Source organism: Periophthalmus magnuspinnatus, chromosome 21, assembly GCF_009829125.3.
Source record: "Periophthalmus magnuspinnatus isolate fPerMag1 chromosome 21, fPerMag1.2.pri, whole genome shotgun sequence".
NCBI classification, from domain to species: Eukaryota; Metazoa; Chordata; class Actinopteri; order Gobiiformes; family Gobiidae; genus Periophthalmus; species Periophthalmus magnuspinnatus.
This window is the reverse complement of record NC_047146.1, coordinates 20,725,264-20,848,814: the sequence shown is the minus strand read 5'-3', so window position 1 is coordinate 20,848,814 and position 123,551 is coordinate 20,725,264. Positions and strand designations below refer to the sequence as shown.

At 39.2% G+C, this 123,551-nt stretch overlaps 4 protein-coding genes across 8 annotated transcripts; 2 read left to right on the top strand and 2 right to left on the bottom strand.

Moving 5' to 3' along the window:
• The first annotated feature begins 23,820 nt into the window (after positions 1 to 23,820).
• On the top strand, positions 23,821 to 27,546 carry LOC129457275 (E3 ubiquitin-protein ligase NHLRC1). The gene is made up of 3 exons (XM_055230388.1): positions 23,821 to 24,235; positions 25,373 to 25,584; positions 26,803 to 27,546. Exons 1-3 carry the CDS (start codon positions 23,821 to 23,823, stop codon positions 27,544 to 27,546), a joined length of 1,371 nt encoding a protein of 456 aa, XP_055086363.1.
• Positions 27,547 to 41,588: 14,042 nt separating this feature from the next.
• LOC117388916 (histamine N-methyltransferase-like) lies at positions 41,589 to 56,936 on the bottom strand. Its single transcript, XM_055230387.1, has 7 exons — positions 56,800 to 56,936; positions 50,639 to 50,688; positions 48,409 to 48,516; positions 48,040 to 48,170; positions 46,176 to 46,269; positions 45,006 to 45,253; positions 41,589 to 41,819 (listed from the first exon to the last, which is right to left on the bottom strand). The coding sequence occupies exons 1-7, from the start codon at positions 56,934 to 56,936 to the stop codon at positions 41,589 to 41,591; spliced, it is 999 nt and encodes a 332-aa protein (XP_055086362.1).
• Positions 56,937 to 59,100: 2,164 nt separating this feature from the next.
• Positions 59,101 to 100,798, bottom strand: ankrd50l (ankyrin repeat domain 50-like). 4 transcript variants are annotated; one of them, XM_033987431.2, is made up of 6 exons: positions 82,193 to 82,300; positions 79,685 to 79,804; positions 77,771 to 78,358; positions 66,930 to 67,147; positions 63,023 to 66,476; positions 59,101 to 61,486 (listed from the first exon to the last, which is right to left on the bottom strand). In XM_033987431.2, exons 3-5 carry the CDS (start codon positions 78,199 to 78,201, stop codon positions 63,034 to 63,036), a joined length of 4,092 nt encoding a protein of 1,363 aa, XP_033843322.1. In that variant the 5' UTR covers positions 78,202 to 78,358; positions 79,685 to 79,804; positions 82,193 to 82,300; the 3' UTR covers positions 59,101 to 61,486; positions 63,023 to 63,033. The 4 variants fall into 4 exon arrangements, with proteins under 4 accessions (XP_033843322.1, XP_033843321.1, XP_055086390.1 ...); XM_055230415.1 differs by lacking the exon at positions 82,193 to 82,300 and adding an exon at positions 100,282 to 100,798 and having other exon boundaries at positions 59,624 to 61,486; XM_033987430.2 differs by having other exon boundaries at positions 59,101 to 66,476.
• An 8,785-nt stretch (positions 100,799 to 109,583) lies between these two features.
• On the top strand, positions 109,584 to 117,809 carry hpxa (hemopexin a). Of its 2 annotated transcripts, XM_055230414.1 has the most exons (11): positions 109,584 to 109,689; positions 110,494 to 110,651; positions 111,172 to 111,225; positions 111,538 to 111,615; positions 111,731 to 111,885; positions 112,260 to 112,413; positions 112,878 to 113,090; positions 113,583 to 113,678; positions 114,689 to 114,819; positions 115,929 to 116,076; positions 117,408 to 117,809. In XM_055230414.1, the coding sequence occupies exons 1-11, from the start codon at positions 109,643 to 109,645 to the stop codon at positions 117,635 to 117,637; spliced, it is 1,464 nt and encodes a 487-aa protein (XP_055086389.1). In that variant the 5' UTR covers positions 109,584 to 109,642; the 3' UTR covers positions 117,638 to 117,809. The 2 variants fall into 2 exon arrangements, with proteins under 2 accessions (XP_055086389.1, XP_033843171.1); XM_033987280.2 differs by lacking the exon at positions 111,172 to 111,225 and having other exon boundaries at positions 109,585 to 109,689.
• The last annotated feature ends 5,742 nt before the right edge of the window (positions 117,810 to 123,551 follow it).

The following is a 123,551-nucleotide window of genomic DNA, read 5'->3' as shown; positions in this document are numbered from 1 at the left end:
TCCACCTGGTCTCCATGGAAATGTTATTACTTTGCCTGGAATGTTGAAATGTACGGCATTTTCCTTATGTATCTCCATGGAGACAAGTAACTAGTACACCACTCAAAGTTAGGTCACATCTGTGGAGAATTTATCCCAATCACTGAACTATTATGTTTTTTCAAAGTATCTTTTTTGCAATATAGACACCTGTAATTAGATAAATGCAACATGTCTATATTTAATGTTAATCTGTGGAACATTATAGGTAAAGACTAGGAGGTGGCTGACCCTCCACTAGAAAAGTTGCACAGTGCACCTTTAAATCTTAGTCGTGGTGGACATCAATTTGTCTGTTAGCCACAAAGTAAATATGGCAAACTTAATAACAAATGATAATCTAGTTTAGAAATCGGTTACACCACTGCTGTTTTTTGATTTATGTTATTATGTGGTTTCCTCATCAATGACAAACCTGGAGTTGTGTTTCATTCACACATTAAACACACAAACCTTCCATATTTATGCTGAGTTCTTTTCTCTCGGGAAACACCCCGTTCCACCTTGTGATGTCATGTGGTGAATACAGGAAGTGCTACACTGTTTTTAAACTCCACACACCTTCACTAGAATCAGCTGGATAATTTCTGCAGTGAAATCTCTACTAAACAAAATGTAAAAGGTAGTTATTAACTTAAACTACCACTTCATGACATCACAAGGTGGAACAGAGCATTTTGAGCTTTGGAGATGTTACAGACTAATAGTAAAAGGTTAGTCAAACATGTGTGAATGAAACAAAACACGACTCTAAGTATGTTTTTGATGAGATAACATTATAACATGCTTTAAAGCTCACAGGGGTCAGTTTTGCGTAATATAGGACCTTTAATGGTAGTGATTTCATGCAAGGTCTGAATGCAGTTATTATAATCGTGTCAGTGTTAATTCTTATTATTTACTGTCATATTTTTCTCAAACATCTCAGAGAAAACTCGGCTTGATTGTAACTGACAGTTTCCGCACTTTGCACATCCCTCCACCTTTCACCATTTTGACATTGGAAAAAAAAAAATCGACTTTTGGCATTTTAAAATTTTCTAAATGTTCAAATTTCAGTTTTTGTACCACTTTTCTACATATATTTCTAACACTCATTCACTTTAGGGATTGTTTAGTACCATAAGAATTCTGCATGTTGAAAAGCAAGTTTGATTTAAAAAAAAAAAAAAAAAAAAAAAAAAAAAAAGACGTATGCTGTACATTATAAGTTTTATTTGAGAAATCTAATTGTTTAAATTTTTGGGTTATGTATCAAATATAAGCCAAATATCGTGGAGGAGATTACTTTACCATATTTTTTTGTTGTAAATTTAAAAAATACATATTACTTTGGGAATTGTACAATCAAAAAACAAATTGTAAGAAAAACAAATAGATTATCTGTAATTGTTGCTTTGAATGAACACAAAACGATTAATTAGAAGCAAATATTACAACATTTATTTAAAGTACCTGATTTTTACTATCATAAACATAAAAAAAATACTAAACTAGTTCATTTTAAACAATTTGCAGTGGTCCAGATTTATCCCTCACTTACCTTTAGGGCTGCAACTAACGATCATTTTCTTACCGATTAATGTAACGATTATTTTTCCGATAAATCAACTAATTGGGGAAAAAAAACTGGTACAGGACCTTTTGAAATAAACGCATTCTATTTTTGTACTGGGCCTTTACCAAATTGGATCAACATGCTTTCATTTATAAGGTAGTGTTTTTTTTCTTAAAATTGTGTAAAAACAATTGTGCCAGGAATGAACTAAAATTTGACTATTTCCAACTAGCCATAACATATTTGTACCTTGCCATGAAAATTTGAACAAGAATCCTAAACTTCTAACCCTGTTTCTTGCCATGTTTCCAATCTGAGGTCTAAGGCTATTCGTTAACATGACTTGGAAAAACAAAAATTAAAATAACTATAATCAATTTAGCCAAAACATGAAAAATATAATTGATTTCAGTTATTGCCAACTTTATCGCGAAACCAAATTTCCAAAGCCGTATATATATCCTGCATTATTGTATTTTTGTTAGATTTTTGCGGACACAAGCCAAAGTTCTCCAGATGCTTTCAACATTTCTGTGAATGGTGACTTATTACTTCCACTGTCTGCTGATCTTTCACTGCACAATTTTGATTTTGTTTCAGTATTTTGGGTCGAATTTGTTGCAAATATTGATTGAGGTTTTGTTTGTTTTTTGTTTTTTTTTGTATTTTTTGAGTTTAGTGCCAAGTTTAATACTGTTTATTCTGATTATCACAGATGTTTTTCTTTGTTCATGGGATCTATGCAAATGTGCAATGTCCACCATTATAAAGGGATGAGGCAATGTAAAGAAATGGGTCTATAGAAAATAGATGGGGAAAAAATATTGGAATTTTTATTAAGATTCAGTCATTTTTGCTCATCAATGATCAGTTTGAGTCTTTTTAAAGGGCCTACATTACACTATTTTCTGATCTATGTTTTCATGTTGTTATAACACAGATCTTAAACATACCCGTAGTTGTGTTTTGTTTCATTCACACATGTTTAACACACAAACCCTGCATATTTACGCTGAGTTCCTCTTTCAAACAAACACACTCCACCTTGTGATGTCACGTGGTAATACAGGAAGCGCTCCACTGTGTTTTTAAACTCCTTTACACCATAGCTAGAATCATTTGGATCATTTCAGCCAATGTCTACTAACTTGAAAACCACCGCTTCATGACATCACAAAGTGGAACAGAGTATTTTCAGTTTTGGAGATGTAGACAGACTAATAATAAAGGGTTACTTAAACATGTGTAAATGAAACAAAACACAACTCTAAGTGTGTTTTTGAGGAGGTAACAACATTATAACGAGGCTTAAAGCTCATAATTTTGCGTAATATAGGACCTTTTATGGAGAAGTCTACAGCAAATACTTTGACACTAAAAATAGTCTTCCTCCAGTCTAAAAGCATGTGGTTTGAAGCAGAGTTCACCGACAAAGGTACACTGGAGGGTCCCCCACTTGAATGTCCCCATGGAGATGTTATTGCTTTGCCTACAATATTCCACAGCAGGGCATTAAACATATCTAACTCTATGGTGACAGGGTGACGCCATCAGGCCTAGTAACAGATCAATATTTCAGGGCAATAAAATCACCTACAATTGAATGAATGCAACAGGGATAAGTTTAATGCAATACTGTGGAACATTCCAGGCATTGCTATAATATCCCCATGGAGACAATCAGGTGGCGGACCTACCTGTTCCATAAGAAAAGTTACATAGTGCACATTTAAGTGGCAAGTCAAATTGAATCAAAAATCATGATTTGACGATGTTAGAGGGGGAAAAAAATGTGTTTTTTTGTGATTTTTTTAAATTTATTTTTTCATCATATCGCTTTTTACTCTGCTTGCTTTTCTGAGAGATTAGCAGAAAAACTATGCTGATTTCCCAAAAGTTAAAATGTGACTATAACATTGCCCCATCCCTTTTTCATTTTAAAGTTGTAAACCGTCTGCCATTTTCTGTAGATATACTGTACAAACATGGGGTCATTGATGAGAGTAACAAATGTATGAAATGAAACCAACAAAATGATATAAAAATGTAACCTTGAATGTTAGAAATATTTTTATATGTTTTGGATCAACAGGAAAAACACAAAATCCTCCAGCTTCTGTACAAACACTACAAAGGGAATGTTTTTAGTAATTTATAAAATCTTTGCCAGGCAAGAACCATTGTGTCTGTCATTATTTAAAGTGTTTTTGGGAAGAATGAGACCAGGACGAGACCGGGACGAGACCGGGACGAGACCGGGACGAGACCGGGACGAGACCGGGACGAGACCGGGACGAGACCGGGACGAGACCGGGACGAGACCGGGACGAGACCGGGACGAGAACGGGAAGAGACCGGGACGAGACCGGGACGAGACCAGGACGAGACCAGGACGAGACAACGCAGACTGGCAGCCTCGTGAGTATGGAGTGAATGAATAATGTGCTGTAAAGTCAGTCGTTCTATAGAATGTTACGTAATTCATCAACGATACATGCTGGTGCTTGTAGGCAGTGAAAAAGAGAACCCCCCAGAACAAACTTTAAATGATTCAACTGTTTTCTAAAGCCTGTGTTGTGTTGCCATGGAGACGGCTCAGTGGGAGACTTGCTGCTTCTGTCAGAAAACGAGTGGGTCTATTTCACTAATGCACCTGAATTTCGGTGTTAGGTTTGAAACTTTAACTCTCGGAAAAAGGAAAAACTATTTTAGAGACGATGAAATAACTGCAAAAATTTCAATACAAATACATTTCTTACCCACCAGCTGCAGATGGAGATGTGAATGCCATATTGTGAAGCATTCCAGACAAAGCATTCAACTGCTATCTCCGTGAAGAAAAGCAAGTTATGCCAGCAGGCCAAGTTAGAGGTCAGATCTGTGGAGAAGCGACGCAACTTACAGTAAGAATGCATGTTTTTCAAGGCAGTTTTGTTCCAATAAAAAACCTGTAATTAAATAAATGTAATGTAGGTGTAATGCCATACTGTGGAACATTCTAATGTGTCAAATCTTTGTATGATATCACAAAATTCACATAATATGCTGCACTGAATAACTAAACAAATAAAACCCCCAAATCTGATGATTCAAGAGAATATGCATTTTACATTTTAGGAAAAGAAGCTCATAATAGTAGTAGTAATTTTACTTGTAGGGTCAGATCTGTGGAGAGGCAAACCCACTCACAGTAAGAATGCACGTTTTTCAAGCACATTTTGAACAATAGAAAACCAACATTAAAATTAATGTAAGATATGTTTAATGCCATACTACTGAAAATACCCAGCAAAGCAATAACAATAGGGACAAGCAGGGGACTGACACCCAGCCAAAAAGGTTCTGCAGTGTACCTTTAATGGAACATAATAAAACTGGTTCAAAACAACGGTAAATGTGAGGCTTAGTGCACATCTGAAAGTTTAATGAGGTCACAAAATGGACCAAGTTTCCACAACAGCTTCAAATTACAGCCGCTGGACCATGACTCACACCGTGTACTCTCTGATCAGTTACATGCACTGGCAAAAGGCTTATAATGATATCAATTCAAAATATTAAAGGTGCACTGCGTAACTTTACTTGTGGAGTTTACAGAACCTGTTTGCGTCCATGGTGATGCCATTGTTTCACGTCGAATGTTCTACAGTACGGCACAAAATGTTTCAATCTTTCAGGTCTAAGCCAGGTCTAGAAAGGATTAAACCTGGACTTAACCAGTGCAGGACGGTCAGAGTTTTGACTTTCACTTTCATCATTGAACAATAACAGTTAACACCACAAAGAGGCAGTACCACATTGTGAAATTATTGCAGGACAGATACTCCCACTTTATTTTATAATATCCTTTATTTTGTGAAGGACATTTTTTAATAACACACTTTGATAGTTGATATATTTATGCCTGACTAACAACTTTAGGCATAATTCACACTTTTAATAAACTGGACACAGTCAAATCTCTTCTCTGAGACACTTAAACTTTTGCTTAGGGAAAGGCTTTGTCCGAATATCTGCCCTCATATGATCTGTTGAGACATATTGCAACAGTATTTGTCTTTTTTCCGCACATTCACGGATGTAGCGATAGTGAATATCTATGTGCTTGGTTCTTGCATGATCAACTGGATTCTTTGCTATTGCGATGGCTTCTTGATTCCCCTCCAGGATCGCAGTTTCCAAGCTCAGTTTGTAGTCGTCTCAGTCAAGTTCCTTCGTGTGTAGCTTGGCATACTCAGAGTCTGCAGTTGAAAGTACTACAGTGGCTTGTTTGTTACTGCTCCTTCAGCAAGTAGAAAGATGTTTCCTGTAGTCGAACGCCGATCATCACTGGCCCAGTCTGCATCTGAGAATCTGACCATTGGAACTTGAGTGCAAGGTTTTGTGTCTCTTTCTTGTATCTCTTCTGAGAGCGGTGAGATGTGCAGTATTTGTGTGTTTGTGTGTTAAACTTTGATATAGCACTCGGGTTCACTGGAAAACTGACATCATCATCCTTTTTGTCAGATGCCGTTGCCACTGGTTTAGCACCGTCCATTCTGTATTTTTGTATCCTCGATGGAGATGCACTCTTTGTCTTTCTCTTTGTCTTGAACCACAGAGATGCCCAGGATGTAGGACAGCTCACCCATGTCCTTCATTTTGTATCTTTTCTTCAGTTTGTCCATACTCTCAGTTGACTCGACTAAGGTACGCTGTGTAAAGCCAATGTCATTCAAAGCTTTACTCCAGTAGCATGGTGATTGTTTTCGCCCATAGATTGCCTTTTTTCAGTTTGCACACTAAATGTCCTTGTTTTGTCTATCCTTCGTGCACATTTCCTCTTGCAAGTGTCCATTTAGAAATGCAGTTACAACATCCATTTGGTGCACATGAAGGTTGTTTTTCCCAGCACAAGGATAACAACGTACAGATTAAACTGAGCCGTACCACTGGTGAAAAAGTCTCACCATAATCTGCACCTTAGCAACGATTTTACACTTTTTACCTTTCCTCTCGTTCGTCACTGTGCTGCTTGACTTTAAAGACACACTTTGATCACTTTTGCTTTTGCGATCCTTCGGTAACTCCACCAAGTCCCATGTGTAATTTTCCAACTATGATTTATGTTCCAAATCAGCCGATTCCTGTCGCACCTTTGCATTGGGACTCACCTTGGCTTCTTTGACTCTGGTTCTCCTTGTTTACATCCAAAGTTTGACTCATGGGCGTCCATGAGACTTTGAGCGGAGCTCACGAGACTGTGCGAGATCTAAGATGGCGGCGCCCTGCTGCTAGAGACACAAAAACAAAACAAAAGTTATTTTCTACTGGAACTTTATTTTTTCTTTTTCTCTCCCTCTTTCCATCCGAACTCGTGCAATATACCCACAACCCTGGAATCGCTTGAGGAATATATCGACGACTGTTTCACCCGACTGTGCATCAATATGAACCAGGATTTAACCAACTCCGTCAACAACTCCACTCCCAGTAATGAAAAAAAGAGACTGCGTATGGCTTCAACACCAGACTCAGGTACTACCCACACAAACAACCCATCCGACCCCTCATGCTGCGCAGACATCGCCGACATCGCCGTCATTCTCAGCTCAATTGACACCAAACTCACCGCAATGGACAATAGAATAGCACTCATCGAACTTTTGCACCAAGAATTCTCCGCACTCCGACACAGCCTGGAATTCAGTCAGGAACAGATACAAACACTCACCGAAGAAAATAAATCATTGAAAAAATCAGTCAGCACACTCACTACACAGGTTACAACAATAACAACAGAAAATAAAGCAATGAAAGAAACCATACTGGACTTACAGTCACGCAGCATGAGGGACAACCTGGTATTCACCGGCATCCCGGAGCAACCCACAGAAGACGCAGAGAAACTAGTCAAAGATTTCATCACAACACAACTCAAACTCCCAGCTGCTACAGTAAACGCCATCACATTTCATCGCGTGCACCGCATGGGACCAAAAAACACCACACCGGACAATAAACGACCCCGGCCAATCGTGGCCAAATTCGAGCATTACAAACAAAAACAACACGTACAGAATCAAGGAAGACAACTGAAAGGAACGAATTATGGACTGAATGAACAATACCCAAAAGAAATAATGCAGCGCCGCCAAAAACTTTATCCGATTCGCAAGGACATGATTCAACAAGGAAAGAAAGCAATCATTGTTTCGGACAAACTTTACATAAATGGACAGCTATACCGGAATACAGAAATAACCCCTTGGCTTTACTAAATTTTCCAATACTGTAACCTCTCCATAACTCAACAACACACAGAACCTACAGACACACATGCATACATCCCTTCTTCCCCCCACGCATACACAGACACGCGCACACGCACGCAGACACAGACATACGGACATACACACGCACGCACGCACGCATGCACACGCGCACTCTCTCCCTCTTTCTCTTGCTCGCTCTCTCATATACAAAACTGATTCATATAACCCAGGTCTCAACTAACTACTTTAGACATATAGAACTGCACTAGTCTCCTCACTCCCAGTTAATAACTCTATCCAATGGCTCTGGACTATGACTCTCCCTTTTATCTTTATTCATTCTCTTTCTCTCTCCTACACTCGCACTCACTTGCAGACATACATATACTGCCATGCCTCTTCTTTCTTTTTCTCAACCCCCTATCCAATTTTGTTTATTTTATATCTACTTCTTATTTTCAAGTTTCAACATTTTTTTCCTGTTATCAGTTCATTCAAATGATGCATTTACTGTCTGCTCTGTCTTGGTTTTGCACACCTAACACAAACACATGTGCATACAGACACCAAACACATTAACATTTGTCACTTGGAATGTGCGTGGCATTCGCACACAGGCGAAAAAGAAAAAAATCTTCAGCGAACTTCATAAACTAAAACCAGACATATGCCTTCTACAAGAAACTCACTTATCAAATTCAGATCTTGATCTACTACAATTTAAAGAATTTAACAGTATATATTCATCTACATACAACAGCAGACAACGAGGAGTATCAATCTTAATACACAACAAACTTATATTCAACCATCTCTCGACAATAACTGACCCTGAGGGACGGTATGTCATCATCAATGGCACCATGTCCAACAATAAATTTACAATAGTTAATATATACGGACCTAACACCGACGACCCCTCATTTTTTCACTGTATATTCTCAAAATTAAACGAAGCTTCAAATATAATCATCGCTGGAGACTTCAACACAGTACTGGATTCAAACCTTGACCGCTCACACATCGCAGGACATAATAGACACTGGCATTCCACAGACACAATAAAACAATACATGACAGACTTTGGACTTGGCGATAGTTGGAGATTGTCACACCCACACAAAAAACAATACACACACTCTTCTGCGGTACATCATTCTTCCTCAAGAATTGACTATATCCTCATAAGCAATATTCTCTTGTCTAATATAAAAGAAACCACAATTCATCCTATCTCAATTAGTGACCATGCACCAGTCAGTCTAACACTACAATTTCATTACTACACCAAACCTTCCTTGAGATGGCGCTTCAATCTTTCACTACTCAAAGACTCAGTATTCAATATGATGGTAGAGAGGGAGTGGGCATCCTTCATGGAACTGAATGACTCCCCGGAGACCACTGCAATAACACTCTGGGAAACCGGTAAAGCATATTTAAGAGGGAAAATTATTTCATATTCAACCTACAAAAAGAAAAAACAAATAGAATTAGAACAACAATTACATCAAAAGATAATAACATTGACAGAAAACGGAAATATGCCTGAATTGAGAAACACACAACTACAACTAGACAAAATTTTACAGGAAAAAAACAACTTTATTATGCAACAACTCCAATATGAACTTATTGAAAAACATAATATATCTGGTAAATATCTTGCAAACTTACTTCAAAGAAAAAAAGACAAATCAATAATTCCATCAATACAGACCTTTGAAAATCAAATCACTCATGATCCACAAGAAATTAATAACACATTCCGTATGTTCTACAAGAACTTATATTCATCAGAAAAAGAATCCAATCCAACAGCAATTAAATCATTTTTCCAAAACATAAACCTACCACAATTACCCTCCGATATGGCTGAATTCTTAGATGCACCATTATCACTGCAAGATCTCCATAAAGCCCTCCTTCAGATGCCCAACAACAAAGCCCCCGGTCCCGACGGATACCCCCCTGAATTTTATAAGCACTTTTGGAATTTACTATCACCACTTTTCAACCGGACAGTGACTGAAATAAAAAATACATCTCAAATCCCTCTTCATATGAATACAGCAGCCATAACAATATTACTTAAACCAGACAAAGACCCAACCCAACCCACCAGCTATAGACCTCTTTCATTACTTAATACAGATTTAAAAATCATTACAAAAGCACTTGCCCTCCGGCTAGAAAAAGTTACACCACTATTAATTCACCCCGACCAAACAGGATTTATCAAAAATAGAAACTCTTCAGACAACCTTCGTAGATTATTCAACCTCATCAATATCGCTCAACAATCAAATATCAGGACAATCATAACCTCATTAGATGCAGAAAAAGCTTTTGATAAGGTAAACTGGACATTTCTTTTCCACACACTCCATCAATTTGGCTTCGGGGAGTCATTTATCCACTGGATTAAGACACTCTATACCTCACCTAGAGCCACAGTCACAACTAATGGTATCACCTCACCTTCGTTCACACTGCACAGGGGCACTAGACAAGGATGCCCGCTCTCTCCCTCGCTGTTCGCCTTATTCATTGAACCGCTTGCAGTAGCAATACGCCAAAATAACAGCATACAAGGAATATACGTCTCGGACACACATCATAAAATCAGCCTATATGCAGATGATATTCTACTGTACCTACAAAAACCACAGCAATCATTACACGAAACTTTCAAAATTATAAATACATTCTCATCCATATCAGACTACACTATCAACTGGAACAAATCAACAATACTCCCTCTCTCAGATGAAGGAGGAAGTTCTGCAGCTCAGGATTCATTCCCTGGTATGCACACAGGTAACATTAAGTATTTAGGCATTAACATTTCCCCCAGGCTGTCAGAGTTGTTCTCACTTAATCATAACCCTCTGCTTAAAACAATAGAAAACGACCTTGAACGATGGACAAACTTACCACTTTCACTAATAGGACGAATAGCATCAGTAAAAATGAAAATCCTCCCCAAACTGAATTACCTATTTGCAAACATCCCAGCTACACCTCCGGACAAATGGTTTCAGACACTAGACTCATTAATGATACACTTTTATTGGAAGAACAAAAAAGCAAAAATCAAACTCTCAACATTACAAAAAAACAAAGCACAAGGCGGCCTCGAAGCACCAAATTTCATCCACTATCACTTGGCAAATCAACTACAATATCTAGTTAAGTGGACAGGACAAACATATAATAATAACACATGGATTTCTTTGGAACAGTCATATTTAAAAAATCTTTCTTTGGCAGACATACCCTCAATGAATACTACTCTCAAAAAACATAACTGCTTCAAGAACACAGTCATTTCAACAACTCTGACAGCCTGGTGGAAAGCCTTAAAATTAACTAATTCTTCCACGGCACCTTGTAAATACACCCCCATCTGGCACAACCCTGACTTTCACATGAATAGTACCCCACTTCACTATCGCACATGGGAACAAAAAGGCATCACTCACCTTCACCACTTATTCCACAACAATAAATTCATAACATTTAGACAACTTATGGAACAGTTCGAAATCAACAACAATAATCGCTTTCAATACTTACAAATCAAATCCATTATCCAAAGCAAGATTAATATAACTAATAATACCCTGGATCCCCCTCAACTATTAGAAAACATAAAGAATATCAAGAAACCAAAGAAACTCATTTCCAAACTATACAAACTTATCCATTCAGACAATATAATACATGCACCACAACTCAAATGGAACACAGATATAGATACACCACCTACATACGAACTCTGGACAGAAATTTGCAAAAATACATTCTCAATGACATCCAACACTAATCTACAACTTATCCAATACAAAGTTATCCACAGGACACACATCACCCAATACAAGAAATTCAAAATGGGACTAACAGACACAGACACCTGTTCACAATGCACCATGGGAGTCACAGACACTTATTTACATGCACTCTGGGAATGTTCACCAGTTCAGGGTTTTTGGAACACAGTTACACACAAACTCACAGACATCCTGAGCTGCAGAATTCCTCCCTCCCCATCCCTATGTTTACTTGGCATTATTACAACTTTCACCATACCACCTAAATATAAAAACAGTTTGTTGACATCTCTAACTATCGCCAAGAAAATAATTCTACAAAACTGGAAATCAAAACAGTCAATAAACATCAAACACTGGTCTAACTCACTCATCCATCACATTTCAACCTCTCAAATGACAGCATACTTTGAGGATGACATACCGTCTTTCATGGAAACCTGGACACCATTCATAAACCACTTCAATATTGTTTTCAATCAGTCATCAATATCAACAACATAAACTCCACCAATAGACTATTACAACACCATTAACATAGTAATTATGAGAATGCCACGCACACTCCTATACACCCCCCCATTCCTACAAAGACACACACACACATACACACACACACACGACATTATGTAAACTTTATTACAATAATTGCAATCATACCACCACTATTGCTGTATATCACTATTATTGTTGTGTTATTGTTTTCATTGTATGTACACGTTTCTATTGTTGCTGTCACTACTATTATTGTCATTATTATTGCCTTATTCATTAACTAATTTATTTATTGAATTAATTTGTGGTTCTGATGGAGATAAATAAATGGATGAATATAAATACACATATTAAATATTAAAATAAAGAACATGAATTATTAAATAATAATTTAAATATACACACATATATATAATATATATATATATATATATATACACACAATAATAACAATTATTAATCATAATAAATTAATTATTAATCAATAATAATAATAATTGACAACAAATACATAAAAAGATTAGGGTTAGCAAGGAATGGGCGCGTTGCTAGGGGGTACTGCCCCTTGAGTGCGGGCTCACCAAAACCTTGCCTCTTTTAATGCATTGTACAGGACACGCATGCACACACATTTTACATTTAAATCTAAATAACCAATACCACCATTAGGACCACAAAACTAACATAGAGCAATATTGACCAACACTGAGTATGACAGCAATAATAAAACCTGTTATCGTTATCTTTACTTTTATTATTAATATTATTAGTATTACTTCTTTATCTCCGCACACACACTCATACACCCCCACCCCCCCCACACACACACACACACACACGCATACTTACAAAGAAAACCAACCAAGACAGAATAATGCAGGTACCGTACTGTACTCCCCCCCCCCTAACACTTTTACACATCAACACAACTTTCTCTGTAAATAGTAAGCTGTAAATATTGTATGTGTTTCTATGTCACTGGGTGTTCTTCAAAATAAAAAAAAAAAAAAAAAAAAAAAAAAAAAAAAAAAAAAAAAAAAACAAAAAAAAAAAAACAAAAAAAAAAAAAAAAATTTTGACTCACTGAACACAACATCCCTTCAAATGAGAACTCGCCTCTTTTCTTCATCTCACAGACACTTGGAGCCGAACGCTATGGGTGACGTCACGTTCCCTTAGTCCACTTCTTTATACAGTCTATGATTACAACAAGGACTATGCAACGTTGTCCGCTACTTGCTTGTCTCCATTTTGCCTGTAATGTTCATCAGTATAGCATTAAACAAATACACTGCCTGGCCAAAAAAAAAAAAGTCGCCACCTGGATTTAACTAAACAAATAGGTACGAGCCTCCTGCAGTTGGTCAGGTCTAGGTTCAGCAACAGTCTGTGCTTAAAGAATGAGGTCAGCTGACACCTGAATATACTGAATGACCAGGTTATTCCATCAATGGATTTTTTCTTCCCTGATGGCACGGGCATATTCCAAGATGACAATGCCAGGATTCATCAGGCTCAAATTGTGAAAGAGTGGTTCAGGAGCATGAGACATAATATTCACACATGGATTGTCCACCACAGAGTCCAGACCTTAACCCCATTGAGAATCTTTGGGATGTGCTGGAGAAGGGTTTGTGCAGCGGTCAGACTCCACCATCATCAATGCAACATCTTGGTGAAAAATTAATGCAACACTGGATGGAAATAAATCTTGTGACATTGTAGAAGCAAAATTGAAACAATGCCACAGTGAATGCATGCCGTAATCAAAGCTAAAGGCGGAACACCCAAATATTAGTGTGTGACATTTTTTTGGGTGGCAATTTTTTTTGGCCAGGAAGTGTATTTATTCAATTTGAGGTACCAAAAATACTATAAAAAGGTTGCTTGAAAAACATGCATTCTTACTTTGAGTTGCGTCGACTCTCCACAGATCTGATGTGTAACTTCTGGAGATAGATGTTTAATGCCATACTGTGGAACATTCCAGGCAAAGCAATGACGGAGACTAGTGGGTGACATACCCTCCATCAGGAAGGTTACACAGAGTAGCTTTTGCTTTGACTATTTGAGCTTTTAACAATATCGTTAAGCTGTTACTTTTGTAATTTAATTTTAATTTGTATATGTGTTAGTTTAAATGTATTGACTGGTATATGTACTTTTTAATTTGATAATTTTATAAACAATATGCAAAAGGAAAACAAATGCTGAACCTAATTTATGTAAGTGACTAGATCCTGACATCCACTCCACAAAATATGAACATGAAACGTGCTGTACCTGATTTTTTTCCTTGCATTTCTTTCTTTTGTTATCTTTATTTATACAGGGGAACCCAATGAGAGCACTTTAGAATACAATACAAGCAAACAAACAAACAAAACAAACAAGTATACAAGTCCACGTAAAACATAAAAATTGCATTCTGAGCTTATTTTGTGTAGCAGCAGTACAGCTATTGGACAAGCATCTCCTGAGGTCACAATAAGTCTGCTGTGCACTGTCTGAACCTAATTATAAAGCATTTCGACTCTGGACTGAAAGTTGTGAAAATGCACTTATAAACTCATTGTGGTGAATAATCAGGGTGCTCAGAATGCATAAGGTAAGTGAGGAATAACTTTGGACCACTGCAAACTGTTTAAAGTGAACTAGTTCTGTTTATCGCATTTTTAAGACAATAAAAATCAGGTACAGCTCCTTTAACAATAGAATAAATAGCAATATAATTAAGGCATGTCAGGGTTGTATAATACTGCAGCTCTACCTTCAGCTTCATTTGTAACTACTTCAGAAACCAAAAAAATCTAAATTGCTTGTTGACAGATTACAAATGTCCTTTATTTGAATTTAGCCAAAGGAGAAATTGGATCCTGTCCTGCTTTTCTCTTAGCACTGACCAATTACAGACCAGAGTACAGAAGAACAGCCAATCAGAAAGCAGGGTTTAGACAGAGGAGTCTTAGAAACGTCCAATCAGAGACGAGGATAAGGTGAACAGAGGATCAGAGTAGAGACAACACAGAGATGGACTCTACGGCTGCACCAGGTGAGAGCATTTCAATAAATCAACAATAATCATCGGGTTTATTACACTGAGGGATTTAAAAATAATATGAATAATTTTGTCTTGAAATCTATATTTTAAAACAAGAGATTACAATTTTAAAATATGTCAAAACTAAACAGTTATTTAAATTAATCAGACTGGGAATGACAGAAACCATGGCAATTAACAATTCAAATGAAATTCAAATATTAATAATACTCATTAATATAGAGCCCTCAATATTGTTATGTTCCGGATTATGGCATTAAACAAATCCATCTTACATTTATTCAATTATATGTGATTTTGTTGCTCAAGGAATACACTTAAAAAAAACAAAAAAAAACATTTCTTACATTCTTACTGTAAGTGGACTTCTCTCTCCACAGATCTGACCTGTAATTTGGCTTGGTAGCGTCACCTGCTTATCTGCTTGTAGATATTAATGCTTTGTCTGAAATGTTCCACAGCATGGCATTAAATCTATCTCAATGTATGGAGACAACAGGTGACGTAACAGGACCAAGCGTAAGTTTAATGTTTAATGCCATACTGTGAAACATTTCAGGCAAAGCAATAACGTGCAAAAGACCATCCATCAGAAAAGTTACACTGTGGACCTTTATATCCAGAGTTGGGCAGAGTAGCCAAAAATTGTACTCAAGTAAGAATGATGTTACTTCAAAATTATATTACAAGTAGAAGTAAAATGTACCGGTCCAAGAAAGTACTCATATAAAGAAGTATTTGGGAAAAGTACTGCTCAAGTAAGAGTAACTGTTGGGGTGTAACGTCTGATTTAATTTGAAGTGAATGTGATTTGAAGGACAAAAAATTAAATACTGCACAAAATCTGGTGTTTCTATCAAAGGATACACACATAAAAGAGAAAAAACTAAATTTTATCTGAAGGATTTGCAGGAAACACAAATGTTCAATTCATTTCATATTATCAACATAAAAAATGTGTCATTTGTAGACTCAGTGGGAAAAGCAACTAACTTTTACTCAAGAGTACTGTTACTTCAATACAAATATTACTGAAGTAGGAGTAAAAGTATGCCGCTAGAAAAGTACAATATGAGTAAATGTAACTTACTGCTACTCACCTCTGTTTATATCTTAAAAGTGCATGAAAAAAAAGAATAGAATGTTTGGACTATTGAGTTGCGTTTGATGTAATGGTTACAGGCTGTTGTACAAATTGTTATTGATTTGTTCTTCCCACCTGAATGAGTGTTTCCTCATTGATCGCTGTAGTTTTGAAGCTACAAAGTTTGTGTTGGAAACACAGCCCTTAGTGGATCAGTGAACAGGAGGTGCATCCATAATTCAACAGTAAGATGAGAAACTCTTCTCCACCTGCAGGAGCCAGCCAAAGTACAAACAAAGACGGCCACAGTGCAATTTGAGATGGATTTTCACTGCTTTGCTCATAGTGCAAATATCTCCATGGAAAATGTCAATATTATTTATACAAAAGAACAGTCATCTTGGTTAATTGTTAATTGTGAATATTCAGGTCAGAATTTAAATAAAAGAACCAAAAAATATTGTGATCATTTTAGAAGCATAAACGAGACATTAAGCATTCAAACAGTACAAATGAGCTGTGTTACCAATACATTTAAAGCCACAGCATATACATTGTTTTTAGCAAAGAAAATTGACAAACATGTTTTTTTTGTTTGTTTGTTGTTCATTTTGGTTGTTTTTATTGTACTCAAAACATGTGTCCTTACTGTGAGTGGGCTCCAGTTTTGATAGAAGCAACAAGTGTACTTGCAGCAGCAGTAGCAGTATTAGTAGTACTAGTTCTGGTAATTCTGCAATAGGAGTACTTCTATTGCAAGTAGCTTTCTACCATGTTATAACATTTTTCCCTCATCAAAAACATGCCTGAAGAGGTTTTAGATGCATCAATGTATTTCAGTCATTTAGTGCTAAGATTCTGTGCAATGCTCAGCCCACAAACCTAAATTATTCCCATAAATATACAAAACTGTACACAACAACTTGACAATGCATAATGCAATGATCATGATCATTAGTGGGATGCTGGTTGTACTGTGACAGTCAAGTGAATAGCTCTGAAGCCAAAAACATGTTAATACATTGTTTTTTGGCAAATATAGCATTTTCAGAACAATACAAGGTAACACAGTGATCTAAATATGTTATGTGTTAGCAGTTTAGATTAGATTACATTTGTTTATTTGTAATTTTTATGTTACATAAAAACGAAATTGTGTTTCACACAGCCACCATAATCCAGCGCAGATAGATATTAAAAGTAGTATAGTCCAATAACAACCCCACTGCTGTAGACCAACTTGGCTGTGGTCATGACGAAGAACCAAAGTGTTGCACTAAAAAAACGGTGGCAGTAGAGGCCTGGTTGACTCCGTTTGTTTTGGTTGGGATCTCCTCTGGAAGGTCTTTCACCACATTTATTTTAAAAAGTCTGTATCTCAGAGTTCCAAAGATAGCTCCTCAGCTAGCTATTAGCGATTGTTTCAGTCAGTGATGAGATGGGCCACTCACTCATTCAGCCTGTAGCATCTCAGAGGTGCATAGCTGTCTTCTTTCATGGTATCCATGGATACAGGAAAAGAATACTGCTAATTTCACTCAATCCAACAGTCCCTTGAACTGCACATACTGCACTTCTTAATCGATTAAAATCCCAAAAGAGTAGCTAGCCCTATAGAAATTAAATACCCCTTCTTTAATGAAGGCGAGTATATGACAGTCTGCCCTAGGGCAGCTGTGGCTACAGAAATAGCTTACCATCTCTGAATGTGGAGTGAATGAAAAATGCACAGTAAAGCATCTTTAAGTGTCTTGAAAGGCTGTATAAATTCAATCCATTATATGACCAAAGTCAAAACATCCACAAAATCCTCAAGTTAAGTACTCCTGTCCGAAGCTTAGTTCAAGATCTGAAGACGGGTCCCCAAGTGCTGCACTGCGGTTGCCCACAGCTCCTGACAGGTTTATACTAAACAGCATTGAGGAATTGATAAAATGCAGTGGAAAAAAAATCCCCAAGAAGACATTAAAATATGCCATACATTACCTTATGTGTTAATCACCACTGTTAAAATGCATTTCATTACTATTCAACACAATGCCATAAAGCAGCAGATTCTTACAGCGTTTAGTGTCTATTCATATTCATTGTTCAACTCTCAAAAACCCAGCTATTTTTAACACTGGTCACTCACATAAATATATTTTCTTGCTGTTGCAGACACACTTGCTCTGGGCACTGGACCCTTTACACAGGACTGCATTATTCATTTACTCGTGGTGGTGGTAAACTGATTATGTAGCCATGGCTGCCCTGGGGTAGAAGGGCAGAAGTGAGGCTGCCAATCTGTGCAAACTATTCACCACTTCTGACTACCACACACACAGCACATCCATACTAAGCAAAGTGGACGAAGTGTCTTGCCTAAAGACACAAAGATAATATGCAGTGGTTGGAGCTTAGTGGGCAGAAATGTTCTATCCAGCTATTTCATTTCTGCTTTTCTCCATGGAGATGTTATTGCTTTGCCTGGCATGTCCCACAATATGCCCTTCAGTTTTCTACCTTGGCCTTTTTAAATTGCAGGTGTTGTACTGCTCAAAAATACCTGAAACATATACATTCTTACTGTAAATGGTGTCACCGCTCCACAGATCTGATTTGTAACTTGGCGTGTGGCATAGTTCACTCCAGACAAAGCAATAACATCTCCATGGAGAAAGGCAGGTGATGGACCCTCCACCAGAAAGTGCACCTTTAATTTAGGTTCAAATTGTCTTATAGTAAATGAACATAAAGTAGTATACTTTAGCCCACATTATTGATTTTTTTTTTGTAGTCCTTCAACTTAGACTCATGAAAGTACATTTTGTAGTACTTGAACTCTTTGGTCTACGAATAACAATCAAAACCCAGGACTATTTTCAAAAGCAGAGAATTGAAGTTTGTCGACATAGCTCGCCACCCACTCTGCAGCCTGCTCCTGTCGACAGCTATTTGAAATGCTAATGCAGGATTAGATACAAACTAAAAACTTGCCATTGAGACAGATATGCTAAATGCATTGTTATTTTGACTACTGAAGATTTTTTTTTTAGCCCACACATCATCAAATCAAATCAAACTTTATTTATATAGCACTTTTCATACAAAAAAAAAGTAACACAAAGTGCTTTACAAACCATTAAAATCAGTCCCACCCACCAAACCCACCCAGCCACCCGACAGCCCAACAACCCAACCCCAACACATCAATAATCATAACCAAACAACCCCCCACCCCAACACACACTCCCACCCCCCACCTCAACACATGTTAAAATACCTCAGTTTCATTTAAAATATGTTTAAGTGGAACAGGCTGGATAAAGATGAACCAGATGAGAGAGCGCCACCAGAGGAACCATCTGCACCAGGAACAGGGTCACCCACAGCCACAGGACACCAGCCCAGGGCCCAGAGAAGAGATGAGGTCAAGACCAAACCTCCAGGGCCCACGAGCCAGGGCCCAGCAGCCACAGCCAACCACAGCTTCCGGTGCAGAGGGCTCCTCAGAGGAAACACTGGCAAATCTAAAATGATTAAAAATAATAAAATAAGTCAAACCTAATAAATAAGTAAATAAATAATCAATAAATAATAAAATAATCAATAAATAATAAAATAAGTCAAAACTAAACAAGTAAATAAAACATAAGTAAAACATAAACACACTAGCCAGCCTAAATAAGACTAAATAAATAGAGAAGTAAACTAAAATGATAAATACTAATCAAAAGCTATGCTAAAAAGATGGGTCTTGAGCCTGCTTTTAAAAACCTGAATGTTCTCTGCGGCCCTGAGGTCCTCCGGCAGGCTGTTCCATAGACGGGGGCCATAAAACTGGAAAGAGGCCTCTCCATGCGTGTGTGTCCTGACTTTGGGAATGACTAGGAGCCTGCTGCCGGAGGAGCGCAGGGGCCGCGAGGGTTCATAGGATAAAAGCAGTTCTGTAAGATAAGAAGGCCCAAGACCATTAAGACATTTAAAAACCAGTAAAAGAACTTTAAAATCGATCCTGAAACACACAGGGAGCCAATGCAGGGATTCTAAAACCGGTGTAATGTGGTCCCGCCCCCTGGTCTTAGTCAGGACACGTGCTGCTGAATTTTGTAATAATTGTAGACCTGAAATTGCCTTTTTGGGAAGACCAGAGAGCAGGGCATTACAGTAGTCTATACGACTGGTGATAAAAGCATGCATCAGCGTCTCTGTGTTGGCCCGAGAGAGAATGGGACGGACTCTGGCTATGTTTTTCAAATGGTAAAAAACAATTTTTGTGATGTTTTTAATGTGTGGAATAAAAGTCAGCTCAGAGTCAAAAATAACGCCCAGGTTTCTTACTTGTGATGATGGATTAAAAGACTGTGACTGTAATTTGGGTAAAAGTTTCTCTCTCTGGGCCTCAGGACCGATGATTAAAACCTCAGTTTTGTCCTGGTTAAGCTGGAGGAAGTTTTCTGCCATCCAGGATGTGATGTCTAAAATACAGTTAAAAAGAGCATCCATTGGGCTGGTGTCATCAGGAGACATGGAGATGTAAAGCTGTGTATCATCTGCATAGCTGTGGAAGCTGATTCCATGTCTCCTGATGACATCACCAAGAGGGAGCATGTACAGGTTAAAAAGTATAGGACCTAAAATGGAACCCTGGGGCACACCACATGTGATTTTATGAACCTGAGAGGAGTAGGTGTCTAAGCTTACCATAAATGTTCTGTCTGTGAGGTAGGAAGTAAACCATTTGTGTACAGTACCAGAGAGGCCGACCAGGTGTTTGAGTCTGTTTAAAAGAATAGTGTGGTCTACTGTATCAAAGGCAGCGCTTAGATCCAGTAGAACCAACACTGTCACCTGTTTAGAATCATAATTTAGTCTAAAATCATTTAAAATCTTTGTCAAGGCTGTCTCTGTACTGTGGTTTACTCTAAAACCAGACTGACATTCTTCAAGAATGTTCTGTGTGTTTAAAAAATAATTAAGCTGGGTAAAAACAAGTTTTTCTAAAATTTTGCTTAAAAATGGTAAGTTAGACACTGGTCTGTAATTGTTAAAATCATTAAAATCTAAATTGCTCTTCTTCAGCAGGGGCCTCACCACTGCAGCTTTAAAGGCAGTGGGAAAGACCCCTGTCTGAAGAGAGTAGTTCATCATGTTTAAAAGCTCGTCTCTAAAAGATTCATAAAATGACTTGAAGAACCGTGTTGGAATGGGGTCAGCAAGACATGTGGTGGGTCTCACTGAGGAGAAAACTTCATCAAGCCTCTCAGCATTAACCAGGACAAAGCTGTCCAGTGTTTCCTCTGGTAAAGACAAACAATCAGATGTGTTAAAAACAGTGGTTTGGTTAGATAAAATGTCACATCTGATTTTGTTTATCTTTCCCATGAAGTGGTCTGCAAACTGCTCACAAAGGGAGTCAGTGGGAGGGAGTTTGGAGTTGTTAAGAACAGGGTTAGTGAGATGGTCGATAGTGGAGAAAAGAATTTTGGGGTTGTTTTTATTGTTTGTGATTAGTTTGGAGAAATATGAGTTTCTATTGTTTCTGATGGCGTTATTATATGTTTTTAGATGTTGGGTGTACATTTGAAAGTTAATTGTGATTTTGTTTTTCCTCCATTTTCTTTCTGCCCTTCTGCAGTTTCGTTTAAGTTGTTTTATTGATTCAGTTTTCCATGGTGCTGCAGGTTTGGGGGGGGCCTTGCTTAATTTAAGAGGAGCAACTGTATCTAAAGTGGATTGAAGTTTGCTGTTAAAATCATCAACAATAAAATCACAGGAGGCAGGTAAAACAATTGGAGGAGTGTTCTCTAAAATATGAATAAAATTAGCAGCCACTTCAGGGGTAAGATGACGCTTCCTCACAGTTCTCACAGAGGTCTCCCGCTGAATAAAACCAGTGATATTAAAAAACACACAAAAATGATCTGACACAGCCAGGTCAACAACAGAGGACACACTCGCAGACAGGCCATGAGTGATGACCAAGTCCAGAGTGTGTCCTCTGTTGTGAGTTGGCTGTGTCACATGCTGGGTAAAATCCATGTAATTAAGAACATTTAAAAATTCCCTTGCAACAGGGTCTAAAATATCTACATGTAAATTAAAATCACCGGTTAAAATAATCATATTGTAAGAATTATGTAGAATTGATAAAAAATCCGAAAATTCATTGATAAAAATACTGCACTTTTTTGGTGGTCTGTAAATTGTTACTGCTAAAATTTGTGGGTTATTAAAAACAACTGCGTGGTATTCGAAACTCTTAAAATTATTAAATAAAATAGGTTTGGTGGCCAGAGTACTTGAACATATAGAAGCAGTGCCACCTCCCCTTTTACTACCCCTAATTGAAAAAGCATAGTTAAAATCAGAGGGGGAGGCCTCATTGAGAACAACCGGTCCATCTCCACCCAACCAAGTTTCCGTTAAAAAGAGACAGTCAAGTTTGTGGTCTAAAATTAAGTCATTGACAATAAAAGCTTTGTTCAGCAGAGAGCGGACATTTAAAAGTGCCATGTTTATTGTTGAAGGAGGATGAGTACATGTTGCATGTTCTACATGTTGCCAGTAGATCATAAAGATTTTTTTTTTTATAGTAGCTATCAGAGGTGATTTGGATCCTGAGTTAGATTTGATTTATTCCTGGTATAGTCCTGGGTTAGACCTAATATACTGTCCTATATTTGACTTGAATTAGTCCTAGGTTGGACCTGGGTTAGAACTGGTTTTGTCCTGAGTTAGACCTGGGTTAGTTCTGTTTTATTCCCTTTCGAACTGGATAAGAACTGGTTTCCGATTGGTTTAGTCCTGGTTTAGATCTGGTTTAGTCCTATGTTTGATCTAGTTTAGTCCTGCATTAGACCTGGTTTAGTTCTGGTTTTGTCCTGGGTTAGACTTGGGTTAGTTCTGGTTTACTCTTGTTAGACCTTGTTTAGTCCTATGTTAGTTCTGGTTTAGTCCTGTTAGATCTGGTTTATTTCTATGTTAGACCTGGTTTAATCCTGGGTTAAACCTGGGTTAAATCTGGGTTAATCCTGGTTTAATCCTGGGTTAGACCTGGGTTAGTTCTGTTTTAGTCCCTTTCAAACTGGATTACTTCTGCGTAAAAACTGGTTTCCGATTGGTTTAGTTCTGGGTTTGTTCTGGTTTAGTCCTATTTTAAACCTAGTATGGTCCGGTCCTAGGTTAGACATAAATCTGCCCTGGGCTGGATTAGACCTGGTTTAATCCTGGTTTAGACCTGGTTTAGTAATGTTTAGTCCTTGGATTAGTTTTGGTTTAATTCTGAATTAGATGTGAGTTAGAGTTTTTGGTTATTTATTATCGTATTTACGCTCATAATTAAATAATTTTCTAGAAAGGTCAGTCCCTCATTCTCAGTCCCACCTCCTTAGGCTACTCAAAATACTTTGGGGTGATTTTAATTGCCAATTATATAATGTAAAGAACATAATATATATTGTTTCTCTTTCTCAACAGATTTCTAATACTAATTGCATCACATTTCTATCGTCATGTTTGGAAGTATAAGCTCTTCTCCAGTCCCACCTCTGAGCCCCACCTCACCAGACCCTCCACAGACCAGGGGCTCCTCCCAGAACCTCTTCCCCAGCTCACCTCCACCCTGCTGGGTTACCCAAGCACGCTGCGACCTGGCCCAAGCGGAAACCGAATTACGTCGTCAACAAGACCGCTACAAGGCCGAAATCGACTCTGTGAAACGTGGAGTTGATCGGGCAATACTGGGAGTGCGTAGGGAAGAGCGCCGACTAGTGGAGAGAGTAGAGCAAGACCACAGAGACACCCAACGTCATCTCGAACAAGTACAGCGCGAAAATTTAGCCGCAATACGAGTTAGCCAAAGTTTGCTAGAAGAGCGGCTACGCAAGTTAGCGAAACTCCAGCAGCAGATTCAGGATGGTGGACAAAGTAGCATGAATCAACATATATTGCTAAAAGAGGTTTCTGAGTTTCTACAACCATGGGAGATATCAGTTTCCATCAAAAAGGTCAATTTCAAACCAAGCTCGCTACCCAATGCAGTCAGTTTCGGAGATATTAGTGTTCAAGAGCAAAACTTGTGCTTGCATGTTGGCGGTTGTGGGCCAAAAGGACAAATGTGTGCAATACATTCACAAGAAATTCAAAATAATGAAAATTTTGTGCATCAAGCAACAACTGAAGAGGTAAAGGGACACGGATGGTCCTCAAATTCAGGAAGAGTAGCCAAAAAGATAAGCATTACCACGGAAACCCAATCAAAACCTACAAAATTATGGAAGTATGAGCAGTCTGAATTGGAGTCTACCCAGGATGAAGAGCATGAATCTAGGGATGACGTCTTCCTTGCTGTCCCGACACTTCTCCAGAACCTTGATGCAAATGCTAATGCTAAACCAGAGCTGTGTCGTTCAAATAGCGCTCATTATTCCGCAAGAAATCAAAGAAAATCTTCACTGTCACCGGAGCACACCAAGCTAACGCAAAGCCGCAGTTTTGATAGCCAAGATAGCAACAGCGGAAAGCTAAGTCCAGATAGCAGGCTTTTGAAATACAATAGCTCATTAGCATCACCAAGAATTAGCCCAAGGGAGCCGCTTATTAGCCAAAGTTGCTTAGATTTAACATCGCGCGGTAGACCACATTCATGTCTTAGTCAATCTTCAGATGACCACTCATTGGCGACCCTTTGTGATTCCGGTAGAGCGCTTTCCCCAACGGATAGTTTAGATTCAAACTACACTTTCATAGTAAGTTCGGCTAGTGAGCATAGCAAGTCACTTTTAAACTATAATCATCGCTTGTCAAAATCAGCAGTGGATCTGTCACGAAAAACACGACCAAATGGCAAACTGGATGAGCAAGAATATGCCTGGAAGGTGGGATGTAGAGATTATAGTTCAATGTCTGGAAGTGCTACTGTTGGTCTGAATGCAACAAGAAGATTGGCAGAATTTGGACAAAGAAGTTCATTAGGTTCACAGCAAAGGAAAACCCCAAGTCCACAACCGCTAGTTTCAAGGTCCTTGTCCATGTCTGTAATTGATGGTTCTTCCAATGGAGGAGGTAGAAAAGAGAAAGGTCAACCCGCCCTAAGAGAAATGGAGGAAGATGAATTGAGAATGAGTTTTGGGAGATTTGAAGAGGTTGGAATACATTTGGTGAGGCAGTTTGGGAAGCAGGGATCTGGGAGGTCCGATATGACATTACCTAGTGGAATCCATGCCACTCCACAAGGGCAGCTGTTTATCGTGGACTGTGGAAACTCACGCATTCAGGTAAGAGCTATGACAGCAGAGAGGAACCTGCTATTTATTATTTACTGGCCAACCCTGTTGTATTCTCACACTTCACCACTAGATGCTATTACTGGAGTCTGATTGTGTGCCAGTTGGTCTGCTAGAAGAAGACCAGAAAGCACAAGTGAGGGAAGAGAGGGAACAAGTTTCACATCAGCCATCTACTGGCAACAAAAACTCTAAATAAATTTAAAGATGGAAGCTTTTAGACTAAAGCATGCAGCCGTGATTAATTATGTAAAGTTAAGTTTGCCTGGTATGTTCCACAGTATGGTTCATTTATTGCATTTATTTATTCATGCATGAACAGAGCGTCCAAACAGTGTCCGAACACTCAAAATGTTGACACAAGATTCACATCGCTCTGGCGCTTGAAAATGTGCCACAAAAAAGCCAGGCAGCCTAGATGCATGTCCACCATATGTACCATTATGTAAACTCGACGCCCCTGACACCTCGGTGTGAACGAAGAATAAGAAAGACAACTAATCATTATTTGTTGAGCTTTACAACTTTGACTTCACAAACTTAACATATTAATTTTAGCCTACAGTCTTTTCAACTGACAACAATCACTACATCCCTTTCTGAAGCTACATTGAAAAAATAAAAATAAAATAATTACTTGCTTATTTGTGTTGACAAAGAACTTTGCATCAGTTTTGGTTTTACGTGGATAGGTCCAGTAATTACAGAAATATTAACCATAAACCATCAACAAATCTGCTACTAACTCATCTTGTAGAGCTGTTAAGTGATGAAGTCACTTCTGGATCAGAAACCTCACAGCTGTTTTCTAGCTTTGTTTTTGTTTTAATTCATCAAACAAGACACAGTTACCTTTCAAAGGTGTATGTTTAACCACAGTTTTTATCAAATATATAATGTAGCAATTATCTATCATAATTTAGTATTACCAGTATGTAGGCCTATATCTCACAAACTGCTCATAACCGCTAACGTTATCTTAGCCTAGCCTCTTACCTCAATCTCCTTCATACACTTTCCATCACAGTTATAACCATAGATCCATGCTTAAACGACTGCAATCTCTTTTTAAGTAAGATGTGTTGTTGCTAAAAAAATAGAGAATTGTAAACACTTTCATTGTTTTCAATCATAGGATGGAAGTGACATCACACTTAAGTCGGGTAGATCAATATGTCGACTCGTTTCTGTGTTCTTTTTTGTATCCAGGTGACAGACTCCCGCGGCAACGTCCTTCAGCAGATCGGCTCCTCTTCTCCCTCAGCCTCTCGTAAATGCAGAAACTACTTTGACATCGCTGTGAACTCCAAAGGGCTCATCGCTCTGAGCTGTGCAGCCGAACGCGCCCTACTTGTATACAATCGCCATGGACGTATGCTCCAAACCTACGGCGGCGTCAACCAAAACTCAAGCAAAGACGATTTAGAAGCTCCTCGCGGGGTTACCGTCACACGATCAGATGAATTTCTGGTTGCGGACATTCGTAAAGGGACTCTTGTAGCGTTAAAACTCGAACCAAAAACTGCATGTCGTATTGAGAGAACAGTAGTGACAGGTTTTCACAGGCCATATTTAGTAGCAGCTTGTTTGATTTCAGGATTAGTTGCGGTTTCGGAAAGAGGGAGTGAAACAGGAAGAGTACCATGTGTCAAAATTTTAGCACCAGATTGGAATACAATACGGATTTTGGGCGTATGTGCAGGTATGGGTCCAGTGCTGCTTTCTCCATGGGGAATTAGCATAGATAGAGATGGAAATGTGCTAGTAGCAGACTGGGCAGATCAGGGACATAGGATTGTGTTGTATCCGAGCAGAGGAGTGGGACAACCCATTATAACAGAAGGGCTAAGCAGTCCTAGAGGTTTAACCATACTACCGGAAGGGCATCTGGCTGTTTCTGACAGCATGCACCACTGTGTGAAGATATTTCGGTACAAGAATAATCAAGATTGAAACAGTTTATGACACAATGTTCTAGTTAGTGGGTGGAATACATTGTTTAAAAATGATCTTCACAAATTTGACAGAATAATGCATGGTGTATGGCTAAAATTTCTTTCAACAGTCATGCCTTCGGGGTTAAATAATGGCACCACTTTTTGAAGCTATTGTGAAAAAAACAAACAAAAAACTTTTATTTATTTATGCTCACAGAGAAAACGTTGAACTTGTTGCCAGTTTTTGTTTTATGTGGATATTTTTTCATATTTATGTATTACAATAGTGACATATTTAGGGTTAAACTGCACATGACAGGTTTTCATGTTTAGTTTTTTTTTTTTTTTTTTTTTCAATTATGACTTGTTTTGCTGGGATAGTACCTGGTAAATATTTATCATAGTTTTACATCAGTCAAGTTCACCTGAGAAGAAAATGACAAAACTACAGAAAGTAACGGTGTGTTCAAAAATGGAATACCTACCTATGCTATCAACACAGAGGATTCTATCAAAATGTTGAGTCAATTTCTGGCACTTTAAACCTCATAACTATTTAATAAAATAAATGGTTAATAGTTTTTTTTTGGTGTGAAATTTTTGGCCCTCGTCAACATTATGGTTGCTAGATAAGGTATAGTTTACCTCTACGTTTGTCATATCCGCTGCCTGTGTCCAACCAGGAAGTAAAACTTGCAATTTATGCATTTGATTAATCACAAGTAGAGTTGGGACCCAAAATTGAAGACACTCTTTCAGTCAGAAAACCTGTGCATCACTAGCCTCATACTTTGCTCAACACATTTTTATGGGCGCTGGACAGTCCAGCTTCACCCGTTATAGGAGTGCGTTGTTTCTCTATAATCTGTATGTTTAGTGTATATAACAAGTGGTTTCACACAATGTAAAAAGAACTGTGTATTGCTGTGAAGAAATAAAAACTAATATAAATTTGTCTTTTCAACTTATTAAAAAGATAACATTTTCCCCAAGTTGGAAAGTTTTACTAATGTTAAAACTCAGCTACTCCAGCCACTTGCCAAAGCTGATGACAGGTTATGTTACATTTATATATTATATAGCAAATTAAAGCCTATTGATATACCTTAAAAAAATAACATCTGCACCAGGTCCAGCTACTGTGCCGTTGCAGTCGCCTCCTTTGAAGCTGCATGCGCAAGACCACATGTTCACATGTGGTCTAACTATACACTCACCTAAAGGATTTTTAGGAACACCTGTTCAATTTCTCCTTAATGCAATTATCTAATCAACCAATCACATGGCAGTTGCTTCAATGCATTTAGGGGTGTGGTCCTGGCCAAGACAATCTCCTGAACTCCAAACTGAATGTCAGAATGGGAAAGAAAGGCGATTTAAGCAATTTTGAGTGTGGCATGGTTGTTGGTGCCAGACGGGCCGGTCTGAGTATTTCACAATCTGCTCACTTACTGGGATTTTCACGCACAACCATTTCTAGGGTTTACAAAGAATGGTGTGAAAAGGGAAAAACATCCAGTATGCGGCAGTCCTGTGGGCGAAAATGCCTTGTTGATGCTAGAGGTCAGAGGAGAATGGGCCGAGTGATTCAAGCTGATAAGTATTTGTGAAGCCACAACACACACGACCTTGAGGCGGATGGGCTACCACAGCAGAAGACCCCACCGGGTACCACTCATCTCCACTACAAATAGGAAAAAGAGGCTACAATTTGCATGAGCTCACCAAAATTGGACAGTTGAAGACTGGAAAAATGTTGCCTGGTCTGATGAGACTCGATTTCTGTTGAGACATTCAAATGGTAGAGTCAGAATTTGGCGTAAACAGAATGAGAACATGGATCCATCATGCCTTGTTACCACTGTGCAGGCTGGTGGTGGTGGTGTGATGGTGTGGGGGATGTTTTCTTGACACACTTTAGGTCCCTTAGTGCCAATTGGGCATCGTTTAAATGCCACAGGCTACCTGAACATTGTTTCTGACCATGTCCATCCTTTCATGACCCCCATGTACCCATCCTCTGATGGCTACTTCCAGCAGGATAATGTACCATGTCAGAGGATGAAAATTGAGTGTTTCATCCTCTCCTGGTTATAGATGATGCAAAGACGCGCGCGTGCTGACGTCAGTGCGCACGTGCATGCTGTTGTTGTCAAGAGCGTGTTTCAAACACTCCCGTTTTATGACAACCTTGAAAAAATGATAATCTCGAAAAGGAAGTCTTAATAATGGGAGATTTTACTATAAACTGGGGAGATAAATCCACAAGAAAAAACTGAAACAGATTACTAACAAATTTGATCTAACACAAATAGTCTGTGGCCCCACAAGAATAACTAACTCTTCTAGCACACATATTGACCTAATATTCTCCAATCGGCCAGAAAGGATTGTCAAATCTTTCAATATGTTAACAGGTCTATCTGACCACAATCTCACTCTAGTGGCCAGGTGTCATGATGTCAGTTTTCCCTGTCCTCCCGTGCTCTCTCCCCCTCCCCTACCTGTGTGTCTGGAGCTGGGTGGAGTGCCTGACTCCTCCCGTGCACACCTGGGGTGCATCAGCCTAATCACCACCACCTGCTGCTGAGTACAAGAAGGCTTGGCAGTCTACACTCGGTGCCAGACCGTCCGCGTGTAAAACGTGAATGTTTCTTGCTAAGCTTTGTTATATGGTACTTTCCGGCAAATGCTCATTTGGATTTATGCACCCTCCAGATTCCTGCCTCTACTCGCCCAGCTCCTGCCGCCACGTTCCAGTCCCGGTATCGCTTCCAGCTCGTCTTGTCTCCTGCTCGTCTCGTCTCCTGCTCGTCTCGTCTCCTGCTCGTCTCGTCTCCTGTCCGGTCCTGGTCTCTGGTTTGTCACCCGCTCCCCGCTCTGGTCTTCGTCTGATCCGCCTGCCCTGGTACCGCACCTGCTTCTATCCCCGTCCTGGTCCTGTCCTGCCCGCCTCTACCTGCACCGCACCCGCCTGACCCGTCTCCCGCTCCCCGGTTCCTGTACCTGCTCTTGTGACCTGTTTAAAGACTGCATTTTCACCGCTGTAAATAAACACTGTTAAAACTGCTCTGGTCTGCATCCTTTGGTCCTATCCGCACCGTTACGACAGAACGGTCTGGCCCCTATGGACCAAGCAGGCTCAGATCCGGACCAGACGCGCCGCCTCACGCACTCTCACCCCGAGGCGGTGCTGGGTCAGCATGAACAATCCATTCGGACTCTATTGGAGCTAAATCAGACATTGTCCCAGCAGGTGGCACAGCTTAACCACCAGGTGGCCGCGCTCCTCGTCACCCCGCCTGCTGCAGCCGGAGCGCCGCCACGCCTCCCGGAGCCGAGAGGCACGGATCCGGAGCCGTATGCTGGACAACCTCACCTCTGTCGCGGATTCCTGTTCCAGTGCGAGTTCATGTTCCAGCAATGCCCTTCTCGTTTCAGCTCGGGGGCCACCAAGATCCGATATATATGTGGATTACTCCGGGGCAGAGCTCTCCAGTGGGCAGAGGCGCGCCTAATGAAGACGTCTGTGGATAGCCTGGATTTTAATGAATTTGTGTCCACGTTTAAGCTGGTGTTTGACCACCCGCACTACCAGGACAATGCTGCCTCCCGGTTATTGACTCTCAGCCAGGGCTCCAGGACGGTAGCGGATTATTCCATTGAATTCTGGACACATGCGGCGGAGCTGGACTGGACGGACAGCGCGCTGCGGGCTGTGTTTGTGCGGGGCCTGAACGAGACTTTGAAAGATGAATTGGTTTCCCGGGACGAACCCCCCGACCTGCGGACCCTCATCTCCCTCACTCACCGTATAGACAACCGCCTACGGGCTCGTCGCCGAGAGAGACGCCGGTCACCGGTCCCGCCGGAGCCACGCGCTGCCCCGCCCCCGCCGGATGAGCCCATGCAACTCGACAGGACCCTTGTGTCGGCCGAGGAGCGTCAACGGAGGCGTCGTCTGGCCGGGGCTTGCCTCTACTGCGGTGAGCGCGGACATTATGTGGTCACTTGCCCAGTTCGGCCAAAAGGGGGGGCCCACCAGTAGCACTGGGAGTACTGGTGGGCGAGCAACACATCCTGGACTCTTCTAATAGACTGCGGCTCAGCGCCACCCTGTGCGTTCGCACAGAGACCTTATGCGTTTCCGCCCTTATCGACTCCGGGGCTGAGAGGGACTTTATTGATGCCCAAGTCGCGGAGCAGCTCGGGGTCTACCTGGAGCCCCTCGAACGCCCCTTAAATGCCCAGGGGCTCAATGGACGTTTTCTGGGGCACATCACTCACATCACAGAACCTGTCACCGTGATTCTGTCCGGCAACCACCAAGAGAACCGTCAGTTTCATGTCCTGTCCTCCTCCGCTTCTCCTCTGGTCCTTGGTTACCCCTGGCTACGCGCCCACAACCCTGTTTTCGATTGGGCCAGGGGCGGAGTTTCGGGCTGGAGTCCCGATTGCCACGCCAAGTGCCTTCGGTCCGCCCTCCCTCCGGCCGGGAGGTCCGTTCCTGTCGCTGATCCGTCCCCAGACACCCCCAATCTGTCCTCGGTGCCTGCTGAATATCACGACCTGGGGGAGGTTTTTAGCAAGAGCAAGGCCCTCTCTTTACCGCCCCACCGTCCATATGACTGCGCCATTGACCTCCTGCCGGGTGCCCCACTACCATCTAGCAGGCTATATAACCTGTCTAAACCTGAACGCGAGTCAATGGAGGACTATATCCGTGGGTCCCTGGCTGCCGGAATCATCCGCCCGTCCACTTCACCCGTGGGAGCGGGGTTCTTCTTTGTGGCTAAGAAGGACAAATCCCTGCGGCCTTGCATTGATTACCGGGGTCTGAACAATATAACTGTAAAGAATAAATACCCGCTTCCCTTACTGGACTCGGCATTTACGCCCCTCCACGGTGCGACCATCTTCTCAAAGTTGGATTTGCGGAATGCGTACCACCTGGTGCGCATCAGGGAGGGAGACGAATGGAAGACGGCCTTCAAGACACCCCTGGGACATTTCGAATACTTGGTTATGCCCTTCGGTCTCACCAACGCCCCTGCCGTATTCCAAGCCCTCATCAACGATGTGCTCCGTGATTTCCTTAACCGATTCGTCTTTGTTTACTTGGATGACATCTTGATTTTCTCGCGGTCCCCCCAGGAGCATCATCAGCACGTTCGCCAGGTTCTCCAGCGCCTCCTCGAGAATAAACTGTTCGTGAAAGCTGAGAAATGCGAGTTTCACGCAGAGGAGGTCAGCTTTTTGGGCTTCATTGTGGGGCGGGGCCAAGTAAGAGCTGACCCTGAAAAGATCCAGGCTGTCACTGAGTGGCCCGTTCCTACCAGCCGGAGACAGCTCCAGAGATTTATCGGCTTTGCCAATTTTTATAGACGTTTCATCCGGGATTTTAGTAGGGTTATCTCGCCCTTAACTAAACTCACCTCTCCTGCTTTGCCGTTTGCCTGGTCTCCTGAGGCGCAGACAGCCTTCGAGAAGCTTAAGAGACTATTTACCTCCGCTCCCATCCTGCACCAGCCCGACCCTTCACGGCAATTCATCGTGGAGGTCGACGCCTCCGACTCGGGAGTGGGGGCCGTGCTTTCGCAGAGGTTCGACCCCCACAACCGCCTCTGTCCCTGCGCCTTCTTTTCCCGGCGATTGTCCTCGGCCGAGGTCAATTATGACGTGGGGGATCGGGAGCTCCTTGCCGTAAAGCTGGCCTTGGAGGAGTGGCGCCACTGGCTCGAAGGGGCGGAGCAACCATTCATCGTCTGGACCGACCATAAAAACTTGGAGTACATCCAGTCCGCCAGGCGCCTCAATCCCCGTCAAGCTCGTTGGTCCCTCTTCTTCAGCCGCTTCAACTTTCTCCTCACCTACCGCCCCGGATCTCGGAACGTCAAACCCGATGCCCTCTCCCGCCAGTTCGCCCTGGAGGATAGCCCGGTCACCGCAGAAACAATTATTCCCTCCTCGTGTGTGGTGGCCGCGGTCCATTGGGATATCGAGGACACCGTCCGAGAGGCCCAGACCAACGACCCCGACCCAGGTAACGGCCCTCCAGGTAAACTGTTTGTTCCCGATTCTGTCCGGTCTCAGGTGCTCCAGTGGGTCCATGCCTCCCGTTTCGCCTGCCATCCTGGTGCCGGTCGCTCTCTCTCCCTCCTCAGGAGACGCTTCTGGTGGCCCACGATGGACACAGACACCCGGGCTTATGTCGCCGCCTGCCAGGTATGTGCTCGGGCCAAGGCCTCCCACTCACCCCCTTCTGGTCTCTTGCATCCTCTCCCAGTTCCTCGTCGCCCTTGGTCCCACATCGCCTTGGACTTCGTGACGGGCCTTCCCCCTTCCCAGGGGAACACGGTGGTTCTCACCATTGTGGACCGCTTCTCCAAGGCCGCCCATTTCGTTGCCCTGCCTAAGCTCCCCACAGCCAAAGAAACTGCCGACCAGCTGACCAGTCATGTCTTCCGACTCCACGGCATCCCGGTGGACATCGTGTCCGACAGAGGGACCCAATTCACCTCTCAGGTATGGCGGTCTTTCTGCGACGGTTTGGGGGCCACGGTTAGCCTCACGTCCGGGTTCCATCCACAATCTAATGGGCAGACGGAGCGGGCCAACCAAGACCTGGAGTCGGCCCTACGGTGCACAGCCTCCGCCAACCCCGCGACCTGGAGTACTCACCTACCCTGGATAGAGTACGCTCACAACTCCCTCGTGAGTTCCGCCACTGGTATGTCCCCCTTCGAGGCATCGCTGGGATATCAACCCCCTCTCTTTCCCACGGAGGAGAGGGACCTCGCCGTCCCGTCTGTTCAGCGCCATCTCCAGCGCTGTCGCCGGATCTGGAAGAAGGCCAGGGCGGCCCTTCTTCGGGCTGGAGCGCGCACTAAGGCGACGGCCGATCGCCACCGTGTCCCGGCGCCCGTATACCAACCTGGCCAGATGGTTTGGCTCTCCGCCAAGACGGTCCCGCTGAAGACGGACTCCCGTAAGCTGTCCCCCCGATTCCTGGGACCGTTTAAGATCATGAGGATCATAAATCCATCGGCGGTGCGCCTCCAGTTACCCCCGTCTCTCCGGATTCATCCGACCTTTCACGTCTCCCAGGTTAAACCAGTCCGGACCAGCGACCTGTGCCCTCCGGCCGATCCCCCACCGCCCGCCCGAGTCATTGACGGCCACCCGGCGTTCACCGTCCGCCGCCTGATTGACGTTCGTCGCCGTGGTAGGGGCCTCCAGTACCTCGTCGATTGGGAGGGTTACGGTCCGGAGGAGCGATCCTGGGTGCCCAGGGCACGCATTCTGGACCCCGACATGGTGAGAGACTTCCACCGCGCTCATCCTGACAAGCCTGGGGGTCCACCAGGAGGTGGACCTTAGGGGGGGGGTACTGTCATGATGTCAGTTTTCCCTGTCCTCCCGTGCTCTCTCCCCCTCCCCTACCTGTGTGTCTGGAGCTGGGTGGAGTGCCTGACTCCTCCCGTGCACACCTGGGGTGCATCAGCCTAATCACCACCACCTGCTGCTGAGTACAAGAAGGCTTGGCAGTCTACACTCGGTGCCAGACCGTCCGCGTGTAAAACGTGAATGTTTCTTGCTAAGCTTTGTTATATGGTACTTTCCGGCAAATGCTCATTTGGATTTATGCACCCTCCAGATTCCTGCCTCTACTCGCCCAGCTCCTGCCGCCACGTTCCAGTCCCGGTATCGCTTCCAGCTCGTCTTGTCTCCTGCTCGTCTCGTCTCCTGCTCGTCTCGTCTCCTGCTCGTCTCGTCTCCTGTCCGGTCCTGGTCTCTGGTTTGTCACCCGCTCCCCGCTCTGGTCTTCGTCTGATCCGCCTGCCCTGGTACCGCACCTGCTTCTATCCCCGTCCTGGTCCTGTCCTGCCCGCCTCTACCTGCACCGCACCCGCCTGACCCGTCTCCCGCTCCCCGGTTCCTGTACCTGCTCTTGTGACCTGTTTAAAGACTGCATTTTCACCGCTGTAAATAAACACTGTTAGAACTGCTCTGGTCTGCATCCTTTGGTCCTATCCGCACCGTTACGACACCAGGAAACTTACCAAAAGGCGCTTCCATCCATCTGCTAAGTCAGGCGAAACCACTGGGATACCCAAAAATAAATATTGAGACTTTATTGCGTCAGCTCACCAATTAAACTGGGATGGCGTGCTGTCCAGCATTGATGGTGAAAAGGACAGCATTACATTTCAAAATACCCTTCAGAAAACCATAGGTGACTACAATCAAAAAATTTGATTCAAACAATATAAAAACACTACTCCCTGGATAAATACATATATAATAAATCTCATGAAAGAACGTGACCATGCCCTCAAAAAAGCACTAAAAACAAGAGCCACTCATGATCGATTTCTCTTTGTCATGTTAAGAAACAAAGTAGTAAGAGCATTAAGGACAGCAAAAGCGAATTTCTTTCTCAGTATAATCAACAAAGCAAATGGAAACTCAAAACTGATATGGATCAACTAAAGAAAATAACAGGACAGTGCATAAAAGAGAATAAAAACATGGAAATCAAAATAAATGACCGACTTACAATTGACCCCCCTATTATAGCCGAAGCCTTTAATTCTTACTTTATTGAATCTGTAGCCAACATAGCTAAATGTTTTGTGACTGCAAATCCAAAGACACACACAGTGGACTCCAACTAACCAGTTCTCTGTTTAAAACCCATCACAGAAAAAGACGTATCTCGGACTATCAATGCACTCAGATCATCCAGATGTAAAGACGTTTTTGGCATGAATGCAGTTATGCTCAAGGACATATCCTCACCCCTCACACGACCTGTCACCAAACTCGTCAATCTATCCATCTCCCAGTGTAGTTTTCCTAGTTTGTGGAAATCCTCAGTTGTAATTCCCATATTCAAAAGTGGAGCTCCACAGTCCATGGCCAACTACAGGCCCATCAGTATTCTGCCAACAATTTCAAAAATTGCGGAAAAACTAGTAGCAAATCAAATCACCACACATCTGAACACCACAACACCTCTAAACGTGTCCGCATTCAGTCTCAACAATCTTCAGCACTGACTTTGTCCACCGGTCTTCCCCAAGGGTCCACATTAGCGCCACTGTTATTTTCACTATACATTAATGATCTTCCCTCCGTTTGCAACGAAGTCCACATACTAATGTACGCTGATGACACAGTTATATACACTCATGGCAATAACATCTCCCAGGGCGCGGACAAACTCTGGTTAGTACTTTGATCCACTGCCGGTCATCCAGTTTGACACCAAAGTCATATTCCCAACTTTGTTTAATATTAATAACAACACCTGTATTCATATTAATATGGTCATATATATTTGTTATAATTTTATCTTTTAATGCAACAGCTTTTATGAGAATATTATCTAAGATACTATTTTTTATATCATTTTTGTAGTATGTAATAGAATTGACATAACTTCTAATTTGCAAATATCGAAAGAAGTGGGCTTGTGAGAGATTAAATTCATTTTTTAATTGCTGAAATGACTTTATAGAATCATCTACATAGAGATCTAATATTTTTGTGATGCCTGCTTTCCTCCATTCTCTAAAGCCGGAATCAGTACAGGTGAGTTGGAAATCTGGATTGTTAGCAATGGGTGCTGAAAATGAATATTTGTCAATACTGAAGTGTTTACGGATAGCACTAAGAGATTTGAAGATATTTTTAAGAATATAATTGTTTTTAATATTACCATATACTTTTTCGAAACATAAAAGGGTGAGATATTCTAGCTGTTCAGTATCTAAGCCAATTCCTTCCTTCTCTGTGCGTCTCACATGTTGGTTGAGTGTCCTGAGCTGTAACGTGTACCATGGAGCCGGAGGTCTTGGTTTAATGCTTTTCTGTTTTAGCGGAGCTACAACATTGAGAGCAGATTTTAAGGTGAGCATTGTTCTGTCAACCAATTGATCAGTGACAATTGAATTAAAATTATTCTCATTGTCACATGACATATTTTTTAGTAATGGCTCAATAATTTCTTTAAACTCTGTAACCGATTTATCTGATAATGTTCTTTTCATTATAGTTTTTTTTCTGCAGGGCTGGATAGTCTTTTAGTATGAATTGAAAGGTATTTAAGAAATGGTCAGAGAGTATAGGGTTTTGAGGAAGGACAATTAGATCATTAATCTCAATACCATAGGTTAGATAGAGATCTATAGTGTGATTGTGACAGTGAGTTGGCTTATTCACACTCTGGGTGAAACTGATCCCATCCAGGAGCGCGCCAAAAGCATTACTGAGGCAATCACTGCCGTTATCAACATGTATGTTGAAATCTCCAACTATAACAATCCTTTCCCAATTCAAAGCTAAACTTGAAATGAAATCAGAAAACTCTGTCAAGAACTCGGCATATGGACCAGGAGGTCGATAAATTATTATAAATATAACAGCTTTTTGGTTTTTCCAATTGGGGCACGTAATGGAGAGTGCAAGGCTTTCAAAGGAGAGGTATGTATAGTTGGGTTTGGGGCTGAGAATTAGACTGGAATGAGAGATGACGGCCACACCACCACCTCCACCTGTGCTCCGGGCACTCTGAAAGTTCATGTGACTTCATGGTGTAGATTCGTTTCGCCTAACATAATCATTTTCCCGAAGCCATGTTTCAGTTAGGGCTAGCAGATCAATATTAAGGTCGCCAATTAGTTCATTTATTAAAAGGGATTTTGAGGAAAGAGGCCTGATGTTTAGCAGTCCACATTTTACACACTTATCATTTTGTTTATTTGCAGCAAATTTATTTATCTTTATTAATTTATGAGATCTGACAGCTTCCTTGTCAGAGTTTAGGGGTGTTTTATTTGTGTTTTTTGTACGTGGGGCACACACAGTCTCTCTAACATTCTGGAATAACATTCTGGAATAACATTCTGGAATAACATTCTGAAATAACATTCTGGAATAACATTCTGAAATAACATTCTGAAATAACATTCTTAAATAACATTCTGGAATAACATTCTGAAATAACATTCTGGAATAACATTCTGAAATAACATTCTGAAATAACATTCTGGAATAACATTCTTAAATAACATTCTGGAATAACATTCTGAAATAACATTCTGGAATAACATTCTGAAATAACATTCTGGAATAACATTCTGAAATAACGTTCTGAAATAACATTCTGGAATAACGTTCTGGAATAACGTTCTGGAATAACATTCTGAAATAACGTTCTGGAATAACATTCTGAAATAACGTTCTGAAATAACGTTCTGGAATAACGTTCTGAAATAACGTTCTGGAATAACGTTCTGAAATAACATTCTGGAATAACGTTCTGAAATAACATTCTGGAATAACATTCTGAAATAACATTCTGAAATAATGTTCTGGAATAACATTCTGAAATAACATTCTGGAATAACATTCTGGAATAACATTCTGGAATAACATTCTGAAATAACATTCTTAAATAACATTCTGGAATAACATTCTGAAATAACATTCTGAAATAACATTCTGAAATAACATTCTGGAACAACATTCTGAAATAACATTCTGAAATAACATTCTGGAATTGGCGAGGCAAGTTTATTTGTATCGCACAATTCATACACAAAATAATTCAAAGTGCTTTACATATTAAGAAGGACATTAAAATCACACAAATCAAAACATAAATAATCACAAATAATCATTGTGATTTTTTAAATTTAAGTATAGTCATGTTGTGTCTTTAAAAGCATTTGATCTGAGTCTGCCAGACCCAGACCAGACATTAACATGTGTGAAGGCTCTGTCTCCATCCCACAGGAAACTCGCTGTTGTTCTACCTGTCTAAGTGTAAAAGTTCATTATCATATGGGTGTGAAACAAAAGCCACTCTGCTTTGAAATGCACAGTGGCCACTTAAGGTAAACAAACAACAGACAAACAATGAATAGAAACACTATGTTATTCAAACACCATGTACACAATTTAGTAGCAAAAAAACCCCAAAACATATTTATTTAGTGTTCAGTTCCACTTTAACTCCACTGCAATCTGAAATTTTATTGGCCAATCCGGCCCTGTCATAATCTCATTGTGTCATGACCCTCTGCTCTGTGTTTTGGTGCTGTTTTTCCCTCCTCCCTTCTGTGCCGGAGCCTGGAACTGGATGGAGATTTGGGCTCCTCCCATGCACACCTACAACCGATCCATAATCAAGCCGCACCTGGGAAGGGCAAAGGGACCGAGGACCTGACGGTCAGCACCAGATCGATTGTATCCTCAGTGGTATAACTCAGCTTGGGTATGCCTTGTTTTACATTTATGATTTTTGTACTCAATTCAATTCAATTCATTTATTTTTGTAACGCCCAAAATCACAACAACAGTTGTCTCGAAGGGCGTTCATATTTTGGTTGATGGGGGAAACCGGAGTACCCGGAGGTAACCCATCCAGACATGGAGAGAAACATGAAAAACTCCACACAGAAAGGCCTGGCGACCCGGGGATCGAACCAAACCCTCTTGCTGTGAGGCATGAGTGTTGCCACTCAGCCACCGTGATATACACACAAAAACAAAACAACAGGGAAAACCAGACAAAACAAGAAAAATCGGCCAGGTGAGGAGGAGGAAGACCAGACAAGGAGGAGGAGAGCCGGGCGAGGAGAAGGGCCAGGCGGGGAGAAGGGGAGGGTCCAGCTGTCATCGGGGCATCTGAAAGAGATACACTCCACAGGGGGAGTGGGACAGGGGACAACATGTGAATAGCATTGCTGATGAGAAAATAGGACAAAGTAGAGGATAGTGCTCAGGTTGCCATACTTCCCCCAGCTAGTTATCTCCTACTGCAGCCTGTCTTATCCCGGGTTTTAATGTCCCTAACTCCCTCACTATGTAACCTGGTCATATGCTATACCGAAGAGGAAGGTTTTAAGCCTGGTCTTAAATACAGAGACTGTGGGGGCCTGTTTAACATCAGCAGGGAGTTGATTCCATAGCACAGGAGCTTGGTAACTGAATGCTCTCCCTCCCACTGTACTTTTGGACACTCTAGGAACCACTAATAGTCCTGCATTCTGAGAGCGGAGTGCTCTGTTTGGCTGGTACGGGACAATAGCATCTTGCAGATAGGATGGGGCCATACCGTTTAGGGCTTTGTATGTCAGGAGGAGCACTTTGAATTTGATTCTAAGCTCGACAGGAAGCCAGTGCAGATATTTCAGTACAGGACTGATGTGGTCTCTTCTCAGTTGGATATCTTTTGTTCTTCGCCAGATCCCGCTCCCTGAACCTGCACAGTGCCTCTGCCTTCGACCCAGCTCTCCACGACCGGTACGGCCATGTCATCCTCCAACCCCGTTCATCTCAACTGGTACAGACTTCCTCGTCTCTGACCCCCGCTTGTACTGCATACAACCCTGCTTTCAACTGTCTGCTCCATCTACCATCATTCATATTATTGTGACTGTAAATAAACTCTGTTCAAATGTTCCACCCAAGTCTGAATCTTTGGTCCCCCTGTCAGTCGTTACGATAGAACGATCTGGCCAACATCGACCAATCAGATTCGCACCTGGACCCAACGCTATACCAGGCATTTTTGCGTCACAGTCATTATCGGCATGAACAGACTATCTGGACCCTGCTCGAATGCAATCATACCCTGACCCAGGAAGTCTGCTGCTCCAGTCTCCAGCTCTCCAACCAGGTTTCACCTCTGCTCACCTTCCCGCCTTCAGCTTTCTACAGAATCGAGAGGCACCATTCCAGACCCATATTCAGGTCAGCCCAGCCTCTGCCGTGGCTTTCTGTTTCAATGCTCCTCTATGTTTCAACGACATCCAGCCTGTTTTACATCAGACGCTCCCAAGATACAGTACATGCATGGCTCGTTGAGGGGGAGAGCACTCCAGTGGGTGGAGGAAAAATGTTGTAACACCACGCTAGACAGCGTGGCTTTTGATGGGTTTGTGGGAGAATTTAAACTTGTTTTTGATCACTCACACTATCAAGCTGATGCATCTCTCCGATTATTAAGTCTTGTTCAAGGTCCCAGGTACGTGGCTGATTACACCATCAACTTTTGGACACTGGCACCAGAGGTAGATTGGACTGACAGCGCTTTAAAGGCTGTCTTTGTGAAGGGACTGGTGTCCTGCCCTTCCACGGCAAATTCACCGCCTTCCGCGTCACCTCCACCAGAGGAGCCAATGTAGCTGGGTCGAGCACACCTGACTGCAGAGGAGCGTCTGTGAGTGCCTGTATTGTGGGAGGCATGGGTATTTTCTCACAACTTGCCCGGTTTGGCTAAAAGGGAACGCCTATTAGTAGGACTGAGAGTACTGGTGGATCAGCAACACATCCTAGAGAAGAAGCATAATAGATTTCAGCTCGACAGTACCTTCTGTGTTACCCTACCCGTTTTGGCCCTTATTGACTCTGGAGCGGAGGAAGACTTCCTGGACCAGCAGGTGGCCGAACAGTCTGGGGTAAGGTTGGAGCCACTGAAGCAACCACTCACAGCCCTAGCTCTGAATTGGCCAGGGTAACATATATATTACCAAGCCTGTTACCTTAGTCTTGGCCGGTAATCACCATGAAACCAGGTGGTTCTATGTCATTTCTGCTCCCACTATGCTGCTCATTCTGGGTCACCCCTGGCTTGTAACTCACAACCCATAATTGGCTGAGCTAGGGGGAAGATGTCTGAGTGGGGTCCCTTTTGCCATGCGAACTGTCTACACTACACACAACACTGTCTATACACAAACTCTACGTGAAGTGCGGCTTCCACGCGGATAAGGCCAGTTTTCTGGGGTTCATTGTGGGGTGCGGACAGGTGAAAGCCAACTCGGAGAAAATTAAGGTGGTAACTGAGTGGTCTACACCCAACAACAGGAAACAGTTACAAAGGTTTATTGGCTTTGATAACTTCTACTGACGCTTTATCAGAGACTTTAGCTGTGTTGTGGCCCCCTCACTAAACTCACCTCTCACTCCAAACAGTTCTGCTGGACCCCAGAAGCCCAGTCTGTCTTAGAGAAACTAAAGACCCTATTCACCTCTACCCCGGGCTGCGTCAGCCCGATCCCTCTCGCCTGTCCGTTGTAGAAGTGGATGCCTCAGAAACGGGCGTCGGAACCATTCCCTCTCAAAGGTTTGACCCACAAAATCGGTTATATCCCTATGCTTTTTCTGATGTTACCTTACACCAGCAGAGAGCAACTATGATGTGGGAGATAGGAAATTACCGGCAGTTAAGCTTGCCCTGAAAGAATGGCATCACTGTTTGGAGGGGGCGGTGCATCCTTTCTTGGTTTGGACTGATCACAAAAACTTAGCTTACATACTGTCAGCAAAACCTTTGAATTCCCGGCAAGCCCATTGGTAACTCTTTTTCAGTAGATTTAATTTCATCCTCATGTATCATCCAGGATCTCGCAATATCAAGCCCGGTTCACTTTCGCGCCAGTTCTCCCAGGAGGACATTCCTACCCCTCTCGAATATATCATCCCACACACGTGTGGTCGCTGCTGTTCACTGAGAGATTGGAGACCTGGTCTGGGAGGCTCAACGCAACCAGCCTGACCCACGTAATGGCCGCCCCGTACTCTCTTTGTTCCAGATCCGATTCGCTCCAAGGTACTTGAGTGGGTTCATTGCTCACGATTCACCTGCCATCTGGGGATCAATCGAACACTTTCCCTCTTAAAATGACATTTCTGGTGGCCCATTATCGACAGGGACTGACACCATGAGCAGTGAAATCATTAAATGTTTTCATTCACATTGCCATTCATCACTATTCCTCTTGTACTGTATGTGACCAGCTTTATGAAATCAAACTTTCTGAATGAGAATGTAAAATTAATATACATAAACAGCCAGGTAAAAAATGACTCTAGGGTACTCTTAGGTATACTTTTTGGACAATAGATTGAATTTTAAAAGACTTTATTTAGCTTCTAAAGTTGTCCCTTTTTTTAAATTTAATTTTTTAATTTAGATATTACAATTATATTGTGCCCTTAAAACTCATGATTTTAGTTTTTAAACTAATGATCTTGACATCCCTAATCAGGACTAAACTTAACTTAACACATAGACACCAAACTCAATATGTGTCTGGTTTGTTTATGTAAGATATTAACAGTTAATCAGATACGCTACGCTAACATAACATATGCCAGCTTGTCCACAAACACGAGAGACAAGAGAGTTATTTTCACTGATGCTTGCTGTTGTCTTACTTCTTCATCACAGTTCATTCACACCATAGAACTAGCAAACACATTAAATATAACATAAGCTCTGGCTCATAGTACATGTACATACAAAATTGCATATGAACAAATGGAAAATATACAGACCACTTTGGCCTGCTAATAAACAAAACGGTGAACTGAAAACTTTATATTTTCTTTATATTTTACTTCAGTTGTTTCTTAAATAGTGCTGTTGGGTAAGACTTAATATTAGCGGAATAGGCTGAACCGGAAAACAGGAAGTAGTTTTCGTGACCTTTAACTAGACTTATGATAAACTAAACATTTACAATATTGTTCCAAATGAAAAATAATCACCTTTAAGCTTATAAATTAAGGGGAAATAAATAAAGGAAAAACTAAATTAAATAAAATATGAAATGTATAAAAGAAAACGAGTCAAGTAAATTTTCTTACAGGTATTACAAACCCAACAGCGCCATCTAGTGGTCAAAAAAGTGAACTGTAACAAGTATAATCAACTGTTACATGACACATATGTAAACATGTACATGAAGTATAGACAAAATAAATATGTGTCTGGTATGTATGTTAACGTAAGATATTAACAGTTAATTAGATAACTAAAGCATAAAAAACAAGTTAACAAGTTTACTCTCAGTCTCACTCCAAATCACTAAATCCATTGAATTCTTCATCCTCTGTGTTACTTCTAAAGAACTCCGCTTGTTTCTGAAGTAGATGAAGCGCCACTCTGGAAGTCAATGGCTGCCTTACTGGTACACAAGCCTAGAGTCCCCTCGCGCAGTTGTCAGTGTGACAGTAACGAAAATGTGAAATTCTAATTTTGTGAATAATTTCACATGTAAGTCGCATCTGAGTATAAGTGCACCCCCTGCCGAACTATGAAAAAAAGTGCAAGTTATTGTTTTCATTTATTTATTGCAGCTCATGTTCATTAACAATAAAGTACATATAGAATAGTTATTTTGTGGGGAAATCCTGCTTTAGGGTGATTGGTGAAGCCGTCTAATTTTATATATATATATATATATATATATATATATATATATATATATATATATATATATATATATATATATATATATATATATATATATATATATATAGCTTGATAGACTTAGAAACCAGTACCATCACACATTAATTGTGTACTCCCAGGATAATTATCCAATGTTTTTCACAGGACAGAATTCTTCCATCTTTCACCACACTGTACTTAGGGTCTCGCATAAAACTCAGTACCCTCTCTCTGAGCTCAGATGGGGCCGTCTTGCTAAAGTTCACAGTCTGAGTGATGAAGTCTAGAATCATCTCTCCGGTCTCGTCTCCTTCAGTGAAGCACTCGGTGATGTCCAAATCAGAACACACGCCATAGCACTGGTACGGGATTCCAGCTTCATCCAGCAGCTTCGTTATGTCCTCAAGTTTATGCCACTTAAATTCATTTGAGAAGCCCAACTCTCTCCACTTGTTTGACCTGTCACCTTCACCTGAAACAGTCAACAAAAAAATCACATTCACAACTCAATGTATTTTCTCCACAATCAACCTTCATTCCCCAGCTCCCCACCTCCCCTTCATCCCTGCTTGATCCATGCTTGCTTAAAGAAGACCTATTGTGCTTGTGTTTGCTATATAATTATAATCTGTGGATCCAGGGGTTTGGTCTAGAGGGGGACAATAAACTGATGGAAATTAGAGCTATCCCTCGAAGGGGGTTATTATGATTCCTACTCATAAATTCAATAACTATGTTATTATGATGAGGCTATTATTAGCCTACTAGCAAATATTTGCCATTTGAGAAATGAAAAGGTATTCAGCAAACAGCTTAATTTATTTACAAATAAGGCGTGTGCAGCTGTGCAAAATACTGTTGAACAATATGAAAACAAATTGAACACTTAATTGTTCTAACAACTCCATGTACTCACACACATATATATATATATGTATATATGTGCGTATATATGTGTGTGTGTATATATATATGTGTGTGTATATATATATATATATATATATATATATATATATATATATATATATATATATATATATATATATATATATATATATATATATACTTATACTTATATGTAACTTATATGTAAAATTATCAAAATATATAATTTCACATCTTTGTTATTGTCACACTCACAAGTGTGCGAGGTCACTCTAGGCTGGTTTACCAGTATGGCAGCCGCGGCGGCTTATCTACTTCCGAAGCAGGCGGAGTTGTTCAGTTGGAACATGGCAAATATGTGGTCTGCATCTCATTATTAAGTGTTTTATTGTCCGATAATCTCGAAGTACTAAAAATTGTGGAACATGCATATGAACTCATCAATGTGTCAATGCATTCCACCCCTGTGTAGAGAGATCGTGATATTCCATCATTCCATGTCTTCTTACCTGACTGTAAAGTGATCATGAGTTTGCCATTCTTCTTCAGGAGGCTCTGATAGAATCTGATGGTAGGGCCAGGATCCTCGATGTAGTACAGCACCTGTGGATGCAGATTAGAGATGAGACGATATTAAAATTTAGACCCACGATTACTGTGACCAAAATAATCATGATTAACGATGTTATCACAATAATTATTAAGCTGTTAACGTTCCGTTGCCCCTACTTTACAACTCTACAGCAATGTACATATACTTCTGTGTCACCCACACAAACAATCTACACATCAAAAGCTACAACACTCGTCTTTCTGAATATGCAAACCATTTTCACCTGCAATCACCACAGTGCAGACAGGAAAGACGTTTTTACAGAAAAGCCAAAAATTTGGATTTGGACTTGATTTGGATTTGAACATCAACATATTCCCAGAAAGTTGGCCTCATTTTTTCCGTACCGGTCCAGAGAATATAATCCAGTCAAGAAATTATGTCCACAAAATAAATCAGTGTCCAATCTGCTGCAGGAAAATATTCCAAACGTGAAATCTGCTCCATCACTTTTTTTACATTTCTTTTGTCGATTTCGGGCATAATAAACTTCTGACAGCGCCAGCTTTGTTCCTCAGTGCTAACCAAATGTGTTAGCTTCTGACTGACACCAATGTGGCCAATAGGCGGGGGTTGTGGGTTACTGGAGCCCCAGACAGCAAATCAGTGCTACAGGTGACTGAAAGTTTACGCTCCAGTCTCCCCCTTGTAGAATCAACTAATTACGTAACACACATTTAGTGACTTTTGCCCCTTACAGCCAATGAGCAGTGGAACACGACAATGTATGACATGCCATGGTTTTCCGTAAACAGATGGAACATGACGAGTATATAAACAAAGCTGAGTGGCAACAACAGTGCGTAATGAATGCACATTTTACCCACTGTTGTTTCGCTTTCTAAACATGACGAAACGGACAAAACAAAGGAAGTACGTGATCAAGGACACTGTGGATGTTTGTACAAGTTATAGGAGGCATCTCTGTCCCGGAGCAGTTCGTGACAAAGAGTGAAGATAGCGTTTGGACTCAGGAGTAGAGGAAGTTATTTTTAATGGACTGGATGCTGTTCTCGATCGGTAAGCGAGGTTTTCTGCTATTGAGGAGCTGTTAAACTTTTTTAACAGCACACATCAGGCACCTGTCGTAGTTCCAACTAAATCAGCTCTTTCGGGTCAGATTGTGTTGAAATAAAGCCCAGATTTAAGTCTGACAACACCTCAGACAGAGCATGTCTACAGGTAATGCTGATAACAATTTGCAGTGACATCATGGACGGTTGGTTTGCATGCATGTTTATACCGTAATGTTCAGCAGTTACCATGGTGACACAATGCAAACATTAGAAAACACAGCCAAAAAAAGTTTTAAGTCTGAAAACTCATGGAAAAAAAAAAACAAAAACAAAAAACAAAAAAACATTTTCATAAGATTGTGAGTGTTTATGGTTCCTTTTAGGTGTTTGATTTTCAACAAAAATGTGACCATGAAAAACTGTTGGCTAATGACTCATTTTGTGTGAGTGTCATTTTTTTATGGTCAGATAAGCTATGAAACAATTGATCTCTGCACATTGTTACAACTTGATTATTTGGCTAGCCAATGCTATTAAAGTACAAAATACAAAATTTCAAGATATTTAAGTAATTTACCTAGTCTCCTTACCAGCAGCATGTGAAAGCATTTTAATAGTCACATCAAATACTGCATCGAATGCAGAGAACAAATATTCCTACGAGGTTAAAAAAAGTGTACCTTGTCTACCTATTACATGTTGATGACAGCTGCAAAGTGTCAGTTGAGCTGATTGCACACATACCTGGATCATATGGATAAAGTCGACCTTCTTGGTGACATTTCTCTGTCTCCACTGCTCCTCAAACTCAGAGGATGTCATCTCGTTCCATGCAAACTTGACAGGGTCCAAGTGCGACACCTGAGCCACCCTCTCTGCACCATGCACAGAGTTTAAAAGAATACACATATTTACATTTCATTTGTAACATTTAAAGTGGGATTTAACACCTCAACTCCTCTCACAGTCACATTTCAAACTGGGTAGTACCTGGAGGACTAAAAGGGAGCGTGAGGGCAAAGGAGGGGTTTAAGATGTGGCATAGCATCATACTCTACCTACTTTGCAAAGACAATGAGACATGTATTGTTGAGATATGTATTGTTTCTGTACCTTTGTAAGCTTGTATCTGCGCTGTGCTGGGTTCCACTACCTCGTTATTCAGCATCACCCCTGGGTGCTTCAGGCGCAGCTGGGAGAGAATCTTAATGTCATAATTACCTACATCATAAAAAACAACAACATGATTTTATGTTCCCAGGACTCTAGGTTCCCATGGCTTTGTTCTCTTGCCTTAAGAAAAAAATCAAAACAAGGCACTAATCCTGGTTAGAGATGTCACAATATGACATTTTAGTGTTATGCTATGAGAGGAGAAACAGCAATTCAGAGTATTCATGATTGACACCATGAACAAACAGTGAATTTTTTTCATTTTCTTTAATTTCCATTATATAACATGTTACGTGTGTGACCTTCTTTAAGAAATCAAACTTTTTGAGTGATAAAGTAAAGTTGAGGTAACATAGTCAGCCAGATACAAAAGTTCTTTAAGTGTTTTAAATTATTTGTAATTTTATATATTGATAGCATAGATTGAATGTAAATTACCTAATTTTGCTTCTAAAAAAAAAATCCCTGAATAATCACAATTATCGATTAACTGAAAAATGTTGACATCCCTAATCATGATTGTAGCCATTCAACATGTTTAACAACAAGACCAAAACTATTACCATACAACATCCTTTATGACGCAGTAGCAAAATGCATTCAATTGGACTGAGCTGCCATTTTCCCAGTAATGGCGATTACTGGTCTTATTTTTTTGATTGCTTTGTGTTGTTCCACATTCCACATTGACTTATCTATACCCATAGAGACAAGCAGGTAATGCCACCAGGTCAAGATATAAGTCAGATCTGTGGAGAGGCGACCCTACTAACTGTAAGAATTTTAGAATACTAAAACACATGTAATTAAATACTAGATAGATATGCTTAGTGCTATACTGTTGGATATAGCAATCACATCTTGTTGGAGACGAGCAAGTGTTGGGCCCTTAAAATAAATAAATGTCACATTGTGCACCTTTCAAATAATGGCTTTGTAAAGAACCATACATTATTTTTCAGTTTGGGCGCTCCCCATACTGAAATCTGGTGTAGGGCGCCCTCTACTGGCAGCCCAGGGAATCAACATGGGGAAAAAATGATTGTTATTATATCATCAAAAGCATACCTGGAGTTGTATTTTGTTTCATCCAAATCTAAAGTAATTTTCTTTGAGTCTCAGAATTGCTCGGTTTGCATATTGGTTGTTTAGTTATGTCACAGACCCCTTAGGAAAATAGTACTTCCTGTGGTCTGCAAGTAATCCCTAAAGCGGGGCAGTATGGATTGCTTTATGCAGTGGAAACACTCTGGGTCTGCTCTTGCCTGCCCCGCACTGCCCCTACGGAAACAATTCAAAGACTGTTCCACTCTAAAGCAAAACCAATCAAATGTCTTCATAGTTAGAGCATAAGCATAAATGTGATAAGCTCATGTCAGTGTCAATTTTACTTCGACACCATGTTTATAACATGTTTAAGTACTTCATATGCACAAAAACTTGTAAAAAAAAAAAACATACCAAAACTGTGCAGAACATACATTAAGTTAATCTTAAATTGTATTAAAAGCCAAAGCAAAGAAAGTCTTTCTCTCAAGAGTCTTGAGAGAAAATTTAAAAGACTCTAGAGACAGAGCAGCTCTGATATTCTACAGTTCCCAGTCTGGATTTCTTTCCATGGGACAATGTTAAGATATTGTTTTTTAAACAAATATACAGGACATTACTGAACTAAAGCAAAAAACAGATGCATATATATATATATATATATATATATATATATATATATATATATATATATATATATATATATATATATATATATATATATATATATATATATATATATTATATATATATATATATATATATATATATATATATATATATATATATATATATATATATATATATAAAAGTGATTTTAAGGACATCCTGTATTTGCAGGTCATCAGCATATATAGAGAAAATAGGGCGGGACCTAACACAGAGCCCTGTGGAACTCTGCAATTTTGGGGTGCCAAGATTGACTTGTGGGGCCCAAGATGTACAGAAAACTTATGTGTCTGAAGTAGGATCTGAACCAGTTTAATGCTGTGTCGTTAAAACCTGCATATTGCTCGAAATGGGACAGTAAAATACAGTGATCAACCGTATCAAAGGCTACTGTCTAATCTAAAAGAACCAAAGTCCCAGAACAACCAGAAGAAACTATTAAAAAAGCTCATACCTTCTCCAGTCCCAAGTCCAATGACATTTATCGATTTCCCGTCCCCGATGCTAAGAGAGAAAATATAATTACAGCCTACAATTCTTCAAGATGCTGGTCTGGGACAGTTTTGGGGTATGAGTAAATGCAAATTTTTTTTGCAGATTTTGAGCAGTTTTCTTATTGACAATAGTTAACATTTATTTACATGAAGAATTTTGATATGATCATTTTTCATAGCACACACCTAAAAATATTTAACTAATATGTATTACAAATTACTTTAAACAAGGAGGAATCCTTGCACAGCACTAACTCCATCTAAAATTATTTATTTGCATTAAATAATAAGTTCAGTTTCTAGGCAAAGTGTGGCCCCCATCAAACGGATACGGCATAATATATTTAAAATACATCAGGTATGACTAGCACCCAGTAATAAAACACTTGTAATGGAATTCAAAACATATAATATTTAAAAGTTTCATGTCATACTGTGGAACATTCTAGGCAATGAAAACATCTCACATAATGCATAGTGCATATTGTGTATTATACAGTAGAACATCCCCCCAAAATAATAATAAACTTAACAAACATGTGATTATTAGCATTGTTATGTGCCACTTGGTCCAGGCATGGTGGCACGCAATGAAAATATGTTAAAACTGGGTGTAGAACAAAACTAAAGCATGGAGACGTGGTCAAAAAATTATAAAGTCAATTTATTCTTACAAAAATGGTTTTCAAAAGTGAAATACAAATTAAACAACTAGATATACAAAAATAAAATACAAAATAACTAAAAGATGCTGCAGCGGATGTGCGCTGCTCCGGGCTTTTATTCCCAAGTTGATTGCTGGACAACTCCAGGTGCCGCTCAACTGGTGGGTGGATCGGGGTGGGTGGATCTGCCCAAGTGGAGACAAGGCCAAAACAGGACTGGTCCGTAACAAGCATGGTCTACTGTTTTTAGACATTTTTTGGCAGCTTTAGTACTAATTAGGTAAATGGTGAAAAATGCCTAAGTGTGTGCTGCCTTGAGTGGTCTCTGCAATTTCCAGTAGTTGGTGACATCACACATGACTTACCCTGATTACAGCCAGGTGTTTCTGATTACAAACACCTGGCTGCAAGGGCTAAGTTTTGTTCAACTGTGATATACAAGAGACCAGAAGCTATCTAAAGTCTGCCTTGAGCTTTTATATCTTGAGGTCAAGCAACCCCTGATGGTGGGCATTACATACTATCATGACCTGCTCATCTTAAGCTGTTTTTGAATGCAAGTAAAACTAAGTATATGATTTTTTCTAAAAAACATTTCAGTAACATGCAAGCTACAAACCTTTACACACTAAATGGTACATCCATTGAAAGAGTCAAAACTTATAAATATCTTGGGTTTTGGCTTGATGAAAACTTGTCCTTTAAAAAACATATCTCAGAATTATGTAACAGTTTAAAATCTAAATTATCATTTTATTACAGAAACAAATATTGTATCCCAATGAGTTACAGAAAAGAAATAGTGCAAGCAACCTTCCTATCTGTACTGGATTATGGGGATGTGGTGTATATGCAGACTTCAGCCTCTGCTTTGAAACCATTGGATCCACTATTTCACTCCGCCCTTCGCTTTGTTACAGGTGATGGATTTGAAACTCATCACTGTACGCTCTATGAAAAAGTAGGTTGGCCATCACTGTCTGTTAGAAGAGAACAGCACTGCATTAAGTTTATCTATAAGGGACTACTTCAAAAACTGCCAGAATACCTCACCTGCTTGTTAATTATTGATACCGGAACATTTAACACCAGATCACATGACTGCATAAGGCTAAGGACGAGCCACACCAGAACTGAGATGGGAAAGAGGGCTTTTGGCTGTTTTGCGTCACAGAAATGGAATATGCTCCAAGGAAAACCAAAACTGGACACGTTGGTGACACAATTGCAATTTAATGATATGATAACAAACTTTTATACACACACCTGCACTTGTTATTGATGTTTTTTATGGACTTATTTGTTTTGATTGTTTTTTCGGTTTGTGTTGTATTTTAAACAGGGCACCCATGAAAAAGAGAGCCCAAGTGCTCTCATGGGTCCCCCCTGTATAAATAAAGATAAATAAAAATAAAATTCATATTAGCACATAAATTAGAAGATTAATGATGTATTTCAAATCATAGGTAGTATCTTTTTCATAGAAATAGACATAGACACAAGAAATAGTTTGTTATGGTGAGAAATAGATTTTTAAATAGAGTTACGTTTGTCATGATCCTTGACAAGGCGATTTCACATAATTTCTGCCCTTTCTTTTTCTCTCGTCATCTGTCCCAAGCGGAAAGCAACTATGATGTGGGGGATCGAGAGCAGCTGGCGGTCGCTCGCTCGTCACTGGTTGGAGGGGGCGGAGCATCCTTTTCTGGTTTGGACAGACCACAAAAACCTTTCTTACATTCAATCTGCCAAACGCCTTAATTCCCGTCAAGCCCGTTGGTCCCTATTCTTATATAGAGCAGATTCAACTTCATACTCACCTATTGCTTGGGATCCCGTAACGTCAAACCGGATGCTCTCTCACGCCAGTTCTCTCAGGAGGACACCACCACCTCTCCAGAGCCCATCATTCCCCCTACATGTGTTGTCGCGGCTGTCCACTGGGAAATTGAAGAGCTGGTCCAGGAGGCCCAACGCAACCACCCTGAACCAGGTAATGGCCCTGGTACTCTCTTTGTTCCAGATTCTGTCCGCTCCAAGGTACTGAAATGAGTCCATTGCTCTCTGTTTGCCTGCCATCCAAGGGTCAATCTCACACTCTCCCTCTTGAGACGTCATTTCTGGTGGCCCACCGTTGACAAGGACACCAGGGCCTACGTCTCAGCGTGCCAGGTGTGTGCCGGGGTAAAGCCTCCCACTCGTCACCTGCTGGTCTGCTCCAACCTCTCCCAGTCCCGAAGCAACTGTGGTCCCACGTAGCAGTGGACTTCGAGATGGGTCTCCTGCCGTCCCAAGGTAACACTGTCATCCTCACTATTGTTGACCGTTTCTCCAAGGCAGCCCATTTTGTTGCCCTACCAAAGGTCCAGACCGCCAAGGAGATGGCTGACCAAATAACCAACATGTATTCCGGCTCCATGGGATTCCATCGGATATAGTCTCGGACTGAGGGACCCAGCTCATGTTCCAAGTTTGGCACTCCTTCTGGGCGTATCTGTCAGCCTTACATCCAGTTTTCACCCCCAGACCAACAGACAGACCAAGCGGGCCAATCAAGACTTGGAGACGGTGCTACGCTGTGTGGTATCTGCGAACCCTTCTGTCTGGAGCACATTCCTACCATGGATCGAGTACACGTATAATTCCCTGGTGAGTTCTGCCACTGGTATATCTCCATTCCAAGCCTCCTGTCGGAGGAAAAGGACCTGGCGGTACCATCCGTACATCACCACCTCCAACACTGCCGCAGAGTCTGGGGAAGGACCAGGCTGCCCTCCTCCAATCTGGGGCTAGGACCAAGGCAGCAGCAGACCGGTACCGCACCCCCGCTCCTAAATATCAACCAGGTCAGTCAGTCTGGCTTTCTTTCAAAAATATTCCACTTAAGACTGACTCCGGGAAACTCTCTCCTCACTTCCTGGGTCCCTTCAAAATAACAAAATCATTAACCTGTCTGCCATACAGGCCATACAGCTGCAGCTTCCTCCTTCCCTTCACATCCACTGTACATTCCATGTGTCCCAAGCCCTTCCATACCAGCAACTTAGTGATGGGTCCAGCAACACTGACACATGTGTCGAGCTTTTAGAACGAAGCCCCATATCAATGCACATATCACTTGAAGAAAAAGTCATGTGACCAATACAGCCGCTGTTTCGCTTGTCTCTGACGCGCCAAAGTGTGTTTAAAAGGTACCGCATCTACATCTGTCAATGGGATGAATCACTGTGTGAAGAAGAAAATTACCCGCCGAAAGATTAAAAAAACACTTTCTCTTCTACATCAAGAAAATGGAGCCGGAGAGAATAAGAAAACATTCCGCTGTGTGGGATCATTTTGATCTTTTAACAGAAAATAAGATAACTTTATTTCCTTGTTTCTACTTGATCTAAAACCTGCACAGCAATGTGACTCTCAGTATAAATGATTTATTTCATTTTATGCAGGTTAAATGCCACATCTGCTCGACAGAGCTATCATATATCAATAAAAGCACCTCCTCAATGCTCAGGCATTACAGAGAAAAGCATGAAAATGAGGAGGTGCCAAATACACCCAGAATGAACTCAGGTATACAGACATTGAGCAGCTTCCTCATGGGTGCTATATTAATATATGTTTTATTATTTTTTAACATCAAGCATCTAGGAAGACTGTTTTAGACCAGGCAGTCCTGAATTTTATTATAAAGGACTGTCAACCCCTCAGCAGTGTGGAGAGTGAGGGGTTCAGGGAGCTGATTCACCTCCTTGACCCATCACACTTTTTGCCAACCAGAAAGGTTTGTCTAGAAAATGTAGTTGATGTTACTCATCATGTAATATTTAATTGAAGTACAGTATTTAACAAATTCATTAGACCACCATCTGATTCAAGGTTTATGTCACAGCAACCATAGGTAAACAGCACTTGCGATCACCAAAATAGTTTTTATGTTTCTGAAATGATTAATCCATTAGTATGTGCACATTACCGAACTTTTTTTTTTTTTATAGCAAAGTACAGTTATTAACTTCCTAAATAGAAAAAAAACCCAAAACTTTAAATTTTCAAATATCATGCCTGAATAATTTCTGTCCAGTGTGTCAGCTCTCCTTTGAATTTCAAAATCGCAAAAATGCAGAGAACTTCATAATGCTGGATGTTTTCTTGCTTTAATGACAGGTGGTCTAATAGATTTTTCAAGCACTGTATATTGATTTGATTTTGTTTCATTTTCAGACTGTCAAAGAAAAGGTGCGCAAAAACATGCGCAAAATTCAAACGAGTGAAAATGGAAGTACAGCTGACATGTGGACCTCTTTGATCATGAGGCTTATTTGGCTCTTACATGTCACTACCTTAATGATAATATGCAGTTATGTACCTCTGTGTTGGGAGTGAAACACTTTCCACAAAGTCACACTGCTGACAATTTTGCCCAATTCAAATGGGGTATAATGGACGACTGGGCCATAACAAATAAAGTAAGGTGTCTTCTGACCGACGCAGCACCAAATATGATTGCAGCAACAAGAACTCTCCAACAAGAACTCTCAGTTTGCATTGCACACAAACAAAATTTAGTTAAGAGTTAAGAAATCCTGTGATGAAATCCCTGAACTTTCATCCATCAGACATAAATCTAGACAAATAGTATCATTTTTCAGATCCAGCACTACAGCCAAAGAAAAGCTTGCTCAAGTGCAGCAACAGATGGGACGGCCTGCCCTGAAACAACCAGGTACCAACACGTTGGAACAGCACATATCAGATGCTGTCATGGCTAAATGATGAGAAAGAACCAGTGTGGTCTCTTGCCTCTCTTCAAACAGACTTAACTCCACTTACGACTGATGAGTTTAACATCTTAAGGGAAGCAATTCTTGTGTTTTTTTCATCAGGCCACAGTGGAGTTGTCTGAGGAGAGGGGAGTTTCAGGATCAAAGGTCATCCCCATGATGAAAATGCTATATTGTGCACTTGAGCACAACTCTCTCTTTTTCCACACACAAGCAGCCACACATCTCCATCGTGTCACAGACACTGCTTCTCATCTGGAGACATTAAGCGTGTTGACCCTATCAACACTTCAAGACCCCAGATTTAAAACACTCGGCGTTCATAGTTCCTCCAAGTGTAGTGTAGGCAGTTAACAGACTGAAAATGGAGTGTGCTGCAATAATTGCCTGCAGAACATCTGAGCCACAGCCTGGACCTTCTTTTTTTCAGAAAGTAGTTGTGTCACTGTTTGACAAAAAGTCAAATTTTTATTTAATTTTTGGATTTCAATGTTGAATCTGAGTACACAATTATTGGGTAAATTTGGTGCAAATTTCTGAATGTTAATGGTGGTAACATTTTGATTTACGTCATGACACTTAAAAACAATAGTTTGTTATGGTGAGAAATAGATTTTGGAATAGATTTATATACTTGCATATACTTCTGGACAGTGCCTCAACCAAAGCAGTTACCTGGCCAGTTCGTCAGACAGGGTAGTGCAGATGAAGTCTTCCATTTGTAATTGTTCATTTGAACGCTGCTTAAACATCCTGAAGCACTTGTCGTATCTGTCGTTATCATGAAATAGGGACTTGAGAGTAGAAGCCATGATGCTCTGTGCTGAACTGACTAAGCAAGACTAGAGTTGTACTGACTACTGAGTATTTGTAGGAACTCATTGGTAAGCCTATCATGACAATTATTGACTTTGGTGGTGAGAAGTTTGTCCAAAAGGAGGCCTCTTAAAGGTGAGGGTGGGGTCTTGCTGTTTGAGATCCTGCTGCAGAACAATGAATCAGTTAAAACTTCACTGCGTAAGATTTCAGCTAAAAAGTGTTCTCATTCTCCTTTAAAACGTGAACTATGAACTAAATCCTATTATTAAAATGAATATAATACATATTGCCACCAAGTTCACATATCAGCTTCAGATGGGGTAAAAACGAATCTTTTTAAATTATGTTTAAACGGTGCAGATCTAGAGGTTCTGGGATAGGTGTTTGTAGATGTGTGTTTTGTTTTAATGATGGTCAGAGTATAGAAAAGGGAGTGTCGGACTAGAGCACCCATGCAGAGGTACATAGATGCTCTAGTCATTTTGCAGTCTGATCAATTGCATTTCAAACTGCAACCACAAAAGTTTGAAATTACATTTTCTCAGCCCTTGCAATGTTTATTTATTTAACTAAATATTTTGATTCAGTAGATCATAAAATCCTCTGTGGCTAAAGCATATTGGATTTGATAATGCTCCATACAGTTGGTTCCAAAATTATATTTCAAACAGAACCCAGGCAGTAGTAGCTTTTTTGTGCCTCAAGGCTCAATTTTGGGCCCTCTACTTTTTACTACATTTATTAATTCCATTGGTTGCAATTTAAGAGAAAGCCTCATACATTTGCATACAGATGATGCAGTTTTGTATGCAAGAGCTCATGCAATTTTAAAACTGTAGATTTTAACAAAGTCCAAAATTTCCTCAGTAATGTTAAATTATTTTTGAATGAAAAGGAAACTAAATTTATCCTTTTTCTAAAAACATTATTTGAGAAAGCTAAAAATCTTTATACACTAAATGGTACATTGATTGAAAGAGTCACCACCTATAAATATCTTGGGTTTTTGGCTTGATGAAAACAGTTTAAAATCAAAATGATAATTTTCTTATTCTTATATAAGAAAACCAAAATCAAAAAAACAAAAAAACAAAAAAACAAAAACAAAACAAAACTACGTAATTTAGCATCCCAGAAATGGAACACATTTCAAGGACATGCAAAACTGGATAAATTAGTGCCCCCCAGATGCTGCAGACTGTGACTGAATGTGGTTATATTTGTGTTGATTAAAATGAAATAAAAAGTAACCATAGCAACTAAAACTATGACTAAATGTAGAATCGACTGAAAGTACAGATATTTTTGTAGTGTATTCCACACTATTGCATAAGACTTCTCTCCATGGAGAATGTTCTGAAGTAAGGTTATAACTTTCTATTTCCATGGAAAGTTCACAAAATGACACCTCAGCCAAAACCCCACCCAAAAACACAATGAAATTATCTTTAACATTTAACTCATTGTTCTGGAGCAAGATCTCAAACACCAAGATCACATCCTCAAACAGACCCCACCCTCACCTTAAAGACCTTTTAGTTAAACTCCTAAACACCAAATAATGTCTTGTGTGTGCCCAGCCCCTATGTGTACGTGTGTGCGCGTGTGTATGTATGTGTATATATATATATATATATATATATATATATATATATATATATATATATATATATATATATATATATATATATATATATATATATATATATATATATATATATATATATATATAAAATTCAATCTATTGTCCAACAAGTATACCTAAATTTATGTCACATTAATTTTACGTTCTCATTCAGAAAGCTGATTTCATAAGGCTGGTGACATTCAAGAGGAACAGTAATGTGTTAGAGAATGTGAATGAAAGAAAATGATTCAGTAATCGTGAATAAGTGTTTAACCGTGACGTTTCTTTTCATAATAACGTAACACTAAGATGTGATATTGTAACAAAGTCCTGATGTAGTTTTGGTTTGGTTGAGTGACAGGTCTTGCTTAGTCAAAGTTGGTTAAATTGACAGCCATAACATAGATGTAAGGTGTAATTGAGCTAAACAGGTTAATATCCTTGGGTTTCAGATTAGCATTATATTTTTCATCTTGTCAGGATCTATTAAATGAAAAGTCTCTGTAATAATATAAAAAGAACAAATTACAAAAAAGGGAATTACAACTTTAATGAACACAAACTCTAAATGTTAATTTATATTAAACCCAAAAACATGCTGAACATTGAACAAAATGAAAAAATATAAACTACTTTAAATTACAGATTTGTACATGAGCTACAGGCTTAGAAAAGCAAAGGCACTCGAGTCCTCAGAAAACTGAGTTTAAAGTTTCAGAAGTATTAATATGTATTGCTAGGTCTCAAATGACATCCAGCATTTTGTAAAGGTTGAAAATATGTAAATTTTCTGGTGGAGGGTCCATTGCCTGGTTGTCCCCATGGAGATGGCTTGGCCTAGAATGTTTCACAGTATAGCATTAAACTTATCTGTCTGCATGGTGATAAGGGATGCCATCAGGTCAAGTCCACACTCACATTAAGACTAAATGTTTTCAAGATATATATTCGGCAATAAACAAGCACAATAAAAAAAAAAAAGTGATATGGTTATGTTTATGCCATACTGTGGAACATTCCACAACAACATCTGCAAGAAGATGAGGTGGCAACCGACTGACCACAAAAGTTGCCTTTAATAACTGGATAAAAATATAATACTCCACAGGGCAGACTTAAATTTCCAAAACACATAGGATATTCCTTGATGCACATTACAGATTTTTACAATATACTGTCTCATAGGAACAACAAAGTGACATTTTGTGTGTGTGTTTTAAAGTAACCTGACTCATGGCAGACTGATGTGTGTGTCACTCTGAATTGAGTTCGACACATTATCAATCTCACTGAATGTGATCGGAAAAGCAGAACATCATGATTATTTGAATCTGATTGGTCAAAGCATCACAGAGCGAAACAAGACGAAAAATCAAACTTTTATTAAATTCAGTTGAGGGAAAAGCAGACATATTCCCTGTCCACAAGGGCTTACACATTTTTCACAAATAAAATAATCCGTATTGACGTCCATCGGTGTCGTCATGTTTGTTTTAGTTTGGGCGTTTTGCTTTTGGCTTCCACTCAAATCTCAATGCTACTGTTTGATTGGTGCACACACCTGGTTAACCTAACAGCCAGGTTCATTCAAAGATGGATTCTCGTGAGTTTCTGAAGTTACAAATATCACAAGATTCAATCTTGCTGAACAAGGTTAGTTTTAAAGGTTCACTCTACAACTTTACTGGTGGAGGTTGCATGCCTCCATGGAGATGATATGTGAAGAAGTCAAACCATTGCAATAAAACATTTAAAAAACAAAGGCAAAGTAATAAGAACTCCATGGAGACAAGCAGTAGTGTACCTCCAACAGAAAAGTTACACAGTGCACCTTTAACTTCGTCTCTTTTGTCTGATCTGTATAATTAACAGTTTTCACACTTCAAAATTCCATTAAAAAGGTCTGCCACCTGCTTGTCTCTATAGACATGTTATTGCCTTGCCTGGAATGTCTCACAATTTTTGCCTGACAAATCCAGATGATATATTTCTGTATTTTTATTCAGTTGTGTCTGAAGCCTGATCAAACATGATCATGTAAACAGATTTATTTCACTGACACATGTGAAATGAAAGAGATCATTGGTCAGCTGTCATTTACAAACAAAATTAAATACAAATTTCTCTCACCTCAGAATATTTGTTTAGTGCTTCACTCATTGATATATTTTTTTCCTTGTAAACAGTCATATTTGTTTTGATACAAATGGACCATGCATGTCCCTGACTGGCTAATCCACCTGTCAATCACGCTCATCTGAACTCGGGAGTTTCACTGCTCCAGACTCACATCTTCATTAAGTATTGAAGAATCTGAATCCCAACCACAATTTGCTATCTCCACAGATCTGACGTTTAACTTGGCCTGGGGGACCCATCCACTTCATGGAAGTTAATTTCCAAACTGTGAAAAAATCCAGACAAAGCAATATCTCAACGGAGACAAACAACAGCGTACCCTACATAAGAAAAGTTACGCAGTGCACCTTTAACACTCTCTCTTACACCTACATTTGTATTCTGCTGGATCACATTGAGAAAAGAAGTTTGGCTCAAGAAAATGTGTCTTTTTACACAATAGTACAAATATACTTAGTCGAAGTTTGGGTAGCAGGTAACATACCAGTTCTTTGTGTTTTCACAAGAACTAAATGTAGATTTTAGACATGACTGAACAAGAAGGCCACTATTTCTTTAGTCCTTTGCAAAATTATTGAGGGAATTAGTTAAAAGCTAGTTTTATTTGAGATCATGCTGAGCATCTTGATTGAACTAATGAAAATGTCTTATAATGGATATATGTGAGCCGAGCACATCATAAATTAAATTATCCTTAACATTTACTGCTCTGAAATAATGTAGTTTGGTGGTTTTCTTGATGTCAGTGTTCTTTTGTAGAAACTGCCTTTACTTCACCTGAGGAAATAAGGAGAAATATTAGTAGATTTGAGATGTTTGGAAGGTCAGTTTTTGTAATTTGCAGTCGCTTGTCATAGTTTTCAAAAGTGTTTGGATCTCATTAGTTGAGTCTGCTTCTCAATATTTACTCTTGAGAATAATTTGATTAATAATTCGATTAACTATTATTAAGTATTCTCAAATACACAAAGAAAATGATATGTTAATGTTTTGTGTTTGTATGCCTTAATTTGCACATAGAAAAGATTTCCCTCCTTACTCTCACTGTACAGACATGCCTCGTGAAAGCTCAGAATCTCCAAAATTCACTCACTGATCAGTGATTGTCTGCAGATGCTGGGGTTTAGGAAGTGACCATTCAGATCAGAGAGACGCCTTTTAGTTTTAAACCAACTGGATTTCAGCAGTGAAAGTTACAACCCAAATGCGGGGCTCATTCTGCTTTCAGATTGTATAATCATCTTGAGAAACACAACACCAAATTGTAACAGTTATAACAATTTGGCCATCATGTCTAATGTGTTTTTTTTATAATAAAGAATAATTCAGCACTAGAATTGTGATCAGTAAAAGCTATATTGACATTTGGTTCCTTTAACAGGGCTGGGGTACCCGATTTTCTTGAAAAGAGGATGTAGGTATTTAAATCCATCTAACGAGTTCATATCTCTCACCTCTTGGCACATCACTAGTATTCACGTGCATGATTTTTCAACCACTTATACAGCTTTTGGAACAGCTTTTTTAGACACAAAAGCGAAGCAGGGTTGACCACCCTCACACAGCCAATCAGCGCTCGTGCAAAAGCGTCATGTAGTGACTGCAAATGGCTCTTCGATACAATTTAGATCAAATGTTTTTTTGTTTGAAGAACTGTGAGTAGCACTCTGATTTATGTGACCAAGTTTTACTTTTACAATACACTTTCTTGGGTGGAAAACAATTTACAAATTTATGAGAAAACAATTGGGTACTTTAGGTTTAACCATGTTATATTGCCTCATCTAAAACTTTCCTAGAGTTGTATTTTTGCTTCACTCTCATTCACACTTGTTTCATTAATCCAAAGTCGCATCCTGTTTGAGCCTCAGAAATGCTTGATTCACATATTGGTTATTTAGTTGCCATACACTGTTTCCAGACTCGTTCTGTGGTCAAACTGTGCTCACAATGAACACATACCAAAATTAGCACAGCATTCATGAAGGAAAAGGACTTCAGTTGTTTACTCTCTAAATGTTAATTTCCATTGTTGACAGCAGAGGGCGCTCCACACCTAAATTCCTCATTGGAAACAGAGGAAGTTTTCCAAAGGCAGACATTATTTTAAATAAAATGAGAAACACTTATCACAACATGACCAAAAGCATGTTTTTAAAGAGAAGTAAAGCCGCAAGACTGCATAGTATGTGTTCTTCCTAAAATTCCTAGCCATTAAACATTTTCATTACAGAGACTGAATGGGTCAGTATTATCACATATTAAAAACCTTTCTCTATTTCTTATATTATCCCCGCCTTTCCTTTAGCTCACCTGTGCTATGGTCATAGCGGGGTCTCCCTCTTGTACAGAACCGCGCTGGTGGGACCTTCAAACTGCAGTTTTATAGCCTGTTTTAGGTTCAGCTGTGGATCTTTAGTTGAAATCGTCAGCTCCTCTGTGAAGGCACTATTAGGACTGAAACTATAATGCAATGGGGTTTTAATGTCTTTTTCTGTCATGCTATCCCATGCATTTCTATATGGGTATCCTACTGGAGGAGGGTTGTCTATGTTTGCAATAGGACTGTCCTGCCCTGGCATTATACCTAAAGAAGTCATAACAGAATGCCATTTGCCACCAGTGTAAGCCGTCCTTATATTTTCTTGGTGCATCTTTTGATAATCCATGTTTTTTGGGGGTTGGTCTGATTGGTGGACAATAGCATTAACAGTGCATAAAGTAGCAGAAGGACTATCTTTCAGTCTCCTTTTGGTGCTTTCGTGTAGACTACCAAGTGTTGAGCCATGGGGCAAAGTTGAAGGCCGACTACGTGCTCTTGGTAGAGAATGCTGTTGAATTTGTTGGATAAAGCTTATGCTATCAGCTGGGACAGTTTGAACTGTAGCAAGGGAATGACAAGTAGAGGAGGTTTGTGAACTTTGCATGGAATGAAAACGTTCAGCTGTTGATGCGGGAGAGGAGAAAGAGGACGAGGAAGTAGCACCACTCGCACTAGCTAACTCCAAACGATTCTGTGCCTCATTGTATTGCGGGATACCCGAGGAAGTTGAGGGCTTGATAGGGGAGACAGTTCTAGATCGTGGTCCGATGTAAGGTTTAGCACCATAGCTTTCCAATAATCTGATGATGTTAGCATGCCCATGTTTAGCTGCTACTTTCACTGGAGTGCGATTGTATTTATCCACATGCTCTGGGTTAGCTCCTTTGTCCAAAAGCATAGCCACAATGTTGACATTTCCCTCTTGCGCTGCTATGCTTAGTGCGGTAGCTCCTTGGTTACAACATAGATCTATGTCTATACCAGGGGTCTCTAAAAGTTTTCGACCCACTTGAGTGTGCCCGGTCCAGGCTATGGAGTGAAGAGGAGGTCTTCCTTCAGAATCCTGGGCATTTGGGTTTGCAGAATATTTCAGTAACAAATTCACCATCTCCACAGAGCCCTGCCAACATGCAACATGCAACGCAGTCCTGCCCTCTGCATCTTTAGACTCCAGTGGCACTCCCCCTTTCTCCAACAATAACGTTGACATTTCTAATCGCCCCTCTAGCACCAGTAAATACAGCAGGGGGCGTCCTTCTGCATCTCGAACATCTGTATCTGCCCCACGGCGCATAAGCAACTCTGCCACTTCTGTCTGTTCCTCCAGCAGGGCAGCGCTCAAAGCAGAATGCCCATCATATGCCCTGTGGTCAATGGGGCAGCGTCTATCTAAAAGTAGGCGTACAGTTGAAACGTGACCCTCTTGTGCAGCTAAAATCAAAGCAGTTCGTCCTTCAATGTCCATTTCGCCCACACGTACCATGCTCCCTTGTTCCATCAAAACTCCACAAATGATTTTATGCCCTTCGCAAGCTGCAGCGTGTAGCGGAGTCCAACCTAAGTCATCCTTATGGTTCTCATCTAGTCCTCGGTCCAATAACGCACGCACTACCTCCACACTACCCTGCGCTGCTGCTAGACACAAAGCAGTCCTCCCTTCACTGTCAATAGCGTCTACATCCGCACCCCAAAAAAGCAATTTTGACACAGTGCTCATATGCCCCATTGCCGCAGCAGCAAGGAGAGGCGTAACAGCTGCGGCAGATTGTAATTCGCCATCTTGCCTTGCAGTTTCATCCACGTCTGCTCCAGCTTCCAGCAAAAGCTCTACTACGTCTTCATTTCCTTCATATGCTGCTAGCAACAATGGTGTCATTCCATCTTTATCTCTGTGCCCTGGATTAGCTCCTCTTTCTAGCAGCAAACTCACAACCTCTCCATAGCCCTTTACCCCCGCTACGGTTGGTACGCACAAGGCAGCAACAGAAAGCGCGGTCCTACCATCTCCATCTGCGAAATTCACCTCTGCACCATGATCTAAAAGTATTTCAACAGTCTCTTGATGTCCCATGTAAGCAGTCGCAATAAGTGGCGTCCTCCCATTGCAATCAGCCTTATCAAAATTAGCACCATATTTGAGTAGTATCCTGACAATCTCTTCATGCCCTCCCCATGCGGCAGCTCGCAGTGCGGTTTTACCTTCAGCATCGCAACCGTCAACATCTGCCCCTGCGTCTAACAGCAGCTTTACCACTTCAATATGGCCGCCCCATGCCGCAGATCTCAGTGCAGTCCAGCCTTCAACGTCCACTTGCTCCATCATTCTAGTCGCAACTTCATTCTCTTGTTTCTCAGCCCAGTCTAGCAAAACTTTCAAAACTTTGACATGTCCCTGTCTGGAAGCTAGAGTTAGTGGAGTCTGGCCTTGTTGGTCTGTTAAAAGAGGATCTGCGCCCTGTTTTAGCAAAAAATCAACAATGTTTTCAGAGCCTTCGATAGCAGCATTAGCAAGCAACGTTCTTTCGTCGGTAGAGTTACGCTGGTTAACTGCCACACCGCTTTCGAGCAGTTTCTTTACTGACAATTCCCGTTCGAAAGTTATTTTAATATTGTGGATTTCTTCTTGCAAATTTTCCATGCCTAAATGATCTGATTGCAAAAGTCCACTTATGTTTAGCAAATGCTTTACATCTTCACTTACAAAATTTGAAGCATAAAGACTAGCAGATGCATTAAGTCTTGGTACGTCCGCATATAGCATCCAAAGTGCTAACAATGATGGGTTATCTTTATGTTGACCTGAGTTAACTAAATGTGTAGCCAATTCACAAATATTTTGGCAATCCAAATGAGCTCCTTGCAAAGATAAAGCCATAGCTAGCATTGTATGTCCCTCATTGCGACTACACAAGTATTTTTGAGTGCAATATTTCACATCCAACAGCCATTCGGCAAAGCTGGCATGAAAGAGCAGTTTTGTGCCATTTGGACCGTCAATTAGAAGAGAAAATAAAGTTCGAAGTTTGTTTTCAAAATCTTGAAAAGAAAGTGAAGGATCTTGTGTCCATACCGCTGTGAATATTTCCTGAGGGGTTAGCGGTTTCGTAGCAGCTAAAAGAATGTTTAATATAGGTTTAATGTAGATAAAATGTCCACGTGGGAATAACCTTTGACATAGCCATAGATATAGTCCATTCAGAGTCCCAGGAATGTCTCGGATTTCACGTAGACTGATAAGAGATGCAGCGACCCCGTCCAAAACACGCTGGAGGAACAAGAAGCAGCCCCCGCTCTTGATATGGAGGAGATTCAACATGTCCGCTGTGTCCGGGCTGAGCTGACGACGTAATGTGGAGTCCTGGTCCAAACGACAAAGAATGTACTGCTGCACGTCATGGACTGGAGAGGGCTTTCGCAGGTCATCCAGGCATATGCGACGGAAACCTGGAAATTACCAAAGAGAGAAGTCAATTTAAGGCTAAGTACGAGTTAAAGTAGAGGTTATAGGAGCTTAGTTGGTACACTTCAAATGTCCCACCAAAGAGCAGGAAAAACATGTGTAACAGGGTACTTTTTCAATCACTATACAGTATATTATCAAATTCTACCAAATAAGATATTTTGTTTATTATTTGATTTGTGTAGCTGTGAGAGTCTGTTTTGCTGTTGCCAAGCAACCTGCCCTCAGAGCTGTGTAACTTTTAAAATGTCCAAAAATAAATGATATGTCATTTTTGTCAATAAATTTAATGGGACACTGTGGAACAATCCAGGCAAAGCAACGTAACTTTTGACTTCTGTTATGTTAAATGTTGTAATCTGAATCTACATTTGTCCATGTTTAGTCCACTTTTTTGTGTGTCAGTTTTTCATACTCATAAATCCTGATATTTGTACCTGAGAACATTTTGCAAAGGGCCTTGTTTTGTCGCCGTATAGAGCAGACGAGCAGCAGCCAGCCTGGGAGCAGATGCACGTGAGAGGCAAGGAGTTCTGCGATGGAGGTGCTATGAGCTCCATGCCCTCCAGGGGGCACTCCATGGTCCAGACCGTCCACCAGCAGAAGCAGGGGCTGTGCTGGGGCGGGCAGCTCTAGGAGTGGGCCCAGGACTGCTCTGAAAAGACACAAGGAGAGAAGGTATTTAGAGGGGTAATTTGTTTTAACATGAATAATTCTAATGCAATACGTCCTGTGTCAAAACTGACTCTTGGGACTTTTAAGAAACATTAGTATTAGTATTAGTAGTAGTTCCCTCATTAAAAACATACCCAGAGTTGTGCTTTGTTACATTTGTTTTGTTTGAATAACCCTTTTATTATTATTATTATTATCATTATCATCATCATCAGTAGTAGTGACAGTAGTAGTGGCAGTAGTAGTAGTAGCAGTAGCAGTCTGTCTACATCTCCCAAGCTCAAAATGCTCTGTTGCAGTAGTTTTCAAGTTAACAGCTACCTTTCACTTGCCTGGCAAATTCAGAATGATATCTTTTTGAATTATTAATACAGGTTGGTATCAGTCTGGTACCCACACTCTCCACTGCAGCTAAATGTGATCAGACTTATATATATATATATATATATATATATATATAATATATAATATATAATATATAATATATATATTTTCTGTGACACATATGAAAAGAAGGAGCTATCACCTCTTATTTAACATGTTCAATATATTTACAAATTGAATGAAGTTTGTCTCAGTTCAGATTAACAGAGTTTAGTGCTTGGCTAATTGATTCTGTAAAAATCTGCTTTCTTTTTTTTTTTTTTAAGCTGCCCTTGATATTTTTTTCCTTTATTTTTGCAGATACTGACAGACCATGTATGTCCCTGATTGGCTAACTCATCTGTCAATCACGTCCATCTGAAAAGGGGGAAATTCACCAGGGACCAGACTCACATTGTTGTAAGTATGTATTCTTGATTCCAGGCAAATCTTTACCTTTAGTTCAGCAGAGATTGGCAGTTCCAGGGTTGAAATAATCCAAATTATTCTAGTGAAGGTATATGGAGTTTAAAAGCACCATGGAGCACTTCCTGTAGTGCTGCCATATGACATCACAGCCTCAATATGCAGGAGTCGTTTTTTAAACATGTACAAATGAAATAAAATGCAACTCTATGTTTTTGATGACGAAAGAACATTTGAACATAGAAAATAGCTTAATATTGGCCCTTTTATACTCCATTTTTATATGTAAACAGAGCCATGCATTCCAGGTGTAGTAATGGTCACTCGAGGCTGTGTTCTGTTAAACAACCACCAGAGGGTGCTCAAAGTCAGTTAGCGAATTAACTATAGGAAGCAAACACAGAGGCACCCAAGGCATTTTTTAGAATACACTTGTTGGAAAAGAGCCAAGAAAACGAGGTGAGAAAACCATTTGTTTTGCAGTCTGTTCCAGTCGCTTTCAAAAAAGTTTATCTTCCACTGCTGAGTTGTGTTCACTATGGCCGCCTATTGTTGGCACTATACTAAAATAAACTCCACTTTAAGGAATACTCGATACTCAATACCAATTCTGATACCACAATGTTAATTAAAAAAATATTTAGACAATAGAATGTAATGTTCAACATTAAGTAGTAGTACTTTATATCTGTGTAATGTGGTCTTATACTTGTTCAGGTACAGCTTAAGATCATTCTAAAGTTATTCAGAAAATGTTCATTTCATTTCTGTCCTGTGAATGTGACTTTAGTATCGATACTTGCTCAAATGACAATTTAGATTTCATACTAGTTTTAGTATGGATTAGTATCTGATACTTTTGACATCCCTAAAATGGGTCTTCATTACAGACTCTCATAATTTATGCAGTTTTATTTCATTGTCGTGTTGAATGTGAACTGAATATAATTGAAATATTAATTCAACTTAAAAAACAAAAAAAAAAAAAAAAACTTTTGCCATAAGTACGATTATAATTAAATGTAATAGAGCACAGGGGCAAATAAAGAAGAGATATAAAAGAGTAATGAGATAAAGTATAACCCTGATGCTGACCCTACTTCTTCCATATATATATATATATATATATATATATATATATATATATATATATATATATATATACACAGTTGAAACCAGAAATGTACATACACTATATAAAAAGATCACTGTTTGACATGAAATCAGACTAAACTTTTACTGTTTTAGGTCAATTAGAATTAAGAAGGATTTTTAGAAAATTTTTCATTACTTTCTTCATAGTCAGAAGTTTACATACATTTCATTAGTATTTGGTAACACTTCCTTTAAACTGTATGACTTGGGTCAAATGTTTTGGATATCCTTCCACAAGCTTCTCACAATAGTTGGGAAGAATTTAGACTCATTCCTTCTGACAGACCTGATGTAACTGAGCCAAGTCTGTAGGCCGCCTTGCTCGCACATGCCTTCTCAGGTCTGCCCATACATTTCCAATAGGTTTGAGATCAGGTCTTTGTAATGGCCACTTCAAAACATTAACTTTGTTATTCTTAAACCACTTTGTAACTATTTTGTCAGTATGTTTAGGGTCATTGTCCATTTGGAAGACCCATTTGCACCAAAGCTTTAACTTCCTGGCTGATGTCTTGAGATGTTCCTTCAGTATTTCCACATAATGTTCTTTTGTCATGATGTCATCTATTTTGTGAAGTGACCAGTTCCTCTTGCAGCAAAACTACACCACCACCACCACCACCGTATTTCACAATTGGGATGATGTTGTCAATGACAGTTCAATTTTAGTTTCATCAGACCACAGGACATGCCTCCAAAAATTAAGGCCTTTGTTCCTGTGTGCACTTGCAAAATGTAATCTGTCATTTTTATGTTTCTTTAGGAATAAGGGCTTCTTCCTGCTGAGTGGCCTTTCAGCTCATGTCGATACAGTCCTCGTTTCACTGTGGATAATGACAGACTCTTACCACCTTCAACCAGCATTTTCACAAGGTCTTTTGCTTTTGTTCTTGGGTTGATATGACATTTCAGACCAAAAGCACGTTCATCTCTGGAACACAGAACCTGTCTTCTCCCTGAGCGGTGTGATGGCTGGACATTCCCATGGTGCTTATACTTATGTATAATTGTTTTACCTTCTGGTTTCAACTGTATTATATTATATACTATAATACATATATATATATATATATATATATATATATATATATATATATATATATATATATATATATATATATATATACACACACACACACATTATTGTTCCTAGTAATGCACTTTTCTGGCCTGAGATTTTTTTTCCAGGGCCACCCCTCCAGTCTAGGGGTCACTGTCCCGAGTGCTCCGATGACTAAGGCCAGTTTTCTTTGAGTCCCTGGTATTTCTCTAGTTTCTATTTTATTTTTCCTAATGTTCCCATCACTTGGTCCTGCGATGTCCTCCATAACGGCTTTGCTCTGTTGTTTATCCACCACCACAATGTCCGGTTGGTTCTCCATCTGTCCATCCATGTCTGTCTATCTATCTATCCATCTGTAGATCTATATCTATATTTATTTTATGAAAAACTGTAAACAAAAGGATCTACAATAAGAAGAAATTAATAATAAAATGTGAAGGTATTAGGACTCTTAAGATGACCTGTTTATTAAAATAATACCTAATGTTTGAAATTTAAGCTCACCAGATTAAACATTCGGAGGAGTTTGCATTTGGCACAACTTCAAACAGAGTAATTGTTCTTTACAAGGCTATGCTAGCTCAGCACAACTACCCGCTAAGTGCTAACCGCTCCTCTGTGACTCAGTGTTTAGGCAGCTCCCCTCCCTCCCCTAAACATGTCCGCACAAAGAGACATGATGACTAACTTCACTACAGCCCCACATTTATGACACTATTAACCTACAGAGACTTAATTGAAGAGGTGAAAGAAAATATTTTGAAGGGCTAAATCTTCGGGCTGCATAATATAGGAAAACACTGTGATATGAGATATGACTGTTAAGCAGTGTAACATAGATATTATTGGGATATTTTCAAGACGGTATTGGACTTTGTTGAGCTTTCTACCTTGTTATAACATTGTTCCTTCATCAAAAAAATGCTTGCAGAGTTTTTAGATGTCATCAATGCATGTTTCATTAATTTAGAGATCTCTCCGGGCCCTATTCGAACCCCCCTTATGGTTAGCTGTAAGATTCTGTCCAAGGCTCAGCCCACAATCCCACGCCATTCATGCTCCTACGCGACAGTTTTCCATAAAAGCATGATACAGAATTGTACTTAACAATTTGACAAAGCTGATGAAGATGATGTGCAGTAGTTTCATTAGTGGGATGTTGTCAAAAACACAATATACAAATTTAACACGGAACATTCTCCATGGAGATAGGTACATTTTATCCTACACTGTGGATGATTATAGTTTAGGAGGAGTCTAAGTAGGAGGAGTTAGGTCTATTTTTTATACATTTTTTGCTAAAAAGTACTTTAAAAAAAATAAAAGTAACTTAAACATGGAGAGCCTTGGCGTTATGGAAATAAATTTAGTTTGTTGCACTATTACAATAAATTTTATGAAATACTGTACAGCCCTATTCAGCACCGTTACAGGAAACAGCTGCAGTTTATTTAGAAAAAGTAGAGTAGAGATGTCAAAAGTACTGAATATCAGATACTAATCGATACCAAAACTAGTATCGAAACTTGATACTCATTTGAGCAGGTATCGATACTAAAAAATCACATTCACAAGAAAGACATTTACCTTTCCTGAATAGCTTTAGAATGATCTTGAGTTGTATCAGAACAAGTACCAGACCACATAGACTAGTATACGCCCATGGACCACTATGGAACCTACATGAACGACTGAGGGATTACACAAGATAAAAGTCTGCATGGCAATATAAAATAAAGTAATGACATTCTATGATCTAAAAAGTGTTTGTTTTGTTTTTATTGTGGTATCATAACTGGTAGCGAGAATTGAGTCTATTCCTTAGTATCAAAATCGAGTTTGAAAGTTTAGTATCGTAACACTAGTGGGAGTAGATGAAACTGACAAAAAATTGACAAAAATGTTTGACCGTATCCATGACAATTTATATATTGTGATTTTCTCATATGACAGATTTTTTGAGACACTTAACAATAATAATCAGATGGTTAAGTTTAATGGAAACAAGCAGCCACCAAGAAAATGACACCTTTAATATGGCTGATTAAAAGGACCTGTACCCAAAACTTCCCCTTGTATTTGAGCAAAATATGCCTCGCCCCAGTACAAATATGAGCTGTAACTGTATGAGATGTGTACTTTCTGTAGCAATTAAGCATTTTTTTTACTGTCAAGAAAGCTTAGTTAGTTGTTGTTAGCATTACTAGGACAGCACCGTCTATTCTGGTCTCTACGAGTTATGAAAAGTGTTACAAACGCATCGCAGTGAATAATTAGGAGTAATAATAATTCGGACCCATGCAAACCTTTAAAATGAACTGGTTATAAGTTTAAACATTTTTTTAAAGACAGTAAAAAACAGGTACAGCTCTTTTAAATGTCGACATCTCAAATAAAGTGATTGCATTGCCTTGAGCAGAGTTGGCATTTCTAATCAAATTCTGTTGATTACTTAACGATGGTGATTAATGCTAAGCTAACAGTGGTCTGTGTGGGTGGGGAGTGAATGCACTGAGGTCATAAAGTGTTCTTCAAATGTTATGTTAAGTCATGTGATTGAAAGACATTGCCATATTTTAGAGTCAGAGGAAGTGACACGGCCTTTTATGGTTTTATTAGGTTTGTAGTTGCTTCCTGTGGCGTTGATGTGCAGTATACAGCATTGAAGCAACTTTGACTTATTGATTTAGAGGCAAATTAGTCATGCTTTGGTTCATCAAATCAAAGAAATGTTTGTAGAGCACTCTTCATGCACACAGACAACCCAAAGTTCTTTACACTGAATTAAAATCACAAAAATTCGCAAAATATAAAAGTTCACATACGGTAGTTAGCAAAAATATGAATTTACATAATTTACATATAACGCAAAACATCAGTTGAATCGTTAAAACATTCAAGTCAATAAATACATACATTCATGGAGAGCTTTGCCATTAATCAGGTTCAATTCATGCTTTGCTTTCCATTAATTATTCATAGGCGATATTTAAATGATGTGTCTTTTTTAATATTACCTATGAGTAAAGGAAATATTAGACCTTGTTTCAAAGCACTGGTTTTCTGGTAAAGAATTCCTGATTTGGGATGCACAGAAACCAAATATGGCTTGACCGTGTTTGGTCTGAACTCGAGGAACCACGAGGAGACCTGTCCGAGCTGATCTGAGGGACGAAGCTCATAAGGAGTTAACAGGTCTATCAGATACTTTGGAACTCTACCGTTTAGAGATTTGTGGACCATTTTGAAATTGATTCAGTGAGTAATACTAGGGTAATATGATGTTATTTTGGGTTTTTTTGTTGTTTGTTTTGCAGCCATCCTAGCAGCAGCATTTTGTATCAGTTGTAGCTGCCTGATGGAGGACTTTGTGAGATCAGTGAACAGGCCACTTGATATAAATGTGTGGACCAGCTTTTCTAGGTCTTGTTTTAAAGGGTGAATATAAATGGTAGAGGAGGGAGAGTGAATATCACACTGCTAATCATAAGGAGGGTTTACATTTGGCCTAGAAGAGATTATAAAATTACCCAAACATGCAAAACTTCTTCTTCTTCTTTGATAACATGATAGAACGCTCCAAAAAATACCCCCTCTTTAATAAGGAAAATTATGAATGAACGCATTTTTTCATTCTCCTTTCCAAAAACAGTACACAATATATCTATTTTTTCATGAGACAGATATTTTCGTGCCCAGCTCACAACAAAAAGATGACCCCAGATGCAGCTGGTTAAATTCTCCATTGAACATCCTTTGGTTCTTGGGTTTAATACAAAATAAATGTATTAAGCACATGGTCTTTGAAAGCAGATGGAGAGAGTGAGAGTGTCATCTGTTCCAGAGCCCAGACCAGGAGAAAAAAAAAAAAAAAAAGCCAAAGGTGTGAATCCAGAAATTTTTCTCGATTCAGACTTGAACCTGTCGTCATGGTTACTGAATAATTCACAAGATGACCCAGAAAGTACAGAAATACCTTTACTTCCTGGACAAGAGAGGAGAGAGATGGACGAGAACTACAGAGAGAGAGGTGGAGGAAGAGGAGGAGGAGGAGGGGAGGGAAAAAGAAGAAAGGATGACAGGTGTTTTCGCAGAAAGAGAGAGAAAAGTAGAGAACAAGAGAGAAAGAGATAGATGGATAGACCCGGTTCACAGTAAGAATGCATATCTTTCAAGGTATGTGTATGTGTATAAAATAATATGTTAGAAAAATATGTATAAAGTCCTACTGTGGAACATTCCAGGCAAAGTAACAACCTCAAAAATGTAGTACATTTCAAGGACATACAAAACTGGATACATTGGTGCTTCTAATGCGTTTTAATAATCTAGTGAACATTTACAATCACACCTGCATCTGTTTTTAATGTTCAGTGGGACCTGTGTAGTTATTTGTTGGGCCTGATCCCCGACAGGGCGTAGGGCCTACTGGTTTCACAACAATGGGTGCGTGGGTCATTTTTCGTAATTTTTTCTCTTTGCTCAAAATTGAAGCTCATTGTGTTTTATCATTGAGAATTTTAAATACAGATCACTGGCATGTCCAATCTTGTTGATTTTTGCGTTTTTTGAAATGTTCCGAGCTCCAGACAGTTGTGATTAGTTTAATTACAAATAAATAATAATAATACTACTATTCAAATGCAAAAACAATGTTCCCATTTTTTTAATATAAATTTTACATTTTCGGAAAGCACGATCCTAGGTCACAGTGAGGGTCCCTGGTCACTGACGGGCACTTCACCTCATTTACGAGGTCGCACTTTGACATTTCTTAACTTGATCAATATTACACCATTCTGAATCCTTCTGTCACCATGTTTCAACCACTGATTGTTTGGGAATGTTTTACGAATTCTCAATGTACAATGGAAATAATCAGCAACTAGTTGACTACTAAAATACTTGCAGCACTATCTGAGAAAACTGTATTGTCACATCCTTAACAATTACAACAACTGCTGGTACTTCATATAAACCAGTGCTTGCATTGCACATGTAGTGGATATCAAGTATCACTAATCTGCTGTATAGACAGTGTTAAGTATCTACCAGCTCCTGATGTTATGACTCCAAACAGTTGAACAAGCACAAACACATTTACCAAACACTGGACCCGCAGAGCCAGTTCAAACCCTCTCACTTTTTGTTTATTTTGTGGCTTACCTCATTTTACAGTTCACAAGAAACAGGCAGGGCATCAAGTATCAAAAAACTGGCAATTTAAAATAGGGCTGAACTATTTTGGGTTGAGATTACATTTTTTGTTTTTAAAGTATGCACATGCAGGAGCATTGAAGATGTGCTTCTGTCTGCTATATAATTATAATCTATGACACATGTGGATCATTGTTATATGATAATTAGATTATAATTTGGACAATATTGATCTAAAGACAACTTAATAAAAGAAACAAGTCCACTGATTTCTGCGTTAGAAAACTGCAGTGCCCAATGGGAGCTGATGTCGTTCAAAAAAGGCTCAGAACAACAACTCACAACAACACCATTTCAGACTTTGCAATTTGCGACTTTAAATCTAATTGAAATTGCAATTTTGTGCAGTCAAAACCAACATTTTGTCTTGAGCTGCTTGAGAAATTTAGTATGATTCATGATTGAAACTTACTGTAGATCAGATGAAACAGTACAAATACTAGTCTATGTGGTCTTATACTTAAGATCATTCTAAAGCTATTCAGGAAAGGTTTCATTTCTGACCTGTGAATGACAATTTTTACTATCAATACTTGCTGAAATTAGTATCAATTGATAGGAGTAGAACAAGACAAAATTTTCACAAGTCAGGACAAGACATGAGATGGGGTCTACGAGAACAAGACTTAATCGGATCCAACGTCTTTTTCCAACCTCGTCTTTTCCCACGTGCCCTCAGTCTTCTGGTAGTTTCATCTCGTGAGATCTTGTGGCATGAGATCTCGTCCCATCTTTATTTGATATTTGATTTTTGAAACTTTGACAACTCTACTATCCAATTAGTGTTGTTAGATTTATTTTTTTTTCCTGCTGAAAAATGTAAATATTATCCAACACTTTCTTTTCACTGTTGAACTGTTGAATGATCTGAGGTCAAATCTGCACACACAAACACCAACCAGGGATGAATTTCAACACCTTTTTTCCCCACACCATTTTACTCCGTATTTCTCCTCTTTCTCCCCTGCAAGAATCTGAAAGCTCAAATAACATTTCAAATTGCAATCTAGCTCAAAATAAGTCTTTTGAGAAAGTCATTTGCAAACTAGTGGTCATCTTGTCAAACTTTAGAACGTTTTAGTTACAGAATCTCCATGGGGATGTTATAGCTTTGCCTGGAATGTTCCACAGTATGGCAATAAACTGGAGATTAGCAGGTGACACCACTGGGCCAAGTTACAGGTCAGATCTGTGGAGAGGCGACCCCGATCTCAGTAAGAATAAACTTTTTTTCAAATACATTTTCAAGCCTGTAATTGAATAAATATCTAATGTATATGTAAGATATGCAAGTTTGATGCCATGCTCTAGAAATGTCCAGGCAAAGTAACTCCAGATTATCTACATGCAGATGATTTAAATGTCACAATATCTGTATTATATCACTATTGTAAGAAAAAACATCACGGTTTCACAAATATTCATCATAACTGACACTAACTCAAAAATCAAGTCAAATTCTAGATCGTGAAAGTAATACAGAACAAGTCTCCATGAAAAACCCCATAGCAAACAGACGCTTACTGTTTAAAGATATCAAAACTTGCTTCCTCTGTTCTGATGTAAAATGCAAACTCAACAGTCTCAGTTTGGGCTCTCAGGAGGTTCATTTAGGATGTCCTGGTTCTATGCACCTGTCCAGACCCACATCCCCCAACCATGAAACAGAGATTCTGCTAAAATACACACATACACTGTAATTATAGACTCGGTTCATCATCTGCATCCTAGAAAGAACTACAAGTGTGGTATCATTTTAGATTATCCAAAGAAGTGCTGTAAAAATGACTGTGTACAATACTGTGTTGGCATGAACAATACCTCAGTTTTGATAATAAGGGTTGACAATACATGTTTTAATATGACAAAACGATTGAAATGCTTACATTACATATAGACAGTCATTTTCAACACAAAATAATAGTACTTTAACACCCACAATGAAATACATGGTAGATGGACACTGTCTTACTAAGGAATTTTCCCGGCAAAGAAATAACATCTCCATGGAGCCAAACTAGTACAGTATCCTCCATCAGAAAAGTTACATAGTGCACCTTTACTACCATGTGGTCTTATATTAGTTCTGATATAGATCAAGACCACTCTAAAACTGTTCAGGAAACGTCCAACAAGTTTAGTCATATTTGTACAATTTTGTCTGGTATTGGTAATTCATCAAATAAAGATTTAGTATCCCACAATTGAATGTTGACTTTACCACATAAATAGTAATGAATTTCAATTAATACATTACAATTAGATATTTTTCTCATTTAGCCCTAGTTATAACTTCAGTAAAAATAATACGAATAACTCCTTGCCTTTAAACATGTTACCAGACTAAGATTCATTTTAAGTCAGTTGAACTTCACTCACCTTTTAAATGCTTCCTCTGGGTCTTTCTGACAGGCCAGTGGATCCAAGATGGCCGACACAGCTGGAGTGTTCAGCTTTTCCTTGTATCCAGTCTCGAGTAGCTCCGAGTTCCTAAGCTGCTCCACCAAAGCCAGCACAAACCTCCACACCATCGTACTGCTCTGCTCGTCTCTGTGGCAAAAGTGATACGCTAGACACCTTCTCGCCAACCCCGACGCTAGCCCTGCCTTCGAAGTCGGCCATATTGTTTCTGTGCATAGAGCAGTTTTTCCTGCTCCCGGACTTCCTGTTATAAGTACACCAGGGGAATGTCCAGTAATTATCCGAGCGTCCAGGCAGCATTGCAACTTCTCCAATGCCCATTCTCGACAGTAGAAACGCCTGCCTTTGAGTAAGCTGGAGCTAACACCACAAGCGTCGCTGTTAGTCATTGGGTCGGCATAAAGAAAACGTCTTTGTGCAAAAAACTACAGCTCCCATAATCCTTTGCTCTGCATGTAGTCCATGGCAGCGCTAGATATTTTGTCAAGCTTCTTGTGTATTTTGCATCAGGCGATTTTTAGCAGAGGTTTTGTCCAGTACTTGCAGCTGTGAAGAGGTAAAAGCAGGTCAGCAGGCTAAAACTTCAACATGGCAATTTATTCAGAAAACCAAAATAGCAAAAATATGGAGAAATATGGCATGAAACTTTTATTTTGAAATGTAACTTTTTTGCTGTGTTGAAAGGTTACCATGCAATATTACGGTAACTAAGGTGTACCACAAAACAGTAGGAGCATTAATATAAGGTATAGTTATGTTTATTTGTAATGGGATGTCACAACAAGAAGGTTCCAGGCCCAGACCTTTCTGTGTGGAGTTTGCATGTTCTCCCTGTGTCTGGTTGCGTTTCCTCCATCAACCCAAAACATGCACAATTGGTCAAATCCTCCAACTACAGTAGTCCTGACCAAGCCAAGTTCAAGATCTAGAGATGGGTCCCTGAGTGTTGTGCGACAGTAACTCACTGTTCCAGCAGCAATATGGTGAAAAAAATAATCCAATCGTGACATTATCCTTTTGACAGTATTTTGTTGACATTGTCAGATCGTGATTCAGTAATTCATTAATTTACTGCAGCTCTAGGCTCAAAAACAGAGACTTTTCTCACCCACTCCTCCTACTGGTCAATGCCTACCATTATTTGGTGTGTTTGAGTTTGAGTTTTTGTGTACGGTGTGTATTAATGGAGTGATGTGGATTCATTGATGGATACTAGTGCAATAGTCCAGCTAACTAATTTGTACTTTTTGAGTGATAATGTGCAATAGTTTTTTTTTTCAAACATGTACTCTTCAGTCTGTGTTTTAGCAGTAGGATTAGGTGCAATCTGTAGGTGCCTTGGACTAGAAAGTATCCATGAATTGGTTGAAAAATTAGAATTTCATCAGTTCTCTTTTTCATGGTAACTGCCACCACTGGATCCATTTTGTAGCTCTTGGAGTGTGAGAGTGGAGTGACTGAATGGCCTATTGTATATTGCCCATTGTCTATTGACTTTTGTTTTGTTGTTGTTTTTGTGCCCATGGCTTGTCCAACACGAAAGGCTAATATAATCAAATTTGTTTAAACTGTAAATATTGTCAATTCAGTGAGTGTTTTAACTTTGCTTCGCTTTTTGAGTGAAACCACATGAGAAACTGCAGTTCTAAAAAGCAGTGCAAAAAATATGAAATGAAAAACATGTGAAGCCAAAATTGTGAACTGAACCACACAATTAGTTTAGTAGGAATATAATATAAATCTAGTCTTGTTTGGTTCTAGTGGATCCAGTTTCATGTTTCATCTTGTCAAGTGGAGGTTGTGTCTCGTTCCATCTCTAACGATTACATCTTACAACGTTAGGCTTCTTTTGTTAAACCTAAAATCACTTACTTTTCACAAATGTCCTGTTGTTCATCTTTTCTCGAGAGTCCTTGTGAATATATTCATTGAAGGAGGACTTCCATGGCGACAGTCTCTCATGGCTCTGCTCTTGGAGGTTTAGGGAGAGATCTGTCAGAGAGAGAATGGACCAGTGTCAACAACACAGACTATTCACACACGAGAGCCACAGGAGTGGATGGGACTCATGTTATTACAGCTACTAACTTTTAACACTGTTCTATTATGTATCTGTTTCATGTGCCCCTTCCCAGACCAGCCCTGGGTATAGTTTGAGTATACCCGGGATACGTGGCCCTAGGCTAGAGTATACCCGGGGATACACTGTCCTACGTCCAAATATATCCGGAATGCACGGTCCTGGGCCAGAAATCACATGTTTAGTATTGAAATATTATTTCTGCTTTTGTAAGATATTTATATTTGCTTCAATACTAAATTATTTAAATGTTGTTTTTATGTGGATATACTATTATGCTTGATTATGTTTTCTTTTGTTCTGTGATTCCATTGCATGTAATTTATGTGTTCTTCATAAAAAAATAAATAAATTAAATAAATAAAGTAAAAAATTGGGGGTATACTCTGGCCTGGCGAGTATGAAGAGGATTAGACTATAACATACCCGAGTATAAACTGGCCTAGACCATAATATTCCCTTAGCCCCTTTAACACTGGGTATGGTCCAGCCACAGGGTGTACTTCAGTGTGTTACGTCAGATTAAAGGTAACTTTTCTGTTGGGGTTACCGCACTTACTTGTCTTCATGGAGATATTATATATTATATATTGATTATACTGAGATACCTGGAATGTTCCAGAGTATATTACATGTATCTATTTATTACAGGCGTGTGTACAGCACAGAAGTAATTGCACCTGGTGGTTTTAACATTCTACTTCCATGGAGTCACGCAGGATGACACTTCCAGAACATTACAGTAGCAGTTCCCAGATAGTTGCTGTTCACGTTTTTAAAAATGCAGTTCTGGATTCAGCCAAATAGATAATCAAAGAATAAAGGAAATTACATTGTCTTAAAGGTAAATGGGACTTTAGCCAAACACTGAATGCTCCATTCTGTGTGTGGTAATGCATTCTGTTTTAAAGACTTCCTACACACCAAACCCAAAGGAAGGAAGGATGTGAAGCCAACTGGACACGGGACAGGCTCCTCTCAGCAAAGCAAGTCAACTATTCATTCTCCATTATATCCCTCACTGTCCAAGTACTGCTAAATGACTAAAATTATCATACATTTTAAATGTCATAAGCTTAGTCAAATGTTATATTTAAGGTAATACTGACATTGGAAGCGTAATCTTTCATTTCATGACCAGTTAACATAAAAATAGGTTATGCTTGCAGGTTTATTACCAAAACATATCTTAAATACATACATTCTTACAGTTTGGGCATAGGTTCATCTATCCACAGATCTGACCTGTAACTTAACCTTAACACCCCAGGGAAAGCAAGTGGAAGTGGACCTTCCACCAGAAAAGTTACATAGTGCCCCTTTTAATAATCTTAACTACTGCTTTCTAATAATACCTTCTATTAAAGTCAAACAATTCTAAATCATTTCAAACTCTTATCACACTTTCTTACTTGCTCAATATAGTTTATATGGAAATGGCCTTTACAATCTGATAATGCTAGAGTTTACAAACTGCATACCGCATGACTTCAATGTCCATATATAGTGATCAAAGCCGGCAAACGAACCACAGCCCTCTCCTTTGTATAAACAACCATTCATTTGAATTACAATAAGGAAGACATTTAAAACAACACACTTAAAGGGCCGGTACTACATTTTTCCCTGTGTGTTGGAGCAAAATGTGTCTTGTCTGAGTAGATATATTGTATAAGCAGTTGAAAATAAGTCTTACTACATGCTGTCTGCATCCAAATCAGGAAGTGCACATTAGCTTGCTAGTTGTTGGCACACTAGCTTCAGAGAGTTGTGAAAAGCACTTATAAACTCATCATGGTGAATGATTAGGATGCTATGAATGCACAAGGTAAGTGTGTATGCTGGTTTTTCACGTCTTAAATATGTGAAAAACAGTCCAAAGTTATTCCTCAAACTGTTCATTTTAAATTACTACCAAAATGGAAGTTGATTTAGAGTCAACATTGCAACTGCTACAATCTAAATACTTTCAGTTCTACAAAAACGAATAGCTAGATGACTACCCTCTTAACAACCAAACCTGGAAAACCTATACACCACAATTAGAATCGATCATCTGACAAATTTACAATATATTTTATCCAAACGCATCTATTCAAAACTGCTTATATCGTCTAATCTAGTAACTAATGCTTAAAATTGCAAATGCTGTTATTAAAAGTATTTCCTTTCTACAACAACCAACAATACATGTGCCTTCATAACCTTAAAGTACGTTTGACATGATCAGCAAACTGCCAACTTAAAGATTTCATTCACAAACTTAAGTTATTCATTCTTTACTATTAAAAAGTGCTTACCTCGCCTGCACCATAGTCCCTTGCAATGGTTTAAGCCTGTATTGAATGTTCCCACGTCCTGCCTGCTCCTTCTCTTCCTCTCTTTCTTGCTCTCTCTCTCTCTCTCTCTCTCTCTCTCATGGCCGCTCCAGTTTTTCCTGTTTCTGTTTTTAGACTCCTCCCTCCTAGCCAACATGTTAGGACTTGCACAGTTGGGTGAATCCCATTTCTAAAACGTGCCTCCTCACAAGTCCTTGATCCTTTCCCTGTGGATGTGTGGAGATTCTGAGAGTCGTTTCCTGATAAGGTGCTGTAACGATAATATGGGATTGTGTTACTTACGATAGTTTCAAATAAAGTAATTGATCAATATACTGAAGTGGTATATTAGAAAAGATACAGAGTGCATATTTTAAACACTTCATATTTGAGAGAAGACTGGAATATAAACTGATAAACTAATGCAAGAATCCTATGCATTTAAGAACATTTTTATAGAGGTCTAAACTACACAGTTATGAGGTGAGGTGTTATGCAGAATAAGACTCCATGAAGAGTTAGTAATAGCAATAATTGTGGCACTTAAAACTTTAATTTGATTGAATTTAATCTCACAGGCAAAAAAATAAAAAGGAGTAAATGAATACACGCATTTTATATAATGGATAATATGTTCACGATTGTAATTTATACTTTTTTCTTAAGATTTTACATTTTATCATTGTATATTTTGTCTTATTATATTGTTTGGCTGCAACTCAATAAAACAGGACTATAGAATGTTGTCGTCAAAATCATCGTTTCTCACATATTAATCCGTACACTAAAACTAACAACAAAACTAGAGTATCAATACTGAAAAAAACACATAAAATCCCCAAACTATGACAAAAATTGTACTTTTCCTGAGTAGTTATAGAATAGTTCTAATACAAATCAGACCATTGGTTCTAGCCGTGGGTGATTTTTGTTGGTTCGCATGAAGTTTCCAAGTGAATGCCCCTTAGCGCAGCGCAGGGAGGGAAAACTGTCCCTTCCCTCCACATGCAGATAAAGGGCCTACTTATCACTCAAAAAAGACTTTCTGCTGCACGCTGAAATGTAATAATCAACTACGGTTTTGATTCAGTCTGAAAAGTTTCTAAAAGTCGGCCTACAAAACTGGTAATATGGCAATGGCAATAATGCTTATATAGAGACTAATAATCATTTAAAATCCACCGGGAGTTTGCATGTTTTCACACGTCGAGCAGATGTGGAGGATGGCGGACACAGGTGAATTAGAGATAGTGGACAGAGGAGACAGTGATGACTACACGGACACACTCTCAACTTGTTAAGCTGTACAATGATGTGTGTTTACAATCCGATTTACAAAAGGCGGTCAGTCTTTTATAACACCCACCCAATCCGCCCCGCTGTGTAGGTTATTATCGATCATTTCTTTGCCAAATCCGACCTGCGGGTAACTCACGGGGTGCGGGCCAGAGCATCATTAGTCCATAGCCCTTGTTTTGACGTTAGATTATTTATACGGGTCTATCTTTAATAGTCCTTAGCTAGAGGTGACCGATTAGAAAAAAGTTGTAGTTTTAACAGTCACCTGAAAAAAAGTTCACACCATTCAGAACTAAGACCACATGGTAAGATTGAAGAAATTACAATTAATCTATGTTGAAAGTAACGTTCTATTATCTTAAAAATAAAACTAGTGTATCAAAATCACTATCAAGATTTTTCCTTTGTATCACATAACATAGGGTTGTCAAAAGTATCAAATCAAATACTAATCGATACTAAAACTTGTATCAAAACTAGAGACGCATTTGAGCAGATATACTAAAAGTCACGTTCACAGGACAGAAATGAACCCTTCCTGAACAGCTTTAGAACGATCTTGAGCTGTATCAGAACAAGTAAAAGACACTGTACATGATAAGCACAAAGATTTAAAATTGAAAATGACGTTCTATGATCATCATCGTGATATCGGAATCAGTACCGAGTATCGAGTCTATTCCTTAGTATGAAAATCCAATCTGAAATTGACAAGACAACACTAGAAAGAACCATCTTTATGGGTCAGGTGGTACATCTTAGGAATGAACGAGGTGTTGAGAAATTGGACTCACCCATGGACTTATAAAGAGAAAGGAGGGAGTAATGTCAGAAATGGGCGTGGACTTAGGTTAGATATGACTTATGGCCGGAACTGACGGGTAGGCAGGGCTACCTGAGGGTCAAAGTTCATTGGTGGGGCAGCTTTAAGCCTTGGGGCAGCAGTTTTTGTTTCAGAGAGAGAAAAACAGAGGCTGAGGTGTAATCGTTTCCAGGAAATGAGCGGGTAACTGACGCGGAGTCCAATCATTAGCATAGTTTATACACTGATAGCTATCTTTACTGCTTTAAATGGGTTTGACACCTGACACAATGGCTTAAGCGTTAAGAAGAAAGAAAAAAAAAGGGAGCCACTATATAACTTTTCAGGTCAAGGCAACTAATTACATAAAAAATAAAATCGAATTTGTTTCACTAGAATATTATGCAAACTTTATTTTTGGGAATTTTCTACCACTTTGCATATCAGAAACACGCAAAGAGGTTATCCATACATGTTTGAGTATATTCTTGCAATCTATCCCTAACCCTATTCAAACCCTCCTTACAGTTACAGTATGATCCTGTCCAAAGCTCAGCCTACAAGCCTACATCACCCATGACAAGTTTCTATAAATATACAAAAATATGACACAAAACTGTACACAACTTCACAAACCATTATGATGTTATGCATAAATCCTTCTGATCTTGATTATGTTCAGATACGTTCTGATCTGAACCTCTGGCCAATAACAGATTTTCTCTTTAAGACCGTTCACTTACATGGAGGTCTTTAATGCACTCCTCTCCACAGACTTAATTGATCCAAAACTTCTGTTACCAGCTGCCCCATATTTAATTCAACCTCTATTACATATTTTTCACTTCTCAATTCAAATGGCAGTTATATGAGAATAAAACGGCACATATTTTGCCTTGACATAAAGGAAGTTAGTTGCAAATCAAGTTAGAATTTGTTTAAATAAATGCTCCATTTTGCAGTCTGATCAATCAGGTTTCAGGAAAGGGCACTGTACTGTCCCTGCAACCACAAAAGTTTGAAATGACATTTTCACAGCTCTTGATGACAAACAAGATTGTGCAGCTCTGTTTATTGATTTAACTAAAGCTTTTGATTCCGTGGATCATAAGATTCTCTTGAAGCATCTGTAGAATATTGAATTAACAATGCGAACAGTTCCCACATTGTCTTTCAAACAGAACCCACGCAGCAGGAGCCGGTGCATTTAAAAAAACCCCAAAACAAAACAAAAAAAAAACAAAAAACGAAGAATTTAAGTTTAAGCAAATAAGTGCCCCAAAGCTCAATTTTAGGCCCACTACATTTTACTATATTTATTAATTCCAAGTGGTTACAACTTACAAGAATACCTCATACATCTATATGCAGATAATGCTGTTTTGTGTGCAAGTGCCCCTTGAGCTGATCACGCGATTTTTAAACTGCAGCAAGATTTTAATTTAAGATTTTTGAGGGAATTTTCTTTAACACTGAATGCAAATAAAACTTTTTTTTAAAGAAAAAAAGCAAACACACAAAAAAAAACACACTCACACAAACACTAAATAGTACAGATATTGATTGAAAGAGTCACCCCTTATAAATATATTGGGTTTTAGCTTGATGAAAATGTATCCTTTAAAATACATATCCTGGAATTATATAACAGTTTAAAATCAAAAAGATAATTTTATTATAGAAACAAACCTTGTATCCCAGTCCAAGAAATTGTTCAAGCAACCTTTCTTTCTATACTGGGTTATGAAAATATAATAAACATGCAGACTTCAGCCTCTACTTTGAAACCTTTAGATACACTCTTTAACTCAGCCCTTTGTTTCAGGCGATGAATTTAAAACCCATCACTGTTCACTCTATGAAAAAGTAAGTTGGCCATTACTATTTGTCAGACGAGAACAACACTGTATAAAATGTATTTGTGAGAGACGACGACGATAGACTGCCTGAATATCTCACTTCTTTGTTGAACTTTGATACAGGAACCTTTAATACAAGCTCTCCTGATTGTCTGCATCTAAAAAACTGGCTGTGCAAGAACTGAAATGGGGAAAAAAAGCATTTGGTTATTTTATTTCCCAAAAAATGTAACACATTTCAAATACATGCAAAACTGGATATATTGGTGCCACTAATGCATTTTAATAATCTGGTCATAAACATTTATAATCACGCCTGAGCTTAATGTTTTAAATGGACCTATGCAGTTATTGGTTTTGTTTGTATTGTTCTGTATTATAATAGGAAAAAGAGAGTCTGGTACTGGAGTGAAAAAGAGAGTCTGGTACTCTCATTTGTCTCTCTCTATAAATAAAGATAAATGAAAATGAAACTTGATGCAATGTGCTGTAATTTCATTAGTGGGATGAATGCTGATAGTGTTGTGATCGTGGTCTGAAGGGGGGGAGACTAAGAGCAGGGAGCAAAGAGGGGGGGGGCCTCAGAACGTCAAAAACGTAAGTTAAACTTAATTAACCATTTTAATATGATTTAATTTTTTGGCCTGGATTGTTCCACAATATGGCATTATCGGTCTTGCATTTATTCAAGCTATATAAATAAATATAGCGTCTGGATGTCTCGTGTATTCTTCCTACATATACACACGGTCAAGACTAGGCAAGGCAAAGCAAGTTTAATTGTACAACACAATTCATACACACATTAATGCTTTGCAGAATAACAAAGACATTAAAATCACATTACAACAAATCAAAAACTAATGAAATCACAAATATTCATCATAAAATTAACATTAAAAGAGAAGAGTGCAGAATAAAAACCTCTCTGTCATATGCAAAGCTAAACAGAACCGTTTGAGCCTGGACTTAAACATTATCAGGGCAGAGGCCTGTTTCACATCTTCAGGAAGACTTTTCCGGTTTTAGCTGCATAAAACTGAAACGCTGATTCCCCATGTTTAGTCCTGACTCTGGGCACCAGCAGGAGGCCGGTCCCTGAAGTCCTCAGAGTGTGAGATGGTTCATATGACATTAACATGTCGGAGATGTATTTTGGTGCTGGTCCATGGAGAGACTTGTTCACAAGCAGAACTGCTTTAAAGTCTATTCTCTGAGCCACAGGAACCAGTGCAGAGACCTGAGCACAGGACGCATGTGCTCGTACTAGTCAGGACCCGAGCAGCAGTGTTCTCGATGTACTTTGAACAAACCAGTGAGCAGGACGTTGCAGTAGTCTAACTTACTGGAGACAAATGCATGGATAAGTCTCTCTAAGTCTGGTTTTGACAGTATATCTTTGATTTTTGCATTTTTTTCCAGATGGTAAAAAACTGCAAATGTTACTGATTTGATGTGGCTGTTAAAGTTCATTATTATCCATTATTACCCCTAGATTTCTAACCTGCTTTGAAGGTTTTAGAGAGAGACACTGGAGGTGACTGCTGAGTCGTATCTTATTAAAGGACAAAAGAGAAAGGTTATTTAAACTCTTCATGTGGAAGCGTCACTGGGGCTTGGATAGGCAATACTATGTGTTGAACACTCAACGCCCCCTGGCCACTGTGATGTGTAAATGTCTTTTGCCTTTTCATCTATATTCTATGGACTACTTGCAAATCTAATCTTAATTGCAATGGTTGTTATAGACGATAAACTGACAATAATACTGAAACTAATTTTTCTGCCACAGACACAATAACCCAAGACCAGATTTATACCACACACACTATTCTAAATCTACAACACTGTTAAAAAATCATGAGCCGCAAGCAGAAGAAAACATATTAGTACTTAGTTTGCATCTGTACTGAGTCATAGAAGTCATTAATATAAAGTTTGATTCCTTAAATCTTATCATATAGCCAAAAAATAACCAAAAATTTCTGAGTAGTGCAAAGAAAATGTACACATGATAAATACTGACCCCAAAAAATACGGTTCCACCTTTCATATACTGAAACATAAGTTGATATAGTAATTATCGTGACAGGTCGAGCAAACACATACAAGAGAAGACTGAAATATGAACTGTTAAACTAATCCAAGAATCACCTGCAAATTTTTTTAGACAAGACTGGAAGCACTTTGAATTACCTTGTGTACGAATTGTGCTATACAAATAAACTTGCCTTGCCTTTATTTTAAACAACACAATATAATCCCGTTTACTTCACCCTCTTGCTCTTTTCTCTTATCTCCTCTATGGTTTGGTCCAGTGGGAATTTGCTCTGCTCCTGCACAGCTCAATGTAAACAGACAGAACAAAGCGTGTAAACCAATGGAGAGCCAGACGAGTGAGCCAGACGAGAACTGCCAATCTCCCTTAGAAAAGTTATTATTGTGAGCAGTCCAAGAGTTGGGCAGAATAGCAATTTTGTGGTTTGAGATATTGACAAACAGAGCATATATTTGGCACAAGTATATATTCTGAGTACCAACTTTACACAGGCAAAAAATACATCTACACGTTTCCATAGTTAGTTAAGTAATAATAATGCATTTTATTTATATGGCACTTGTTGTAGACTTAACATACTGTCTGCCCCTCTGACCACCACCAGTTCCTCACACACCTCACTCATACATGGCAAATGGCAAAGTGTCTTGCCTAAGGACACCAAGACAGTAGCTAACACAAACAGGAATTTGAGCCGGAAACTCAAGTTGACATGCTCCAACCACTAAGCACTAAGTTAGATAAGGAGTGGGGGAGTTTTCTGCAGAGTTTTCCCTTTTGTATTAAAATGATATACAGTAGAAATATTCTTGTTGAACATTTCTGTTGGTGAGTGGCGCTAGGACTTTCTAAATGAAAACAAAAATCTAGATTTTAACAATATTCATTTTAGCTGCCCCCATCTTAAATATTATTTGGCCATTAGACTGTTGTGTCATCTCAAACCCAGCATTAGGCTAAAAACAAAAAAGCCATAGTAAAGTTTTAGCCGCATTTTAGTCTTTGGTAACTTGAGCCTTTTCAAAATTTGTTTAGTTAGACTTTTTATTCAAAAGTCGGTAGCGAAAGTGAAGAGATACATATACACACACACACACACACACACACAGTATAGAAGCAATAAAGATGATAGATTTAATTACAAGGACTATCTCTGACGAGCCTCCACATCTTTACAGTGGGTTTTTGGGGCTAATTACTCTGCCGCCTGGGTGCAGTTTTACCTCCTCTGAGATTGCAGCTGTTTAACGAGCTCCTGTGTGTTTAAGAGCAGCATTTAAAGTCTGACAGAGCACAAATCTAATGACACTCACACAAAGATCAGGGAAAACTGTCTAAAGGGAGGCCTTAAAGGAGCCACACTGAAGGCACCTTTGTCTAACCCACATCTGAGTTAAAAGTATGTCAGGAAATTTTTAAATATTTCATAAAACATCTCCAGAAATTACCCAAAGGTAAATCAACTTTTCTGGCAGAGTGTCTACCACGCGCTTGTTTTAATTGCTTTACATAATTTGGCAATAATAACTCTATTTGAATAAATGCAATATAGCTATTTTAATGGCGTGTTGTTGAATATTCTAAGCCAGCTGTTCCTAAAGTCATGTCTAAAGGGCTTAATACAGATAGTACTAGTAGGTTATGGTACATTCAAACCCTCCTTATGGTTAGCTGTAAGATTCTGTCCAATGCTCTGCCCACAAGTCCACGTCATCCACACAACAATCCTCCATATATATACAAAACCATGACACATAAAACAACACACTACAGCTTTACAAACTTGATGCAATGTGCAGCAGTTTCATTAAAGCCTGTTGTAAATAATGCAAAGTTAAAAAAGAACTTAACACTAAATCCACTTTTTCCACTACTAAACTGTGTATATGGTGTTTTAATACCATTATCCACTGTTTCCAGTCATTTTTTGTGCAAATTAGGTAAATTTGCAGCTTTCTTGTGAGATCACGAAAGACGGCCCCAATTATATCCTGGTGTTTCTAATTACAAACACCTGGCTGCAAGGATGGAGTTTGAAGTGTGAATACCTGTCACACCAATCACACTGTTCCTTATACCTCTAAACCCCGCCCCTCTTCCCCTCACACTCTTCTTTTTTCCTATACGTACTACCCAGTTTAGCTTTATTTGAAATGGGGTTGCGGGCAGGATTCATGTGTTTAGTCCCACTTTAACTTCAAAATTAATTTTCTTTCATATTTGTCTGGACAACCTTTGGGGTCCCCTGTTAGCGGGGGGAATCAATGTCCCAGCACCTGCTCTCAATTAGCCTTTGAATTATGTTTCAGATTCCAATTGAAGCAAACTATACTAAAGATATGCTGTTTTTTTTTTTGTTTTTTTTTAAAAGATTTGATACCACCACTTTGGCTTTAAGTTGAAAGACACTGAAACGATTACAAGTTGGGTAGTGCCATTGTTTAGTTTACTATACCATAAAAGAGCATTCAGACATGATCTCATACAACCCACGTTCCTATCGCAGTCCCATAGTAGTCTTTTGTCAGGGCCGTGTTAACAGGAGCTGGCACAGAGCAGTGAAGGTGTCGACATTCTGGTCTGTACTTGTGGTATTTTCACAGCCTCATTAACTCGTCTCCTCAAAGGCCCTAAGGAGTAAAGCAACTGAATGTGAGGAGCTGCTCTCTGAAACTGTCAGTGTACTGTATCAGAAACTATTTCAATTTTAGTGCAACAGGAGTGTGAAGTGCATATTATAATGAGCTTGTGAGTTTACATTTTGATTTGACAAGCAAGAGGTTAAGCGCTGTCAAATTAGATTTCTGGGAAGCTTTAGATCCAAAAGGCAATACTAGTGACAGCTAAATGTTAAATAAAAGCAGATAAAAAATGTTGAGGCCAAAATTATGGACTAAACCCGAATTTATTTACTATGTAAAAATTACATTGTGTCTCATTTGCGTAGAATGTGATTCCACATGTAGTCTTGTTTCTTGTTTCCTGGGTGGTCTTGTACAATCTAAAGTTAGGTAAGGAAAGGTCAGGAAAGGTTCATTTCTGTCCTGTGAAAGTGACGTTTAGTATCGAGCTTTGTTCAAATGAGTATCTTGTTTCAACACTAGTGTTAGTATCGATTAGTATCTGATTTTCAATACTTTCGACAAACTTAGTCCCATCTTCTGAAAATTGCTTTTCATTCCAGCCCTATAAGTTAAGACATACATTTTAACGGCTCCACAGTTACCAGTACTCCATGTGTAGTCTGACCAAAGTGTCTTGCCATAAAATGAAATGAAATTTGAAGAGCAGGTATATCGTTTATAAAAGCTCATGTTCAAATGATTGCAAATAAATGTATAAAGTAAGTGATATTACATCACTTTTGTGGGTGATTCTACAGTCCATTCATGGACTGAGACTTAAACCTCAGCTAATACATTTCAAGTTTTAACATTTTTGTGCTTGCCCAAATATCTTCTGATTTTTATACACCAAAAAAAAAATAAATTATATATATATATATATATATATATATATATATTTTATTTATTTATTTTTTTTTCATTTTTGTCAAAACTGCCCAACCCTGTAGTGTAAAACTGGGTCAATTAACAGTAAATTACAGGCAAATAGGACGTCTACAAGTTACAGTTGTTAAACAGTTGTTCAAATATTTAAAAACAATACAAACCAATAATGCACAGAACCAGGCATTTCAAACCAAAATCAATTTATTTAAATCAGTTGGTAATATCTTACAGATAATGTGTAGTTACATGAGATGGGATCTACAGATGAAGTCTTTTAGGTTATTCTGCCTTTTTGCGCAGCTGCTCCTCTTTGTGATGCACAAGACAAGAACAGGACACTAAGTAATTAGTTAAATTATTTTAATACTGTTAGTTTATTTAATACTATTAGTGCTACTATTTAATACTTTAATATTTAATAATATAGAATATGCATGTAATAGGTTACATGACATTCCAATATCAGCCACTTTAAAGTGTGGGAGAGAACCTACCTCTGGACTATGTGGAGTGCGCCGCATCAGGCAACGGTGGAGTTTGTTGTAAGAGCAGAAGCCTATTGTGCTTCAGTGTGTGGTTTCAAATAGCCACAGATCATCTGCCCCTGACACTCAGTATTGAAGACAGACAAAATGAAAGGGCACTGTTTTAACTGTGTTATTACAAGTCATAGTGCACATTTAAAAACATCATAAATATGTTCTTACCAGCTCATCATAGTCTGCCCCAGTCTCTTGCATTGGCAGATACAGACTGGCATAAGGATTGACAGAAAGTTAGCTTTCCTTTAGCTTACAGTGAAAATGTGCTAAAAGCTACCAGTACTTTTTTTTAAATACCCTTAAACAAAATTTTGAGGGATACTTCATAATGACGGGGATAGAGCTTTAAAAGTACCTGGACTCTTCTCCATGTGTCTCTCTCCCTCTTGTGGGGCCACATCTGTCCCTGTATCAGGCCCATGTAGAGTCTGCTCCCCCACCTCAGGAGGAGAGACAGAGGGGAGGATGGACACATGTTTGCCAACAATATGTGTTCTTCTTCACTGAAGTACCGGTAATATAAAGCATGATACAGTGTGCAAAATGGAAATAAAATAAAAAGGCTTAAACAACAAAATGATTGTAATATTTCAGAGCTCAACATTTAAAGTAACTTACCCATAGAGGTTGCTGCCTGTGCTCTAGTGGTGACTGAGTGGAGGCAGGTCAAAAACTTCACATAAAAAAATCCACAGTTCCACATATGTGACCGGTCATGTGTGAAATAAAATGTCTCCAAAAAATAAAACAAAAGGAATAAGCTTTGAATTAAAAGTCCTGCTATGGAGATGGCTGCTTTGAAACATTTCACTCCAACTTCCCCACTCTTTTTAAAAGCAGTTTCTTTCCCATGATGCACAAGGAGAATTCACAGTAGTACAATTAAAATTCAGTTGTCACTTGGTAGTGCTCATTTTCCCATTGCAGCTGACAGTATACTACCATATAATTCCGGTAATGCAGTTTTTCTCCCAGAATCCACTGCAGTTTCAGGTATAGTACTGTTTACTACTGCAATAATAAAATACTGGAATACTGGCTGTTAATTTACAACAGAGTCTTATAGTGTCCTCCCCTGTACAGTTACGAGAAAGTTAAATTGTGCCGGTTTGAGTCTCAGTTCTCAAAATAGCATCTCAAATGCACAAAGGCCGATTTTGCTTCAGTATTGTTTGTTTCTAGGGCAGTGCACGATGAAAAATGGCCCATATAAAAGAACAGAACCGTCACAGTGAGGCCGAGAAGCTGAGTAGAGAGTTTTATTTGTAGATTATGCTGATCGTCAGATAAACTGTGGTCTAAGTGTGAGCCTCTGAAACTTATGCACTCGTAAGTCCTCCAATCCGCTGAGTAATTTATGTTCATTGATGACGGTGTGTTACAGCTCAAAACAATGAATTATGAATTGCTCTCTCAAAACACAGCAAAGGTGAGCAGTAAGCATAAAACAAACAAGCAAAAAAATAAAAACATTCACTAATTTACAGTTCCAGCAGAGGTCTTGGGACACTGCAGTGCAAATCAGTCCAAGGCTAAACACAATGAGACAAATGTTAATGGTAAGTGGGTCACTGAAATGATCAAAGTGAGTACTGTGACGTTGTATGGACATTAAAACCACAGTGGAACATTAGTGGAGGGTTTGCCGCTTGCTGGTGGTGAATCCTCCACCGAGTTACATAATGCAATATTAACGTGCGGGATTACATATGTGTGAATGAAGTAAAACACAACTCGAGGTATGGTTGTAATGAGAAAACGACATTATAACTTAAAGGGCATGTACTCCCTTGTATTGGAGCAAAATTTGAATCGCCCCAAACAATACAGATATATAGTTTATGCAGCTCTTAGGGTCAAAATAAAGTCTATTGTGTGCTGTCTGTGTCTAATTAAAAAGCATTTTACTGTCCAATAATATAGAAGTGTGTGTTGGCATGCTACTTGTTGTTAGCTTTACCATCATGACAAAGGTCTGCACTGGTCTCTGAGAGTTGCGACAAGTGCTTGCCCATCACGGAATAGTGAATAACTTTGGACCACTACAAACCCTTTAGAATTTAGAGTTGTTTTTCAAGTTTTTAAGACTGTAAAAATCAGGTACAATGTCTTCAAGTAAGTAAATTTAACATATAATAGATGGAGATATACTGGTTCTGTACTAGTTTAACCCGTCTTCAACCTTTTATTTCACTGAAAATATACACATAAAATTTAGCTGATCTTGTAAAAAATATATATACTATCTATTTATTTATTTATTTATTTGATAGGGACAATGCACATTAATGAACATCTGTTGTAAACAAATGTAAATATGCCGGATTATAGCTACAGAGCTAATTTACATCCGCAGTCCCCAGGCAGGTAAAAAGTACAACAAATACATCACATTAGTACAATATACAAGAGTTAAAAAGTGAGAAGTAGAGTAAAAAAGGTAAGAAAAGTAAGAAGGGAGGTCCATGTATTGATTAGTGATCACATGACTGATTTGATTTCAGCCAGAGTTTGAGTTGAGTTTTAAAAGTGGATAATGTGGAGCACTCTCTTATTTGAAGTGGAATGCCGTTCCAGATCTTACTCGCCTTCACAGAAAGAGCATTTTGTCCAAAGGCAGTTTTTCTATAGGGCACCTCACAGTCTCCTCTGGACGAGGCCCTGGTCCTCATGCTTCGGGTGTTTTTTGTTTTGAAAAGGTCTGACATGGGAGGCGGGGCATGTAGCACTTTGTAGATAAAACATGCATATTTAAAATGTTTAAAATGATCAAAACTAAAAAGATTATGCTTTTTTAAAATATTACAAACATGGAAAGAAAGCGGTTTCCTATCAAAGACCTTTAGGGATTTTTTGTAGAGTGATTCCATTATTTTGAGTGTATTTAAATTTGTTAAAGACCAACTTGTGATACAGTATTCAATGTGAGATAATATCATTGAGTGGAGAAACACTCTGGCAGCATCAAGGGTTATAAATGGCCTGATTTGCTTAAAATTTAGGAGATTGAATTTAACTATTTTGGTAATTCTTTTAACATGATTCTTAAAACATAAAGTAGAGTCAAGTGTGACACCAAGGTACTTAAATTCGGTTACAATTTGTAATTCTTCTCCTCTCAAGAACACTCCTGAATGTTTTAAATCTTGTGGCTGCTTTGTAAACATCATACAGTTTTTTTTAGTATTTAGCAACAGACAAGATTTAAGCAGCCATTCATTTACAGACTCCATTGCTGTAGTTAAAATGGAGGATGCCTCTTTTATACTCCTCGCATGCGTGTAAATCACGGCGTCGTCGGCATACATCTACAAACCTATTCACTGTTAAGCTGTGAAGTCCCAAAGTCATCTCCTTCTAGTTGAATTATTCATATCCATTAATGGTGCTTTTCCTCAAAGGACTGTTGCAGTGCAGAGAAAGGCAGAGAACTGCTACTGGCCCCAGGATCATCTTTAAAAGCAAAGACAAGTAGATCGACTCTGGTAAGATAACTGCCTGTAGTTTTCCTGAAAGCACACATTACTATCACTCTTTTATCAGGCAAAAAAACGACCATAATCGTCCTGGTTGGGTTACATTGAAATGTAGATAACTTACATATTTTAAAGTTATCACAATTTCTCCAAATACCCTCTCTTTTTAATGTTTAAACATATTCTTCCTTCATCTACATTTATACTTCAAAAAAGTAGGGATTATAGGGAATATTTGCCAATCCTGATATGTAGCTTTTAAAATCCATGGCAAGGCCAACAAATTTACCTTAAATTGAGGTAAAGATCACAAATTAACTTTTCATTTTTATAAAAAATAATAACAAAATGTGTTTTGCTCAAATATTTCTTTTTTTTACATGTTTGTGTAAATATACTTCCATAAACCAATCTTCTATTTCAAAAAAATCGGTATCCAATACTGGTATCGAATATCAGTATCAACCGATACCAACAGAGGCATTACACTTTTGTCTCTATTTACAGCCTGAGAGCTGTCAATCATTATTATACTATGTACATTTTAAATTGAAATATTGATCCAAAACTACTAAATGAAAGAAAGTCGGCTGACCACTGGTTGAAAACTGTGCCACTGATTTCTCTTGGCCCTTTTTTTCCCCATTTGTCCCAAAATGACATCTGAATCCTACCTGTATCACAGTTAAAAAAAAAAAAAAAAAAAGTACAGGGGATGTTGACGGTGTCTGTCTATTATTTATTTTATTTATTATTTTATTTAGATTTTAATGCAAAACAGCAGAAAAGACAATAAATAGAGTGAGCTGTGAGTTTTGCAGGTGACCAGAAAGTTTAATCTGACTTTTTATTTCTGAAAATGTTGTTCAGAGACGTGCACAGCCTTTGGTGCTCAAGCATATATATATATCTCATTGTTCTGTATCAGATTGCAAAAAAAAAATGTAATTTCCTGTAATCTAGGGTGTTTTAGATGAAGAAATCCAATGTATTTTATTCAGAAGCTCCAGGAGCCCTAGACCTCCCACACTTGGTCCTTTTTGGCTCTGCCTCTGTCATTTTGTAATCTTATTAGTCTCTCAGCTCAAATACATCTATGCACAAAGCTTTGTTGTTAAACCTTAGTAGGCCCACACCTAAAAGTAATCTCTAACTATTAAAAGCATAGACAACTTCATAAGTAATTTTCTTTTTTCTTGGTTGAGCACCTGCCCCTCAAAATGTGTGCATGTCCCCAGTGCCTTTATACTTCTCTACATACATGTTTTTGTGTGCAGGATCCTAATAATATTGAGAACACCACACCGTGCCTCTTAGTAATTAATCGATGCATAGGGCATGTCTTTAGCCACCTACAGCTTAGTATAAAGCAGTGTGTATTGGGGCCCTGGGCAAGAAGCCTCATATTGGCCCCACATGAATCACTCTAAATACAACTTTGAGTGGGCAAATTAGATAAAAGCTCTTGAAAGTCACATATGAGAATATATCTCCTTTAAAAGTGTAGAAGAGCTTTCATTTCCAAGTTTTGCAGCCCAAGTTTGCGCCCTTATGTCACTGCACACTCAGCTAATAACATCCTGAAATAACCCAGTGAGCAGACAGCAGGAGAGACTGGTTGCTCTGTAGATAGCGTTCATCTTGTTAAATCATAGGCCTGGGTGTATAATGGTATTTGAGCCCCACTAACTTCTGATATAACTGAATTATGGCCTTCTCAAAAAGAGACGCGGCGGAATCCAAGAGGCTGCTGGGAAACAACATCCAAGAGGGGGCTGGGTCTGTCAGCTGTCACAGTAATTATTATTACAAATTTGTAGTTTAATGTATGAAAGAATGATTTAAAAATGCATTTTTCATCTAGAGGGGAAACTATTGATAACCAGCAATCTCTTAACCATAGAATGATAACTGCTGAGTATCATTACAGTCTATTTTTGAGCAAAACATCTGCAGTTCATAAGTATAAACAAAGACATCTGTGTAATCAATGAAATGATTGTGTCCATGAAGATGTTATTGATTTGCCTAGAATGTTTCAAAGATAAGCAGCCAAAGTTACAGGTCAAACCGGTGGAGAGACGATCCCACTCACAGTACAAATGCATGTTTTCCAAGTCTTTCAAGGTATTTTTGTGAAGCTTTTAGACAGAATAGAACATATACATGTTTAAGGCCATACTGTGAAACATTTCCGGCAATGGGATGGCATCTCCATGGAGACAAATGATTTCTGGACATCCACATCATAAAAGTGATGTATGTATGTGTATGTGTATGTGTATATATATATATATATATATATATATACACATATACAGGCTTATAAAGGTTATGGCATTAATTGTGGCTAAAGCTAATGCAGGGGTCGCAGGCTCAAGCATTAATTAGTTTTACCAACATAATATTCAAATCATGCATACTTGACATTTCTAACAAAAAGGCCACCTTCCTGTCTATGTGATGTTTAATTAATTGGCAAAGTAACATCTGCATAGGCTGACTCACATCTGTTAGATCACATTCTTTTTTCAAATGTTCTATAATTGTTCAAGAGAAATGGAGGAAGCTGCTGTTTTGTCATAATCTGTCAAAGCCAATAAGAAGTAGAAGCAGCAGATGGTTTGGCCGTGCACGTGTGTGATCATGTGCTCTCCCCATGTACACGTGTACAATATAGGCCTGTGCATTAAATAGATTTATAATTAATTGTCATTTATCTTATGGTTACATTTAAATTTCTACGCATTTAATATTGTTTAAAACAATTAAATGGCTGTTAAACAACTTATCAACATGTTGTTAAAGGCTTGGCTGTTTTCATTAAATGATCTTATACTTGGTTTAATTTCATGTCAAGGCCTTAATCATTTGCAGTAATAGATTCTGAAGTTATGACCTAATAGAGTTATTTTTGGTGTGCATCTGCATAAAAGTAGCAGCTAAAATCAGCACAACAGCCACAGGAGTAAGCCTCACTTCTTTTCTTCCTCTCACTGCTTTAATACCCATGCACAGTGGTGAGGGTACGGCGCGGCTATTTGATTTTCATTTTGAAATGGGAAAATAGAAAAAAATGGAAATTCCTCTTTCACAGCAGAGCTGGGCAATATCTCCTTTTTAGTATCGTCATACCATCCCCTAATTATACTGCGATAAAATGTTTGGTTTTTTTTTAAATATATAATTTGTTAGAGGACAAGGTAAATTTTGCTGATTTAAATGCAAAATGCATCATTCATTGACCAACAAGCTTCGCATCCCTCTCTCCTCTGCCTGCACGCACGTCTACTCCTGCCGGCCACTGCCACCTCGCTATGCTTTAGTTTTAAAGCACAACTGGATTAAATACTCAGACTGAGATTAACAGGGCTATTTTGCATTTAACATATCAAATATGCTATTTGATCATATGGAAGCCCTGTGACGTTTTGTACCACACACAGACTTAAATAGAACCCGGGTTTGGATTTAGAGAAAAATCATGGTGTTTTTTACGATCAGCCTCTAATGACAGCAAATTCACTCTGACTGCGTGATCACATTACAACAGACGAATGGAGGCAATGTTTTACCCGCTGCTGACGTGTAACACGTGTCTTGGCGCGTGGATTCATGCATTTGAGCGGAGGAAAACATAATGGAAAACGTAACAGTTTATGAAGTTGGTTCACTCACTCGCCTTACCCAGGCACAAGGAGGGTCATGCGTGCTGTGCCATATGGTCAGAGTAGCTGACCATCAGCACCCTCAAAAAGTGAACAACTGAATTTATACGACAATGGAATATTTTCTAAACGAGAACTAAACCCAGGCTTAACCTGGCATAGTCCGACACCCCGCATACAACTGAACCAGAAGGACAACTCCATGTCAGGTTTGATGTAGAGCGACAACAATTTAAAAAAAATCGATTTGAATTTAAGACTATATGAGTAAAGATTAAAAACAGCAATAAAAAAATAGTCCATAAATTGGCTAATAACAGCACTCTGTAACTTGCATGCTAAACAAGTTTTGTTTTGCAGACCTATCTGTACCTCTTTTTTCTTAGCTGACTTCACCACACCACTTTCAATGCCCAAAGAGCCCCTGATGCAGGGACCACGAGCAGAAGCACCAGCCTAACCTACAATCCCAACATGTGGGGACCAGATTTTGCCCGGGGACCACGCATTGGACACGTCAGCTCTGAACGATAATGATGTTTAAAAATCCCCCTAAAAAGTTCGTTTTATGAAGAGATGTAAACGCCAAAACCTTTTCGCAAATTCAAGCTTAGAAACTTGTTACAGCAGCAGATTTGCATCGTGCTAATTTGTCACGTTGTGAATCTACAGGTGCGAGACTCGACGGCTAACCACGTTTAAAAAGGCAAGTTATCTTAAATCTACTCATTTTTACTTTGCCAATTTGTAAAACGTCGCTAAATATGGTCAACCTCACTAAATATGGTCCATGCTTTCACTTAATTTCACTTATTTGTGCATTAAAACTTGTGCGGTCTTGCTAAATGTCTTACCCGACACACGAGCTCCTCATCTCGGCTTCGCTTCTCCACTTCCCCCGCTGCTCCTGCCGCGTCGCTGCTGGTGGTTACTCCCCTGTCATTTGCTTAACAAAAATCCTTGTACTTGCTGTCTTATGAAAATACGTGCTCTAATACGTGTCTGTGTTTCCTGTTTAGTCTTCAAGGGAGTGTGCATTCACGGTTCCTTCCTCTCCGTCGGTCCGGGAGGATGTTGGAGAGGTGAGGCGGGCGCAGGAGCTCTGGAGACGGGAGTCATGTAAGGACATCCTCCGCTGTGGTTGGTGCTTTGCTTGGTTGGTGGTGGTTCACACGTTTCCTCAAGACAAACCTCTAGACAAGCGCAAATAGCCCGGTATGTAAAACTACGCACTTAATTTGACCCAAGAGCTGCTTATACAACACTAGGGTAAGAACACATGGGGAAAAACCTGTATTGAAATGTCTTGTCTTTTCCCATGTGAGTTTGAGTCACTGGAGCCCCCCCCCCCTGTTCCACACTGTGCTCCTCTCACGACTAATCACACCTGACCTTTAACCTCCGTCCCAATTCTCTACATTTTAACAAATACTTATCGAACTATAAAGATGTCATTTTCTCAACACCTCCATTGAAAGACTTCACTTTGAAAACATGGAATAGGAGCAAAACACTTCTGTCACATGGAGTAAAAGGAATGTCACATTGGGTGAGAAATAAATAAAACAGAATTGCTTCATATCACCAGAATTCAGAATGTTTATGTGGGCTGGAGTGTGTTTGTGACTGAATGGGGACAGTTACTTCTAATATTCAAATACATAGAGGCAAACCAGTGAATTTTTATCTGATGGCCAATGTTTCATGAGATTCCCCACATCTCACTTATATTATTATATTATTACTAGCAGCAGATAATTTTTATGTCCAAATTCCTGCTTTGGCTGTGCCCTTGGGTAAGATTTAGTTTACATTTGCAGTCTGAATCTGAAAAATATATTCACTCCCAAAAATCTGCTCAGTTTGCATGCACAGGCTGCAGCACAAGATAAAACAACACAGTGAGAAGTGAATGAATAATGCACCAAGCTGTAAATGATGACATACGATATCTACAGAACTAAAACAACACAAATATATATATATATATATATATATATATATATATATATATATATATATATATATATATATATATATATATATATATAAAGAAAAAATAATAAACCTCCTCCTCACCCTCCGCGGGCGGTCTCATCCCCTCTTTTCCACGCTCGGGAGGCCTGGGAGCTTGAGGGTTCTGTGCAGTGTCTTTGCTGTTCCTAGTACTGCACTGTAGTCATTTCTCTAGTTTGGGGGTCACTGCCCCGAGTGCTCCGCTGACCATGGTCACCTTCACCTTCCAGGCCTTCTCCAGCTCTTCTTTCAGCCCCTGGTATTTCTCTAGTTTCTAATGTACCTTTTTCCTGATCACAACGGCTTTGCTCTGTTGTTTATCCACCACCACAATGTCCAGTTGGTTCACCATCACCATTCTGTCAGTTCTGCCGTTGTGGTCGCAGTACCAAGTGATGGGAACATCAGGAAAAAGGAACGTGGTGCCCGTGCTCATCAGAGCACTCAGGGCAGTGACCTCCAAACTGGAGGAGTTTTACATAAGGATGGAACCCGCCATGCATGGTCAGGAGCTTTCGGGTCTTAACATCTGTGGTCTGTATCTCCTCCTTTGGCCATCTTATGATTCCTGCTGGGTATCTGATCTCTCTAAAAAAAATTTAAAAAAAAAAAAAAAAAAAAAATATATATATATATATATATATATATATATATATATACACACACACACACATACATATACATATGAGATGCTGTAATTATCGATAGGTATATATAATTATAGATAGATATGATAAAACATTATTTCACATCTGAACTGATCTTTTTGATCCAGTATTTACATTTCTTCATCATGGTTATATAAGCTCTGAAGCTGTGTGCACAATATTGATTTCATGCAGCAGTCCATTAAATACATCATTGTTATTCACCAGTGTTATATTCTTAGAAACAGAATAAAGATTGTTGTTGTTATGCCAACATTCACAAACCTCATGTCAGGAACTCTTAGAATCTATTTGAGAGTGAGCAGAGACATCTTGTGGCCATTTGTGTTCACTTGCATTTCCTAGGCTGATAATAGATTGGTTTTAATGAGACTGTTAATAGGCTTGAGCTACACTATGCAGGGAAGGTCCAATTTTGTGTTTTCTGTTAGATTTTTTTTTCTGCAGTGATTCATGTCCATATCTTCTTTCAATAGGTTGTGACTTCACAACATTTGTCAAACTGAGCTGAAAGACAGGTTAAAATGGTGGAATTTGATGTTTAACTGTCAGATTGCAAATTTGTTGATCTGGTTTATGGTTAATCTCTGGGCCTGTTCACATTAAACAAAAACTGGCACAAAGTTCAACATCTCTGTCAGCACAAATAAACAAAAGTGACAATATATTTTACAATAGCTTCAAAAAGTGGTGCTGTCACCAATTTTTTGATTATTGTCAGCTGAAATGACTTTAAACCATAAGATTAATATGGTAAATTTGTGGAGCCAATCCCCAACAAATAATGATAAGATTCGACATTTGTGGATCATAAATTTGGATATTTCTTCCAAAAACAGTGAATCTAGACTTATATAGTCCCTGTTCTCCATCTGAAATTATAATAACAAAGTACCAGTTTCAGTATTGAGTATGAGTACCTCGTTTCATAACCCTAAAAGCTAACCCTAATAAATATCCCCTTTTCTCTCTGGAGAAATAACAATGGCCATGTCCCAATTTGCCAAATGAAGGCAAATTGGGGCAAGTAGTTCGAAGGGAACCTTTTGAAGGTTCCCTTCGAACTACTCCTCTAAGTATAGTTTTAAGCTTCCGGACGAGAATCTGCCCTCCTCAGTGTAGCCGCCATCTTGCTGAAGTGGGACAGGCCTACACCACGGACCGCACTTCCACCGCTGTCTTTGAGTGTATGATATGTACATTACGTACGTTATTTGTAATTATTTATTATTTAATAGAAGAAAAGTCAAGATGTCATCATCGCAGCCGTTTCTTTCTGTTTAGATTGAATATCAATAGGTAAATATAACGTTCAAGGTGATTTTTTTCTCAATTGTAGCTACTTCATAACTTTAATGAAATAAACCTTGTGAAAACTAATAACAGAGACAGAGGTAACAATATAATTTTGACATTCATAGTCTGTAAACCAGAGAACACTGATTAGTGGTACATATAGTGGGATATTGCAGTTTAACGATTCGGTATTTTGGCCAGTGGCTACACCACTTTAATAACAGTAGAGGGCACTGTTTCCCTTCTATGCTGTGCCAGTTCTTTTCATCTTATTATTGTAGAGTATTGTCCAGCAGTGCAGCGCTACATCAAACTAGTATCTTGATTTACTAACACGAAGGTAAATGACACGTGCCCACCAGGGGGCGCAGATTTATGGAATGTACTGGAACTCATGAAGATTTTGTGCACGTCTCAGGACTCTGTTCTGTCCTTTCCTGAGAGTCCGTTGCTTCATTGTTCACATTACCTGTGTGAAACTCATTAAACTCTTCTGACTTTATGTTTCAGTCTCTTGGTCTTTGACGCTTACAATAGAAACGAACATTCTTACATTATTCTTATTGTAATAATAATTTCTAATGCTAATAATGCCTTCTTATTGTTTAGCAATAACTGCACATTCCTTTATTCCATGTAACTCCCCTCCGTTTTAATCATCAAACACACGGCCTGTACTTATCTTTATTCATATTTAACAGTTTCATGTCGCACTGTTGTAGATGAGGTAAATCAGTACGAACATTTGAATGTGTATTGCACAGCGGACTCCATTTTCTTCTCTTTTTTGCGTAGTCGCGGTGCATGATGGGATATAGCAGTGCGTGAAGTCTGCATGGATGCACGCTTCGGTTACGGCCGACCTCCATGGAAACGCTGAAAAGGGCAGGGCACGTTTGTCGGGAGCATTCAGTCGGGTGCATTGAAATGGGACAACCCTTGTCGCGCCGGAAATTACGTAACTGCCCTTCGACGCACACTTCCAATGGTGAATCTAAGGCCATTTTGGCGAATTGAGACACGGCCAATGTCAGATGCCCTGTCTGACACAACCAGCTAACATGTGGAAAACACATGTGACGTGTCTGGGCAAGACTTTAACTGGCTCCTCTATGGTTCCTCTACTATCCACTACGCCACTTACACTCATTTGCTAATGTAATTAAACAGAAATCGTACAAATGTGTGTTCTTTTAGGATTATATCACCTGTTGTAACTTTACAGCATTTCAGTATTGCAAGAGTGAGTTCAATCAGAGGTCAACTCAGGACAAATATGCAGAAACCATCCAACAGAGCAGTGGTTCTCAACCTGGGGGGAAAACAGATAAAATAGGCTTAAAGGTGCACTAACTTTTCTGCCACTTGCTCATCTCCATGGAGATGATATTACTTTGGGATTAAAATGATCTATTTTCTATTTATAGATAGAAAATAGATATTTTTTCTATCTATAGAATAGAAATAGAAAGAGCCATAAAAACCACCAAGTACAGGTGTTTTTATGGCTCTAAAAACATACATTTGAGCAGTGATGACCTGGTAAAGCATGACAAGTGTCACTTGCTTGTTTAAATGGAGATAGGTAAGTTTAGTGACAAATTGTGAAACATTAAAGGCAAAGTAGTGACATCTCCATGAGGACAAGCAGGTGATGTGCCTTCCATCAGAAAAGTTGCACCTTTTAAACAAAGAAGAAAAGTGCCACATTGTGACTTGGCTGATAAGTTTTTAAAGCACATAACTTGAAATTTTGGCCTGGATTGGCCTAATATTTGCTCTTCAGCCATCGACGGCGGAAGGCCAATGATCACTGATAAAATAGTCCTCTTAGAAAGAAAAAAATAAAACAAACCCAAAGGAGAGTAAATAAATTCACTTTTGAACTAGTTTTGTGTGTGTGTGTGTGTGGGGGGGGGGGGGGGGGGGTCTTATTATGCAGAAAACTGCTAATCCTGTCTTTTAGATCTGTTCATCAGTTCATATTTCAGTCTTTTTGTCAATTCTTAGCAATCACAATGCCTGTTAGAAAATTTTTCCCCAAATTGTTCAGCCCTAGTGGTGTCACCTGCATGTCTCCATGGAGAAAATTGTTTAATGTTATTGTGTGGAACATTCCAGGCCAAGCAATAACATTCAGATAAGCAGGTGGTGGACCCTGCACTAGAAAACTTACATAGTGTACCTTGAAAACCAATTGTAAACAGCATTAACATGAGCATTTGACATTGATTTTACAGAAGCTCAAATAACACTGCTCTTGCTTAGATAAACTTTTGATCTTTGAATTTCAATTATTTATCCAAAATTTCATCAGAACCGCTATGTAAATTGAGTTACTATTTAGCTAAGCCTCCCACACAATGTCCCTGTCAGTGCACTAGATTCTGTGGAGTGACAGATTAGCATTTTGAGACAGGCTGAAGGAAATCCATTATAATCTAAAGAAATATGGATGTTTAAAGTACAGTGTGTGCCAGAATAGGCAGCTGTCATACTAGTTCTGCCCCCTAGTGTTAGATTATCTCCTTTACAATTTTTCGGAGGTCATTGAAGTTGAAGTGGTCTTACCGATGTATTGAGTTTATAAAATATTATTTACCTGGAAAACAGACCTGTTAACTTTCAAAACGTAGAAGATATGGTATTGCTATCACTGAAATGTTCCACAGTGAGACACTGAGCATCTATTAAAGTTATGGTAAAGAAATACTTTATTAATTCCTCATGAGTGTAATTAATTTTCTGCATTTGACCTGTCCTTCAGCCAGTACCACAGTAGGACCTATCTCCAGATCTTCAGCTAGTCTTGCTCCTGGAACCTTTTTGCTGTAAAGTGTGGGCTGGCCACTGAATACATGCAAATACTTATGATCAGTGCCATACTATAAAACATTCCAGTTATAATAACATCTCCATGGAGACAAGCAAGTGACTGACCCTCATACTCCACCAGAAAAGTTACTTTAAGCAAAGTTACTGTTCATAAGTTCCTATGGCAATATGTCCAGAGGACAAGCTGTATACACCAAACAGACAGTTGGTCAGTTTATACTGTATTTTGAGCCAAAGTTATAGTTTCATCTTGGCAGAGTGTTATCAGGGGTGAGCTCCTTTTGAATTTACCATCCCCTCTGAGTAACTTTACAGCTGATGTCCTCATCCAGCGCACTCAGCACAGTTAACCTCACTTCTTTGTTATCCCGCAATAACATGCAATTAGGTCTGAGCGATATGAAAAATATACATATTGAGATTTTTTTTCCTCATTAATCAATCACATTTTAAAAAAAAAAAACTGTTACAAATACTCTTAATTATTATTATTATTATTTCCCTCTCTGCTTTCAAAGGAACTGTATGTAGCCTGAGATCTCTACAATCACAACTGAACCTGGATTGCCAGCACCTTAACCTGCAAAAAGAGGACACATACAAATTCGCTCACTAAGCTGCCGAGGCTGCACTAGCACTGAGTAATGATTGGCTGCACATGCTGGGGTTTAGGTAATGAGAATTCAGATCAGAGAGAGTCCTTTTAGGTTTAAACAACTGGATTTCAGCATTGGAACTGGCAATCCAAATGAGAGACTCATGTGAGACTCATTCTGCTTTCTGATTGGATAGCCGTCTTGAGAACCGAAACACTACATTTAACATTCACAACTTGGCCACCATGTCCAGTGTCTTTGTAATTAAGAATAAATCAGCATTAACATTGTTATCAGTAAAAGTTATACTTGATTTGAACATAACTACCTTATATCTGGGGACACACCATTTGTGAAGTTTGAGGAAATTAAAATCTCAGTCTTACGTACAATTCCTTTAAATGAGATTCACCATGTCTTTTGTTAGTTGGTTAAAAATGCAAATTTGTGTAGAAGTCATTGTGTCTGGACAAACATGATCTGATGACCTCTCCTGTTGTGAGGAGTGTGCTGGAGGAAGAAACAGCTGGAAAAACAAAAACACCATGAGTGACTTCAGCAGGGCACCACATGTCCTCAGACGACTCTTTATGTTTCAAACTCAACAAACTCTGTGACTGCGGCAGTGGAGGTTACGGAGGTCTTTAGCATTCAGGTTAATACAATATATGAACTGACACAGGTATTGTTGGGTCTCAGATGACATCACAACACTCTTTAGTCCAACATTACTTAATACAGATGAGGGCAGTGGTAGCTAAAATAAATGTTGTTAAACTGCAAATGTTTGCTGTAATACAGTGAATTTTTGGTTTAAGAGAATAGTACAAACTATCAAGTTCAACAGTTTTGGATATCCCATCTGGCAGAATGACATCATCACATTCGAGAATCTGAAATTTACCTGTAGTGCAGTCTGCAGTGAAATAAAGACTGGACCTGTGTAAAACCTGTTAATCCTGTAGTTTAGACCCATGCAAACATGTTCTGAAATGTATGGGTTTGCTGTATCGCTTTATCAGTTCATATTTTAGTTTCTCATATTTTAATGCATCTGCAGGGCGTCTTTAAAATGTGCAATGAAAACAAAATCTTTTAAAACATAAATTGCAAATCTAACCATATTTGCAATTTTCTTTGTTAGATTTTTCTCAGTGGTTCAGCTCAAACTGTCACTCCCATTGGTCTTTCCCCAGCAATCACAAATTACCTGCTGCAATAACGCAAGCAGACAAAGTAGGTGAAGTGTATTGTCCAAGAGTACAAAAACTAAATATATTGCAGTTGCATGGGCCTCTCCTGGACAAATGGGGGATTACACCACCATTTTCACTTTTTATGCAACCTTGAAATATGTGTTAATCTTGTATCAGCACACGATCTCCACAGGGCTGTGTACTTTCTCCCCTACTCTTCTCCCTGTACACCAACTGCTGCATCTACAGCCACGACTATGGAAAACTGATCAAGTTGCAGATAACACTACTCTCATCGGGCTCATTTTGGACAGAGTCCTACAGGAGGGATGTGGAACAGCTGGTGACCTGGTGCAGTGGCAACAACCTGGAGCTCAACACCCAGAAAACATTGGAGATGATGGAGAACTTCAGGAAAGTCCCTCCCCACATCACCCAGACCGACACCCCCATCACCACCGTGGACTCTTTCCACTTCCTCTGCACCACCATCACCCAGGACCTCAAGTGGGAGCCTCATCCATCCTCACCTCCTCCCTCCGGAGGGCAGTGGAGTGACAGGGGCGGAGGAAGGGGGTCATGTAGTGGGCGAGTGACGTCCTGTCCCATGGAGAGTGCAGTGTGTCCCATGTCCCCGTTGTAAAGGTCTGTGAGGTTAGATGTATTTGTAGTTTGGTGAAACTATTGGTCACATGACACAGACTCAGATGAGGAGACCGTTGACTGCTGTGCAGCTCAGTCAGCAGGTTCTGTTTGTTTTGGTCGGAGCTTTGGTTCAGTCACCCCACAGAGGGGAGCACAGACCAGAGACCACAGTCCAGAGCAGGTGCAGGGACACTTTCTGGACTCTTCTCTAAAAACTCTTATTGTGCAATGCGCAATGACAGATGAGAATATATCCCAACAAGCATGTATGATACACTACCATTGTCCTACACCACATTTACAAATTTCATAATCCTCAATGAATGAATTAAATGAAATTAATATAAAACATGTGGTCTTACTCTATATGTCCTATTTTAAATCAATTTGTTATTCATTGTACCTGTAAGGAAATTTCTCTGCATTTGACCCAATGAGTAGCCCCATCTCCAGTATATTGGGTTGATGGGGGAAATCAGAGTGCTTGGAGGAAACTCTGGGACCTGGGAGTCAAACCCACCACCTTCTTGCTGTGTGGCAAGCGTGCTAGCCATTGTGCTGCCATATCACATATAGACCGACAAATTGGATCATTTTGTTTTGATTGCCACTAATTGTGCAGCTCTACCTCACACTGTGTTGGAATTGGACACAGTATCTTCTTGCTGTGAGATTTTAGGACTCAACGTACTGTGCTGAAATAGGTTTAATCTAGAAACATCCAGAGCATTGCATGTATTGATTTTAATCTTGTCATTGTTGATTCGGTGAATGAAATCCTCTCTCCTGGTTCCTAGTATAGAGTTTGCAGTGGTTGCAGATCGGAGGACACTGTGTGGGCGTGTGTGTATATGCCCCGCCCTCTTTGGCCCAAAATGACTCATCCCAAAAGGATAAAACCCCATCCGCAGAGTGACCTGCTTTGCTTTGCTTTGCTCCAGCTCCAGACCCAAGGACTTCATCATGAGACTGCTCCTGTGCCTCTGCCTCGCTCTGGCCCTAGTGCTGGCGTAAGTAACTGTTGTCATAGAGATTAACAATTTAAAACAAAATATTAGATCTTTTGAATGGGGAAGTCCTCAAAATGTTCCATGAATAGTTTAAATTGAGCTGGAGGACAGATCAGAATTCTGTGGTGGAGTTTGCTGTTTAACTGTTAGATTACAGATTTATTGACCTAGTTTATGGTTAACATCTCTGTAATTACTGGGCTTATCCACATGAAACAAAAACTGACACAAAGTTTAATGTCAGTAGCTTCAGAAAGTGGTGCTATTATTCAACTCCAAAGACGTGGTTGTTGTCAGTTGAAAGCACTTTAAGCCATAAGGTTACTTTGGCAAGTTTGTGGAGCCAAGAATGATAAGGTTCAAGGTTTTTTGGGCCATAAGATTGGCTGTTTCTTGGAGATGTTATTGCTTTGCTTGAATGTTTCACAGTATGGCATTAAACTTATCTTTCTCCATGGAGACAAGTGGGTTAAGCCAAAAGGCCAAGTTACAGGTCAGGTCTATGTAGAGGCCACACCACTCGTAAGAATGTAAGAATGCATGATTTTCAAGGTATGTTTTAGCAATAACACCACATGTAACTGAAATGTAAGGTAGATTTAGATACTGTAGAACCAAGACAACAACATGTCTATGGACACAAGCAAGTGGTGGACCCTCCACCAGAAAAGTTCTATAGTGCACCTCTTAAACGCACCACCCACTTTTGTAAAACTTCACTTTAATGTAACATATGACAATAACAATTTGTCTATTTTTTGTGTTTGCCAGTCAAATGTAGTTATGTTGTGTGTGTTTGTGTAGAGATAAAGACAAAGACAAAGGCCATGGTCATGGGCATGGGAAGCCGGACCACCCTCCAGCTCACGGACGAGGGAACAAACCGGATCACCCCCCTGGACACACTGAGGGGCACAGCCATGGTCTTGGGCATGAAAAGCACGACCACAAGCACCACGAGGGTAAGCGTCCAGGAAACAACCTATTATTTCACAAGCTGGGTTATAGTCACCTGGCTCACTCCAGATATGATATGTGTAGCACTCTGAACTGAGTTCTACTCATCAATCTGGAAAGGCTCTCGCTGAAAGTGGTCAGGACTCCAAGCTGCTTTGACGAAGTGTCATACCAGCTGAACAAGCCAAAAAAATCAAAGTTTTGTCAAATCCAGTTGAAAGAAAAGCACAGACATCGTTCCTATTCACAAATGCACAAGTGCTTCCCTCTGCGCATTTGTCACAAACAAAATAGACCACATTTTCATAAATAATATAATCTGATAATTTGATTCGCTTGGGATCCATCCAAACCATAATGCTGCTCTCTGAAAGGTCCCATCTCCAGCCTGCTGGTGGCCAGACCCTGTCGCACCAGCGGGAGCCCATAAAGATGGATTCTCGTGACTTTGTGAATTTACAAATATTGCGAGAATCCGTGTTGTTGCACAAGGTCAGGGTTATAGGTCAATAATCTGTAATACAGAAGGAGACAGCCACGGGCCTGGAGATGAGAAGCACGACCACAAGCAGCATGAGGGTAAGGATCCAACCAGGCAACTCCCAGCTCCCTCTCCTGTAAGTGATTCATACATTCAAGCTAACTGGAGGCGCAGCTCTGTCTGAAGCACGGGTTAATCAAATTAGACTTTATTCTGAGCTTTGTTTTAACACATGACGATAAAGAACTGTCTTTGTTGGATGGGTGAGCAGGTGAGTTGATCTGTGCTGTTAAATAAAGCCCTCTCAAATAACATTACCATCACAAGCTGGCTTTGGGTGACTAACAAGACTGAGTACTTTACTTCATTGATTGTCTTATCATTGTTGATTTTTTTATTTTTTTTTCCAGGTGATTTTGATCGGTGCAAAGGTCTTGAGATGGATGCAGTCACAGTGAACGAGGAGGGCGTGCCATACTTTTTCAAGGGTCAGTGTCAAAATGAGTTTCTCTAACCTGGTCTTAAACCTGGTCTTATGCCATAGTCTATAAAGACCTGGTCTATATTGAGTATGGTATATAATCTGATCTGTGCTGCCCCCAGCTGACCACCTGTACAAGGGCTTCCATGGGGAGGCGGAGCTAGCCAATGAGACCTTCGCAGAGATGGACGATGACCACCACCTGGGCCACGTGGACGCAGCCTTCCACATGCAGCACGAAGGCAGCCCCGATGATGACCATATTTACTTCTTCCTGGTGTGTAAAAAAGACCTGGTTCGCTCCTGATTCAGTCCTGGTTTAGTCCTGGTTTATTTCTGGTGTAGTCTTGATTTTGTTCAAGTTTAGCCGTGGTTTAGTCCTGCTTAGTTCTGATTTAGTCCTGGTTTAGACCTGGTTTAGTTTTGGTGTAGTTGTGGTTTAGTCCTGGTTTAGTCATGTTGACATACAGCACGAGGGCGGCTTTGATGATGACCGCTTCTACTTCTTCCTGATTTGTAACAGATCAATGGTTCTAATACTGTGTTGCAGGTCATTAGCCTGTGCATTATTTATTAGAGGATCAGTTAGTTCTGATTTGACTGTCTGTAAATTGAAGACATGACTAATTATCTGCACTCTGTATGATGCAGGACAACAAAGTGTTCAGTTATTACCAGCACAAACTGGTGGAGGGTTTCCCCAAAGACATCTCCGAGGTGTTCGGCGGGATCCCTGACCACCTGGAAGCCGCTGTGGAGTGCCCCAAACCCGAGTGTGATGAGGAGTCTGTTATCTTCTTCAAAGGTACGACTTTCTCTGTATTAAAAGTAATTTTCCTGATTTGGGAATTCTGTGTTAGACTGTTAAGGCGGTTTAAACTAGCTGCAGACCTGGTATTATTGGTTTCAATCTATATAAGTAAATATTTATTATTTGTATTTTAAGAATGATTAACCTTGTCTGATCTCAGAAGCTAAGCAGGGTTGGGCCTGGATAGTATTTGGATGGGAGACCACTGGGAATACCAGGTGCCACAGTGGGGCAGCAGTGGCTCTAGTGAATGCTGTTATTGTGTCCTTTAGCAAGACACTTCATCTATATTGCCCATGTTTAATTCTGGTGTGTGAGTGAATGAAAAATGCATGAAATTGTAAATCAACTTTGAGCATCTGTAAAAACGTGTTAAAGATTATTATGTATTATTATTAATCTGACCTCTTCTTATTTAAATACACAGGTGAATAAGTTTATGTTTTTGTTGCTTGCAGGACACGAAATCTATCACTACAATCTAAAGACTAAAGTTGTGGAGAAGAAAGAGTTTGCAAGTATGCCCAACTGCACCTCTGCCTTCCGCTTCATGGAACATTACTTCTGTTTCCATGGACACCAGTTCTCCAAGTTTGACCCCAAAACTGGAGAGGTCCACGGCAAGTACCCTAAACCAGTCCATGGGTACTTTGCAAGGTGTGCCAAGTTCGGTAAGACATCCTCAAGTTTATACACTGCAATCAATTGAATAATGATAATAGTAATTTAGATTTGAATAATTTTGACTAAAATATTTAGTTTCAGTTTCTAGGACTAGAACTTTGATTAGTTTCAAGGAAGGTCTGCTATTCTAAAATTAGTATTGAAACTAGATTGATCACTTGAAATGCTGAAAAAATAAATAGGATAGTTGGATCAATAACATCAGTCAAATATCAGATACTATTAAACTATCACTGACGTACTATTAAACTAGTATTATTTAGGCAAAAATATACTGGATTTAAGCCATTATAGCTCATATATGTTTTCATTTATTATTCATTTATGTGTTTTTTTATGACAATACTGAACAAAATTCCTCCTGTTTGATTCCCCATCAAACCCAAATAGATTTTCAGGCAAACTACTCCATGATTAATATTCTTACAAGCAATTTAGTTAAATGAGGTATTAAGTATTGTGTGTGTGTGTATGTTGAGGTGAGGAGGATGACCACCTGGAGAGAGAGAAGTGCAGCAGAGTTCACCTGGACGCCATCACCTCCGACCACGAAGGAAACATGTTCGCTTTCAGAAGTGAGTTCATTTTGGATATAATCTCGTGTTTAGTCATGTTCAATGGCTTTTATACAAGTTTTGATAATTATTTGAATAGTAATACATGTTATATTGCATGCTGTAACCTCTACTCTCTCTCTCGGCTCACAGTGACACTCTGAGTTCATTTCAGCAGAGTTGTGTTCACACTAGGGCTGTAGTCCTTTAGTCGTTTAGTCGATGAATTATTTTCAAGTTTTATATGGACAACAGTAGAAAGCAGACTTACAGTTACACAGTTAGTGAGTGAGCGGTTTAACTGAGGACAAACTTTTGACTGGAGTTTGGACACACCCTCTCATTCAGTGTGTTTTTTTTATTATTTATTTTTACTACTTTCTGCATTTTAGATACATACGAAAGACGTCAACTATATGAAGCGAGATATATGGAATTATATAGTAAAGAAAAAAGTTAGTAACTCTACTATATATTGTTCAACAAAGCAAAGGGTGGCTCAGTTTTTTTACTACATAATTCCATATATCTTGCTCCATATATTTGAAATGGTGTATTTATCTAAAATGTAGAAGGTAATAAAAATAAAGACAAAAAGAAAAACCAACATTGAATGAGAGGGTGTGTCCAAACCTTTGACTGGTAGTAAACTCAAAAAACTCAAGTCAAATTTCAGTTCATGCAGTTAAAAGTGCACTATGTTATTTTTCAGGGTACGCTATAGACAGGTTATTGCTTTGCTTGGAATGTTCCACAGTATGGCATTAAATTAATCCATGTCCGTAAAGATAAGCAGGTCGTACAATCAGGTCAAGTCATTTACAGGACAGATCTATGTAGAGGCGTGTCCACTCACAGAAAAGAAAAGTGTGTTTTTCAAGATATCTGATTTGAGCAATAAAAACATCCTCACTGAAATTATATGAAAAATGATACGTCCCATGCAAAGCAATGTCATCAAGTTCTGCATTGCACCTTTAAATAAAATTGCACTGGCGTCGTTCTAATGTATCACTATTACTGACCCCCAGATCACCACCTCCTCCATAAAGACGGCAGCAATGACAACATTACCGTGGAGAACATCGAGAACGACTTCAAAGAGCTGCACAGCGACGTGGACGCGGTGTTTTCATATGACGATCATCTCTACATGATCAAGGCACGACTACACACAGTATTCACCTCAATCCACCCACTTGTACTTCTCACTATTCTAACCCACACTTCCACTTGTATTGGCATTAAAGTGGGACTCAACACCTAAACTCTGGGGGCAGTACCTGGAGGACTAACGGGGAGAGTGAGGAAGGGAAGAGGGGCGGGGTCTAGAGGTATAAGAAACACTGTGATTGGTCTAACATGTTTCCACACTTAAAACTCCGCCCCTGCAGCCTAGCTTTAATCAGGACAGTCTGGCATGTTGTCACCAACTACTGGAAATTGCAGAGGCCGATGAAGGCAGCACACACTTAGATTTAGGCATTTTTGACAAGAAAGCTGCACATTTAGCTAGTTTGCACAAAATATTACTTGAAACTTAGATAATTCTATTAAAACATCATATACACAGTTTAGTAGCAAAAAAGTGGATTTAGTGTTTATTTCCACGTTATCCAAGAATTATGGTAATTTGATAAAAGTTTTGCAGTTAAAATAAGATATAACATAGGTTGATTTGTGTAAAATGTTCAATGTTCAAGTGTACCAACAAGTCAACAATGCACTGATTGTCTGGGAGGTTTTAAAACGGCTTTATAGACTGGAATGACAAGAGACATTTAATTAGATGAGAACAAAAATATTGTACCATATAATTATACAATTAATACAATATAACATCTGATTATAAAGTTATATACAATGTAGGAAAAATATGTTGATTATGAGATCTTCAAAAACAGTAACTCTAAGAATGTCCAGCAGCCTCTAGAACAGCATTTCTCAAACTGTGGTACATAAGCTCCGCATTCAGACGGTACGTGCACAGCTCTTCAGTTTGTGGATTTAGAGTTCATTTTATCCACTTGTCCTCCTTTGGATAATTTCTTGTTTAAAACTACAGTGGAAATGGTGTAGTCCACTTTTAGACCTGGTTTAGCCCGAGATTATCCCTGAAATAGTAAAATAGTCACATACTTGAGTTAGATCTGTTGGTGCAAGTATCTTTGTTGTTACTTGGGGTGAAAAGTTTGAGATCCACTGCTCTCTGGACCATAGAGGAAAAATACATGATGTTCTTATAAACCCTGCCTCTGCTCCTCTGTACAGGATGACCACGTGCATGTGTACACAGACGCAGAGCCCCACGTTCACGTGGACGGTTACCCTAAAACAGTGAAGGAAGAGCTGGGTTTGGACGGACATGTGGACGCAGCCTTTGTCTGTGAGGACCACCACATCGCTCACATCATCCAGGGTAAGACTCAATAGTACATGGATTCAAATTAAGCATTTACAGGTGGGCCATTTTGTTTCAAAAAGTGACTTGAAAGAATTCAATGAAACAAATGTTTTTATTTTTTATTGTGAAAAACATGTTGCATCTCAGTGTCTGGTGAGGGATTGCATCTGAATGTCTCTCTCCTGTCCTCTCAAAGAAAGCCTAGGGACAAATAAGTATACGAGAAACTATAGTGTAGTCAAAAGTACACTGGTAATCTAAAAAAATCTGTCTGTAATAGTTAAAGAGGCTTTGCGCAAGTTACAGAGTTTTTGTGCTAGTTGCGACATCTGGCGCGAAGTGGAACTACAACTGCAGTGTTGGGCATGTTCACTTTGTACAGGCTCATACGAGCACGAACCAAAAAAGTCTCAAAGACGCAACTTTGGTCTTCCTCTCCAGAAACAACTTGATCAACTTCGATTTTATTTTGATTACATTAACCTTCTAGATTAGCATGGTAAATATAAGCCAACACATTATTCCTTATTTTGTATCTATATCTTACCTACTCATTAGTAGAAAAGCCAAATATTGGTCCCTTCCTTTACCCAGAGTAGATCTGAGCTCTCTCCATTTCTCAAATGCTGCTCCGATGTTTACTCTTGTAAACACCGTCTTCAGCACCAATCTGACTCTAATTTTGACCTTTTGGCCACACTAGATAAAACCTTTCTTTTCTTGATTTTACGTGGAGTCTCTGATGGTGTTTGGAAACCGCTAGAGGCCGGTCTCTTACTTGATGATACAGAATCCATCTTCCAACTTGCTATGATGGTCAAAAACCTTGCTGTGTTTAATTATAGCGGTGTATCCATATGTCAGAGCCAGTGAACTGAGGATGCATCTCTTCCTCTAAGGCATCTTAGGTTATTCTAACCCGAATTGCTCTCATGTGAGCTTATAGCAGCAGCCGCGGTGGAAACAGACAAACTCATTCTGCACATCAGGCAATTGCTTAAGCAAGTCTAAGAATGAAATATAGTCATTTAACTTTCACAATGAACAGTTTGTCATAATTAGTCATAACAGCCCTAAAGTAAAATGTATTGTTGCCTTTAAATAATTATGTTCTCTTTTTTCTATTTAAATATTTAATGTTAAATTAAGGTAGCATATATATTTTAAATAGACTGAAACTCTACAATATTTGCTTTTGATCAATATAACATAAGTAAGAAAAAAGTTAGATATTTATTTCACTACATGAACAAAATAAAGTGCAGTTTATTCAAATCAATATAACTGATTAAAAGTACTGTATTTTTGAATGTTTGAATCTTACCCCGGTGCTTTCTCTCTCCCAGGCGATAAGATTGTGGACGTTGACCTTAAGGCTAGCCCACGCGTGCCCACAAACGAGCGCCCCCTGTCTCTGTTTAAGAAGGTCGACGCTGCCATGTGCGGACCCAACGGGATCAAGGTCATCGTGGGGAACCATTTCTACCATTTCGACAGTGTTATGCTAATGGTAGCCAGTAGAGCTCTGCCCATACAACAACGCGTCTCCACTGAGCTGTTCGGATGTGACCACTAATGCAAAACTCCAGTTCAACGCCATTCAAATAACATTGAAAATATAACAGCAATAAGATTAAACAATACAAATATATGTTAGATCTATTTTGTTACCTCATAATGTAGTCCACCGGCCCTCCGCAGATGTCCATAGGTTTGTGTTGTGAATAAAAATGAATGGAAACAGAAAATATGGGTTTATTTTTTTGTACAGTGAAATATGTTAAAAGTGCATAATGGAACTGTTCAACTTGTCTACTTGTTCAGTATTAATCTCCATGGAGACAAGCAGGGGCCACCAGGCTAAGTTAAAGGTCAGATCTGTGGAGAGGGGGACACTGTGAGAATGCATTTTTTAAAAGGGTATTTTTAGCCTGCAAATTTGAAAACATAAAAGATTAATGCCATGCTGTAGAATATTCCAGACAAAACGGTAACATCGGAGACTGACGGCCCTCTCACCAGAAAGGTTATGCAGTAATTCTCAATCTACATCTTAAAATCACGTATATACAGAAAAAAATAAATGTTAGATTAAATTAAAAGAACAGCTAATGGGAATACTCATAAATAAACAAATAAACAAAGCTGAATGAGGTTAACTAGTGAAGGTAAACAACACTGGTCTAAATTTACTTAATGAAAAACAGTGAGAAATATTTTTTCCTTCTGCTCTAATAAAAAGTACTATGTTTGTGGCATCACAGCCTTTTCTGTCCAGCAGAGAGAGCACTTTGTCCACATTAGGTGCTCTGTGTGTAGACCTTTGTCTGTATGTGACCAAACCATGTCAAATAGTTGTGATATAGTCTGAGCTAATGGAGAGGAGAAATTAAAGGTATTACGTAGAACTGCACAAAAGTATTAACATGCAGTGGTTCATAATGTAGAAATTAAATCTATATACATATTTTTTAAAATGTTTTTATGAGTTTAAATTAATTCCTACAATCTAGCCTTGATTTGAGTTGTTTTGATTTAATATAACTTAAGTAATTGAGTCAAAAAAATAAATAAATATATATATATATATATATATATATATATATATATATATATATATATATATATATATATATATATACATATATATATTTATTTATTTATTTTTTTTTATTTATTTATTTTTTTTCCAACATCCAGTCCTGACATTATACATTATTTTGGCCAGTGTTTCTCAAACTGCGATACGTGTCTCATTGGTGGTACTTAAGTAACCGTTTATTAATGCAGTTTATAAAGAGTAAAAAGTAAACGTATTTCATGCTGATTTTCAGATCTATAATAAAGCTTCAAATGTAGTGATTTTGATACAGATTTGTGCTGAATTTTGTTCAAGAACAACAACAGAATTGATATTTTTTTTAGCTGATTTTATTTGTAAATTTACTCAAATTATGAAGTCGATAAAAATAAGCAGGTCTCAGACAATAATAAAAATATTTTTACTCTTCAGTTCAGTCAAAAAATGTAGTGAAGTAGAAAGTACAGATACCGGCTCTCAAATGTAAGCAAAAGTAAAAAGTATCCACTTTAAAATGTACTTAAATAAAATATAGATATGTCAAATTTGTACTTAAGTACAATACTGTACTGCTTTTATTTCGTTATGATCCACCACTTTAATTTCGAGACAACTGTATGCATATTTTTGTCCTCTTTTATGTGAATCCTCTTTTAGAACTAGTTGGTTTTCACTAGTTTTAGCCTTAATTTTGAAATGATAAAATCCTACTTTTTATTGCTTTTAATCTAGTGCTACTTGGAAAGCCAAATATTTTCTTAGGTCACATTTGTTGTGAAAAGTTTGAGAACCAGTATTTTAGGCTATTTGAACTTCACACAAGGACAGCAAAGCAAAGCAACATGAGTAAAAATCTGCACGTCCATTTTTTTTCAAGAGACACCTGATATGTAAATAAATGTGTGTTGTTTTGGTAATAATAACATAACTTATGTATAATATCCTTCATTTTTATTGGAATAAAGCAGGTCTCTGTGTGGGAGGATTTCTACTCATCTCTAATCTGAAGTAATGCAGTGATGTCAGCCTCACAAGGACAGAAAAACGCAACGCCCAACAATGGAGAGATAGAGAGAAAGAGGGAGAGAGAGATGGAGAGAAAGAGAGGATGAGAGAATGAGTGAAAGAGCACGAGATAGAGAAAAGAGAATAAGGCTGAGAGAGAGAGAGAGAGATGGAGAATGAGGAGGAGGCACAGGAGGAAAAAGGAGAGATAGAGAGAAAGTGGGAGAAAAGGAGTGGAGGAGAGAGAATGAGGAAGATAAGGAGAGGAGAGAGAGGAGACAGGACAGTGATACAGTCTGTTCGGCTTGTGATGAGTTCAGGGTAAAATCTTGCCAACTGATGGTCTCACATCTGGTGTGACCGCTGAAGACAGAGCCACAATGTTCCACAGTTTGACATTAAACACATCTGTTTTGTATTTATTCAATTACATGTGTTTTTATTTCTAAGATAAAATACTGAAAAACATGCATTCTTACTGTAAATGGACTCATCTCTCCACAGATTTAACCTGTAACTTGGTAAAGTTTAATTTTTTCATCTGCATAGAGATTGATAAGTTTAATGCTACTGTGGAACATTCCATTAACAGTTGCTACTAACAATGGCCATGCCATATTGTCAAAGCCATCTACTAACCAGACCCAGCCTGAGTCTGGTTAGTAGATGAAGTTAGTAGGTGTAGTTAGTACATCCAAGTACTACGTAGTGGGAGACCACTGGGAATACCAGGTGCCACAGTGGGGCAGCAGTGGCGAAACTGGTGTTGTGTCCTTAGACAAGATGTGTGTGTGTGTGTGTGTTGGTGGTCAGAGGGGCCGATGGAACAGATTGGCAGCCTTGATTCCATCAGTCTGCCCCAAGGCAACTCTGGCCACATAAAAAATTAAATAAATCAAACACAAAGTGACTTTGTAAAAACACTATACAAGACTAATGCATTATAAAGATTATTAATATTTCCATAGAGACAAGCAGGTCACACAGACTGGACACTGGCCAACAGCTCACCTCAGAGGCCCAGATGGTAAAGACCCTCAGCTCTGAACTGTCCTTTAGATTTAACCCCAAGACCCCCTGGATCAGTGACAGGAGCAGGCAGGAGCACACAGGAGCTGCAGGACAAGGAGCAGACAGGAGGCACCAGGGACCAGACAAGGAAGAAGAAAGACACAGGAAATATCAAAGACATGACAAACACAGAACAATGGATGAGAGGGTTGCAGGTTCAACTTCTGAGCCATATGGGACTTTCTGTGTGGAATTTGCATGTTCTCCTGGTGTGACACTGGTTGAAAGATGGGTCAAATGCAGAGAATGAATTTCCTTCACAAGGGATTCATAAAGTATACTTTATCTTAAATAGTTTGTGTTTGCGCTCTAGAATTTGATAATGTCCTGATTTCAGATACAGATCAGGGAGATAATACCAAACCAAGTAGATCTGTGGAGAGTCTACACTTTTCATGTATTTATTCATGTTTTTATTTAAAAAAAAACAAAACAAAACAAAACAAAAAAACATGTGTGAAATGCTTTCACTCCCCCTTAACAAATAAATTGCCAACAGGGTCAACAGCACTTTATCTAAAGCCAAAAATTGTAGTACAGGTGTGCCACAAAGTGCAGCAAGTTCACCTATTTTGTTCACCCTGTATACAAATGAATGTTGCAACAGTTAACCAGGCAACAAAATGATAACATTTTTAGATGACATGATGATTGTGAGCCTTCTTATCAATGGTGACAGTTCGAACAAATCTGCTTAACAAAGTTGCATTTAAATGACTTTATGTTGTGTGTGACTGACTGTAGTGTGTGACTGTTGTTGTGTCTTTTAAGATACGGATTTCCCTCGGGATAATAAAGTTTGAGTTCAGACTTGAACATTAACAGCCACATCAAATCAATAACATCTGCAGCTTTTTACCACCTAAAAACATTGCAAAAATCAAAGGTATACTGTCAAAGCCAGACTTAGAGAGACTTATCCATGCATTTGTCTCCAGTAGGTTAGACTACTGTAACGTCCTGCTCACTGGCCTCTCCAAACGAGCCTTAACACAACTGCAGTACATCCAGAACGCTGCTGCTTGGGTCCTGACTAGAACCAGGAAGTACGAGCACATAAGTCCTGTGCTCAGGTCTCTGCACTGGCTCCTGTAGCTCAAAGAATAGACTTTAAAGCAGCTCTGCTTGTGTATAAGTCTCTCCATGGCCTAGGTCCAAAGTACATCTCTGACATGTTAGTGCCATATGAATCATCTCGCACACTGAGGACTTCAGGGACCGGCCTCCTGCTGGTGCCCAGAGTCAGGACTAAACATGGGGAATCAGCGTTTAAGTTTTATGCAGCTAAAACCTGGAACAGTCTCATGAAGATGTGAGACAGGCCTCTACTTTGACAATGTTCAAATCCAGGCTCAAAACGGTTCTGTTTAGCTGTGCATATGACTGAAAGGTTTTTATTCTGCACTCTTCTCTTTTAATGTTAATTTTATGATGATTATTTGTAATTAGTTATGTTTTGATTAGTGTGATTTTAATGTCTCTCTTATTCTGTAAAGCACTTTGAATTACCTTGTGTACGAATTGTGCTATACAAATAAACTTGCCTTGCCTTATCTTAATCTTTCCTCTCTCTCTCTTATCACCTTCTGTCTCTTTTTCTCTTCTTTCTTTCTTTCTTTCTTTTGTTCTTTCTGTCTTTCTCTCTCTTCTCTTCTCCCCCCTCTCTCTATCTCTTGCTCTCTCTCCTCTCTCTCCTCTCTCTCTGCCTTTCTTTCTCTCTCCATAGAAAGGCAAGGATGGAAGGGTGAAATGATGAGGACGAGGAGGTATGCAGAGTGAGAGGAGCAGGTCCTGCACAGATTAAGGGCCCAGCTGCTCGGGACAGGAACAGAGAGGCACCCTGCGGAGGACACACATGGTACTACACACTAACGTTTACACAATCAACCACAGGAGCAGTGGACTGAACAGGCAACACAGAGGGAGAAAGTTAAGACAGAAGTTACAAGAAGTGATCAAGAGCTGCTGTGGGAAGGAAATCCCACCAAACTATTATTAAAAGATGTTGAAATACAGTAACGAGGTGGCATTGTAAAGATGAAATATCCAATTCATGGCTTATGTGAAACAATAACAAAATATCAAAAACTTTTAGTGTACCCCAAAATGCTTATGTTGGATCCTGGTATTTTCATTTTATTATTGTGTCCGTAACTCAATATATGAACATTAATAACAGACAAATCAGGCCCCTTCTTTCCCTGAGGTCACTCCCGTTAGAGTTAACAACAAGCGTTACCTTTAACAGCTTCTCTCCAGATTGGCTCTTTGGTTGCTATGATACAGTCAGAATTGTAAATATAGACCTTGGCTCCAAATTCACCCCTATAACTGCTAACCTCGATGAGCTTCATTACTATAGCCAAACACCACGGGTGACGTCACACTCCCTTAATCCACTTCTTTATACAGTTTATGTTGATATGGAGATACTCGATACAGAGATCCTACAGATTATATTTACAAGTTCACCTTTTCTAATTGAGCTTTTGTACATTATTGGGATATGGGCTGCATTCCATAATACTCAATTTTACAGTATATTCCCAACAGTTCTAGCAAACATGTGTCTGTAATCTGTCATCTTTCATTAACTGAACAACACTGGTGCTCTCCAAACACCACATCTGTACTGTATATATTCCACTGAAAGCTACATGTGATCATTTTAGTTGTGTTTGTGTCTGAAATAGTGTGTGTGACTTCTGTCCAGGTTACACTGTCCCTCATTCATTAGCTACAAACACACACACACACCCCTGCACACACACGCGCATGCACACACCAACCCCCCCCCCCCCCCCCCACACACACACACACACAGACACACACA

Excerpts from the sequence above, each read along its gene's own strand:
- LOC129457275 (XM_055230388.1), top strand. The coding sequence starts at position 23,821 with ATGTTTGGAAGTATAAGCTCTTCTCCAGTCCCACCTCTGAGCCCCACC. Across the intron at positions 24,236-25,372 it reads GATTCAGGATGGTGGACAAA|GTAGAAAAGAGAAAGGTCAA; the intron begins GTAGCATGAATC and ends CCAATGGAGGAG. Across the intron at positions 25,585-26,802 it reads GTGGAAACTCACGCATTCAG|GTGACAGACTCCCGCGGCAA; the intron begins GTAAGAGCTATG and ends TTTTGTATCCAG.
- ankrd50l (XM_055230416.1), bottom strand. The coding sequence starts at position 78,201 with ATGACTAACAGCGACGCTTGTGGTGTTAGCTCCAGCTTACTCAAAGGC. Across the intron at positions 67,148-77,770 it reads CCAGAGGAAGCATTTAAAAG|AGCAGTCCTGGGCCCACTCC; the intron begins GTGAGTGAAGTT and ends GTGTCTTTTCAG. Across the intron at positions 66,477-66,929 it reads CCTTTGCAAAATGTTCTCAG|GTTTCCGTCGCATATGCCTG; the intron begins GTACAAATATCA and ends GGTAATTTCCAG.
- hpxa (XM_055230414.1), top strand. The coding sequence starts at position 109,643 with ATGAGACTGCTCCTGTGCCTCTGCCTCGCTCTGGCCCTAGTGCTGGC. Across the intron at positions 111,616-111,730 it reads CGTGCCATACTTTTTCAAGG|CTGACCACCTGTACAAGGGC; the intron begins GTCAGTGTCAAA and ends TGCTGCCCCCAG. Across the intron at positions 113,679-114,688 it reads AAACATGTTCGCTTTCAGAA|ATCACCACCTCCTCCATAAA; the intron begins GTGAGTTCATTT and ends ACTGACCCCCAG.
- LOC117388916 (XM_055230387.1), bottom strand. The coding sequence starts at position 56,936 with ATGGCTTCTACTCTCAAGTCCCTATTTCATGATAACGACAGATACGAC. Across the intron at positions 46,270-48,039 it reads ACTTTATCCATATGATCCAG|GTGCTGTACTACATCGAGGA; the intron begins GTATGTGTGCAA and ends CTGCATCCACAG. Across the intron at positions 45,254-46,175 it reads CATGATCACTTTACAGTCAG|GTGAAGGTGACAGGTCAAAC; the intron begins GTAAGAAGACAT and ends TGACTGTTTCAG.